The sequence below is a fragment of the Myodes glareolus genome, chromosome 24, assembly GCF_982192425.1.
Source record: "Myodes glareolus chromosome 24, mMyoGla1.1, whole genome shotgun sequence".
Lineage (NCBI taxonomy): Eukaryota > Metazoa > Chordata > Mammalia > Rodentia > Cricetidae > Myodes > Myodes glareolus.
Genome location: NC_142049.1, coordinates 6,945,185 through 7,052,222, shown reverse-complemented (window position 1 = coordinate 7,052,222; position 107,038 = coordinate 6,945,185). Strand labels below are relative to the sequence as shown.

The following is a 107,038-nucleotide window of genomic DNA, read 5'->3' as shown; positions in this document are numbered from 1 at the left end:
CTGTTCTTGACAGGGTTATAAAAAGTAGAAAGGTCCCTCTTTCTTCCTCATGAAGACAGCAAGAAGAAGGCTATTCATAATCCAGGAAGAAAGCCCTCGTTATAAGCTACACCGAGGAACACCTGAATCTTTGCTTTCCCAGGTCTCAGAACAACCAGAAAGCAAAACGGAAAACAGAGACCCTGAAAACGCCTACCAGCTTTCAACTCCCACATTTGCTCGTCCATTCTTCTCCCAGGGCCCCGACCACAGCACAGAGGACTCTGTAGAGGGCAAGCGTGTGCAGACGATGCCAGCAGCCCTGCATAGTGGATAACTACTGCAAAGTCTACAGAGGCAACTAGAAGTGGTATTAGAAGTCACAGCTCATATCCACCAGGATCTCAAAAGAATGTGGGCACTCTGAAGGTAACTGAATCACCAACCTAAAGGTCCCCAAGAACGCCGGCCTGAAGTAGCATTTTGGTCATCAGAACCATCTCTGTCAGGCTGTTAGCAAGCTAAGAGCAAAGGAACTGATTGGTGACAAACTGAAAAAGTTGAGGAACAATCCAAGGGGCCATCAGTGAGCACCCGAGAGTCAGTGCGGGCAGCGTCACCACCAATCGCCCCCTTTCCAGTGCAGTAAGCTCAAGGAGAATCATGTTCCTCTAACTAGGCACAGATGGTTCATGACTGCTTTCCTTTGGTAACCTCTAGAAGTCCTCTTACTAGGGCCACTCTCCGGGACAGCAGTGATGAAGATGAGGAATAAGGAGGACTTACTAAGCCGTGCACACTTCAGGGAAAATGAAAACAAAACAAAATCAAATTGCAAATCAGGTATGGTGACACAAACCCAAAATCCCAGCACTTGGGAGGAGACAGGAAGATCAGGAGTTCAAAGCCAGCTTTGAAAGACATGGAAAGTTCAAAGACCGTCCCAGCTAAATTAAACCCCTTCTCACCAAACAGGTACGGCGAGACTGCTCAGGGGGTGGAGGTGTCTGTACACAAGCCTAAAGCACTGAGTGCAACCTTCCAATCTCAGGCATGGATTTTGCTACAGCTTAAGAATATGGGTTAGATTTGAAAACTTTAGTACAAAAAGAAGCAAACTCACCCAGGAGAACCAGATGGCAGGAAATAATCAAACTGAGAGCTGAAACCAACAAAATAGAAACAAAGAAAACAATACAAAGAATCAATGAGACAAAGAGTTGGTTCTTTGAGAATGAAAGACTCCCGAGGGATGTCTTCCTTCAGGAGAGGCCCTGGGTCCCAGGGACCAGTCGAAACCACTCGGATGCAAACAGCAAGAGGTTTATTGGGATACACAGGTACCTGGGGCGACAAGGTCTCTCGGAAGACTTGCGCCCCGCCAGGCTGGGGCGAGGGGTTTTTATAGGGGAGCAAAAGCGCGGGTACAGAAGCGAGATGCGTGGTTACGGGGATTCATCCCATTGGTCAATTCAAATAAGGCTAAGGGCACGGGCTGAGTGGCACATTCTTGACCTTTCACCTAAATACCAAGGAGGGGGTCGTCTAGGGGCTTCCTGTTTTCCTTATCTCTTCCTCCTTCCCTAGCTGGAGACCTGATGGCCGGCTGTAAATACCCTGACTCATATCCTGCCACAGGACAAAAGGCCTCCGCCCCCTTATCCTACAGCAGAGGCTTAACTTGTTTGTCTCTAAGGCCTTACATTCCAACATCCAAGGTGGTATTCTTTTCTTTTTCCTTTTCAAGAAAATCAACAAAATAGACAAGCCTTTATTCAAACTAACCAAAAGGCAGAGAGAGAATATCCAAATTAACAAAATCAGAAATGAAAAGGGGGACATAACAACAGACATGGAAGAAATCCAGAGAATTAATAGATCATATTTCAAAAACCTGTACTCCACAAAATTGGAAAACTTAAAAAAAAAGGACAACTTTATGGATAAATATCATTTACCAAAATTAAATCAAGACCAGATAAGTAAATTAAATAGACCTATAACTGCTAAAGAAATAGAAACAGACATCAAAAGTCTCCCAACCAAAAAAAGCCCAGGATCAGATGGTTTCAGCTCAGAATTCTACAAGATTTTCAAAGAAGAACTAATACCAATACTCTTCAAATTGTTCCACACAATAGAAACAGAAGGAACATTGCCTCTTTATGAGGCTACAATTACCCTGATACCCAAATCACATGAAGACATTACTAAAAAAGACAATTACAGACCAATCTCACTCACAAACATTGATGCAAAAATACTCAGTAAAATACTGGCAAATCTAATCCAAGAACATTATCAGAAAAATCATCCACCATGATCAGGTCGGCTTCATCCCAGAGATGCAGGGATAGTTCAACATACAAAAATCTGTCAATCTAATCCGCCATATAAATAAACTGAAAAATAAAAACCACATGATCATCTCAGATGCCGAAAAAGCCTTTGACAAAATACAACATCCCTTCATGATAAAGGTCTTGAAGAGAGCAGGGATACAAGGAACATACCTAAACATAATAAAGGCAATATACAGCAAGCCAACAGCCAACATCAAACTATATGGAAACTCCCAGTGATTCCACTGAAATCAGGAACAAGACAAGGTTGTCCACTCTCTCCGTATCTATTCAATATGGTTCTTGAGGTCCTAGCTAGAGCAATAAGACAACAAAAGGAGATCAAGGGGATACAAATCGGAAAAGAAGAAGTCAAACTCTCATTGTTTGCTGATGATATGATACTTTACATAAGCGACCCCAAAAATTTTATCAAGGAACTTCATAAACACTTTCAGTAACATATCAGGATACACGATTAACTCAAAAAATCAGTAGCTCTCCTTTACACAGATTATAAATGGGCTGAGAAAGAAATCAGAGAAACATCACCCTTCACACTAGCCACAAATAGCATAAAATATCTCAGAGTATATCTAACCAAACAAGTGGAAGACTTGTATGACAAGAACTTTAAATCTTTGAAGAAAAAAAAATTGAAGAAGACACCAGAAAATGGAAATATCTCCCATGCTTTTGGGTAGATAGAATTTACATTGTAAAAATGGCAATCTGACGAAAAGCAATCGACAGATTCAACGCAATGCCCATCAAAATCTCAGCAAAATTCTTCAAAGTCTTCGAAAGAACAATACTCAACTTCATATGGAAAAGCAAAAAACCCAGGATAGTCAAAACAATCCTGTACAATAAAGGAACTTCTGGAGTATAAGGTCCTGTCTTCCCTGTTCCTCGAGGCCAAGCACAGGATGCAAGAACTGTTTACGCTAACCAGCCTAGCTTCCTCTGCCAGCCAGAGGGAATTAGTTCAGAACCTTGTTTCCATCTTTGGTATGGTAATTTCACCTGCTAAGGAGGGTTCTCACAGGCCCCTGAATCTCCTCCTATCTGTCTGTCAGGGTTCCCAGCTCGGTACCCCCTGCCTGGAAGCTCCTGCCACTCAGCACCAGGCAATCAACACTGTGATCTCACATCTGGCTGGGAGGAGGTTCTCCACTTCTGGGGCCAAAGTATTTAACCCTGGATTAAGTTTGAATAAACGGGCATTCTCCTCTGGGGAATACTCGAACTCTGTATCTGTGTGTGTGTCTTGTGTTTTAACCCCTAGGACATTATCCAGCTCCTGGAAGGTATGGAGTCGCGGTCCATACTGGTTGGGTGGTGATGCAGACCCCATGGCGTGGAATGATCGCCACACTGGAGGTATCACAATCCCTGACTTCTGAACTCTACTACAGAGCTACAGTACTGAAAACAGCCTGGTATTGGCATAAGAACAGACAGGAGGACCAATGGAACTGAATCGAAGACCCAGATATTAATCCGCATACCTATACCTGATTTTTGACAAAGAAGCAAAAAATATCAAAAGGAAAAAAGAAAGCATATTTAACAAATGGTGCTGGCATAACTAAATATCAACATGTAGAAGAATGAAAATAGACCCATATCTATCACCATGCACAAAACTCAAGTCCAAATGAATCAAAGACCTCAACATAAAGTCAGCCACATTGAACCTCACAGAAGAGAAAGTGGGAAGTACACTTGAATGCATCGGCACAGGAGACCACTTTCTAAATAGAACCCCAGCAGGACAGACACTGAAAGAAACAATTAATACATGGGACCTCTTGAAACTGAAAGCTTCTGTAAAGCAAAGGACATGATCAACAAGACAAAACGGCAGCCTACAGAATGGGAAAAGATCTTCACTAACCCCACATCAGATAGAGGTCTGATCTCCAAAATATACAAAGAACTTAAAAAATTGATCAACAACAACAACAACAACAAAAACCCCAAATAATCCAATAAAAAAAATGGAGTACAAACCTAAACAGAGAACTCTCAACAGAGGAATCTAAAATGGCTGAAAGACACTTAAGGAAATGCTCAACATCCTTAGCCATCAGAGAATCACAAATCAAAACAACTCTGAGATTCCCTCTTATACCTGTAAGAATGGCCAAGATCAAAAACATTGATGACAACTTATGCTGGAGAGGATGTGGGGTAAAGGGAACACTTCTGCATTGCTGGTGGGAATGCAAGCTGTACAGCCCCTTTGGATATCAGTATGGCGATTTCTCAGAAAATTAGGAAACAAAGTTCCTCAAGACCCAGCAATAACACTTTTGGGTATATACCCAAAGAATGCTTAATCATGCCACAAGGACATGTGCTCAACTATGTTCATAGCAGCATTGTTTGTCATAGCTAGAACCTGGAAACAACCTAAATGCCCCTCTAACCAAGAATGGATCAGGAAATTGTGGTACATTTACACAATGGAGTACTACACAGCAGAAAAAGATATTGACATCTTGAAATTTGCAGACAAATGAATGGAGCTAGAAAGCATCATATTGAATGAGGTAACCCAGACCCAGAAAGACAAATATCATATGTACTCACTCATAGGTGTTTTTAAAACATAAAGCAAAGAAAAGCAGCCTACAAATCACAATCCCAGAAAACCTAGACAACAATGAGGACTCTAAAAGAGACACACGTGGTTCTAATGTACATGGGATGTAGAAAAAGACAAGATCTCCTGAGTAAAGTGGGAGCATGGGGACCTTGGGGGAGGGTTGAAGGGGAGGGGAGAAGTAGGGAGAGGAGCAGAGAAAAATGTATAGCTCAATAAAGTCAATTTTAAAAAAGGAAAAGTAAAAGAATATGGATTAGGGGTTTGAGAAATGACTCAGCAGTTAAGAGCACTGCCTGCTCTTTCAGAGGACCCAAGTTCAATTCCCAGCACCCACATGGCAGCTCACAATTATCTATAACTCCAGTTCCAGGGGATCCAACACCCACACATAAACACATATGCGCACATTAAAAAAAGAATATAGATTAGAACATCTGCCTTTAGCCTGAAGAGACAAAAGACATTAACTGCTCATAGAGATGTATATATTCAGAACTTTCATAACAAAGGTCCCAGAAACTAAATAGTAAATTTTTACCCTCTACTAGTATCATTAGAGAGAGAACTATGAAGCTTCTTAACGAGTTTTTAAACTTTACTCAATGATTTGTCTTCCTTCCTTCCTTTTTTTGAAAATGTGGGTGCTGTCGTTTCCACTAGTATGACGTGAGTGGGTGGCAGATAGCAAACTCCTCATAAAGATACTGGCAAAACAGCAATTGTGGCCTGTGATACCTTAGACAGGTTTTTGCCATAATCCGTCTTGGGACAAGATGTTGTCCCAACTTGTTGGGACAAATTGTTTTGTGAAATTTGGTCTGAAATAATAGACCTTGGGCATCAACTTCCACACGATTCTCCTTCTAAGAGCAGTTTTCCTGCTGCTGTGAGCAGGGGTTTTCTTCCCTTCTAGGCAGTATGTAAAACATAACATTGACTGCTACACGTGTGTCAAAATTCACGCATTCCAAATGCAGGTTCGGACAAGATTATTTTAGATCCCTTTGCTTGTAGTGATTTCTAAACCCCTGGCAGGGTTTGTGTAGAAGCCCCAAACTACAAAAGTACTTTTGTATTCAGCCAACTCCAAGCCAACTTGTTATCTTTTAAATCATCTAAAGAAGTCAATGCAAACAAGGATGGGAGCCAGGCATTGGTGGTACATACCTTTAATTTGAGCACTCGAGAGGCAGAGCCCAGCCTGGTCTACAGTCAGGGCTATGCAGAGAAACCCTGTGAAGAAGGAGGAGGAGGAGGAGAAGAAGAAGGAGGAGAAGGAGAAGGAAAAGGAAGAAGGAGAAGGAGGAGGAGGGAGGAGGGAGGAGGGGGAGGAGGAGGAGGAGGAGGAAGAGGAAGAGGAAGAGGAAGAGGAAGAGGAAGAAGAAGAAGAAGAAGAAGAAGAAGAAGAAGAAGAAGAAGAAGAAGAAGAAGAAGAAGAAGAAACAACAAATAAGGAAAGACAAAAACAAACAACACCCGTGTGGGAAGCAGATACACAATGCTGATTTCACGTGATCAGAATGCACCCGATGGGTTTGGCGGCACTGTGGATATCAGGAGGAATCCAAACAGAGCCCACATTACAGATAGACTGGTCTGGGATGGGACTGAGGCACAGTTAAAGCCACTGAGTTAAAAGAGGGGGTACTAAGGATGTGGCTCCTTTGGGAGGGAGTTTACCTCGCATGTACTAAGGCCCTGTTTGGTCCCCAGGACTGCATGAACTAGATATGGGGAGCTGGCAAGGTGTTTCACAGAGCAAAGACGATTACTGCCAAGGTGATGACCTGAGTTCAGCCTCTGAGACCCTCATGGTGGAGAGAACCAACTCACATAAATTGTCCTCTGACCTCCACATGCGCGCGCGCGCGCGCACACACACACACACACACACACACACACACACACACACACACACACACAATAGATGTAACTAAAAATTAAGACAGCCAGGTAGTGGTGGCACACGCCTTTAATCCCTGCACTTGGGAGGCAGAGGCAGGTGGATCTCTGTGGTTTGAGGTCAGCCTGGTCTATAGAGCAAGTTCCAGGACTGGCTTCATAGCCATTGGGAAAGGAACCCTATCTCTAAAAACCAAACCAAACCTAACCAAACCAGAAAAAGACAAATGGGGTGGAGTGGGGGTGGGGCTGGGAGAAGAGGAGGGAGTCAGGATGTGAAATAAAGGAAGATAAATTAGCAAACAAAGAAATCTTAAAAGCAAGCACGGCAGTGAAAGCCTACAACCCACTCACACAGTGTGTTCAATGCCTAACCCGGAACACGTGAGACTCAGTCTTTAAAGACTGGGTGGTGGTGCACGCCACTAATCCCAGCACTCGAAGAGGCAGGGGAATCTCTGTGAGTTCCAAACCAGTCTGGTCTAGACAGTGAGTCCCAGACAGCCAGGACTACCTCAAGAGAAAGAGACTTTCAGAGAGAGAGAGAGAGAGAGAGAGAGAGAGAGAGAGAGAGAGAGAGAGAGAGAGAGAGAGAGAGAGGAGAAAACTTAAGAAGCAGCTATTTTGTGTTGGTGTAGACTTGGATATGGGAGCCAGTGAACAGGACATGCAGTAAAGGTGGCACTGAAGGGCTTGCTTGGGGCTTTTCTCAGCGTCGCCTGGAGCTGTTGGTCTTGCTCCTCCATGGGCTCTCTTACCCCACAATTTTTTCCGGCGCTTCCAGCATCTGGGCCCTTAGGGGATTACAGATTTTTTAATTATCAAATGGTAACTTTGTACAAGACTTACAGTTTGAAATGTACTTTTGGATATTCAGTGATTTGTTTTCTCCCCCTTCTCTCCTAAGGAAATAATTAGAGACAATATAAGCATGCATAGGCTAGTATGGGAATGTGTATGACAAGCTCAGAAACTATATAAAACCTCTAAGGGTGAGGTTAAGCAATGGTCATCATCATGGTGTGATAGTAGGCATGTTTTAAAATGATGTAGGAGAACAACATGTCCATTGTCTATTGTCATAATAATTGCTTACAAAATTAGAACGTGGTTGGGAATGTACCTCAGTTGACAGAAAGCCTGAGAGCAGGCTGAAGTCTTTTTGGGTTTGATCCCCAGCACCATGTAAACCCGGGATAGTGGTGCATGCCTGTAATCCCATGGACTCAGGAGGTTGAGGCTGGAAGAGCAGAAGTTTTAGGTAATCCTTTGCCACGTAGCAAGTTATAGACTAGCCTGGACTACATAATATCCTGTGTTGAAAAAAAAGCACACACCAACAAACCCCATGTTATCAATTATATTTTCCAGATATGTATGTATCTATGTCTCTGTGTACATATAAAAGGACTAGGTGGAAACATCAATTATGGCTATCTCCAAACAGTGGGATTATGGGAGCTTTTTATTTTCTCTGTGCTTTTCTTATACCTCAGAGAACTTGTATTTGGAGACAAAGAAAGAAGTTCTTTCATACTCTGCCCGGGGTACACTCACAGGGGCTGCAGGGCGTGTTTGAAGTCCTTCACACTGTTATAATAGTTCAAGTTTTAAAATAGTATTTATAATGTGTATGTTTGGTACAAGGTGGTGTGTTCCGTTTGCACGCAGATGCCTGCAGAGGCCAGAAGAGGGTGTCATATCCCCTACGAGTGGTCTTACACATGGCTGTGAGCCTGGCATGGATGTCGGGAACTGAACTTGGGTTCTCCAAAAGAGCAGCAAGTGCTTTTAACCAATGAGGCGTCTTTCCACCCCATTCGAGGGTTTTAAGTCTGGTATCTCTGGGATTCCGTAAAAAGTCTCTCTAAGCACACCAGGCAGCTGTGGGCTAAGAAGATCACTATAATCTTGGGTAATAACCTAGAGTTTCTGAGAGAGGCAGGCAACATAGATCTTATCAGGAGACAGAGTAGTATAACTGTTAAGAGCTCAGACCCTGTAGTCAAACATACCTTAGCATTTTAACTTTGAAACTGGTAGTTTGTGTGACCTTAGATTCTTCACTTAATCTCTGTGTGTCTTAGTCTCTTCATCCGTCAACAAGAGTATAATAACATCTATTTATAATGTGCCAGTGATGACTGAAGTACTGTTGTATGTTAAATACTTAGCACACTTTTGTACACTGTAAGTAGGAACACAGAGATGCTATTAAGTTACTATAATCAAGTAACACAAAAGAGATCAAATAAGCGTCTTAAGATAAGAAAGGGCATTGTGGTTGATTTGAATGAGAATGGCTCCCATAGGCTCATATACTTAAATGCATTGTCCCCAGTTGGTAGAGATGTGGTCACTTAAAACAGATAGTTTTATTTATGTGCACTGGCGTTTTGCCAGCGTGTATGTTTCTACGAGGGGGTTTTGATTTCCAGGAAATGGAGTTACAGACAGTTGTGAGCATCCATGTGGGTGCTGGGAACTGAACCTGGGTCCTTTGGAAGAGCAGCCAGAGCTCGTAACTGCGGAGTCATCTATCCAGTGCAGGAGATGTGGTCTTATTAAATAAGGCATGTCAGTCATTGGGGGTGGGCTTTGAGTTTCAAAAGACTCATTCTGTTCCCAGTGTTCTCTCTCTGCCTTGTGGTTTTCGATCAGGATATGAGCGCTCAGCTATTGGACTGTAACTCTGAGATCACAGCCAAGTCAAACATGTTCTTTTAAAAGTTGCCTTGGTCATGGTACATCATCACAGCAACAGACCAGTAATTAAGATACACATACTCGTTCTGACTGAAAAGATGCTAAAAGTTTTCACAAACAGGGACATTTAAACATTCCGAGGTGAAGGATGGAGATATTTCGGGAAATGGATATCTAGGTTTGTATCAAGTTAACCAAAACCAAAACCAAAACAAAGACTGAATTGAGGTAGTAAATGTAGATTTGGGACTTTCCAGTCTTCATAATTGTATGAATCAATCTTAAAATACATGTATTCATGTATACATACACACATAAACACATATAATACACATACATACACATGGCTGTATGTTAGTCCTTCTTTTAGGGAGAATGATAACATACACGTGTGTTGGAACCACATTGAAACAGTCCCTGATGGAAGGGAGGGAAGAAAGAGCCCTACCGAACTCAGGAAATTCACAAGAAATGCACAAGGTTCCTCCCTGAGTTGTATAAACAGTAAATAATTATTAGGGAAGAGCAGAGCCTTGGGTGGAGGGGCCTCATGCTGTTCTATAAAATCTGTGTAATTTAACCTGTGCAATTACCCCTCCCTGATGTTGACTTACTTCAAAAAAAAACAGTACTATCTGATCCAACAGGACAAATCCTATATAGCAGAGCAATATGAGCACGGCTAGAAAAAGGAGAACCAAGCTTTACAAAGAAATGGAAACCCAAGTGTGTACTTCTCAGGGGTTATTGTGACATTAATAGCTAATAGCTGGCTTCATCACCTGCTACATCCACGGCTGTCTCGCCAGTGTAGCAGAAATGCTGACTGGATGGGCAAATATTGCCAGAGGATAGGGATCCGCGCTCCTTGGAGTTGAGTCCCTGGCTGCCCCGTGGCAATCAGTTGTGGTGTAATGCCACCTGAGTCACCATACTGACTCGACCTGGCTGTCCTTGGAGCCATATATCTGTCTTTTCCCTTGTCTGTGTGTTCTTTGTGATTCTTGCATATTGCTAACAGATCAGACTATTCCAGGCAGTTGCGGATACAAACAAGACTGCTGAGGACATTTTTGAAATCTGCTCCACTATTAATTAAAACCTTAAAAAAGTAGCCAGTTCTGGGAATTGCCAGAATCATCATTAGGACAATTCCTTGATGATGTGGAACAAAAGGAGTTAATTTTACTAAGAAAAACAGAAGCTTTAGGCATTTGCCTGAGAAATATGTACAGTTGTAAATAGAAGGCCTATGAAACCTTTCTTGTGGGAAGAAAAAGACCTAACCTAAGCTGACAATATCTGAGCCTGAGAATTGAGAAGGGAGGAGAGTTGAAGTTAGTGATATAAAGTAAACTTCAGAGAGATTCAAGACTATGTATTAGAAATTTCCTAGCAGAAAGCTTTCCCAGGGAGATAGTAGCCTTTTTCTTTCTCACCCAGGCACACAAGATCACTTAGCTCAAACCAACCAGCCACCTGCAAGCTGATAAAGATGGTCTAGCTCAAGGGCAGTGATCTCCATGAAGGCAAGAGGACAGAGTTTGTTTTGTAAAGTGTGAGAGAGCAGAAGTCCTTGTGCCCAAGTCAAAGCATCTTCAAAGATTCTTTTTGTAAACTGTTTTATGCTGTTCTTTTCTGTTCTATGATTTGATGAGGTATGCCTTTGCCAAGTTCTTTGATTGTAAAAAGAAATATATAATCCTGCACTGAAGTAAGTAAATCGCAGCAGCATTTTCAAAAATACATTGAGAGTGACTGTCAATTTCCTCCGCCGTATCCTGATTTCTCCTGTGCCTTCGCCCTGATTCCCTTACAGTCTGAGTGGCTCCCCTGAGTCGGTCCGTAGCAATCACCTGCTGGATGTTAGCTTTGATTGTTAGGTAACAGTTGCTTGCTTGATTGCTTACTTTCTTCTTTCTTTTCTTTTCTTTTTTCTTTTCAAGACAGGGTTTCTCTGTGTAGCCCTGGCTGTCCTAGAATTCATTCTGTAGACCAGGCTGGCCTCAAACTCACAGAGATCCGCCTGCCTCTGCGTCCCAAGCTCTGGGATTAAAGGCGTGAGCCACTACTCCTGGCTTGATTTTGTAACCAAAACAAAAAAGCAAGGATTTACTCCTTAAAAATCAACATCCGGCATGGAGGCATTTTGATTTTCAACAAATAAAGGAGAATTGGGCAATTAAGAAAATATTTATTTAATTTTGCATATGAATGCTCTACTTGAATGCATGCCTGCATGACAGAAGAGGACATCAGATCTCATTACAGATGGTTGTGAGCCCCCCCCCCCCCCCCCCCCCCCGTGTGGTTGCTGGGAATTGAACTCAGGACCTCTGGAAGAGCAGTCAGTACTTTTAACTGCTCTCTCCAGCCCAGGAGAATTAGGCTACTTAAGATATTAAGAGAGCTTTTAAAGTAAAACAACCTTTTCTTTTCAAATCTAATCCATGTTTATTACCGGAAAGACAGAGAAACAGACAGACAGACAGAGGTGACGGGGATGAGGCTTGAAGGCACAGCACCTGTCTGGTGTGTGTGTGTGTGTGTGTGTGTGTGTGTATGATGGATCTCCAGCAAGAGAGGAAGTGGATTAACAGGAAGATGAGCCGGTCCGCAGTTTAGGGAGGAGCCACATGTGCTGGGAAAGGAACAGGCTCCAGAGTTAAACTGTATGGATTCAGACCTCACCATTCCACATGCCACCCTCAGGACTTGGAGCTGTTGGATTTCTTCGCCTTGGCTTCCTTACCTATAAGTAAAATGATGTTATTAAAAATTAGATAAATTGTGCAACAAACCTTGAGAGAAAGTGACCTCTGGACAGAACTTTATGGGTCCTTTGTGTCCTAGCATCTTAAAATAGGGATGGTGCTGGTTCTGATACGTTTGAAATGCACGCCTTCCATCTCAAGTCACTGTCAATCAAACTGCTTTCCCTGCGTCTTTTTAACTACTACATAGAAGGGGGAAATCTACACGTATACAGATAAAATCTTACTCATAAAATTAATACTGGTCACAGTAAACAAGGTAGATCTTTGCTTCAAAATTCCAAGTTTATCTTTCAACAACTTTTCCAGAGAAGGTAAATGTCTGAGCTCTTTTCCTATATGTGGTCTCATTACCTTACACACATTTCCTCTGAGAGACCAAGAATCACCTCTATTGTTTGAGGCAATCCCGCCTTGAGATACGGAGAGACCACTGCTGACTATTCGAACTCAGTAAAGAAAATTACAATTTGTCTGTCTTCTCAACACTGACATGAAAGATTTCCAACCGTGACTTCTACCTTCCCTATCTCAGTGACACCGACATCCAGGGAGTCAGTTCAGCTCTAGGTTGGCTGATTAGATATCTGTCCAATATACTCTTGCTTCCACTCTGACAGTCTATAAATTATTGGGATGCTTCTTAAACATCTCCAGAAGCCACCCTTTGCTTGCTAGTGTTTATTTATTAACTTGTTTATGTGAAACAGGGTTTCCTGTAGCCCGGGCTGGTCTACAGAACTTCCTAACCCTCCTGTCCTCCTGAGTACTAGGATTATAGGTGTGAGATACCGTGCTTGCGTATGAAACAGTTAAAAAAAAAGTGCTGGGCATGGTGGTGCATACTTTTAATCCCAGCACTTGGCAGGTGGATCTCCATGAGTTTGAAGCTAACTTTGTCTCAAAACAACTACATCAACAAAGTGTGTGTGTGTCTAAGTAAAATTACAACTTGTCTATCTTCTCAGTGGTAAAAACGGAAGTGGACACATTGTTGGGAGCCAGAGGAAGACAGAAGCTGTCCTGTCCGATCACTCTGTGCCTTATCTATTCCCTTGAGACAAGGTCTCTCACTGAACTTGGAACGGGCTGGCAGCCAGCAAGCCTCCCCAACCCCCAACACCATGTCTGTCCTCCACAGCTGGCCTAGCTCTTTATGTAGCTACCAGGGATTCAAACTCATGTCTTCGAGCTCTGTAAGTGTTCTTATCCACTAAGTTTTATCACCCTAGTCCAATACCTCCTTCTTTCTTTGCTGGAAGAATGTTAAGATCTTTGAAGGTGTACCCAGTCTCAATTTCCCTTTTATGAAATGTCCCACCAGAAATTATAAACCGCACATAAATAGCATTTCTTTCTAATTTCTAAATCCTTGCATAGCTATTTCTTTTTTAGTTTTTTTAAAAATTATTTTTATGTGTATGGATGTTTTGCCTGAGTGTATGTCTATGTGCAGTCCAGGGGGCCAGAAGAGGGCTTTGGACACCTTGGAACTGGGCTCTTACACCCTGAGCCATCTCTCCAGCCCCAGTGATCTCTTTTTAGCTGCAACATTCCCTCCTGGTGGGAAGCCTAAATTTAGGATCAGTCATCAAAACCTACAAGACTGCAGATGTGAGTAAAAACAGAGGGCTCATGAAGCTCCTGAAAGACGTCATAAGCACCCTACATAAGCAGTAAAAATTGCCAGGGAGGGGGTGACTTCAATCAGTTGAGCCTCCTGTACACCATTGATCCTTTCCTTGTACATACCAGCCAAGGATTCTCACCTGAAAAAGGAAGAGTAGTGTAGATAATGAAATCAATGAGCTCACTGTAAAGATGTCAAAGTCTTTTTTGTTGTTTTTCCAGACAGAGCTTTTCTGTAGTTTTTGGAGCCTGTCCTGGAACCAGCTCTTGTAGACAAGGCTGGCCTCGAACTCATAGAGATCCGACTGCCTCTGCCTTCTGAGTGCTATGATTAAAGGTGTGCGCCACCACCGCCTGGTGATATCGAAGTCTTTAAGTAAACTGGTGTGTAATGGATGGTGCACTCCTTCGGGGGATGCGATGAGGTCTAAGGAGAAACACACAGACTATTAAGTGGGTGCCCAGCAAATGTGTGGTCCTTCTCGACCTCTCATTTTACAGATAAAGATATGTACAGTTCTGTCTAGAACGGAGGAGGGGGGAAGCTCCTCATTCAGTCATTCATGGGCCTCAGCGATGCACCCACCAAATCCATAAGGCTCACAAATCGAGCGTCCCCTGTCTGTCTAGATTGTACCTGAGGGGCTGCTGAGATGGCTCGTGGTTAAGATCACTGGTTATTCTTCCAGAGGACGCACACAGGGTGGCTCAGAACCATTAGTAACTCTCGTCCCAGCGTTAATATCCCCATCTGACCTCCTCGTGCGTGCACCAGGCACACACGATACAGACATACATGGGAGTGACACTCACACACACACACACACACACACACACACACACACACACACAAGCTAACAATAGAAAACTAAAGAAAAAGGTTTTGTGTGCTGCAGGCAATACTTTGGCCAGCTATTTGGTTACCTTTTCCTATATAAAAAAAATTGCCTTTTGCTGAAGTCTCGCAAACTCATGCAGCTGCTCACACTGATCTACAGACCTTGTCAGTTTCCTAGGGCCTCAGTTTTCAACAGCTAAAAACATTTTGACTATAAATCATGGTAATTTAGAACCATGTGATTTAGTTATTTGTTTGTTTATTTATTTTTGGAGACAGGGTCTATTGCGCAGCCCTGGCTGACCAAGAACTCTTGTGTAGACGAAACTGGACTCAAACTCACTGCAATCCACCTGTCTCTGTCACCCTAGTGCTGGGATAAAAGGCATGCGCCACCACAACTGGCTGAACCGCATAATTTTAAGATTGTTTTTCGGATTGCTTTTTAATAAACAGCCCTTGGTTCGCTCGGAACTTGCTACGTAGACCAGGATGATCTTGAGATTGAGGCGATCAGGTGATATTCTGTTGCTGTCTCTCCAACACCCGCAAGGTATTATTACTTAAGCCTTAAAATACAATTTAAAATATAGCTTTACTTAAGCGAATACTGGCACCAACCGGTTGACTATAACCATTCATTGTAATTAATAGTCATTAGATGAAATATCTGCCCAGAATTTAGGCGTGTCCGGAGGCACTGAGTTGATACCGTTTTGAAATCCTCCTCAGAGCTTTGGGAACCGGTGGAAGACTACCTGGTTCAGCAAACAAGAAGCGAGAAGAGGAGGGGCCTGGAGGCCGGCTCCCCCATCCCAGCGCGAGAATACGCCTCGGCGCATGCGCACCTCCGGCCGGGTCCCTTCCATCTGCCAGATGGGGGTGCCGGCAGAAAACCACCTATAGGTTTTGAATTTCTGCCTTCAAGAAAGAGCCTAGGTTGGGAGGGGTCCCGTGAACCGTACTACCAGGTCGTCCTTCAGACTCGGCACAGGGACCTTTGGCACAGACGCCCCAGACGAGGGGGAGAACCCCTCGTCCCTCCCCCCTCCCTCTGGGACAGTGGTGGTCTGCTCCGGGCCACAGACTTTCGCTCGTTTGCAGCGGGTCGGAGATCGAAGGATCGAGCCAATTGCGGAGCAAACGTCTTGGCCGGGAAGGGCGTGAGGGAGCAGCCCTTTGAGTTCCGCCTCCTCCCTAGGCGCTGGCGGGGCAGGGGGACGTGGGGAAGCCTGCCCTCTGAGCCCCCGACGCCTCCGGGCCAAGTGCCGAGAGGACGGCGGGAAGAGCGCCCGTCGGGAGCCGGGGACGGGAAGGCGCCGGGCAGCCGTGCGGGAGGGCGGGCGCGCGCGCGCGCCCCTTTTTCAGCAGTGTGGCGGGGTCGCACGCACGCCCGCCTCGGCGGCTGGGCGCGATTTGCGACAGTGGGGGGAGCGGCGGCGGTGGCGGCGCCGGCGGCAGCTTTGCGGCAGGCTCCGGCCGGGCTTGCTTGACGGCGGTGTGGCGGAGGCCCCGCCCGAGGCGGCAGGAACCTGGAGGGAGGCGGAGGAATATGTCCGAGAGGGAAGTGTCGACAGCGCCGGCGGGAACAGACATGCCTGCTGCCAAGAAGCAGAAGTTGAGCAGCGACGAGAACAGCAACCCGGACCTCTCGGGAGATGAGAATGTGAGTGCAGCCCTGGCTGTCCCGGGACCGTGGAGTTGCAAGTTTTAGGATCTTTGGAAACTGGGCAGGCGGGCGGGCAGGCGGGAGGGCGGCCGTGGGGGCAGGGAAAGGTGTCACCCCGCGCTCAGGAAAACGCGGGCGTGCGGGGAAATCCAACTTGTCCGAGGGATTCGAATTGTCCGGGACTGCGGCTTCCGTTAGCAAGCGGAAAGTTGGTGAAGGAGCGGATTAAGGGTCCCGAGTTCGGCGAGGTCTGCTCCGATCATCCTTGTGGGGGAGGAGGAGTTAGTTTGCGCCTTTGAGGGACTTGCCGGGGACTGCGAATCTGAGATTGTCCGAGTTTCAGAGGCATGCTCCGGGTAAGAGATTGTGTTTCCCGAGGAAAGTTGGTAGAAGGTCTTCCAAAGGGAGGAACTGCGTCACTCCGTAGAGCCCTGCGGGATCAGGATATCAGGATGGGAAGGAAAGCCCTTTGGCTCGGGTGTGCGTGACTGGGCTAAGGCATGCTCCTTTCCGTGAAAGTGGGGCGTGCCTTCGCGTCGGCCAGGGAGGGGGCAATTTGAAAGTTTTTACTTAATGTAAAGAGATTGGAAGGTTTTTCAGGCGATCGTGGTAAAGACCGGTGTATTTGAGCGAGTATGAAGATTAAGCGAAGTCACACTGCTTAGAGAAATGCTGCCCCGTAAAAAGTGCTATACAAGTGTTGTGAAAAGTCCTGTACACGTGTTCTAATAATTAGTTACTTAGATTGTGATTGTGTAGTGTAGAGTTTGGCTTTGGCTTTTTCGTATGCTTAATTACCCAGAATTTAATGAAAATGTCAATTTGTTTACGAGGAGGAAATTGGCAGGGGGAAAATTAAGAGAAAGCGTATTTTCTTTTTACAGACTCTTAAGGGGAATATATATATATATAATATATATATATTATATATATAGTGCTTTCTGAAACCACCCATAACCGAGTGATTGATAGGAACGAGATTGAGCTTTTGGTATGGGGTCGTCTCCGAAAAAAACTTGGTCTTTTTTGAGTCAGAATCTCCCTAGATAGCACAGGCTGCCCCTCAAACCTGTTATCTTCTGGGTACTCTATCAGTACCCAAAATTCACTTGTGCACCTCCAGGCCCTGCAGTATACTATAGGTACATAGAAAAAGTATATAAGGTGAGAAACAAATCAAGAATAAAACTTTAGAATCTATTTAATAAGTCTATTTAAATTTTTTTAGAAGGCTGGAGGCATAAAGCACGTTTGTAAAGCACATGCCGGCCATATAGGAGGCCCCAGGTTCAGTCCAGAGCAAAAGGTGTGCTTCCCTGTGTTGTATTTGGTTTTATTTTTTAATTAAATTTCTAGGTTTTTTTTTAAACATTTATTTAATTATTATGCAGTGTTCAGCCTCCATGTTTGCACGCAGGCCAGAAGAGGGCACCAGATCTCATTACAGGTGGTTGTGAGCCACCATGTGGTTACTGGGAATTGAACGCAGGACCTCTGGAAGAGCAGTCAGTGCTCTTAACCTCTGAGCCATCTCTCCAGCCCTAAATTTCTAGTTTTTGAAACGGGGTCTCACTTTGCACTTTTGGTGGGCTTGGAAGTCCATTGTGTCCAGGTTGGCCTTGAACTCAGAGATCCATTTGCCCCTGCCAACTGAGTGTTGGAATCAAGACCTGAGCCACCATAACTTGCTCCCCATTTAGATGGAGTAATATATATGTATTTCTCGGCACAGTAAACACCAGGTTTTGCTGGAACCATTGGTAGAAGTGATAGGCTGATTTTTTTTTTTTAAAGGATCTGCAGCAATTGTAATAGGGGATGGAACCTCAAAATAGAAAATGAGAACCTTTTGCATTTAAGAATGATTGACAGGTGAGGCGCAACAGATAGTGATTATTTTATTTTATTTTTTTATTCAGGATCTTGTTATGTACATGCTGGCTGGGTTCCTTCTGTCATTACTTCCCAATTGCTGGGGAAACACGTGTCTAGCCAAAATTGATTTCAATTTAGGAACCCAGTTTAAGCTTGTAACATTTTAAATTTCCATAGAAACGAATTGTACACTTACATTAAATTGCAATTCAAATATTTATTAAGCACCTACTTTGTGGGGAGTACTTCCTGCTTTGGGTGTTTTTGCTTGTTTTCGTTAGAGTCTCACAGGCTAACCTTAAACTAATGGCTGTTCTCCTGCCTCAGCATTCCGAGTACTGGGATTATAGGCGTGAGACACGATGCCTAGCTTCCGTTCTTTTCTGGTGTTAGGTAATAAATATGTTCTAGAATAGAAGGCATTTTGTTTTGGACCAGTGTGAAGTTTGAAAAAACCTTACGAACTAATGTTTTTTAAACGAATTAGTGATTTTTTAAAAAATACCTTTTGACACTTCAATTTATTTTTAACCTTCTGTAGTATAAAGCAGACTTAGACCACAAAGGCAGACCTTAGACCACAAAAGCAGTGTAGACTTCCTGGCTTCAACCTAGTAGCTCTTAGCCACACCCTGACAAAGGGTTCCTCAGGAATGGTTTAGCGACTCCTGACTGCCCCAGGGCAATAGATGGGAATCTTCCTATTCCTGAGAAGACTTCCGTGTGGGTTCTGGACTGTTGAGGAGTTGAAAGAGTTTTCAGTTTTTCCTCAAGCCGTGTCCATTTCTACGTAAATGACGGTATACAGAGGTCACGTGTATGGAGTGGTGTTCAGACTGTGAGGCGGATGCCTCTACACATGGTGTGGACGATGAGGGACTTCTTTAAACGTCCTTAAAATTCTGAGTGGTTTGTGTTATTTATAAATAAGTGTTAACACTCCTGCCGCGCTGACCGTGTGGTGTCTACACTGGCTTCCACTTGAGCTGTAGTCAAATTATGAAGATGTGTAGACCGGTCGGATTTATTGAATTTATATGGTTATTAGATGTTAGTGAGGTATTGAATCCTAGCAACTCTTCACCAGCAAGAGGACAGTTAGTTTTACTGAATAAGATTTCGTTGTCTAATTAGTGGCTTTTCCATAGAGCTTTGTACGGCAAATGAAGACTTAATTGTATTAGTGTCGCTGGCATAGGCCAGCGTCTTACTTAAAGCTAAGTTACCCTTTTGCTATCTTTCTGAGCATTTTGTTGTTGCTTTCACTGTGGTGTAAAGTATCCCCCAGTGCCCTAATGCATAACTGGATTTTACTTCCTAAATCTCCAGCTGCAGCCAGGGGATCATGTCCCATTTCCTGCATGCTTTTAAGTTAGTCCTTATCCTTTAAACACCTCGTGCGGCTCTGCCTGATGAATTTGTTCCTGGTTTTACTGCACACAGGATGATGCTGTCAGTATCGAGAGTGGCACAAACACAGAACGCCCCGACACACCTACAAATACACCCAACGCGCCCGGGAGGAAAAGCTGGGGGAAGGGAAAATGGAAGTCGAAGAAATGCAAATACTCTTTCAAGTGTGTGAACAGCCTCAAGGTATGTACAGGAAAGCGGGGCTTGCAACTTCTGGGCTAGAGCCCCCAGAAAGTCCCCTTTCCCCACAGTGCACCCCTCTCTGTGTCCAGGGTACTCCTGGCTTCAGTTTGGCCATTGCCATGGCGTTTAAGTCAGGGCTGGGACCCTGTGCGCCGCCCCCACCCCCAGTTTTGCTTGGTGCGACTTCTGAGGGACATACAGGATACCCTTAGGTGTAAAATATCTTCAAATGACAGTGTTTGAAAGGCTTGTTTGTTTAAACTGCATGTGGTGGTCCATACATGAAGTCATTTGAGCTTTATTTGTTGTGTTTTCCTTTAAATCTTTAATACTGAGCTGCAGGCTGTTGTTGCTTTATCTGTTGATCCGATATTAAACATAGCCGAGTGATCTGTTAACTGGACCCTAGTAAACTTCAACATGCCTGCACTTTACAGTTTTAAAACATGTTCAGCATTTGCTTGTAATTGTCTGATAGGAAAACAGTGTGACATGTTAAAAGCTTTGGGGTTTGGGGGCCAGCCAGATGGCTCAGTGGGTCAGGATGTTTGCTAAGCCTGAGAACCTGAGTTTTATCCTTGCAGCCCAGGTGGTGGAACAGAGCTGATTCCTGAGGTCCTTCTCTGACAGCCATATGTGTGGCTAGTGGGTCCCTGCAGGTGTCATCCAGGGAAGCAAACCACAAGAAGAGATGAGAATGGACACCCAGTGCAGATTGATGTCATCAGCCTGGGTCAGACCCCAGGGAGTCTAGACCAGGAGGTTTATTGTAGGCCTTTTTGTTTGTTTTTGAGTTAGGGTTTCTCTGTGTAGTTTTGGAGCCTGTCCTGGAACTCACTTAGTAGACCAGTATTGTAGCTATGTTTAAACACAATAAAATTTGGAAAAGGGTCTCCAGGCAACAATAATTCCCATGTGTTTCAGGTACACAATAGCCCTTAAGGTGTGACTGCACAGTGACTCTTTCATAAAGTGCACGTGACCATGAGAGAGGGTTCTGTAGCCAAAAGGCCTAGAATCTAGTGTGGTCCTTGACTGATAGCGCAGAGGTCAGCGACCATAAGTACTGTGACATCCAAGGATGGGTAATGGATAGGGAGGGAAGAGTCTGGGTAATCATTCTGGGGATTAGGATGAAGTCTGTCCCTTCAGATAGCAAAATGGTCACCAGGTTGTTTAAAAACCTCCACTCAGCTTTCTGAATGTAGTGCAGGTATTTGATTTTAACTCCTCCATTGAGGTGACACCCCTGTGTGACTCACATCCCTGGTTCTTAGTGCTTCCCTGAGGACAAGGCCCAGTGCACGCTGCAGTGTGGGTCCTCTGGGAGAGCAACGCTCTTAACTGCTGAGCCATCTGTCTCTCCAGCACCCAAATCAGTGTATTTTTTTTTTTTATTTACTTGATTTTGGTTTTTCGAGACAGGGTTTCTCTGAGGCTCTGGCTGTTCTTTAACTCCCAATCCCGCATGTCTCTGCTTCTCACGTGCTGGGGTTAAAGGTGTGTGCCACCACTTCGTGGTAATGTATGTTTTTAAAAGATGGGTCTCACTATTTAACCTGGGCTGACCTCAAACTAGTCACAGCTTTTTTTTTTTTTTTTTCTTGAGACAGGTGTCTCTGTGTAGCCCTGGTTGTCCTGGAACTCACTGTATAGACCGCCAGCACCTGGCACAGCTCAGTCTTCCGTGATTGCTGTGATTGTAGGTGTGAGCACTGTGCCGAGTTTAATACCCTAAGTGTGTGTTATATTTAGGGGAAAGAAGGAGTTGGAGTTAAATTGTGTCTCAGTACCATTTTCATTAGTTTATAAAAAGAAACCACTGGTTTGTTGTCAGATCTTTTGCAGTTTACTTTAAATGTTTTCTATGTTCATTTAATGTTTTCTAAATTTTGTGGGCTTTTTTTACCTTGAAGAAATATATACACTATCTTCTATAGATGTAAGTTTAAACTTTTTGAGAAAACCTTTATTTTCTATGCATTAATAATAATATCTAGAATATACAAATTAATTTTTAAAAATTACTCCTGTTAAGTATTTTCTTAAACGAACCTCTCTGCTGACGCAAATAATCCCAATCACGCCGAATCAGACTGAATTAAAAGATGCCCACGTTTAATAAATGGCAATACTCCCAGGTGGAGAGGGAGGGAAGAGAGAGAAGGGGAGACCACAGGTAACCCAGAGACCACATGTTCATTCTCTGAGGGGCAGTTTATAAGACCTGTGGGGGTGGTCTTGACCTTCCCTGGGGAGGGGTTACCGTTTGGTGGGCTTCCTTGGAGGTGGAGTTTAGACTGAGGCAACTCCCAGGGGAGGAAGCTTATGCCAGGAGCTGGGTTGAAGCCCCCAGGCAAACAATCCAGACTTTTTGGATAAAGAGGTGCCAGCGAGCTGAGGTGAAGCCCCTTAACCAAACATTTTAGATTCCTTGGATAAAAGGGCACCAGCTCAAGTCTGGCTACTTCCTGTGGGCATGGGGCGATGTGGGAGAAGGGAGAGCTGGGAGTTGGGCTCACGCTCAGCGAGAGGGGTGGCTGGAGCAGCATCCGCTTTGCTGTCATCCTGGAGACCTCAGGCGGCTGTTTCTTGAAGAAGATGAGAAGGCAGGTGCTAGGAGAAAAAATGTTATTATTGGCCCTGTGAACGGGGCTAGTCATGGGAAGGGTCATTAACTGCCAGAAAGAATGGGACAGAGAAGTGCCCTGGTTGTACAGGTGAGGCTCGGGTGTATAAGTGGGACACAAGAGCAGATAAAACCAGAGTTTAGTTCTAGGTGTCCTTGAGCCAGGAGAGTTGGTACCAGTGGTGAAGTCCCAGGAGCTGGTGCAGGTGTTGGCATTGTCTGGAGAGCGCTTTGTAAGTTGATCTTGGCCCAGACAGCAGGAGTGACCTGTAAAATATGCTTGAATATGGGTGGGGTTAAAATACGCTCTGGAGACTGCTAGTTTTTACCAGACCAGATTTCTTGATAAAGCAGCAGGACTTTTTCAGGAACTTGCAGTTGTCTGTAAGACAACTGGAACAGGAACAGTTTAGAAGACAGTTAAAGGGAATTGAGAACTCTGAATCCTGTTAGTCCTGGACTATGAAGCCTGTTAAAGAGGCACACTCGTCTGTATTTTAGCAGGAAACTTAACAAATGAAGTAATGAGCTACCAGTACCTTAAGTCATCAATGCCTTTAGCAGATCTGGGATAAGTGAGCAGAAATGAGACAGCTTTTTTAGCTACACAGGCAATCTCAAGTCTCTCCTTAGTCCTTGGAGAACACCAGCACTTAGAAGCAGTGCTTGCTGTTGGCTGCTGTGTACAAGAGGCGGGAAGATTTTCCTGTTGAGGGGAGGAGATTTAGTCTACCTGTCTTGGCAGGAAGAGACGATCCCTGGGTAGCATCCAGAAAGCTGAAGAGGTGGAAGGCACCTTTTTGCTGTGCAGGTGGCTTTGCCATACCCAAAGGCAAGCCTCGAGGCAGAAGGTCTTTTGCAACCAGGTATCTTCTTGGAGGAGCTGTAGGATGCTGTGGGAGCTGGCGTGTCTCTGTGGTAGAAGCTCTTTTGTTAATGCCATACTTTCAGATCTGAAAAGACTTTAGGAGCCTTGTCGCAATGTGTCCACCATGACAGGTCGGGGGTGGGGGTCATGAGAAATGAATGGCAGACTTCTCTATTCACTCAGTCCCAACTCAGTGAGATCTGGCTCCTGGCTTGTATCGGGCGCCTAGCAGGACCCAGACTCCAGAAAATCGGCAAACATAAACAAACGCAAATGGGCATGTACTCAGAAAGGGGAACTCACCAGATGAAGCCAATCTAGCCTGGTGGAGAGAAGGGTGCTTTCTCTACCATGGGCCTGTGGGAAAAACAGCCCCTCCCCCCACCCCCATGGGACCTCCAAATGTTAACCATTTTCTTTCTTAAATGAACCTCTCCGCTGATGCAAATAATCCCAATCAGACCAAATCAGACTAAATTAAAGGATGCCCATTTTAATAAGTAACAATACTCCCCTTTATCCAAAAAGTATGGAGTGTTTGGTCCAAAGCATCACCTCAGCTCCCTGGCACCCCTTTATACGTGTAAAGCTGGGGATGTTTGCCTGGAGGCTTCACCCCAGTTCCTGGCGTAAGCTCTCTCCCCTGGGAGTTGCCTCAGTCTAAACTCCACCTCTGAGAAAGCTCACCAAACAGTAACCCCTCCCCAGGGAAGGTCAAGACTACCCCCACAGACTATGTAAACTGTCCCCCGCCCCAGAATGAACACATGGTCTCCCCTTCTCTCTCTTCCCTCTTCATGTTTCCCCGGGGCCACCTGGGAGTATTGTCATTTATTAAACGTGGGCATCTTTTAATTTGGTCTGATTTGATCTGATTGGGATTATTTGCGTCAGCAGAGAGGTTTCAGAAAGAAAATACTTAACACCCTCCCCCAAAATCTAGTCAATATACAGGCAATGAAATGACACATTTCAAAGGATGAAGTAGGACCGACCGGATGGCTCAGCAGGTAAAGAAGGCACTGGCCACGTGAGCCTGGAGACCTACTGTCACCCCAGAACCCACATTAAGAACGACTCCGCGGAGTTGTCCTTTGAGCTCCAGAGGGTCTGTGTTCCCCCTTCGTGACCCACATACACAGTAATAATTTAAATAGGAAAAAATCATGAAGCACAATTGGTGAATAGATTCACGAAAAATGGTCAGCATCCTTAGCAGCCAGGACATGTCAATCAAAACCACACTGGTTCTGTCCCACTCGTGTAAGAATGGTTGTTAGGGCAGTGATAAGTGCTGGGGCAGAGGATGTTTACCCTCCAGCCTCAGAGTCTCCTATCATAGAGACACCTCTTCATCCATGTTTAATTGGAGCCCTATTCACGATAACTAAGTCATGGGCCAGCTTGGGTTCCCATCAACAGCTGAGTGAAGAAAGTGTATATAGAGAGAGGAATTTTATTCAGCCACGGAGATTGACAACTCAGAAGGGAATTACTTGGAAGACAGGGATTAATGAGAATGGAGGGTAATACATAGATTCAGTGAAAAGTACATGGAATAGGTGGAAAAAGTCATTATAAAACTCACTGCTCTGCGACAAACATACACTAATGTGCCTAAAACAAACTTAAAGCCAGGTGGTGGTGGTGCATGCCTTTAATCCCAGCACTCAGGAGGCAGAGGCAGGTGGATCTCTGTGAGTTTGAGGCCAGCTTGGTCTACAGAGTGAGTTCCAGGACAGTCGGGACTGATACACAAACTCTGTCTCTCGAAAAACCAAACAAAACCTTTTCTGAATACTCTTTTAATATTTATATTAACTCACTGGTTAGATACTGTCTCTTTCTGGAAGATGTTTTTGTTGATTTACTTAATTATGTGTATGGGTTCCCTTGGAAATGTTACAGGAGGTTATAAGCCCCCCCCCCCCTTCCCATTGGTGTCTGGAGTTGGGTTCTCTGCAAAACTGCTGAGTCATCTCTCAAACTCTGGGAGATATTCTTAAGTGCTTTTAAAAATATTGCCAAACCATAAAGCCCTGGATTTCTAAGAGATAAGAAAATAAAAGCTAGAAGACATTAAAAGTTCGGGGGGGTGGTGGGGGGTGCTTTCAAGTGACCTTGGAAGTCAGTGTTGGACACAGAGATTGTAGTAAAGCCCTAAATCTGAAATGCAACTTGGAAAGTAAAAGTCGAGAACCTTCTAGTGTGAAGGGAGTGAGGGAGCTGAATTTGGGGAAGAAAAAGAAGGGAAGATTGACGTCAGTTTGTTAGTGTTTGCAGAAATTTGTTACAGTTCTCCTGTCTCCTGGATTTGTAGGAGGATCATAACCAGCCATTGTTTGGAGTTCAGTTTAATTGGCACAGTAAGGAAGGGGATCCTCTGGTGTTCGCGACCGTGGGAAGCAACAGAGTGAGTGCCAAGGGGGAGGGTTGGCGATTGGGATTATTTTGCATCTGTTAAAATTACAGTGTTGTAATGGGATGACTTTAAAATAAATTCTGAATAGCTGGCTCACCAGTATAATTCTTTTGTGTAAGAGTGAGGCTTTTGAGAAATAGTCGGGGTTAAAACTAATATGACTGGAAAACACATTTTTATTGACATTTGTTATGAAGCTGGCTTCATAGTTTTGTTTATAAATATTTTGAATATCTGAAAGAATTGGCTGCTATTTATCATTCAAATATGAAAGAAATCTACTTTTAAAGTCTCATTTTCTGTGTGTGAGTAGGCTGCCTGCATATCGGTCTGTGCACCATGTGCATGCAGTGCTCGTGGAGGCCAGAGGGCATCAGAGCCTCTGGAACTGGAGGTGCAGAGGGTCGGTAGCAGCCGTGTGGGTGCTGGGCACAGACCCTCTGGAAGAGCAAATGCCATGTCACTAAGCCGACTCTCCATTCCCCAGAAGCCTGTTGTTTAAAAAAAGAAATTGTGATTAATTGTTCTATAAAGAAAGCATAAATCCAGTGGATTTAAGTAATAATTTTGAAAGTGTTAATTATAGTCATTAAAAATTGTACATATTTATGGGGCATCAGGTGGTGTTTTGGTACATGTATATGTTATGTGGTGTTCTTTAATCATTGTTTTATGGTACTAAAGGTGTTTTGTTACAGAGTTAATTAAAGGAGGATAAACCATAATTTTAAAATTTTCAACTTTGCTCACTTTGAAAAAGCTGTGTTTATATGGATGAAATGTATATTTAGATATTTGGTGATAGCAACTACTATTACCTGGCCACTGGTAAGCTTACAGAGCTGCGTCAAGCAGTTTCTGTAATGTCATTAAGTTGTACTTGTAACTAGAATGTTTAAGAGCCAGAGAATGTTTATCTGAGATGACATACATATCCTTGTTTCTCTAGGTGACCTTATATGAATGCCATTCGCAAGGGGAAATCCGGTTATTGCAGTCCTATGTAGATGCTGATGTATCCTTTTCTTACTGTCTTTGTATCTCTGGTTTAAGACATTTGTTTTGATAAGTACACTAAAACTTTAAAAAGTTCCCTAAAGGTACTGTCCCATCTTTAGCTAGGAGTATTGTCACTGTTACCCAAGGGGATCAATCCTCGAATCTCATTTACCTGATCTTCAGTTTGTCACGAGGTCGATGGGATTGTGGGTTGAGTGTTAGTGGTAGAAATGGTTAGCAGGGACCAGCTAAGCCTAGAGTTTGCAATTTCAGTATAGTTGTATTACTTGGCTGTTGTCTGAGGTCTTTTGTTCCACCTGGTCCCCCAGCCATTTAGTCCCAAGAAATCACACAGAGGTCTACATTAGTTATAAACTGATTGACCTGATAGCTCAGACTTCTTATTATATTAGCCCATTATTGTCTGTGTTAGCCATGTGGCTTGGTACCTTATTCAGCAAGGCAGTCACATCTTGCTCCTTCTGTGGCTGGGTAACGCCTGCGGACCAAACTTTCCTCTTCCCAGAATTCTCCTGTTCTTGTCTACCTTCTTCTTCCTGCCTGGTTGTCCCGCCTTTACTTCCTGCGTGGCTACTGGCCAGTCAGCGTTTTAGTGAAATATAATTGACAGAATGTAGACCATTGTCCCACACCACTTAGCTGGCAGTCATTCTAAGTATTTGCTCAACAACGCCGAGATAGAAAAAATAAGTGTGTGTCATTTAGAAAATGATTGAAGTGTTAGCTACGAAGAAAAGGAAGATCTTAACTTAAAAGCCAAATTTTAAAGGATTTTAAAAAGCTGAATGGTGAGATGTTTCTCCCAGATCCTTTTGCAAAGGCACAGGAAGCGAAGAAAGGTGACGCTGACTCTGTAGATGACAGGGAAATGACGGTGGAGAATGAACCGTTAGGTTCCCGGGGGCATCAGGACAGGGTCGGAAACGTGAGCCTGCAGGCTCACCGTGGCTTTGTAGGTAAAGGTTCCCTGGTGGACAGTCCTGCCTGCCGCTGGCTGTTTTGGCAGTACTCCGGTGGGGTGTAGCTCTGCAGGCAGCCAAAGAGAAGTGTGTTAGCATGACACACAAGGAAGGCGCTCATTTGGATTTTAGACCTAAAAGCGCAGCCACTGTAGTTATTACTTATTTTTTTTTTAGCATAGGATTTTGCTGAGTAGCCCTAGCTGGCCTTTAATTTGAGAAAATCATCCTGTTTCTGTCTCTTGAGTTCTGGTACACCTGGCTATCACTATGCAAATTTTGTGTGACAAAAAATGAACACTTAAATATCCAAAGCTTTAGCGGTTTGAAAGGTTCCTGTCATTATAGACGTTAACATGTTTATTTTTCAAAATAAATTATATTTCTTAACTCTGGCGTTTCTTAGGCAGATGAAAATTTTTATACTTGTGCATGGACGTACGATAGCAACACCAGCCACCCTCTGCTTGCTGTTGCTGGCTCTAGAGGCATAATAAGGATAATTAACCCCATAACCATGCAGTGTATAAAGGTATGTCTTCTGGTCAGACTGTACATTTGTTGCTTTTGAATACTCATAGGTTACAACGAATACCTCATTTGATTTGTTATTTTCTCTCTCACTGTGTTTATTCACTTCGGGTGTGTGATGCCGGTGTATATAAGCGTGTGGACGTGGACAGTCAGAGGTGTCCATTCCCATCTTCCAGATGCTTTCCTTTCCGGCATGCCAGCCCCACCTTGATACTAAGCCATCTTGCTAGTTCCATTTCTTTCTTTAGAGCAGTCCTTTGAAGCCTCTGTGACAATTAGATGATATAAATTAAAGAATACGTAGGAAAGTGTTCACACTCATACTCAGTATCTTGTTTTGTTTTGTCTTTTCTTTTCTCTTTCCTTGCTTTGAATGCTTTTTTTTTTTTTTTTAAACTGATTTGTTTTACATCCCAACCAAAGTTTCCCCTCCCTCATCTCCTCCCTGTCCTGTCCCCACCCCCAGTCCATTCCTCCTTCATTTATGTTCAGACAAGGGCAGGCTTCCCGTGGGTACCAACAAAACACGGCATATCAAGTTACAGTAGGACTAAGCACCTCAGCCTGGCAGTAGTGACGCTCGCCTTTAATCTCAGCACTGGGGACCTCTGAGTTTGAGGCCAGCCTGGTCTATGAGAACTAGTTCCAGGACAGACACCAAAGCTACAGACAAACCCTGTCTCAAAAAAAGGACTAAACACCTCCCCTTGTCTTAAGGCTGGGCAAGGCAATTCAGTATGAGTAGGGCCTTGAAATCTGGCAAAGGAGACAGCCCTGCTTCCACTGTTAGGACCCATAAGAAGACCAAGCTACACAACTGTCATATCTATTCAGAGGGCCTATACCATTCCCTTGTTTGAGATGCTTTGAGCTCCTATGAGCCCAAGTTAGTTGGTTCTGTGGGTTTTCTTGTGGTCGCTTTAGGTGTCTTTAACTGAAAAGTAACTGTTGGAAGGAGCCACTTGTTCCCCTACTGCTCAGCCCCGAAATAATCACACAGAAACTGTTATTAATTAAGCCACTGCTTGGCCCATTAGCTCTAGTTTCTTATTGGTTAACTCATATATTTTAACCCATTTCTATTAATCTATATATCACCATGGGACTGTGGCTTATAAAGTTCCCAGCACGCTCCATGCATCTCTCTGACTTCGCCCTCCTTTCTCCCAGCATACAGCCTCACTTTCCCTACCTAGTTTTGTTCTTTTCTGCCATAGGCTCAAAGCAGTTCTTTACTCATTAACCGATAAAAGCGACACACAGAAGGACCTCCCACACCAAGTAACCACTTTTTTCAAGGAACCCAAGAGTTGTGGGCTCCAGGGCCCCCTTCTAGGGACAGGCTGGTGAAGACATGAAGCTGATGAGAAGGCACTGTAGCTGCTGCTGTTTCTCTCCTGGGGCTCGTTGGTATCCTGGAGGTGATCTGCTGCTAGCTGAGTGGTGACCAATTGGTCCCATTTTCTTTCTGTACAGTTTTTAGGTGATTTTAGTGTGTCCAAGGGTGGGAAGAACTTAGATGACACTTTTGTTTGAGAGGCAGAGGGCAGCTTTGCTGGATGTTGAAATCAAGGATCAGCCTCAACAAAAATACCTCTCTTCAGGGTAGCAGTGTGGGGATTTAGAAATATAGTAAAGACTATGAAGACGCGAATGAAAATAATAAACCAGAGAAACATATAGGATAATATCGGGAGGGAGTTCCAGTGAGTACTGAAATTTGCCTGCATTTAAGTCATGTTTAATTTCCTTAAATTAACAGCTTAAAATACCCCTGACCACAAAAGGTAGGAGTAAGACAAACTACTTTTACATGATACATAGGAAAGAAATATACCAACTGAAAGTAATAGGCTACATCCACAGTTAAACATTTTGTTGCTGGAACAAAACGAGTCACTCTCACACCCTACACCAAAACATTCTGTAGGCAAACCACTCCCTGGGTGGAATCCTAAGTTATCTCCATAACAGAACTGGAACTTAGTTGGATCCTTAGACTCTTGTTTGAGGTAAAAGAATCTACTTCTCTATACCTGGAGTACAAAGTCTGGCTATTAGCCACACCTGTTGACAGTAACCTTAAGAAAGCAGAACTCTCTAAACTGCACAGGCAAGACTTCGAGGTAGAAGCACAATAACTTTGAAGGAACTGGACGTAAGTTCCAACTCTCTGACCTTGGAAATAGCTTCAAATTTTCAGACCTCCACCATTGAACCTTGGGCCTTGAGTCTGCTAGGCTAGTGGTCGACCACTGAGCTGTCCCTCCACCCTTTTGTCTCTCTTAAGGTTTATGATAGAGAATTTACTGGTTTTTTAGATGAAACGAAATGTTTTCAATTTATTATAGCACTATGTTGGCCATGGAAATGCTATCAATGAGCTGAAATTCCACCCACGAGACCCAAATCTTCTCCTGTCAGTAAGTAAAGGTAAGCTTACAGAAACAAATGTTTCCTTAGTTCAGATTGCTTTGGAATAATTGTTTTAAAGAGACAGGTTGTGTTGTAAATGAAAATAATCAAAATTAAAAGAAAAGAAAAGTTTTAATAGGAAAAAAAGCCTATATTAGCATCTCATAAACCAAGACTTAGAGAACAAACCTCACTTACTGTATTGTGATAGTTCTAGAACCTTATCCTCACCTGAAGAGTTACATTGATTTATCAGTATTTAATGACATATCACCATGTTAGGATTTTCAAAAGGTGTTTTGTTTTGTTTTGTTTTTTTTTTTGGTTTTTGGTTTTTCAAGATAGGGTTTCTCTGTGTTGCCCTAGCTGTCTGGAATTTATATTCTGTAGACCAGGCTGGCCTCGAACTGCCTTTCCTGCTTCTGGAGTGCTGGGATTGAAGGCGAATGCCACCACTATTTGTTTGAGATAGGGTCTCTAGGTAGGATGGATGGATAGATGGATAGATGGATGCCAAACAGCCAGCCCAGGTTGCCTTTGAGCTCAAGGCAGTCAGTCCTCTTGCTTCACATCCCCTCAGTGCTGAGATGATAGGTTAAGGGAGAAGGAGTTTTGCCGTTGAGCATACGAGGTATGCCCTGAGCACATCCTCGGTGTCTGCTGTAATTTTCATTTAATTTGTTTGTTTGTTTTTGAGACAGTCTTAATTTACTTAACATCACCATATCTCTAGTTCATTCTACGTATGGTATATTTTAAGTTGGTATATATCATAGATAATAGTCTTTATTATGCATAATCTAAATTTTCATAACTTTTACTTATTAAAGCCATACTAAAAGTTTGCAGTAGTGAGTGATAAACTTTTACCTTAACTTTATGTGTTATAATAGATCATGCTTTACGATTATGGAATATCCAAACGGACACACTTGTGGCAATATTCGGAGGTGTGGAAGGACACAGAGATGAAGTTCTGAGTGCTGTAAGTTGAAGCTGGGATATGTGGTGTGACTACTGAACGAACCTTTTCCTCTGCAGATGCACGACTGCCTGCTTCATGCAACCTGCCAGGCAGTCATTTCAGCGGTTTGACATAAAGACATTAACACTTTCTGCCCCAAAAGGATAGAGCAGGCTGTGAGCCACTGTCTGTTCAGTTTTATAAATACAGTACCATGATCATTGTGAACCTTTTTGTCAGTTTGGTGTTGGTTTTGGAGTTAGGGTTTTACCACGTAACTCAGGCTGGTGTTGAAATCCCCAGCCTCTGTCTCAGCCTTCTGGATGTGGGGTTACAGACATGCTCCACCAGACCCAACTTCTCCATTTAATCTAAAATCACCAAGTTAATTTTTTCTTATCCCTGCTATTAAAGAACAAAAGTTTAACTATTCATAAGAGATTTTGTGTGTGTGAAGTTGAAATAAGGGATTCACTTTTAGGAAGTCTTGTGGGTTTTTTTGTTTTGTTTTAAAGAAATGTTGCTTTGTGTTTTGCAAGCAAGGTTTCACTATAATACCATCTGACCTAGAATTTTCTGTGTAGACCAGATTGGCATCTGACTCCCAGATAGCCTGCCTCTGCTTCCTGGGTGATGAGAGTAAAGGCTGTGTCTCCCACACCTAGCTTCTTTTTTTTTAAATGTTTCTTTAGTGTGTGTGTGTGCGTGCGTGCGCGTGTGTGTGTGCGCGCGCGCATATTGAGTAGGTGTGTCTTAGTTAGGGCTTCTCTTGCTGCACTGAAAACACCATGGACAAAAAGGAAGTTGGAGAGGAAAGGATTCCATATTGCTGTTCATCACTGAAGGAAGTCAGGACAGGACTCAAGCAGGGCGGGATCCTGAAGGCAGACGCTGATGAAGCCATGGAGGGGTGCTGCTTACTGACTTGTTTCCTCTTGCTTGTTCAGCCAGGACCACCAGTGCAGGGGTAGAACCACCCAAAATGGGCTGCCTCACCGCCATCCCATCAGTAACTAATTAAGAAAATGCCTTACAGCCCTTTATGGAGGCATTTTCTCAATTAAGGCTCCTTCCTTTCAACCTGACATAAGACCAGCTAGTACAAAGTGGGTGTAGTAAGCCACAGTATACAAAGCCATACATAATGCTTCCCCATGTAGAGATGAGAAGACAGGGCGCTGGAGTCTCTTCTCTGTTTCTGTCATGTGGTTCCAGGGACCAAACTCTGGTTTTTAGGCTTGGTAACAGGTCCCTTTTGCAGCAGACACATTTTACTGTCCTGATTCTTAAAGACAAACCTGTACCGTCTTTATACTGATATATTGTAATCTGTCAGCTTTATTAAGTATTCAAGTTTTTAACATTGTTGTAGATTTTGCGTGGTAACTTAATTGATTTTTTTTTTTTAACTTTGTTTCTCTGGAAATGTTCTTTCCTAATCTAACTACTTAATGATGAATCAGTTGTACTGGAGCAATGGCTAAGGGTTTAAGAGCACTGACTGCTCTTCTAGAAGTCCTGAGTTCATTCCCGACAACCACATGGTGACTCACAACCATCTGTAATGAGACCTGGCGCCCCCTTTTGGCGTATAGACAGATATGCAGACAGAACACACAAAGTCAGGCTTCTCTAACTCTGAGGATCATGACTACCTAATGCTATCTTGTCAACTTGGATTTTTCTAGAAGTTGTATCATTAAAGAAGTCTGACTTAGAGGGGCTGGACCATCTGTAACTCTGGTTCCAGGGGATCTGGTATCCTCTTCTGTCCTCCATAGGCCCTGCACACATGCACAGCGCAGACATATTTGCAAAACATAAAGATAAAGGAACCTTTAAGAATCAGGAATCTTTTTAAAAAGGAAGTCTTACAGAACCATAGACTCTAAGGGTTCCTTGTTGACAGTTACCGAGAATTAGTGGCATGTAGATTTATGAAATCACTAAACATGTTATGGTAAATAGTTTTCAAATTTGAGTCACTATAGAATATCTAAATTGATATAGAAATAGTTTCTTGAATAGAATTCTTTTTTTTTTTAAAAAAAGATTTATTTATTATGTATACAGTGTTCTCTCTGCTTGTATGCCTGCATGCCAGAAGAGGGCACCATGTGGTTGCTAGGAATTGAACACAGGACCTCTAGGGAGAGCAGGCTGTCCTCTTAACTGCTGATCCATCTCTCCAGCCCTTGTATAGAATTCTTTACTGTTCCTTCCTTCCTTTCCTCCCTCCCTCCCCTCCCTCCCTCCCTTCCTTCTTTCCTTCCATTCTTCCTTTTCTCTCTTTTTGGAGACAGGGTCTTTCCATAGCCCTTGATAACCTGGAACTCAAATCTGTAGACCAGACTGACCTTGAACTCAGAGATCCATCTGCTTCTGCCTCCCAAGGGCTGGGACTAAAGGCGTGTGCCACCACCTTGTTGGGGGAGAGGGGTCGATATGAACAAGGATGTATTATGAAGTAGCTCCTAGAGCATTCCCATCTCTCCCTCTCCTTCTCCCCACCCAGTCCAGATTGTGTGAGCTGATTGCTCATGGGCATGGGACGTGCCCTGGAGTGTGGTACATACACCCGGTGCCACACCACTGAAGAACTGACTGTCGGAGCAGCCCTCAGCTAGGAGTGGGACTTCATGTCCACTTCCGTGTCTCTGTGCTGGGATTCAGTAAATGGAATTTGAAGTAGTACCAAAAAAAAAGTATAATTTTAACTGTTGAAGGACCCGTGGAGCAAATGCCACTTTAGTTTCCTATTGCAGCGAGACGAGGAAAGCAGTATAGCTTCAGTTTTTCATGTCAGGCCAATTGTATCTGCATAAGACTTAAGTGGGAGATCCCAGTGTGGCCTGCGGTGTCCGGAGGTGAAGCCCGGGCTGCAGTTAGTGCTGTGGTCTGAATGCAGTGTTCACTGTGCCGTGCACCAGGTGAAGCCCGGGCTGCAGTTAGTGCTGTGGTCTGAATGCAGTGTTCACTGTGCCGTGCACCAGGTGAAGCCTGGACAAATAGCCTTTGCGACTACACCTTACTTATTTGCACTGTTCTGTTTTATTTCTAGGATTATGATCTTTTGGGTGAAAAAATAATGTCCTGTGGTATGGATCACTCCCTCAAACTTTGGAGAATCAACTCGAAGAGAATGATGAATGCAATCAAGGATTCTTATGATTATAACCCAAACAAAACTAACAGGTGACAGTCCCGACGCTTCGCTGTTGTGTGGCTGTGTCTCCCTTCCCCTCGAGCGTTGACAACTAATCCCCACTGCTGCTTTAGAAGCCCGTCTTTACTATCTTAAAACCCCCAGGAATCGCTGCCTGCCATCAAATTCACCTCTTTCCAAAGGAATCCCTTATTTAAATTTTTTTCAGTCTTATTTGAATGAATTGTTTTTGTCTAATTTGGTGGCACATTTCACTTTCTTTGATTTATGATGCATGTTCTTGACTCGGTAAGTTGGAAGTACTAAAGTTTTAAATCACCTGAACCTTTTGTGGACTAGAGAAGGAGAAAGACATAGTAGGAATTCTAATTCAGTACAGTAGACTGTGGTTTTCAGTTGGTTTTCTAGCTATAGTTCATGCTAATAATACTTTCCTGCTGGGCATGGCTATAAACATCTTTAGTTTCAGCACAGAGGAAGCAGATGCAGGGACATTTCTGTCAGTTGGAATATTGGAAGCCAGCCTGGCCTACAGAACAAATTTCAGGCCAGTTAGGGCTATATGCATAGTAAGACCCAGCCGGTAGCTAGCTAGCTATATACATATATACATACTGATATTTTCCTATATATAAATGATGCTTCTTTCATTGAATAGAGAAAATTCAAATTGTGGAGTCTTATTTCATCATACCATGGGATGGAGATTCCATATTTTTGAGATGTTTCAATTGTTCCTCTTTTGAAGTGCTTTAGGTCTTGGTCTAACTACCCTTTTAGTACTTACTGGGTTGTCAGTGGTGCTTTCTCTGTAAACATGTGCACACGTGTTACCTCTTTCACTGTAAGCATCATATGTTTAAGTATGCTTACTTGGTATTTTTATTTTAGCCAAGAGTTTTCAAGTCCGATTATGACTAGGTTGTTAATGTTGTGAGCTCTAGGAAGCACTGAAGTGCACTTACTTACCTCATTGACTTTTAAGAATTATTAGTACAGCTTTAGGTTTCTGCCATTCAATGTCAAGTACAATGCTAAATTTATGATTTGAACCAAAGCTATTCAGAGAAACCCTGTCTTTAAAAGTTATGTTTTGAAATGATTGTTAGATCTGTGGAATAAATAATAAATTATATTTCACAGTTCCTGTAGTCTTTCTGAAAGGCTTTAACTGTTAATATAATACGCATTTGATTAGGAAGCAGCTGAAATTGGAACTGTTAATCCTTCATGTCAAGTTGGCTTGGTGGGATGGGGAAGAGCATTTGCTGTGAAAGCAGAAAGGCCTGAGTTCAAATCTGCAGCACCCCATAAGCCTGCTTGGCTCTGACTTCCTGTATTCCCTAGGCTGGGGAATGGAGAGCTTGGCGCTTCCAAGCCTAGGAACCCACTAGCTTCAAGTTCAGTGAATGACCTTGTTTCAGAAATGAGGTGGAGAATGATGCGGGAAGATGCGCAAGGTCGCCTCTGACCTCTTCGTGCACCTTTCATGGGCACGTGTATACACTGTTTTTGTCCAGTCGTGAATAGCGTTTTATCACCCTAGCAGGAGACGTGAAGTGGAAGAGTTTGAGATGATGAGTTTACTCTGCCTTTTTACGTGTTGCCATCACAGGTCTATGATTAATAGAAAAAGTGAATCACAGCCTGGCAGAAGTGACTCCTGCCTTTAATCCCACACTCGGGAGGCAGAGGCAGGCAGATCTCTGGGTTCCAGGACCACAGCCAGGGATACACAGAGAAACCCTGTCTCAAAAAGAAAAAGGGAGAAAAAAAAAAAAGAATCACAAAGATGGGGTATGGCTGTGGTTGGTCTGATTGAACACCTGCCTGACAAGGGTGATGCTGTGGGTTGTGGCCCCTCAAAAAAAAAAAAAAAAAAAAAACGAAAGAAAAAAAGCATATAAATACCATAGAATCACTTACTAGATTAGATGTGGTGTGCTTTTAATTTACCATCTCCAAAATACCTTGTTTATTGTTTTTTTCACAAATATGTTAGCAGTAATGGAGGTCAGAGGACAACTATGGAGTTCCTTCTCATCCTCCCCTTGTACGTGGGTCCCATACATTGAACTCAGGTCGGGCTTGCGTGGCAAGTGCTTTTGCCATCTCACCTGCTCCAAATTTAAAATCCCGAGTTTAGAAAGGAAAGTTAAACATTATATCAGAAAGCTGATAATAAAAGAAAGTAAAAATGAAAAATGGATACTTTATCTCCAAAAACAACAGATTAATGGATACATTCTGTCTTGAAGCACAGAGAGATTAACTTCCTGTTTTGTAGAGTTTTCAGAATGGAGCTGGCAGGTGAAGCTCAGTAGGCAGAGCGCTAGCCTACTGTGTGTGAAGCCCTAGGTTTGGTCCTGAGCGTTACAGTGTGTAAGTCCCAGACTGAAAAAGCAGTGTGATCCTACTACACTTTTTTTCTTTTAACTTTTACATTTCCATTCTTCCTTCAGGCCATTTATTTCCCAGAAAATCCACTTTCCTGACTTTTCTACCAGAGACATACATAGGAATTATGTTGATTGTGTGCGATGGTTAGGCGATTTGATACTTTCCAAGGTACGGAAAACTAGAGTTAAGCTGTACTTGCATTGCGTGTGTGTGGGAGAGAGTGAGTGTGCTTTGCAGGAACCATTATAAAACTTGTTAATAGCAGAGAGAAACTGCTTAAAGAGTCTGGGTAGATTGTTGAACTTATTTATTCAAGGAGAAAGAAGTTCTCTAGACTAGTTCTTTATGCCCCAGTAAGACGAGAAGTGAGCTTGGACCGTGCGATTGTTCCTGGGGATCAATGATGTTGAAAACAGTGACTCACACCAGTAGAACTGCTTGTGTTTGTGATTGTCTCAGTAAATCCTGTTTGTAAGAACGGTGGCTAGAGTCATTGGCTTCCAGGCTTCAGTGTGCTCACTGCTCTGCCTTGTCGGTGGATGTGGATGCCCAGCCCTGTATCCATGGACTCCACGTCTGACAGTACATGGGAGTATGTGCGCATATGACGCCATTCAGTGAGGTCTTTGAGCCTTTGTTGTTTGGAGCCAGTTCTTCCAGAGAATTGAGGGGTGACACTATCTTCCTTTGTTTAATTTTGTTTTTTCCAGCTTGTCATCTAGAGGGCTGATCCATGTTCTCTGAACATGTAGGCCTCTCGGCGTTACAGAGATGTCCATCTCATTTCCCTTTGGGTTTAGATTTACTTGGGTTGGTTTCATGTTCCCCTCCTTAAATTCTTGATCTTGGAATAGACTACAGGAAGTTTTAAAGATAGTTCAGAGAGGTTCAGCATGACCATTATTACCCACTTTGTCTCAGTAATTATTATTATGTCTCAATAATTACTACAGTATATATTTTTATGCGTATGATAAGTGTTTTGCCTGCATGTATGTCTGTATACGTTGTTGCATGGCTCCCTTAGGCCAGAAGGAAGGCATTGGATCACCTGGAACTGGAGCAATAAGTCAGTAGTTATGTTATGCTGCTGTGCTCTCAAAAACCTAGAAAATGAACATTTCTATGCTGTGTGTTTAGTTCCTTATCATTTTGTCACGTGAATTTTGTCATTTCCAAAATGCTATGGTTTTTTTTACTCAATACGATTAACTGGACGTCATCCAAGTTGCTGCTGGTCAAGTAGCTCTTAGTTTCCATTGCTGAGTCACAGCCCATGGTATCACGGCACCATCCCAATTAGTTCATTAGCTTTTATGTATTCATTTATTTATTTTGAAAGAGAATCTAGTGAAGCATTAGCTTGCCTGTAATTTACTATGCAGGCCTCAGGCTCTGCCTGCCTCTGCCTCCCAAGTGCTGGGTTAGAGGTGTGCCCTACCATGCCCAAGCTTCATCACAGTCAGTTTAACACCATCTTATGGGCTGTGCTTGTTCTTTACGTCTGGGGCCGCAGCATACTTGCTGATGGACAGTTGTGTACAGAACTTCATAAGACTTGACTTTTTGTTTCTCTGTGATAAATGCTGTGGAGAGCAGTTGTTGGGTAATGGTTAAGTTTTTGAGAAGCTACTACACTGTTTTCCAGAGTGCTGTTTTACACCCTCACTAGCAAGTATCCCGTGTCTCTGTATCATTGCCAGCATTTAGTATTACCATTATTTTATTTACTTAGTTCCAACAGATGTGTAGTGATTTGCATTCTCTCTAGTGATGTGTTGAGCATCTTTACATTTGTGTATTTACCTTCTGTATTCAGGGTTCCGTGTATATATGGAATTCATTAGAATGGCTTTAGGCAGTGGTCCAGCTAATCCAACAATGTATGCCTATCAGTGCAAGGTCCAAGAATCTAGTAGTTATTAAGTCCTCAAGACTGGATGTCTCAGCTGATCCTAAATCACACCATAATCCCAAAGTAATAGGTTCTAATGCCAGTGAAGGAATGGACTTGCTATTGAGAGCAAAAGCAAGCGGACTAAGAGAGGGCTTCCTTCTTAAGTGTCCCTTATATGGGCTGCCAAGAGACAGTGTCTCCCGGATTAAAGGTATCTCGTCACACATCAAAAGTTAGGGATTAAAGAGTCTTCCCATCTCAAGATTCAGAGTAGAAGTGAATCTCTCACATGAAATAATTTAATAAAAAAATCCCCTCACACAGCCAATTGGGTTTTAGTTAATTCCAGATGTGGTCCAGATGACATCCAAGAATAGCCATCACACCATCCATATCCTTTTTGGGGGTTGTGTCTTTGAATCTTTGGCTGGTTTTATAATTGGCTTAGTTTTTGTTTTATTTTTATTGTTGAAATCTGAGTGTTCTTTATATATTCTGAATATGCATCTTATATCAGAAACGTTTGTAAATCTTTTCGTTCAGCCGGTGGCTAATCTTTTCATCTCTTTAACTGGGCCTTTGGCTAAAAAAATGCTTAATTTTTTGTTTGTTTGTTTTGCTTTTAAATTAGGTGTGAGTGTGTGTGTGTGTGTGTGTGTGTGTGTGTGTGTGTGTGTGTGTGTTACAGTGCACACATGGAACTCAGGGAAGCTTTGGGAATCAGTTCCTGCCTTATACTGTGTGGTCCAGGGATTAAACTCAGGTTCTCAGACTTAGGGAGTGGTGTGGTCTTTATCCATGGAGCCATCTTGCTGGTTCAAGAAAAAGTTTAGGTATTTTTTAAAGTATAATTTAATTTTTTTGAAAAAAGTTTTTGTATGAACTCTCTACCAGGCCCCATGTAATAAGGGTTTTCTTTTCCTTCCTTTTCTTTCTTTTCTCTCTCTCTCTCTCTCTCTCTCTCTCTCTCTCTCTCTCTCTCTCTCTCTTTCTTTCTTTCTTTGTGAGACAGGGTCTCTCTGCATAGCCCTGGCTGTCTTGAAACTCACTTCAGAGACTGTGCTGGCCTTTGACTGTTCTACTGCTTCTGCCTCCTGAGGCCCAGGATTAAAGATACTTGCTGTGTCGTCTGTGCTGTCCTTGAATCCTCTTGTCAGCAATCCTCTTGCCTTAGTCTCCTTAGCGCTGTGATTTCATTTATGAGTCACTATACCCAGCTCATTTTTGTAATCTTTTCCCAACCTTTTGTCTTGAGGTATTGAGTAGTAACTAAGACTGAATCTAAGCACCACCACCGAGCTGCATCCCCAGCCCTTTATTTATTTAGACCTTTTAAAATCCTTTCTGCCAGTTTATATTGTTAGCCACCAAAAAAGCTGAACGTTAAGTCCACTATTTTCTGTTCTTTATTTAGTTTTGAGTCCGACCCTGTACTTCCTATAGGTTATTTGAACCTTCTGTTTCATTTTGTTTGGGGCTGGTTTCTTCCTCCTACGTTCCATTTTTGTTTGGAGCTTTCTCCTCCTTTTTTCTTCTCCTTTCTTCTCTTCTCTTTTAATTCTTTTCCTTGTTTGTTTGTTGAGACAGGGTGTCTCACCATGAACCCAAGCCAGCCTGGTACATGCTGTGTAGCCCAGGCTAACCTCAAACTTGGGATTCTCCTACCTCAGTCTCTCAAGTACTAGGATTGCAGGCATGAGCTCCATGCCTGTAACACAACACTTTTTAGAATCTCCTTTTTATTTACTTAGTGTGTGTGTGCATACGTGTGTGCTTGTCTGCCACTGCAGTATGTGGAGGTCAGAAGACAGCTTTCAGGGATTGGTTCTCTTCTTCTTGCATGGAATCGACCATTGTACTCGGATTGTGAGGCTAGTGCATTGAGGACTTTCACCTCCAGAGTCATTGTACTGGCCCTTATAGCATTGTTACTCCTGTTTCTGTGTGTGGCAGTTTGGAGGTTGCTTTTATGTCTTATTTCATGCATGTAACTTCAGTCTACTGTGTATCGGCATAATAGTAATCAAAGGAAGTGCTGAACCCTTTCCCAGTTTACAGTCTAATTGCCTTAAATATTTCATTAATATTTGAGAATCACATAGGATAGTATAAGTTTTGTAGTGAAATATCATTTAGAAATCTCAGGGAAAGGAGCGTTGTAGTTACTGCTTTTGTCTTTTGTTCTTCCTTTCCTTAGTTGTAGGGTACCATCTTAAGTCATTTCCTTTCTGCTCAGGACACTTCCTGCAGGCATTCATTTAGAGGTCTGTAGTAGAAGGTTCATATTCTTCTTTGCTAAACGTACCTTCACTAAATATGCCCCCCATGCTTTGAAAATACCTGCCCCTTCTCTGGCCTCCAGGGCTTCTGGTGTGAAATTCTGTCATTAGCTTTTTTCCCTGTGTAACTGTAGCTGTGTCCTCTGTCCCAGCTGCTTTCAGAGTCTCTCCTTCCTTTAGCTTTGGCTAAATAGTAGATGGGGATGACTCCGACTGCCATGTTTGCACTTCAGTGATCTGGACTCTGTCCTAGGTTTATAGTAGAGGAATATTTTGTCTCGTCCTTGAACTACATCACTGATGATTCAGATTTTTCCTGCCCTGATTTCTCTCACTTTGAGACACTAAATGAGATACTGGTATTTTTCACACACAGTGCTGGCCTTTTATCCAATCTCTAGCCCTCAGGTTTTGTTAGCTGTGTTGTTGTTTGACTCCTGACCTCCTCTTCCATCTGTTTCCTTTTCTGTTCAGATTGGATACTGTCCTGTTGGATGACTTCAAAATTCCTGATTCTCCTCTCTCTTGTTGAGCCCATCAGTTAAATTTTCATTTTATTTATAGCATTAGTTACTAGTTGATTGGACAGAACGCCTGACGAGCGATTTAAGAAAGGAAGGAAGGAGTGGTTCATTGTGGTCTCTTGTGGTGCAGAAGTCCTGGCAGCAGGAGCATGCAGCAGCCTTGTTTAGAAGCAGGGCGGTGGGTGTGCTGCTCCGCTGACTCTTTGCTTTTCATTCAGTCCAGGATTCCAGCGCATGGGACGGTGCTCCTACATACATGCTGGGAGGCTCTTCCCACCTCAGTCAGCCTAGGCTAGAAAACCCTCAGACATGCCAAGGTGTTTGTCTCCATATGGTTGGTTCTGAGTCCCATGAAGTTGATAATCAAGATTAGCCACCACAGCTATAGTATTTTACTAGGGCCTGACTGTTTTGAGTAGTATGAGACTCTGGAGACTTTCTTTGTCGTTCAGCCATTTGTTTTGTGGTGCTAAATATCAAACCAGGACCTCACTCCTGCTAGGCAAGCACTCTGTCACCAAGCTGGCCCTTGGGTCTTCTGGAGATCCTCTCTCGTTAGAGGGCTTTCTTTAGTACCTCCTCAGTTGTGGAAAGGAGCATTGCAGCGCTGCCTTAAGGAAGCTCAGGCTCCCACCAGGCCTCAGCTAACACCACCTTAAAGGAGGTAGAAGGGGATACCTTCCCACTGCTTACCGGTGACCTCTACTGGCTCCGTGGATGGTCTGTTGTACTCTACTCGTGATGTCCTGGCTGCCAGTCCTTCTCTGATACTAGCCAGGCCAGACAGAGTTATACTACAAAGGGTTGGGAGAGCCAGGGACATACTTTGTTAAGACCTAAGGAATGAGCTCTTAAAACAGGTTTAAATGGAAGTAGTTCCACAGATTTTTCTGTGATGTTTGGTCAAGTAGAGCATTTATTGTGGAATTTTTGTTCTATTATTGGGCTGCTGCTGTCTTAGTTCTCAGTCTCTGTCTTGGATCGCAGGCTTTTGTTGGGGCCTTTCTGTTTGTCTTAGTTAAGGTTTTTGTTGATGTGAAAAGACACCATGACCATGGCAACTCTTGTAAAGAAAACATTTAATTGGGGTGGCTCTCTTACAGTTTCATACAAGACAGGGAGCATGGTGGTGTGCAGGCAGACATGGGGCTGGGGTAGCTGAGAGACCTACATCTTGCACGTAACTGTCATACCGAGGGAAGCCTGAGCAAAAGATCCCTCAAAGTCCACCCCCACAGTGGCACACTTCCCCCGATGAGGCCACACCTTCTAGTTGTGCCACGCCCTTTGGAGGTCATTTTCTTTCAAACCACCACACTGTTTTTATCCATTAGTATGTTTAAGTCATTGCTCTCTTGGTATCCAGTCTAGGGTAGCAAAAGAAGCCCCAGGGAGCTGTGAGAGTCTGGCTTGGCATCTGGGCCAAGATTAGAGAAAAGTCTTACTCTGCAATGGGGCAGCATTGGGCCAGTGATGTCAGACACTGCAGTTAGTGACTGTGTAGGGGATGTCACTTAGCGTGAGCATTTCCACATTTGAAGAAAGTAGAGGAGAGTCTTCCTTGGAACCTGTGGTTAAATGTTTGAATGTAGCGCTCTTTGTGGGCTGCTGTCTGTGACTGAATAGACTGCCTGAGAAACTGAGGCAGGGCTGCTCGTCCAGGTACTGTTGAGGTCGGCAGGCTTGGGGGAGAGGTTGCTGATGTTTAGCAACATCTCTGGCTTTTATTAACTAGAGGCCAAATGCATTGCCAAAAACTCGCTAGTGTGGGCCACTGACTGAGACAGTGATTGGAACAGTGGCCACAGGGAGACTGTGTTAAGCAGAAGTGTAATTCCATGGCCTCTGTGAGCCAATCCCCATGTCAGTGTCGCTTCTTTGTAAGCTATGATCCTGTCAGTGAACAGTTTTCTGTGCTATCTTCTAAGCATCTACCATGTGGTGCCCACCCTGTGCAGGAAGCCTCGGTAGATGACAAGGCCCAGGGAGCCACTCCTGCTTTGTGTGTGGGTTGGGAGAGCAGTGGCCAGATGTGGAAAGCCTTCTATTGCGGTCCTAAGGTTTCTAACTTTTATAGCACTCCTCGAGTCTCTGGGTGCCAGCCTACCTGGAGCCGCACTTAGTTAATTTGTTCTGGAAGAGAAACTATTCCAAATAGCATGATTCTTTTGTGTTGTTTAATTCCTTTGCTAGTCAGATCTCTTGTCCTCGGGTGTAAGCCTTGATGTGACAGTGAGCAATTTGTGTATGGTCCTGGAAAGCAGGCTGTTTGACCTAGTCTAAAATGGTAAAGTAAGCACTTTTACTTTTATTTTAGAAATTCAGTTCTAATACATGTCTCTTATTTCTCTCTTTTAGTCTTGTGAAAATGCCATTGTATGCTGGAAACCTGGCAAAATGGAGGATGATATAGATAAGATCAAACCCAGTGAGTCTAATGTGACCATTCTCGGGCGCTTTGATTACAGCCAGTGTGACATTTGGTACATGAGGTTTTCTATGGATTTCTGGCAAAAGGTAGCACATACTTTTCCATTTGGACTTGTCTTCTGAAACACCGTGTCGTTGTCCCCTTTCCTGTTCTGTCCACGCTCCTCCTCGCGCTTTGGTTGTACTGGTCCTGTGTTGCCGACTGGCTGCCTCCTGGGCACTGCGCATTATCTGCGGTGTTTGCTAGGGAAGAAGCGAGCAGTGAGGGGTTGCTAACGTTAGGTTCCTGATGCCTGTTCAAGATACAATGTTTATCATCTTACATAGCTTTTCTTCTAGAAAACCTTAGAGAACAATCAGCATGGAAGGTAGACTAACTATTACCCAAAGCATTAAATTCTGCTGCTGCAGCTTTGTCTGACAATTAACTGAGTATTTCTCTAAGAAAGCTTGGGAAGAGCATCCTATTCTCTGTGTGACTCTAAGGTAGAGAAAAAGTACCGTAACACCCCTGTTCATGAAATGGGGCAGAGCCCTAGTTTCTCAAGATGCCAAGGAAATAGTAATTGTTCTTATTCTTACTTACCAATCAGTAACATAAGATGCAGAACTCAGTTAAGGGGCCATCAAGGCTGGAGCTGAGGCTTCTCTAGTAGGGATTAAATACCGTAGCGCTTGGTACTGTGTTGACTTTATGCTTTCCACTGTTTACACAGATGCTTGCATTGGGCAATCAGGTTGGCAAACTTTATGTTTGGGATTTAGAAGTAGAAGATCCTCATAAAGCCAAGTAAGTACAGAAATTCTAAAACGTTCTAAACTGTAGCCTTTTTATGTCAGCCTTAATAACCAATAGCTGTGATCCACTGTGCACCTGTGCCGTGTCCCCAGTGTGTAGGCCACAGGACATCCTGCAGGAACCAGTTCTCACCTTCCACCATGTGGCTTTCATGGATCTGACTCTGGGCCATGTCACCAAGTGCATTACCACTGAGTTGGGCCATGGCCCAGTTACTTTAACAGCTGCAGGTTTTAGAGTTTAAGTAATTTTTTAATTAACTTGTGTTTATACTGTGGTGAGTACATAAATATACCAAACTTAATGAAATCTAGAATGAAGGATGCTATTCTTAATGTCGATGGCTCTAAACAGCATTTTCTTATTCTCTCTTCAGTGTAAACACTAGTATGTGTGCTATTTAAGCTCTTGTCTTATTTTTCCCTAGGTGTACGACACTGACTCACCATAAATGTGGGGCTGCGATCCGACAGACCAGCTTTAGCAGGGATAGCAGCATCCTCATAGCTGTGTGTGATGATGCCAGCATTTGGCGTTGGGATCGACTTCGATAAACTATTTTTTCCTGGAAAACTAGAATATGTTGTCTTTGTAAAATAGAATTACTGTATCTTGCTAGCAAGGGCAATAGAGCATTTAGACTTGTTTTTCAGCATTCAATCGGGCTGAGCTGAATGTAGTGATGTGTACCTTGTTTACATTCTTTGTACTGTCTTCCTGCTCAGACTTTACGGCTTTTAATAAAAATTTATTTTTGTAAAGCTGCGTTATTTTTATTGTGATGAAAATTAAAGTTGGAAGTAATAAAATTATACCCTATGTTTTTGTAATGGTTTCTTTAACTGGAGTAAGCTATTTACTATGGAGACTTAAGTGTAAATTGTATACCTAAGCTAAACTTAAATCTTGGCTCTGCTACCAAGTAACCTTGGCTATTGTTAGTCACTTATTGGCCATGTACTGTGAAGAGACATGACCAAGGCAACTCTTAGAAAAGAAAGCATTTAATTGGGGTCTTTCGTGGACTTCGTCCATTGTCATCATGGTGGGAGCCTGGCAGCAGCTGAGAGTTACATCCTGGTCCACAAGCAGAGACAGACAGACTCTGGGCGTGGCTTGGGCTTTTGAGACCTCAAAGCCCACCCTCAGCGACACACTTTCTCCAACAAGGGCCACACCTACTCCTTTCAAATAGTGCCACTCTGTGGGGACTAACAGTTCAAATATATGAGCCTCTGGGGACCATTCTTAACTCAAGCCACCACAATATGTAATTTCATATCGTGTACTTTTAATTTTCTTATGCATAAAACAGACATACCTATCCTAAGGAAGTCAATTTAATGATGTATGAGGCATTTTGAACATCATTTGCTAAGTAGTATGTTCTAGGCTGGAGAGACAGCTCAGTAGTTAAGAGCACTGGCTGCCCTTTCAGAGGACCCAGGTTCAGTTCTTAGCGCCCACATGGTGGTTCACAACTGTGTAGCTCCAGTCCTGGTGAACCCAGTATTCTTTTTTGGCTTCTGAAGGCAAAAGAGGCTTGAAAAGTGTCCACAGACATACATGTGGGCAAAGCACCCATACACACATGGCTACTGAAATTTTATGTCTTCCAGATTCGAACTCGGGAGGTGCTGGTGAGCTAGCGTCAAGCCTAATGGCTTGAGCTCAATTCTGGGGGCTCTTATAGTGGAAAGAAAGCAGCTGAAGGCCATTCTCTTACCTCTGCTTGTACATGCAATACACGCTTTTTTTAAAAAAAATTTTTTTAAGAATTCAGTTGCAGGGGCTGGAGAGATGGCTCAGCGGTTAAGAGCATTGCCTGCCCTTCCAAAGGTCCTGAGTTCAATTCCCGGCAACCACATGGTGGCTCACAACCATCCGTAATGAGATCTGGTGCCCTCTTCTGGTCTGTAGACAGAATATTGTATACGTAATAAGTAAATAAATATTAAAGAAAAAAATTCAGCTGCAATAGAATATATTTTCTTGTATTTGATTTACAACTAGACCATAGTAACCTGAGTGGAAATGTCATCAGTAGAACGGAGGAGAGTTAAGGTTAAAGAACGAGGCTGTGTAGTGAGTGACCACCTTTTCTGAAAGGCTTGGTGACAGACACAACTAGGTCTCGGAGTTAGGAGTGTACTCTGGCTAGGATCCTGAACGGCATGGAAGGAAGTGGGCTCAACTCCAGCATTCACTGTGTTCCCTTTGCCCCACTGCTCATGCGATTGGCCCCCTCTCTCCTGTTCCTACTGCCACTCGTTTCCCTTAGACTAAGGCAAAAGAAATCCTCTGAAGTTGTCAGTTATTCTGTCAGAGTACCACAAAGGTGACACAAGCTTTCTCTTTCCAGTTTCTTCAAACTGCTATTTCGTGCCATTACAAGTGGAGTCAAAATGCTATGTAATTAGCATGCGATTTAGTGTTGGCCCTCATCTTGTATCATGCATGTGAGCATATGAGTACTGAACTCATGGAAATCTTAAACAAGTGTTACTTTGTGAACTGTACATGTTTGTAGATTTTGTTCTTAGACACTCTGCAGAAGTAACTCAATGGTGGATAACAGTCTACACTTTTAAGTCCCGGTCTCTGGCCTCCATCTTTGAAGGTCCCACCCTCAAGGAGACCACCCAGTCTATCTAAACTGCTCCCCAAAATCCCTTCATGCTCCGCCCACCACCCCCGACGCGTTCTTGTGGCCACCCGAGAGCACAGGAATCCCACTAAACCCTGATAGCCTTTAATTCGGCTTGTTTCTGATTCGGGTTGATTGGGGTTTTTGCGTCGACAGAATATTTCTAACACACTAGGGAAAAACGCTGTTCTCTGGGTTCAAGGTAAGTTCTGATTTTCACTGAAAGCACAGCCTCCTGGGACTGGGCACTCCTGCCTACCCTGTTGTACATGTCACTTGTTTCCCAAGCACTTGTTTGGAGCACTGAATTCTACATTACGGGTCCACTGATATTTCTGTGTGTGTGTGTGTTTGGGGGGTGTCTGCGAGTGTTATATCCTGATGGAGGGCAGGAAACGCTGAGTTATTGTCCCGTCCCATTGATAGGGACAGCAGTGTTAAACAAGACACAGAGCCTTGTTTTATGAGGAATCAGGAGGCACAGGGCCTCACACAGGTGAGACCTTGACAGGTAAGTCACAGAATTCAAAGAGGCCCTATGCTCTGCTCTTTTCTCTTGGCATACTGTAGTACTCTGCTAAGCTGCAAGTTCATGCAGCTGCACCCAACACCAAAGAGCTCAAAAGGCTAAAAGGGAAGTGTTGTGGAGTACTACTTTAGCTAGGCAAAGATGTGTTACATTTATTTCTGCTGCGGAATATTACTGTGGGAAAGTGTGTTACTTTTGTTTATGTTGCATTTCTTTAATTATGTAAAGATGAGTTGCATTTGTTTCTCCTTGCCTCCCTAAGGCACCTGATTGCACCTGATAGAAAGCTGAATGGCCAATATTAGCCAGGAGAGGAGGGGCTGGTAGGCAGAAAAGAAGTAGGAGCATAAATCTAAGAACTAGGGAAGAACGAGAAAGAAGAGAATGAGGAGAAAGAGAGGCACACGCCCAGGGGCCAGAAGCAAGGCAGCTGCGAGCCAGCCAGACCTGGGAGAGAGCAGGAAAGTAAGAGATAATATGGAAAGAAAGGTAAAGAGCCCCAAGGCAAAACATGGGCAGGGAGAGTTTATCCGCTGTAGGTGAGGGGTGCTGATGTGTCTGCCACAGCTGCGTTTCTGAACAAGCAGGATCAAACGTGGGGACTTGGGCAGCTGGCAACTTCAGGGGAAGAAGCTGCAATAGCTGCCGAGAATTCATAACTTGACTTTTTGGCATTGCCTTTTCCTTTGTTAAAAATCTCTGAGTGGGCGGGGTTTGGAGAGAGACAGAAATAGGGCCTCCCAGGCCATGTAGAGGAGAGCTGGAGGCTCCAACCTAACAGTTAATCCGTAGTTGACGCTACTTCTTTCAGATATTGTTTTGTATTTCCTATGAGCCTTTTTATGGAAATGCATGATTAAAAAAAAATACTTAACGGAGTACTACAGTACACCAAGAGAAAAGAGCATAGTGCCTTTTTGAGTTCTGTGACTTACCTGTCAAAGTCTCACCTGTGTGAGGCCCTGTGCCTCCCAAATCCTCAGGAAGGCTCTATTTAAGCCAAGTACGGATGGTGTTGTGTGTTTGTAATCCCAGCATTTAGGAAGCGGAGGAAGGAGAGTCAGGAGTTCGGGATCATCTTGACTACACAGCAAGTTCCAGGCCAGCTAAGACTACACAAAACCTGGTTCAAATAAAAAAAAAAAAGGGAGGTGGGTGGGGAATTTTTACAATAAAACTCCCACCAATTAAGCACCACCAAACGCTAGTCTCAGTGGTCGATATCAGTTAAATTACCACTTAATCCTGACAAAACCCCTGAAGGATAGGTAAGTATCTCATTTTGTAAATGAGTGGCTGAAGAAGCTGGTATATAGCTTGTCCACAGTTGTACAGGGGGAAAAAAGTGAAGCTAAAAAGTGCTACAAGGAATATATGCAAGAAAAGAACACAACTGCTTGTTAAAATTAGTACTTCTGATCCTTTATGGCTGGGGGAGGGGAGGTTCACGAGTTCGAGGTCAACCTAGGCTACATAATGAGACCGTGCCATTAAAAAATTGAGGTAAAAACAGCAGCGCTAGAGGGCTCAGCAGTTAAAAGCACTGGCTGCTCTTCCAGAGGGTCCGAGGTTCAATTCCCAGCACCCACAAGGCGGTTAACAACTGTCTGTAACGGACACCTTCACACAGATTATCTTTAGACGAAACACAAGTCCACATGAAATAAAAATAAATCATATAAAAAACACAGAAGCATTTCTGAGATAGTATTTGGAAGAAAGAACACAGGAGTTGGATGACGACTTGACGCTCCCAAATTCACACCTTTGTCAAGTTTCAGAGCTGGTCTCGCTGAACTTCAATTTTCCTGACGTATAAAACGGAGATATTTACTCCATAGGGCTTTTTTAGGAAAGATTCTGGTAAAGGCGCAGTGATACGCCTAAAATGTTACACAAATTTCAGAAACGTCTTCATTCAGCAACGCACTTGGAGATTTTGATTCACGTAAGCCCGGAAAACGCGAACTAACATTCAAATTCTCTGGACTCGCCTCCCCGGAGGTCAGCGCACGGCACTCTGGGATTTGTAGTCTCGGTGAGCTGCCGGCTCCTCCTTATGCCCTTAGAAGGAGGAAATGAGTGCTGCAAGACCCGGAAGTAGTCGTTCCCGAGCGGCGTGCAGGTTAGGGTGGGAGGGTCAGAGGTCGCCGGGCCAGAATGCGTTCCTGTGTTGCTATGTAGTGGAGGGGCACGTGCCCTCCTGCAAATTCCGGAAGGTTCTTGAGTTCAATTGGGACAGTGGCTGCGGAATTCCTGGTCTCCGGCCTGAGGTGCCCGCTGGTCCAGCAGAGGCGTCGCGGGCGCTGCCATGTTTGGTTGCCTGGTGGCGGGGAGGCTGGTGAGGATGGCTCAGGCGGTGGCACGAAGGGGTCGGCGGCTGAGCCGGGTGGTGGCACGGTGCACGGTTCCAGGGACGCGGGGAAACCCTCTCGTTGTCCCTTTTTTGTTTTGGCCTGGGCGTGTGCGATGGGAGTGGGACGCTTGCCCAACTCTTGTACGCCTTTGAATGGTTGTCAGGATATTACTGCCTATCATCGAGTGCGCATTTTGTTCTATTTACCGGGCTGCATGCTGAAATTGCTCGGTATTTCAGCCTTCCGCGTGGCGTTTGTTTATTTTGACATTTCGCCGTAGCCGTGGTAACTCCCCGCTACTCTCTGCAGCTCAGGAACTTAACGCTCAATAGAAAGTGTCCGTACTCGCTTAAATGGATAATGTCATTTAGAAGGAAAGCTGAGATTTGTAATCTAAAGCTAAGCGTTTTTCAGAGATTTTTTTAAAATTGTCCGGGCAATGAGTTTTTGTCGCGTGTATTTGGAAGGCGCCCTTTTTGAAGTTTACTGACCCAGTTGAAATTTTCCACTCTGTGTCAAATTATGCTTAAAATAATTGGAAGTTAACTAGTAGAAATGATTGGAATTTAAGTGTGGGCCTTATCCGTGATAATTAGAGAAGGATTCCAGTGAAGTGCATCCTTATCAGTCAGAAGATGCACTTGCTTTTCCAGAGCGTTAGAATGAAATGAAATGAGTGCCTGGAATTATTGGGGAAGAATCCAGAGTAAACCTGGCTTGTTAGAAATCATCGGTATTTCCATCCTGAGACTTGACTCCTTTACCTTCAGAGTTCTGTTTCTTTGCTTTGTTTATCCCTGCTTTGTTAAACAACTGTGCTTCACGGATAGCAAGCAGGCAAGCTCTCTACTGCTCTCAGTCCGTTTTCACCAGCTTTAGAGAGTATATTCTGTACAGGCGGCTTTTAGGAAACCACGTGGTTCCGAATAACCAGGGTCTACTAGCTTTAAAAAGCTTGTTTTCTGTCTCTATTTAATGGGAGGCCCCTGTGGAGGTGGGGGAGTGGTAACACTGGTGAACTCCTTTTGGGTCAGCTGGGTCATGGTAGCACAGTCTTTAATCCCAGCACTCAGGCAGAGGCAGGCCTGGTCTGCAGAGTGAGTTCCAGGACAATTAGGGCTGTCCAGATAAACCTCCCTCAGTAAATAAATAAACAAGGTCAGTGTTTGGTCTTCAGAATAAGTGTAGTGATGCAGATTTGTTCTTTTGATGAATAGCCATTACAGTAAAACCAGAAACCTAACAAAACAAAAAATTTTATGTACAACCAGCCTTCACCCCACAGGATCTCATATAGCCCAGGGTGGCTTCCAGCTTGCTACCTAGTGAAGGTTAGCCATGACTTCTCAGATGGACACGCCACCACACCTGGTTAATCACCAGTTCCTGTTCTTCCCAAACATTGTTTTCTTTAGTCTGAAGATTAAATGGTAGAGGTTAATCTTTGCAGCTAGTTCAACAGGATTTGGTTCCTGAGAACCTTTGGTTCCAAAATTTTTTTAAAATCACTTTTAAAAATCATGTTATTATTTTGTTTCATATGCATTTGTGTTTCAAAGCACATGTAATTTTGAGCCAGGAGAGATACTTCAGGCTGGAGAGTCACTGTGAGTCTCTGAGTTCCAGGCCAGCAGGAGGAGGGTGGGGGATGTACACAAGCCAGGACGAGGCCAGCCAGGGTTGCACAGAAATAATCTTGTTTCCAACAAAAATCAGTGTTGATTGATTTGTATTCAGCTCGTGTCTTAACCTCTGTCATACCTCTTACCAGAAGGAAAGTATTGTAATGCAGTATGGCAGGACGGATGTTCGTCACAGCACACGTACTGCAGCAAGGCAGCATCACACAGCCTTGTCCCATTTCAGCTGGGAGTGGTTCTTTTAAGGCAGCTCACAGTGTTCTGTGGCTGTCCTACTGCTGAGAGTGACTGGTGGGAGAAACCCTATAAGCCTTGACCTTGGGTTATAAATAGATTTTAGTGACTGAATTTGCTAATCCAGACTCTTAGAATAATTGAGTATCCATTTTAATTACCTGACCCTCTGCCCTTCAGATTGAGGATAAACGCCTAGGAGTGTTAAATTGAACACACTTCCATTTTTACAAGGTTTTTGTGGTTGGCACAGAGTCTCAGGTATCCCAGGCTACCTCAAATTTGCTATGTAGCTGAGAACGACCCCTCAAGTCCTGGGATAACAGGCATGTGTCACCATGTGCTCATTCTCACAATGTTCTTCAACCCTAGTTACTTGTTTTGTAAGCAGAAATTTGTTAGGGAACTTCTGAGAGAATGTAGCAGTATTTTGAAAAGATTATATTCATTAGATGAGCACTTTAAGACTAAATACATGACTTTGGATTTTCTGTTTATCTGGTGGTTTTGTGTCAGGATGGAGCTGACTGAGTGGTGTGACGCAGACGGCTGCTGGTGACGGTTTGTAGCAGTGCTGGAGGTGGACTGAGCGTCACGTTCCCAAACTAAGACTGCTTTCTTGTTTCCTAGGTGCAAACAGCTGCACAGCAAGTGGCAGAGGATAAATTTGTTTTTGACTTGCCTGATTATGAAAATATCAACCATGTTGTGGTTTTTATGCTGGGAACAATCCCATTTCCTGAGGGGATGGGAGGATCTGTCTACTTTTCCTATCCTGATTCCAATGGGGTGCCAGTATGGCAACTCCTGGGATTTGTCACGAACGGGAAGCCAAGTGCCATCTTCAAAATATCAGGTCTTAAATCTGGTAAGAATACTATTCAAATGGTGTCATAGTTACGCTTTCTTCTAACCAGCATAACATGAAATACAGCTTTTAAGTTCCACCATGTTGTTCTAAGAAACAGTCTATATGATTCTCATGATACAGAAACATCTTGAAAGTGGGAAGTGACAGCTTCCTAGGCACACCGTACTTGTCCTCTGGCCCTGAGGGAAACCACTCTTTATGGTGGATGTTTCTGAGTTCCTGAATATTTTAAATAAAGAAAGGTGGTCTCCCCAGCACCCCCATTTTATAGTATGCATGTTTGTTTTAAATGCAAATAGATAAAAATACAACTATATAGGAAATAAAGTGGGAATTCTTCCTTCATTAAAAATTTGAACTCTCATGGCTCAGTTGGTAGTGCCTGGCCTCAAGTTCGGAAAAGGTCAGATGCGGTGGTCTGTGCTTGTAATTCCAGCAGAGATAGGTGTACCCAGGGGGTTTGCTGGGCAGCCAGCCTAGCCAAACTGGCGAGCTCCAGGCCAGTGAGCAGTCTATGACATAAACAAGTTGGGCAGACTCTAGGAATAACACAGACTACCTCTGGTCTCTACAGACATGCACTCACACATGTACTTGAACATGTTTACCTGAATGCATTCATAGTTCCTTGTGTCTACACATACTTGTGTATGTGAAGATTCACACAGCTCCTTCAGCTTTTATGTTGATCTCTCTGGCATTCCTATCTTGGCTCTGTTAACAATGAGGGACTTAATCTTCACTTTACACTTTGGAGTGTTTTTGACGACGTGTGAAAATGAGCTGTGCTTGGCTCACGTCATTCACACTGATGCTCTGTTTCTCTGAGTCTAGACAGAGGTGTGTGAACCTCTTCAGTGTGTCTCTTATAGAAACACATGTGGAGGCCTGTGAATGCTGGTTTAGGCAGCAGAGATACTGTGTTCACAGACTTAACAAATAGGTGTCTGCTCCGGGAGTTTAACGATAACAGTTGAGTTCTTGTCTGCAGTAGTGGCTCAGTGGTTAAGAGTGCTGACTGCTCTTCCAGAGGACTCCTGTTAGAGTCCATGTGGTACCTCACAACTGTCTGTAACTCCAGTTTCGGTGGACCCAACACCCTAACCAAACATATATGCAGGCAAAACATCAATGCACATAAAATAATAATAAAACAAAAGAAAAGTAAAATGTAGCTGTGTTTGTAAAATAGTCCTCGGGAGAATGGAGTAGTGAGCTCTAGTTGGTTGGGGACGTTTCTGGAGGAGACAGTATTACTGCTCTTGGGAAGAGTTTGTCCAGCCTTTGAGACCTATTGGCATTCTTTTCTAGGAATAGACAAAATATCTCGGCAAAGGGGTAAGAATTTAAGAATACGCTATGCTCAGAATGGCACACGGCAAGAAAGAGTACGTGTATGCTATTAATAGTCAGCAGTTTTTAATGTGCTTGAGGTACCTATTTGCTGATGCTTTACAAAGGTCGTGTACTAGGAATGTAAACAGAATTGACTTGAAAAATTGAAGTTCTGTGAATACTGAATAAGTTGAGTGATTAAGATATGTATACCTGCATAGAAAACACAAAGAAATTTGAGCTGCTATTGTAGTTTTCATTATTACATTTTCTGATGTATACGATATTAGATGAGGTAAATATTCTCATCATCCAGCTTCAAAAATGACCGGTTTATAGATATTAGTTTAAATTCCTGTTCACCTCTCTGTTTTGATACAATTAGAAGCAAGAGTCCTAAATCACAACTAATCTATAAATATGTTAGTATCTTCTTTGAAAGATAAATTTTAAGAACTTTGTCTGTCTGTCTGTCTGTTTGTTTGTCTTGGTTATTCGAGATAGGGTTTCTCTGTGTAGCTTTGGAGCCTATCCCAGAACTCGATCTGTAGACCAGGCTGGCCTTGAACTCAGAGATTCGCCTGCCTCTGACTCTCAAGTGCTGGGATTAAAGGCTTGAAGGCATGCACCACCAACACCACCAACACCCGGCTAAGAACCTTTTTTTTTTTTTTAAAGGCTGAGAATGTGTGTGTACTTCAGTGGTCAGAGCCCTTGCCTCCCAAGTAAAAGGCTCTGGGTTCAAGGCCAAGGACCACAGTGTTGACTTGCCCCACAGAGGGCGTCTTCCCACGCCATGTCACTCCCCTGGAGTTCAGGCTGTGGAACTATGTGCTTGTCCGTCCTGTGGGTAGGGCTGCCTGGCTTACCTCACCTGTTGATGAGAACTCCATTCCCATTGTTCCACACTCTATCCCTTTCCACTTGATATTTGTTCATTTCTTGCTTTTTCCAGCCCCTTGCCGCCTTCTGAGGATTTCTGAAGGTCGTCCTGGGTCACTAGTTTCCCATTCCCTGCCTGGTGCTCTCTCACCTGTGGGCCCTGCTTCTCCCTCACATCCATTCTCTATATCCACGTAGGCACCTACTGACCTGTTTTCTGATGTCTAAACTAAATGTATTTTCTAGAATTATATAAACGATAGCATATGTATGCACTTTTTGGGTAGGTGACTTCTGTAATTGAGTACTATTAATTTTGAAATCTTCTGTATTATAGTATGTATCACTAATTCATTTCTCTTGTTGAATTACAAGCTCTCTTAATAGAATCATGACATCCGAAGCTTAAGTGGTGCGTTCCTACTGCGAACTATTGAATTATTTGGGTATGTTGTGCACTTAGCACACAGTAATGTAAACTGACACATTACCCGGACAGCTCACCGCCAGGTAGCACTGCACTGATGTCAGACACACACTGCGTTTGTTTACCCCCTCCACTTTCCTTTTCACTGTGGAGCCCTGGTTGGCCCGGATCTGACCAGTTGGAACAGATTAGCCCTGAACTCACTGAGATCAACCTGCCTCTGACTCCCAGGACCTGAGAATAATGGTGTGTGCTGCCATGTCAGGCTGTCCATGAATGACTTAGGAACTTTTGGGATATTTCTAGATAATTGGATCATGAAGTCAGTTGCTGAGTAGGTGAAGGCATTGATCTGAACTCAGTTTCTAGGACCCCGGTGGTAGCAGGCGAGAACTGACTCCACCAAGTTGTCCTCTGACCTTTGACCTCAGCACCTATACTGTGGCACAAGTAAAAATTTTTTTCCTTTTTAGTTTTTCGAGACAGGGTTTCTCTGTGTAACAGGCCTAGCTGTCCTGGAACTAGCTCTTGTAGACCCGCTGGCCTCTAACTCACAGAGATCTGCCTGTCTCTGCCTCCTGAGTACTGGGATTAAAGGCCTGCGCCTGGCGTGTATATGCACTTTTGTATGACGTTTGCTTTTGCTTCTTTCGGGTCCACACTGAGGAGTAGAATGGATGGTTAGTGTAGTGCTCAGTACCTTACTGTTGAAGACACCAAATTTTTTTTGGTTTTTCGAGACAAGGTTTTTTTGTAACTTTGGCACCTGTCTTGAAACTAGCTCTTGTACACCAGGCTGGCCTCGAACTCGCAGAGATCTGCCTGCCTCTGCCTCCCGAGTGCTGGGATTAAAGGTGTGCGCCACCACTTCTCGGCTCTCTAAATCTTGCCAGCCCTTGCTGCTAATTAGTATTTTAGTAGTAGTACCTCATTGTGTTTTTAATACACATTTTTGTAATGTCTAGTGATACTGAGAAATCCTTCTCATGTGCCTTTTTTTTTTGTCTTCAAAGACAGGGTTTTTTTGTGTAGCCTTAGCTATCTTGGAAGGTTGCTTTGTACAGCAGGCTGGCCTCTGCCTCTCAAGTGTTGGGATTAAAGGTGTGCACCCCCACCTGGTTCTCTCATTGCCTTTTTGAGGTCTATGGAACTTCCTTGATGAGTGTGCAGATCCTTAGATCTCCCCCACCATCCCTCCCCTCCCCTCCCCCTACCACCATCCATCCCCCAACCACCTCCCTCTCCCCTCTCCTCTCGTTCTCCTTTTCCTTTCCTCCTTAGTCAGAAGGATTTGGCATATACTTTAGGAATATCTTAAACCTGAGACTTTTCTACATCAGCCTCCCAGGTACAGATCACAGGACAGCCCGCTACTTTTAGAAGTTACAAGTTCTCTGCATGAGCTCTTTGTCAGATTTATGGTCTGAAAATACCCCCCCCCCCCGTTTTTGAATACTATTTTCTCTTTGTGGTATGTTTATTTAATAGAAGTTTACATTTTTGGTATAGTCTGTGTGAATTGTTTTTTATTTCTGTCCTGTACAAAGTCGTTTTCTTTTTAATTCTTGGCGAATAGGTATTTTGTTCCAGCACAATGTGTTTAAAAGACAGTGAAGACAGATTGTCCTGTCATTAAGCGTGTTCACTTGATATTTATTTGGGAGGTCTTCCTGCTTTTTGTTTTAAAAGTAAAATATAAACAGTTCTGGTTGTCCTGAAACTAGCTCTGTAGGCCAGGCTGTTCTCAAGCTCACATGTGTACCACCACTGCCTTGCTGGAAATAGATATTTTTATAGTGTTTTTTAAACAATAGAACTTTAGTTGGAAAATGGTGGAAAGATCGGATGAATATATATTATAAAGGGGCTACCAGATTGGCTTATACAAAGGGGCTTGGATACTCTGCCTGTTTTCTACAAAGTTGGACTTTCCACATTTTTTTCAGAGTCCAATAACAGAGGCTATTTCCTTACTTTTGTTTTGACTTAATTTGTTCACTACAGCATTTCACTTGCAGAGTGTCCTGGGAATTTTCCTAGTGGACTACATCTTTCATTTTCTTGGGTCCTCATTCTGGCCGTAGTCTTCTGTTGTGTAGCCCGCTATCTCATTACCATGGAAGATACTCTACAAACTCAAAATCCCTTTTCACATATACCTAGTGTAGCTCTCAAGTTTTATATTAACATTCACAACTGGTTTTTTATTTCTTTAAATGCCATGTCTTGAATTCTGAAAGTAGTTTTAATTTTAAGAATCTTCAGAAAATTTGACACTGCTTCCAGCGTGCAGAGAGTCAACTGAAAACTGGTCCAAGCTAAACATCCGTTAAAACTGTAACCGTGCGGGCTGGTGGCGCACACCTGTAATCCCAGCAGTTGGGAGGCAGAGGCAGGTAGATCTCAGTGAGTCTGAGGCCAGCCTGTCTACAAAATGAGTTCCAGGGCAGCCAGGACTATTACACAGAGAAACCCTGTCTCAAAAAACAAAAACAAAAACCAAACCTGTAAGCAGCTGGGAATGATGAAATGTTGTTTTGGGTTGTGATAAATCAGGAATTCGAGCATGATATTTTTAAAATTCTGATTTAAAATTTTGATTCTGGAAGTAAAAAGTAGCTTTGCCAAAGATAAGTAAGGAATCAGAAAAAAATAAGTCAATAATGTATATTTATCGCTATGTGCATTTGTCTGCCAGAGATGAACGTTTGCAGAGTTCTTGTGGAAGGGTTTGCCGACACCACATGCATATACCGTTCATACACACAAAGCCAATTTCAAACCTTCCTTTTCTCCTTTTACAAATTTAACTATTTGTGAAGTGTCTCAAGAGGCAAGGAGGAAAATAGCACAATGCCTCAGGCAGGGAGCACCCCAATGACTTCTGCAGTGGAGAATTGTGTGGAGAATGGGAAACAGAAGAGGCCAAGATTGGAAGAGCAGGTGGGGGAATAGGACCTTAGGTCAGATGTGAAAACACTTACATAGAGCTTGACAAATTTTACATTGTGTGTGCAGCACTTTTAACGTGTGGTGATGCTTGATAGAATGAGAAGTAGCTGCTCAAATGCCTGTGGCGTAAGAGAAGAAGTATGAGTGAGTTCTGTGGTAGGGTTATAACCATAGACCTTGTTGTCCAGAGTGAGTACTGTGGTAGGGTTATAACCATAGACCTTGTTGTCCAGAGTGAGTTCTGTGGTAGGGTTATAACCATAGACCTTGTTGTCCAGAGTGAGTTCTGTGGTAGGGTTATAACCATAGACCTTGTTGTCCAGAGTGAGTTCTGTGGTAGGGTTATAACCATAGACCTTGTTGTCCAGAGTGAGTTCTGTGGTAGGGTTATAACCATAGACCTTGTTGTCCAGAGTGAGTTCTGTGGTAGGGTTATAACCATAGACCTTGTTGTCCAGAGTGAGTTCTGTGGTAGGGTTATAACCATAGACCTTGTTGTCCAGAGTGAGTACTGTGGTAGGGTTATAACCATAGACCTTGTTGTCCAGAGTGAGTACTGTGGTAGGGTTATAACCATAGACCTTGTTGTCCAGAGTGAGTTCTGTGGTAGGGTTATAACCATAGACCTTGTTGTCCAGAGTGAGTTCTGTGGTAGGGTTATAACCATAGACCTTGTTGTCCAGAGTGAGTACTGTGGTAGGGTTATAACCATAGACCTTGTTGTCCAGAGTGAGTACTGTGGTAGGGTTATAACCATAGACCTTGTTGTCCAGAGTGAGTTCTGTGGTAGGGTTATAACCATAGACCTTGTTGTCCAGAGTGAGTACTGTGGTAGGGTTATAACCATAGACCTTGTTGTCCAGAGTGAGTACTGTGGTAGGGTTATAACCATAGACCTTGTTGTCCAGAGTGAGTACTGTGGTAGGGTTTATAAACCATAGACCTTGTTGTCCAGAGTGAGTACTGTGGTAGGGTTTATAAACCATAGACCTTGTTGTCCAGAGTGAGTACTGTGGTAGGGTTTATAAACCATAGACCTTGTCCAGAGTGAGTACTGTGGTAGGTTTATAACCATAGACCTTGTTGTCGAGAGGATTGTATTTTGTGTTCCAGGCCTTCTGAGTAAATTGGGTACCTTACCCTGTAGTTGAGTTTTCCTTATAATGTTTCGACCAAAGCCTGATGATGAGGTACAATTAGTTTGACATTCGGGTTGTTAAAATATCAGTTCTAGAGGCTGGAGAGGTAGCTCAGTGGTTAAGAGCCCTCACTGATGTACAGAGAACCTGGGTTTAGTTCCCAGCACCTCGGGCAGCTCACAGTTTGTCTCTAACTAGTTCCAGAGGATCTGAAGTTCCGCTCTGGTCTCCATGGCCTTCATGCACACATAGGGTACACACACACGGGCAGTCACTCACTCATACAAATATAAATAAATCTTTACAAAAACCTCACTTGCAATTCTTTCACACTAAGGATTATGTGTATGTGTGATATGAATGTGAGACAAGCTTTCTACCACTGAGTTACGTCCCTAACCCTGCGTCAGAGATTGAAGACTTTGTTTTGAAAGAAGAAGTTAATAAATTACTGGAGAATATAAGAATTGTATAAAGATTCCTTATGTTTTTCCCACATTTATTGTTTTTGCCTTTTGTCGTTATCTAGATAAAAAAGTTACATATGTTTCTTTGTAAGTGTGTGTTGTGCATGTACATGTGTGCCTTGCCACATGTGTGGAGGTTGGGGATTGCTTCTTTCCTTCTACTGTGGAGACCCTGGGGTTGAACTCAGTTTGTCAGTGTGGAGTCAAGTGCATTTACCTGCTGAGCCTTCACTGGCCCTACAGACATTTGCTTTTGTTCTGGAAGTTTCGAGGATGCGTTGTACTTACTGTTCTTTACTCCTGGATGTGTGAGCTTATATTTCATCGGTAGGTCCAAGGCATAATCTTGAAATACACTATAGTCAAGTGTCACGTTAATGCAAGCACAGTACTCTTATTTAATTGGCAGTTTGTTTTAGTTTGTCATCTGTTCCCCAAATGCCTTCTGTAACTGTTCATCGTCCTTCATCTAAGATGCCAGCAGGATCATGCATTGGTACATGTGTTACATGTTACACTTCTAGTCTGCTCTGGAGCAGTTGCTTAACTTTCATACCAATAACATATCTGAGAAAGAAGGCTGGAAATTGTTCTATAAATCTTCATTTGACTTACCATCTCTTTTCTTTCTTCACCTTTTCTCCCCCCTACACTCCACTTTCTTTTTTTCCTTCTCAGTTTTTTTGAGACAGTCTCATTCTGTAGCCCTAGCTGGCCTGGAGCTCCCTTTGTAGACCTGGCTGACCTCCAGCCCATAGATCCACCTGCCTAGTGCTGAGATTACAGGTGCATGACATCACGCCTGGCCCTGATCACTTCCTTATAATTCTGCCCTTTTCTTTTTTTGGCTTGCTGCTGTATTTTAACGAGACTGCTCTTAGCCTTTCCTCTATGTGGTGTAAATGAGTTCTTGTCAATTCAGTCGCCAGAAGGAACACTTATACTCTAGCTTTGTTTGAAAATTGGGTTGAGTTTGTCAGGAAGGGGCAGAAACAGCTCAAGATGCCAGCCACTATTAGTCTGTGTTCATGGGGGGGGGTGGGGGCTGGTGATTCAGAATGGAACCCTCCCACCCGTCCCCACTCACGTCCCTGAGTGTTTTCACTGTGAGGAAGGACTAAACAACCAGAGCGCTCCCCCACGGATTTGGTGGAAACGGGCAGGATCATGAGCTAGGGTGGCTGTGGCTTTGGAGTTGACCTCTGTTTTGTTCTCAGTGTGCATTCTTTTTTGCCATGGGCTCTGTTTTTGTCCCATCCCCCTCGTGTGTGTTTGTGTATGTGTGTGACTGTGTGTGTGGGGCATATGTGCACTTGCCTGTGCTTCGAGGCTAGAGCAGGACTTGAGGTGTCTTTCTTCTTCACTCTTTGTCTCACTGTTGAGAGGCAGGGTCTCTTACTAAACTTGTAACACCGCCTGCTAGAGAGCTCCAGGTGTCTGCCCGTTGGGCCCCATACCCCATGCTGTGGTGTTAGGTACCTACCGCCTTAGGTCTAGTTCAGATCTCCCCTCTGAGCCACGTCTCCAGGTTCATGGTTTTTGTTGGTGGTTGGTTTTATTTTTGAGACATGATCTTATGTAGCCCAGGGTGACCTCAAACTCCCTATGTAGCTAAAGACGGACTTAAACTCCTGTCTCTACCTTCCTAGGGCTAGGAGGAACACAGGTGCACCCTGCCATGCCCAGGTGCCCAGGTGCCCAGGTGCCCTGCTGTGCCGCCCAAACTGGTCCCAAAGCTCAGGGCTCAAGGAATCTTCCTGTGTCAGTCACCTGAGCAGATAGGACTGGTGGTCTGTGCCACCACATCTAGCTCTAGGTATGTGCTTTCGATCAAGCTGTTTTAATCATAGAGAATCCCCATAAAATGGAAATAATAGCTACAATGTAAGTTCTTTTGCAAACATTAATTGTAGTGCTTGCAAAATGCAAGGATATGATATAAGATTTGTAAATGGCACAGTTGGTGCTCAGGAAATGCTTGTTGTCTTCAGAGTTGTGAAATGCCAGTGCCAGCAGAGATATTAAGAAGTCACCAGATAAACTGAATGTGGTGGTGTCCGCACCCCCTTAACCTCAGCATAGCGATGGGAAGAGGAGCAAGGGTTCCAGGCCAGCCTGGGCTACATGAAATGCCTCCAAAAACAAAACCAGAAATCACTCAGATAATGAAACTTGTTCAGAATTGTTCAGTGACAGGGTTGCCCCATAAAGAGTTTAAGCTTGTTGAGAGTAGGAACTATTAATATCTCCTAACGTGGTAGAGTTTAGATATTTCTGTACATACATTTTAAATATCCAAATTCAGATATGTTAAAACATCAAGTATGTTACCATTATGTAAGTTATATATTTGCTGACAATTTTTTTTCTTTTTTTGGTTTTTCAAGACAAAGTTTCTCAGTTTTGGAGCCTGTCCTGGAACTTGCTCTATAGACCAGGCTGGCCTTGAACTCAACAGAGATCCACTGGTCTACCCGTCTCTGCCTCCCCAGTGCCACCACTGCCCACCTGACAATAAAGTTTTATAATACCCTTTTTGAAACTGTTAGTGAAAAATGTATAAATGTATTTTCTTTCTTTTCTTTTTTTTTTCTTGGTTTTTCAAGAGAGGATTTCTCTGTAGCGTTGGAACCTGTCCTGTAACTAGCTCTTGTAGACCAGGCTGACCTCAAACTGACAGAAATCTGCCTGCCGAGTGCAGGGATTAAATGTGTGTGCCACCACTGCCTGACAAAAAAATGTATTTTCTTGTTGTTTTTCTATTAATAAATATGAAGCAGAGATTTTAAATATATATTTCATATATATTAATATATGAAAGATATGTTAATGTTTATTAAAATATATCACATATGTTAATATACTATATATACATATACTTGATTTCAAATCTTTTTTTCCAGCACTGAGAGTGCTGTTGAGATGTTTCATTGTCACATTCAGGCTTCACTGTGGCAGCTGCTTTCCTTTGTCATGAACATTCTCACCTTCTTTGGCTGCTGTGTGCACATGCAGTGTCTGAAATAGTGGACTGGTAGCTTTTTAGTTTTTCTCTTGAGCACTTAATTAGATGACTTATATTTCATGATTTTATCCTTTTATTGACATCTTTGGAAGAACAGAGGGAATCTTTACATATACAACTTTGGGTGTTCTCCTAGGAGATACCCACCTTGGTTTTGAGACAGCGTCTTCCACTGGGACCTGGGTCTCACCAGCTAGGGTAGGTTGGCTGGCTGGTGCTGCGGTTAGAAGTGTGAACTACGTACATGACTTTTGTGTGCATGCTGGGCTTAAATTCAGGTCCCTGTGGTTACTAGGCAAGCAATTTCCCAACTGAGCCATCTCCTCAACCACTTTACTTATATACATTTTAATAGAGTAGAAGCTTATTTTTATCTTGCAGTTACAGAAGTCCAGTGGGTCATTTTTGAAATCTAAGATGTATTTGAGGCTGTGTTTTACTGTTGCAGTATCTCATATTCAATATAGAAATTTAATCAATAAATTATTTTACTTCAGCTCATCACTTATTTTTAACTATGCTAAAAGGAAAAGGGTTGAAATATAAGAAAGATGGAGGAATGACGGAATTGTTCACGACAGAGGTTAGCTAGCTGTTTTGTAAAGGGAGGGGTCCCATAGTAAATGCTTTCTAGACCGCAGGTGGTCTCTATGGCATATCTATCTTTAAACAACTTTAAACGTTTAAGCTGCATTCTTAGGTCCCAGGTCATACAGAAATGGGATGTGAGCCAGATTGACCATTGCACTGACTGTAATCTTCGTACAGCAATTTTCTGTTATGTAATCTTTTTTATTTATTTATTTTTTGAGACAAAGTCTCTCTATGTAGCCCTGGCTGTCCTGGAATTCACTGAATAGTTCAGGCTGGTCTCAAACTCACAGAGATCCAGCTACCTCTTCAGCCCACATGCTGGGACTAAAGGCGTGTGTCACCATGCCCAGCTTCAGTTATGCCATCTTTAAAGGAGACTGTAGACATGATCTTCATGGCCGCCTTTTAGTAAACAAAATCTGGGATTTACACTTTTCAGACTTTGTTCATATAGTATAAGAAAGAAATGAACAGAAGAAGTTTTATAGTTCAACAGATTCAGGGCAAATAAAAGAGAAATGCATTCTAGAAGTTGCTATGGTAGCAGATTCTTAGCTCCCAAGTCTTAGATGATAATCTCCTCAATTGAGTCTCCCCGGGTAAGTATCGACCTCTGAGGACCCAAAGGAAATATGGTATTTTACTCAGCCATTTAAGAACTTATCACACTGTATTTGGTAATATACTATGTGGTGAACATATCCACAGATTCTGAATGTGGGGTTATGTGCAAAGGTAATGGAAGTAAACTAAGATGAAGAAGCCATTAGGTTGCTATGTGAGTTTCTTGTCCACTTGAGCGAAGCGATTTAAGGAAGGAAGCGCTATCCTGCCTGGAAGGCGTGGCAGCAGGAGTCCCATTGTATCCGGTCGGGAAGATGGTGGATGCTTGTGCACAGCCCAGGGCTTCAGCCCATTGACTGATGCTCCACATTCAGGACGGGTGCCCGTTTAGCTTTAAACATTTTCAGTTTGACACGGCCGGCAGCCATCCGAGAGGCCTCTCAGTTGTTAAACTCCTGGATCAGGTTAGGCTGGACGCGTCTGTGAGGGATTGTGTTGACAGTGGTCCCGTTCCCGAGGCCTGTGGTCCCTGGCTGTGAGTGTGAGCCTGAGATAAAGCACAAGTAGTGTTTTCTATGGTTTCTGCTTCCAGCTCCATTTTGAGTTCCTGCCCTAACATCCCTTAATGCTGACTGTAACCTAAAAGTGCAAGCCAAATTTTCCTTCCCTTCTCTAGGTGGCTTTTGATCAGAGTGCTTTATCATGGCAACAGGAAGGAAACTTGAATCATGGGTCTGCCCATTTAGTTAGGCCAGTCTAGGTAATCCCTCACAGTGTGCATGCTTGTTGTCTCTTGGTCCTGTCAAGTTGACAGTCAGGGGAGCTATTGTAAATTTGTCATTCTTGAAGAGTTACTTTATTTTATTTTTTTAAAGATGTATTTATTTATTTTGTATTCAGTGTTCTGCCTGCATGTGTCCCTGCAGGCCAGAAGAGGGCACCAGACCTCATTACAGATGGTTGTGAGCACATGTGGTTGCTGGGAATTGAACTCAGAACCTCTGGAAGAGCAGGCAAAGCTCTTAACCACTGAGCCATCTCTCCAGCCCCTAATTTTATTTTTTATGTTTAAGTTTTATCGTGTATGCCATAGCATGTCAGAGGACAACTCGGAGGCTTCATTGTTCTTTTATTTTGGGGATTCTGTAGATAGAACTCAGGTGTTCTTGGTTCACCCTCTGAACTGTCTTGCTGGTTCTCTTAATTAATTTTTATGTTTTTATTTACTGTCTGTTGGTGTGAGTCCTCCACAGGGTACATATGCAGGTCGGAGGACAACTTGAAGGGTTGGGTTCCAGAGATCAAGCTCAGATCTCCAGTCTTGGCGGCAAGCACCTTTACCCACTGAGCCATCATAGTTGGCCATTCTTAATAAAGTTTACAAATGTAAAAATGAGAGTGTCTTGCATATTGTGGCTAGAGAAAATGATCTTTCCTTCAGCCAGTTCTGAGCCTCTGAAGGTTTCAGAGTTTCAAGCTTTGAAGCGTGCACTTGGCGGTGTCGCGCAGAAAAGGAAGAGGGTATGGCCATGGACAACCGCTCAGAGACCTGGTTTATGTATATATTACCCTATGTTGTGTGGCTGTTCCTGGGGAGATGTGTTTGAGCGGCGTTCATGCTGAAGTCCAGCTGGCCCGAGTTTCCTTTCCGATGAGCTTTATCAGTAGAGTCACAGGGAGCCTTCAGGTCCACGGCAGCTGTCACAGGGAGCAGAACAGGGACACTGAAGTGAGACTTGAGACATCCCAGTTATCAGAATCACAAAGGAAAACTAATATTCTCAACGTGTTCAATCAGGGAACATCCTCACGTCAGTCTGAAATTTCGCACTTGTGAATGTCTTCCAGGCGAAGGAAGCCAGCACCCGTTTGGAGCCATGAACATTGTGCGGACCCCGTCTGTGGCTCAGATTGGCATTTCCGTGGAGCTGTTGGACAGTCTGGCTCAGCAGACTCCTGTGGGCAGCGCTGCTGTGTCCTCAGTTGACTCCTTCACTCAGGTAGAGCACAGAGGCTTTACTCCTTTTCTGCCTTCTCCCCTGTTCCAGTGTAGAGACAAATTGTTTATCCTTATGGTATTTAAGATAATGTTTGTGAAGTAACCAAAGCTGGGTATCACATCTGTGGTGTGCCTTCTTCCTTGTGTAAGCATACTTGAGAGCTGATGTCTTAGCAGATTTCAAGTATATTTTCAATATTGTACATAAACTTTGTACGCTTTGACCAGCACCTCCTGTCTCCCCTAGCTCCCCACAGCCACCATTCTCCTGTCTGCTTCTGTGAGTTCATAAGCTTTTTGAGCTTTTAAATAAAGCAATTGTACTTTTATTGAACATTTGATTTTGGAGTATTTTAAGTACATGAAGTACAGAGAATTAGTTAGGTATTCTACAGATTTTTATTACATACTTATTCAGTGTCAAGCATTTTTAAAGTACAAATAGATACAAAAAAGTCGGTAAAATAAAGTAACCCCTGAGCTTGTAGACTTTTAAGCCCCCTGCTCCCCAGTTTGTTATATTCTCTTATCTACTGATTTCTGTGTTTCTCCCTTCTCTTTGGCATATATTTTTGTTTCCAGTTCTAATTGGAGCCCAGAGTCTGCAAGTATAAATGATATTACTTGATATTCTTCTTGAGCCATTCTTTTTCAAATTCTCTCTCCTTTTTCCCCCTTTTTTTGAGACAGAGATTCTACGTGTAGTCCTACTTGTCCTGAATCTAGCTCATGCTGGCTTTGAACTCACAGAGATCCACTTGCCTCTGCCTCCTGAGTGTTGGGCTAAAAGGTGTGCCCCACCACCACCCAGCTTTGCTTTTTCTTTTTTTAAAATTTTTTTTTCCCTATGGGAATTGGTTATTTGGGCTTCTTATGTAATCTCTTTGGATTTTTTTCTTTTCCAGTTGGTATAGAAGTGCTTTTATTCTTCTATGTTGAATTTCTTTTTCCCTCCTGGCCCGTTGTTTTACAAATTCCCCCTCCCAGTGTGGTAACACCGTTGTCCTGTATCACATCACATATACTCAAGGATGTCCTGGACTCCTTTCCTTCAGGTAGTCTATTTGCCTGCCTCTTTGCACAAAGTTTTGTTTTCTTTTTTTGTTGTTTTGAGACAAGGTCTCACTATGTAGTCCTGACTGGCCTGGAAATCCCTGTGTAGACCAGGCTGGCTTTGAACCGCAGAGCTCCACCTTAATGTGCTTCCTGAGTGCTGGGATTAAAGGTGTGTGCACCACTGCCTGCCAGTTAAGTCTTAATGTCCAATAATGGTACAGGCTCCTTCTCATCATCAGAATAGGCCTAGGTATTGTTCCTAATAATTTGTTTTTGTCTTTGTTTTGTTTTTTTGTTTTTTTTTGAGACAGAGTTTCTCTGTAGCTATGGAGCCTCTCCTGGAACTCACTCTGTAGACCAGACTGGCCTCGAACTCACAGAGATCTGCCTGCCTCTGCCTCCCGAGTGCTGGGATCAAAGGCGTGTGCCACCACTGCTTGGCTGTAGCTTTTCTAATGATACTTAAGCTTTTTTTTTATTAAAGTATCTGTTTATTTATTTATTTTTTATACAAGTGTTCTGTCTGCGTGTATTCCTGCATTCCAGAAGAGGGCATCCAATCCCATTGTAGATGGTTGTGAGCCACCATGTGGGTGCTGGGAATTGAACCTGGGACCTCTGGAAGAGCACCCAGTGCTCTTAGCTGCTGAGTTCTCTCTTCAGCTCAGTAGTTAAGCTTTTATAGTTCTGTCAAGCTCCAGACCTCGTAGAGGTGGTGGTTGGAGGAGAGTGTGTGTTAGAGGGCATGCAGACATTGATGTGAAAGAGGTTTGAAGGAAAATTTTCCCTTCATTCCTGCAGACCAAATCACAGCACAATGACATAAGCCTTCCTCACCAGACTGTCTTAGATCTTACTCAGTTCCGCTATGCACTATAAATGCAGAGCCCCTGTCTCTAGCACTGGCTGGCCTGAACTGTGTAGACCAAGTTGGCCTGGAACTGATAGAAATCTGTCTGCCGCTGCCTCTTAAGTGCTGAATTAAAAGTATGTGCTACCACACCTGGCTGTCATAGAGCTTATATTCCTTAGAACCAAGTTAATACAGGAATACTTTTAATAAAACTATTGAGGCCTAAACTGAATATTTCATGTAATTCACTAACATTAGTTATTAACTTTTCAGTTCACACAGAAGATGTTGGACAACTTCTACAATTTTGCTTCATCGTTTGCTCTCTCTCAGGCCCAGATGACACCAAATCCTTCTGAAATGTTCATCCCAGCAAATGTGGTTCTGAAATGGTATGGGACAGTTTCAATCTCTAGTGTAAGGCTTTAGTAACTGTGTATATATTGTCTGTGACTGTCTTTCATCTTTGAGAGGTAAACAAATGTGTTTCTGAAATGGTATGGGACAGTTTCAATCTCTAGTAGTAAGACTTTAGTGACTATGTATATATTGTTTGTGACTGTCTTTCATCTTTGAGAGGTAAACATAGTCTTTTATTGTGGATATCAACATATGTTAATATATTGCATATCAATATTATTTGTTCTGTAGTGTTCAGATCTGGAATAATTCATACCCTAAATACCCTGTCATGTGTAGGAGTGCTTGCTGCTCTGCCAGAGGACCAGGGCGCCAGTTCCCAGTGCTCACAGCCAACTGTGACTCCAGTTTCAGAGGAGCTGATGTCCTCTTTGGGCCCAGTAGATAACACACACCTGGTACAAATGCATGCATACAGGCAGAATGCTCTTACAAGTAAATTAAAAATAACTCAAAAACATTAACAGACAAAATTGAAAGTCAGCATACCAGGCATCACTGCACTGTGAACATATGACTATTAGATATTTTTCTTTGACTTACTATGTTTTGTAAGAATTTCTTTTCACTTTGAATGTCCAGTGGGAAGCTGTTCAGGAAGCTTTATAGGAGATGGTACTTTGCTCTAGCAAGGGGCTCCTGGGTATACTGGGTTTGTGTTTTTTGCCCCAATGCTGTGGCTTTGAGCAAACTGCTTTCATGGATCTGCGTCTCTTCAGTCTCTGCAGTGACTCCTTTCCTTGACTTTCTAGCATCTGATCATCTGTCGTCGATTGAGGAGGTCGAGGTGGTCGAGAGCTGTCAGTTCGTCTCAGCCTCGGTCACTGTTCTTGCTTTTATAGTGATAACTTCCAGAGTTGCTTTCTACTTTTTGTTTTGTTTTGTTTTTTGAGACAGGGTTTCTCTGTAGCTTTGGAACCTGTCCTGGAACTAGGTCTTGTAGACCAGGCTGGCCTCGAACTCACAGAAATGAGTTCTGGTCAACTCACTCTGTGAGTTCGATGCCAGCCTGATCTACTTTCTACTTTTTTTACCATAGTTTTTTGATTTTTTTTCCATTTGAAATGACATAAAGTTATTTTTGATAAAAGTTTTTTGATAAAAGCTATGAAATTGTGATGGAAATGTTCTGATATAAATCCGGATTTTCTTTTCTAGGTATGAAAACTTTCAGAGACGACTGGCACAGAACCCTCTCTTTTGGAAAACATAATTTGAATAAAATAATTTATCGTGTCATTTAAAAGCATGAAGTCAAAGGGGTCATGAAGTCTACCTTTCAAAACTGCTCAGTGACTATGAAACTTACCCAAAACCCCGATAAACATTAGAAACACCGAGCGAGGAGAATGTTCAATATTGATTACTTTCCCTTAGAAGTGTGAAATACTTCTTGGAGCAAACGTTTTGTATCGACTGTTATTCATTTCTTAAAATAAAACCTACTCACAGTAGTAGTATTTGAAATGCCATTGCATGTGTAACCTTGTGTTCGTCACACAGTGTTTTGCTAGAGTAGCTAACTTGGTTGGTGGGTTTAAGAGTCTCGTGTGCCCCAGCATAGCCAGAAGCAAATGATTACGAGCTTGATTCACTGTAAAGTTCACTTTAAGTCAACTGTTTCACAAGTAGTTTTGAAAAATGTGTTTGAAGATGGTAAAATTATGCCGGGTGGTGGTGGCGCATGCCTTTAATCCCAGCACTTGAGAGGCAGAGGCAGGCTGATCTCTGTGAGTTCGAGGCCAGCCTGGTCTACAAGAGCTAGTTCGAGGACAGTCACCAAAGCTACAGAGGGAAACCCTGTCTCAAAAAAAAAAAAAAAAAAAAAAAAAAAAAGAAAGAAAGAAAGAAAAAAGAGGGAAAATTATCTTCAGGGAGCGCGTATGTGTGTGTGTGTGTGTGTGTGTGTGTGTGTGTGTTGGTTTGGAGACAGGGTCTCGTGTGGCCCATGATACTCTCAGAATGCCCTTGAGCTCCTGAGGCCCAGCCCCTGACTCCCGAGTGCTGGCATTACAAGGGTACACCACCACTTTGGTTTCATGGAGTATTTCTTAAGATTAGCAAATTTGTTGTTTTTCAATCAAGAAAGGTTGGTTGTCAGTTTTTATATCTTCAGATTGATGTACTTTTTTATTTAATAAAATTTCTATGTTTAATACCAGTGAACTTTTATTGAATACTTTTAGCACTGGTAGGTGATTGTATATAGAATGTACCTTAGTATACGAAGACAGAGCTTTTTGTCTTTTTGTCTCATTTTTGTCTGCAGTTTTCATACTGGAGACACACATTGGCTGAAGACTGCCAAGACCTCCTCTGTAATCAAAGCTGGATATATTAGCTCGCTCAGTGAGGGAGCATGTCCAGCGGAGGAGCCCCGGGGTCCCTATGTAAGAAGGGGACACAACAGTTTTGCAGCCTTGAGTTAATTTTGTTCTGTTTTGACAGATAATTCTAAAAAAATTGGAAAATAGCCCGCTAATGATACAGTGTCTTTTGTCTTTAAAAGGTGAAAGATAGGTGGTCTGTATTACTGGTGTCTTTAGCAGTATGAGCCTGTGCAGATTTATGTGTGAGATCAGTTTGCCGTCTTTTGAAACAAGGATCTAGTTGAGCTGCTCCCCTGCAACGCTGCTCTTTGGTAATTTCTTGTCAGAGTTTGGAAGACTTTGCATATGGTGACTTTTTTTCCCCCCCAAGTTATTCTTTATTCTGGCTTTCTCCAGCCAGAAGCCTCGTTCCTGAGCTATGTGTACAGTGATTGTGCTCGATCCTTGCTAATAAATGATTGTTAGCCGTGTACCTCAACAGTGAGTGGCTGCTGCCGCCAACTGCTCGACAGAAAATACTAACCGATTTCAAGATGGTTGACAGAGGGATTGTTCCACGGTATATGTGTGGCCAGGGCCCTGGATTCCCTAAGCTGCAGAACTAACCAAAGCTCAAGTGAGTCTGTTCCAGTCATGTAGCCACTCGTTCTCACCTAGGCAAAATCGGTCTGGGACTGGGGAGACGGTTCAGTGGTTAGCACTGCTGTTCCTAACACTCACGCAGTAGCCACAGGTGTCTGTAAACTCCAGTTCCAGGGGGTCTGATGCCTTTTGTCCCCCAAGGATGCCAGATGTGCATGTTGTGCAGACCTACGTGCAGGCAAAACACCCGTGTGTATTAAAGCAATTTTTTTTCTTTAAATCTCTTCTGCCTAATCAGTGATTTGGTAGAGGTACAAGTTGTTAACACAAACTTTTCCTTTCCAGGACATGGAAGACTGCAGCTGTCTGGCAGTCCTGCCTGGGTCAGTTCAGTTCAACTAGTTGGTTGGGCTTTCAGGGCAGATGGCGAGAATTAGATTTTGGACGACCTTTTCTACTTGAGTTAATCTTGCTCTCGCAATAGGGTTTTGCAGAGCACGGGCAAAGCAAGTTAGTTTTCGTTTCCGAGAACTCGATGTGGCACGTGCTCCTGGCATGTTGGGAATGCGCAGCTTTCCCCAGGAAACAAGAAAGAAGAGAAGAAAGTTAAGTATCTGAATGATTTAAAAAAATTACTCTGGGGGCTGGAGAGATGGCTCAGTGGTTAAGAGCATTGCCTTCTCTTCCAAAGGTCCTGAGTTCAATTCCCAGCAACCACATGGTGGCTCACAACCATCTTTAATGAGGTCTGGTGCCCTCTTCTGGCCTGCAGACATACACACAGACAGAATATTGTACACATAATAAATAAATAAATATTTAAAAAAAATTACTCTGTGTACACAAGATGGATTTTGGTGTAGGATGCATGTATGAGCCTGGTTTTGACGTAAGTAATTCCTCACGGTACAGAAAATAATGGAAACAATACCACTTATTTTAGGTCGTTTAGTCTGTGTACTTCTGGACTTTGCTGGAGGAAGTGTGCCGCTGTGGGGGCGGGCTTTGAGGTCTGCTATGCTCATGAAACTGCCCAGTGTGACAGTCCACTTCCTGTGGCTTGCAAGCCAAGATGTCGGACACTTGACTACTTCCCCAGCACCATGTCTGCCTGCACACTGCCATGTTGCACCATGGTGATGATGGGCTGAACCTCTGAAAACGCAAGGCACCCCAATCCAATGTTTTCCTTTATAAGAGCCGCTGTGGTCATGGTGTCTCTTCACAGCAAAAGAACACTAAGGTCGTGTCTAAGTACGACTATGAGGGGCCATAATGATGCCATTACAAGCAGAGCTCTATAATAATCACGAATGCAGCCTGACTCAAGCGTAGGGGTTGCAGCTTTGTTCTAGGCGCAAAGCCTCCTTGTTTGGTTTTGGAGTTTGCATGATGAGATGTTTGAAAACGGTGGCCGTGGAACAACCCCTTTTTCCCTTTCAGGTGATCTAGCACGGCTGTCCTCTGTCCACGGTACATGCCAACAGCTCCTCTTGCCTCTCCATAGCAACAACCGCCGTGGAAACGTGCTTGGCACTATCTAAACCAGTCACGTGCCTCTCCCTTGACCCCAATGTCCTCCGAGTTATACACACATCAGGGATGAGAATATATTAACAAAGAATGTAAAAGCCTGTAAGAGAATGCATTATTCCTACGTCCAGAAATGGAAGCAACTCAAATAAATGCTCCATCTGGGTGGAGGGTGGGGTGGGGTGGGGTGTACGTGTGCACTTTTAGGAGGGAGAACACCAAGGAGGTCTGTAGTTTTGTCCCATTTTCCTCCTCCACAGGGTAGGAGGATAAAGAGGGGAGGGGAGTAAACCCATACGCTCTGCCTTTATTCTCCAGCCCTCCATTTCCTAAGAGAGGAGTCTGGAAACAAAACAAAACAAAGACAAGAAACAAATTTCAGCTAAACTCAAATCCTCAGTCAGATCCATAGAGTCTAACCTACATGGCTGTTGGCAAAATGCAAACCCCCTCCTCACCCCCACCCCACCACCTGTCGCTCTGGAAGCTTGCGATCTGGCCATCTTCAAGGCCAAGTCTTCTCGCTGCCCTGGGTAAAAGCGAAGGAATAAAGTTTTTTTTTCTTTTTGTTTGTTTTTGTTTTTTATTTTTTAAATTGCGTTCTAGCGTCTCTGCCTAAGTTCTTGCGCAGCCTAGAAACTGGATTCTCTTAGGGGGCCGGGCCTTGAGGCCCTAGCAACCGAGTCAGTCTTTGTCGCGTCATAGCAACGCTTTCAGCACTTCCTTTCCTAAGGCCTTCTTAGTTCAGCGACCCCCAGGCCTCCGTCCGCCCGAGGACCTCGCTGTTTGGATGGGCGCGGATTTGCACTTCTGTCTTAAGAGAGACAGAGCTCTGGCTTTGTGTTGGGGGAACAGGTTATCAGCGAGTCAGATCACTGGGGGAGGGACGGCCACAAAGAACGTTTATTTAAGGAAAAATACATTTCAAGACTTTTAGAGCAACTTTTGATTTCAAAGAACCTCTCCAAATTCCGGGCAAAGAGGGCTGGAGGGTGGGAAAATCCTTTTAGTGCAAACTCCACATAACAAAGAGGAGACTGTCCATCAAGGACCCCCCACGGAGTCATCTGGGACCGAAGATGTTGGACAGGATTGCCCCGGCTTTTCAGGACCTGTGCAGGCAGGTGCTGCCCACTCTGCCTTCGCTGAGCCAGGAGGGTAAGCGACTTAATGCGGGGGCTTGGGGATGTACCTTACTGTGCTTCAGACGTGACTCAGAGCTCACGGCGTCGTTTTCTTAGGCTCAGGATTTTCATTAAAAAACAAAAAAATTTCACACACGGCCTGATTAGTATTAAGTACTGAAAGCAAGCTCCCCCACCTCCTCTAGGGTGGATGAGAACCCTTGTGATCCAACTGGAGTCCCGAATGACTCCTTTTCAGAGTTGGACACAGGACACATATATGTACTGTCCTTGATGTTTTGTGGGTGTGTTAATGAAAAGTGATGTTATCGACAGACAATTTTCATAGAAAACTCAGAGGGCAGTTCGAGACACAGTCCGTGTTTTCGCCTAGTTTCTTAGGAAAGTGCACCACCCCACCCCATCACCAAAGTGCTTTGGCATCTGTCTGTGATAGGGGCCGTCCACGGGAGGGCGCCCTAGAGAAGCAAGCTGCTATTAGCCATTATAATTGAGATTGTTTAGCACACAAAATAAATACGAACAAGTATTGCTTTTTTCGTTTCCCAAGCATCACTCCTAATTGTTCCTGCCAAGTTTTTGAAAGAAGTATAGAAGATAGTTTTATGACTTTAGAGATACTTTCTATCTTCTTTCCATACCCATTCTTTTAAGTATTTTGAAGTCCTACTGTACGCTGAGCCCTAGAGAACTGATGGTTACTAAAAACCCCAACGATTTATAATCAGTGGGGAGATACACACTAATCAAAACACAAATAGTACACACTAATCAAAATACAAAGAGATACGCACTAATCAAAACACAAATAGGTGTAAATTTATATTTGAACTAAATGCTATCAAGGAGGAGGCACACGATAAAAAATAACTTTACAAACAAATTTATTTAATGTGTGTGTGTGTGTGTGTGTGTGTGTGTGTGTGTGTGTATGCCAGGGGAAGTCACAAAAATGATGTCATGTCAGGTCCCTTGGAGCTGGCGGTTACAGGAAGTTGCAAGAAGCCAGACTTAGGCGCTGGGAGCTGAACCTGGGTTCTCTTCTAGCAGTAAGTGCTCTTAACTGCTGTGCTATCTCTTTGGACCCACAATAAGAACTTTTGTTAAATATATGCATATTTAGCTGGGTGATGGTGGTGCACTCCTTTAATTCCAGCACTTGGGAGGCAGAGGCAGGCAGATCTCTGTGAGTTCGAGGCCAGCCTGGTCTATACAGTGAGTTCCAGGACAGGCTCCAAAGCTACACAGAGAAACCCTGTCTTGGAAAAAAAAAAAGAAGAATAAAATATGTGTATATTTAACATATATAGTATCTATCTATCTATCTATCTATCTATCTATCTATCTATCTATCTATCTATCTATCTGTCTTTGATTTTCAAGCAGGGTTTCTCTGTGTACTTCTGGCTGTCCTGGAACTCGCTCTGTAGAGCAGCCTGGCCTTGAACTCAGAAATAAGCTTGTTTCTGTCTCCTGAGTGCCGGGATTAAAAGCGTGAGCCAGCCCCCCGCATCCCCGGCTAACTTTGTTAAATATTTGATTTTAAAAGTTAAGAGGAAGGCATAGAGATTTCTTACACACTCACACATGCACAGCACCCCCAAATTTCACCATCCCCACTGGAGTGGCACAGTTTTAAAGGTGATGAGCCTACTTTGACTTCGTGCTTACGCAGTCTGTAGTTTACGTTAGTGCTCTTACGTGGGGGCCTCATTGTGCAGCCCTAGCTGGTCGAGAACTGGCTCGCTTTACAAGGGTTACCTCCCACTCACAGAGCTCTGTCTGCCTCTGCTTCCCAAGTGCTGGGACCATGCACTCTCAGGCCCTGCCTGTTAACATTTTGTCGGTTATTTTGTGTAAGCTTTAGAATGAGGCTGTCTATAGGTGAAAAATGCTTTGCTAGGAAGCTGAGATGGTACTAATCTAAGATTTTGACAATACTGAGCCTTATTATCCACAAAATGTTCTAACACAGCTCTTTGATTTCTTTCATCAGTTTTGTAAATATTTCCCCATAGGTTCTATATACATTTTAGATCTATACCTAAGTATTTCATATTTTTAAAGACTTCTGATGTTACAGTGTGCTTAATTTTTAAGTTCTCCTTATTCATTGCAACTGAATAGAAAACTCACTTTTTTTTCTATTAACCTAATTATGATTTAATTGTTAAATTAAATGACCCCCATGGGCTTACATGTTTGAACGCTTAGGTCTAGCGTGAGGGGGGGGGCACTATCTGGGGGCATTGTGAGACCTAGTTGGCAAAGATTGGTTATTGGAGCATTCTTTTGAGGGTTATAGCATGGCCTAGTCTGGGCTCTCTGCTTCCTGAGTCACACGAGAGGCTCCTGCCATCACAACCTGAGGCATGATGGTGATTGTGCCTTCCTTGTCTTATGGGCTATGTCCTGAGTCAAAACAGTCCTCCCTTCCTAGGTTATTTGTTGAGTATAGGATATACCGAGAACTGGATCACGGTTGCAATAACCCTGACTGTGGGGGTGCACAGAGCTTTTAGAACTGGGTTCGCGAGGCACAGAGAAAAATTCTGAGCTGTGGCCTAGAGAAGCCCCGAGAATAAATGCTGTTTTTAGAGCTCAATGGGTCATTCTGGTGAGAGTTAGAAAGCAAAAGTGTGGCGGCTAGGAATGTGGAAGATCGAGACTGCTCACGAGATTTCAGAAGAGAAACAAGACCGTCTCGGGAACTGAGTGAGAGACCATTTGCACTGAATTCTAGAAAAATAAAAGTGGTTGTATTCTGTCCATGTGCTGAAGATCTGAGGAAGGGTGAATTTAAGGAGATCAGAGTGATTTACTTAGGGGAGGGGATTTTTTTTTCAAAGTTTATTAAATTATAAAAGTTTCCATTTCCGCCCCCCCTCCCAAAACCCTCCCACTCCCCCCACTCCCACTCCTCCTCCCTCTCCATCCCTAAGAGCAGTCAGGGTTTCCTGCCCTGTGGGAAGTTCAAGTTCCTCCACCCCCCTCCCAGGGGAGAGGATTTTAAGGTAGGCTAACATCCAGGCTTTGCCGTGGTTATGATTCACTGGTTTTAGCTTGATTTATGGTGAGGACGAAGAACAAAAGAATAAAGCAGAAATGAGGCAAAGCTCATCCAGTTTCGTAGCAAAAGAGCTAGGAAGAGTTCGAATTTGCTATAACAGATTTCATCGCCGAAGCAAACTCTAGGCTGGGTTAATACAGAAGGTGACCAAGGAGTAGCTCATTTGAGGCTCAGGGGTGCAGTGCACCATGCCTGTCTGCGCTCTATGCGCTGCCATACAGTTCACGAGCTTCCGAGCTTCGGGCAAGGGACTGGAGGTTGAAAATATACAAAGACACAAAGAGACAGGGACACAGACCTCTAGTCACTGGTAAGAAGCCCTTTTCACAATAGCACCACGGAGGCTTATATACCCAACAGTCAAGTGGGCCCACAGGTGAAAACCTTATCCTCCGATCCTCAAGGCCAAGGCAACACGTGCTCGTGAAACAGGGCTGGTAAACAACTCTGACACAGCTTTCAGTAACTCAAATCAGGAGGAAAGTAAAGATCACTAGCAGGGAAGAGCAGCTGGAGGCCAGGACTCCAAAGGGTTCCAACACAAGCGTATGAAAAGGCAAACTCATTTGAAAAATGTTCTCCTAAAAAGATCATTAAAGTTGTGCCCTTGGGATTCTACACCACCAGCCTTTCTCTGTTTTTCTCCCCTATCCCCGGTTTCATAATTGGCCATACCATCTCTTCCACACAGAAGTATTCCCACCATGATGTAGCATCACACAAAGGACAGCTGCCTGATCTTTAACTCGGGACACCTCCAAAACTCTGAGCTCAACACATTTCGTTATTTTTCTCTATTTCATTGTCCTTAAGCAAAGTAAATGAACACACTAGTTTTCTGAGTCCCTCTCTGTGTGCTGAATTTTGTCAAATGATCAGACTTTTCCTTTTTAGCCTGATGCCATGGGTTACATTTAAATTGATCTTTAGATGGGGTTGAAATTATTTTTTATCCTGAGATTTAGTGGTAATCCGCCTAAAGCTTGGTTGTCAGAACAAATGGTTTAGAAATCCTGATAGGCAACATTTACAGATCTATTCTAATTGGACTGCAGAGGCCGAAAGCCTCTTTCTCCAGGGAGAAATACCAAACTTCAGTTTAAATAATTAACTCTACCTTTGTGTAACTCTGCCTGTCCTTCTCTATTGAATAAACCATTACAGCGGCTTCGATCCCTCATCTCAGTGAACAAAGAGCAGGCTCAGACTCCCGGTTAAATCCAAGACTTTTCATCAGGGTTTGGTTACAAAGTACACAGTTTCTCCTGGCCCTTGTTAAATCATTTCCTCGTTGGTATAGATAATTTTCCTGAAGTCTGAGCTGCCTGTTATGTCTAGTCATAGATTGTCAGTTTCCACGTTGTAATCCTGAAATTTCTCCGTGTAAACAGGGATAATAAGATTTCTGTTAGTGAGTTAATTACTTTTATGGTGTCAATGAGGGTTTAAACTCAGTATATAGTTATATAGTTGGGACTGATAGACAAGGGACAGACCTCCCCCATCCCTTCCTCCTCTTCTCCCCTCTTTTTTCTCTTCCTTCCTTCCTTCCTTCCTTCCTTCCTTCCTTCCTTCCTTCTTTCTCTTTCATTTTATTTTTCTCTTCTTCTTCTTCTTCTTCTTCTTCTTCTTCTTCTTCTTCTTCTTCTTCTTCTTCTTCTTCTTCTTCTCCTTCTCCTTCTCCTCCTCCTCCTCCTCCTCCTCCTCCTCCTTCTTTGAGGCAGGGTATCCTATGTAGCACTGGTTATCCTAGAACTCTCTAGGTAGACTGGACTGACCCGAAACTCAGAGACCCATCTGCTTCTGCCTCTCAAGTGCTGGGATTAAAAGTGTGCAGCACCACCCCTGGCCTTTGACAGTCTTTCTTCATTCTTAGCAGTAAGGGGCAGAATCCTTTGGGCTATTGGGTAAAGAGGGAAGGGGTGACTACTGTAGGGTGGGTTACAGTCGGAGGAAGGCAAAGTTCACAGTGGGCCCGTGTTCACTGCAGCGAGATGCCTTCATGTTGCTGGACGTGAGTATCCACTGTTAAACTTGTTCCAAGTTGCTCATAAGAACAACGGCTACTTTCTGTCCATCAAACTTGCCCGTTCCCTGGCACATTGTTGGTAAAAAGTATTTTATAGCCCTGGGACATCAGAATTAAAGACTGCAATCTTCCTGTTTTAGTGAGCAGTTTAATCCATTAAGAGAAAAATACCAGTTTGCATTGTTATAGAAGAACTGGCCTTTTGTTGCTAGCTTCTTCCATGTCCCCAGGTGGCGGTCCAGCAGAAGTCACCTTGCTTGGTCTTTTATTTGAATAATTAAAACTTAGCTTTCTTGATTTGTAAAAAGTTCCTAAATTAGAAATTGTCACCAATAATATATGACTAGACTTAGGATGGTGAGGTAAATACAGACATAATTTTCTGTATTGTTAAGTCTGACTCATGCCCAGACTACACACACTTTTCACATCAACATTAATAACTATTTTTTGGTAGCTTTTTGGGGTTACAGGGAGGAGAACTCAACTCAGTACAAGAAAATAAATATAGAAAGCCTTCAGATCAAAGCAGAATTGTGAAGTCTATATCTTAATTCAAAGACAGAGTCTGGGGCCCCTACCCATAGTTAGTTTTTATAAGTTACTACTGTGGATATGTTAGTATGTTTGTTGTTTCCAGAACATAACAAACTAGCAGCAGCAGACTGGGAGGACCAGGGAGCGTACAGAGCAGAGAGAGGGACAGCTGGTCTCTACCAGTGAGCATGAACACTGCACTTGAGAATTTCACAGAAGCCGATGCACAGGGACGGTTAATGTGCTGAGCAGACAGGCAGTCTTTCGGGTCATCAGTGGCCCTTGGCCTTATGCTCTGGGGTGGTATGAGTTCGTGCTCATATCAATCATGTGACCCACACTGAACACTGCAGGAATAGGGGTTTAATGAGTCAGTAAAAAAAAAAAAAGATTATAGTTGGCTAACACCCCATGTGTAGCCTGAATTCTAATTGGCATTAATAATGAAATCCCAGAGTCAGATACAGGGGCTAATGCTGAAGATCAGAGAAGCAGAACAACCAGACACTAGAGGATTCTTTTACCTCTACCAATGCTCAGACTGAAGGGGCCATCCTGTCCTCAGATGCATCTCCAGACTCGTCAGACCTCAGACTGCACTGAGCTCCTGTCTCCTGAGCCTTATATTCCTCTCTCTGTCCAGCCTTATCACTCCTGTCTCCATCTCCCTAGTGCTGGGATCTCAAGTTCACACCTTTGTGTGAATTCTGTTTCTCTTTTAGACAGATTCAATCTTGCATAGCCCAGGGTGGCCTTGAACTCACAGAGATCCCTCTGCCCATCTCCTGGGATTAAAAGTGTGAGCCGCCACTTCCTGGCCTCTAGTGGCTTAGCTCTCTGCCCTCTTATCTTCAGGCAAGCTTTATTTCTTAAAAACACAAAATATCACTATATCCATGTGTAAGATCAAATGAAACATGACCAAGTAGAAAAACACAAGATCTCCTCAGTAAATTGGGAGCATAGGGACCATGGAAAAGGGTTCAAGGGAAGGGGAGAGGAAGGGAGGGGAGTAGAGAAAAATATATAGTTCAATAAAAACAATTAAAAAAAAGAAACATAACTTACTTCCCTTCATTATAGAGAGGTTTCCTGTACATTATTATTTTCACTGTTATTACTGCTACTTAGTCCTTAGGATTGAATGCAGGGCCTCGTGCATGGTAAGCACTCTGCTACTGAGTTACACAACCCTTTTGTTATAGTACTGAAGATTCATCCTAGGGCTCCTGCGTACCACAGTCCCCACACCATTATTGCTGTAATTGAAGTCATGTCTTCGGAGCTTACAGGCATAAGCTTTTGTCAGCAGGGACATTAATTTTGGGGAATGATTTTATTTGTTAGTTCTCTATGCTTTAGAAGTTACTACCATGTATTCCTTTCATCGTTATACTTTTGCTTGTTAGGGTTAAAATACTATTACATGCTTGCTCACATAGATTGTTTTCCTTTTCCTTTGAATTTCAGAAGTCTCTACCATCTGGGGGAATGTGTCAGAATTTGTGGAAAAGCAGCTAGCTATGCATAAGGTAGGTTTACACTCCTGTCTCAGCACGGCAGTTAGGTATGTCTTCTGCAGACTTGCGAACTTTTGCTGGGAGTAGTGCAGCAGATTTAGGGCCATTCTGGTCTGCTGTCACTCCTTTAGTGTTTTATTTTATTTTTAATAAAGGTTTGTTTATTTATGTATACAGCGCTCTGCCTGCATGTATCCCTGCAGGCCAGAAGAGGGCGCCAGATCTCATTACAGATGACTGTGAGCCACCACGCGGTTGCTGGGAAGAGCAGTCAGTGCCATCTCTCCAGTCCCCCCTTTATTTATTTATTTTTAAATTTTAATTAATTAATTTATTTTTTTGAGACAGGGTTTCTCTATGTAACTGCCCTGGCTGTTCTGGAACTCGCTCTGTAGACCAGGCTGCCCTTGAACTCACTGAGATCTACCCGCTTCTGCCTCCCAAGTGCTGGGATGAAAGGCGTGGGCCACTGCCCGCCATCACTCCTTTTCTATTTGCACTTTCTGATGCTCGTAGAATTTGTAGCAAGCTGGGTGTTATCCTGAGATAAACTCTGGTAGCTCTCTTAATGACAGAGAACGCTGGGTGTTATCCTGAGATAACGCGTTTGTAGCTCTCTTAATGACAGAGAACGCAGGACTGCTCGGTCTGGGTTTGTGTAAAGGAAACTAGACGAGGTCTGTTTGCGGTCCAGTCTGTCAGCTCCCGGCATGGGTGTGGGGAGGGATACACTTGTTCCGCCATTTTGCTGGGAATAAGTCTTAATTGGAATGTATAAATACAGAAACTAAATTCAGCTAGTGCAAAATAAGAAACTGCCTATGGTTGGACTATTTCTTCAGGTCAAGTCTTGGGTTTAAATGCTGTAGAACCGTGTGAGGATTTTGGCCGGAGCTTGGAGGCAGTTAGGAGTTTGTGGACCCTTTATAATTTACACACGTGTCCTAACTGTGGCAGTCCCTGGCTGAATGAACCCTTCAAACTCATTTTGCCTGGTTTGCGAATTTGAATTGTTTATCATTACTTAAAATTGGCAGAGTATTTGTGAAGCTTTGCATTTTTCTTGCCATTTTCTTAAAAAACTCAACAGGCTTAATGCTATTGTCTCTCATTTTTGCACGTGGTCATGGATGCAGGCCATGAGGTGCTCTTCCCTTTACATGAAGCCTGCGTGTCCTGGCCAGTGCACATTCACTCCCTGGCTTTTTTTTCCTTCTGTTCCTATACATCTGAGTTTGCAACCGTTGGTATATGACATCTTTAGGGTATCCAGAGGCATTTGCATTTACCCAGTGGCCAAGGTTACACTGTAGGAGGTTCCCTGGTGCTGGTGTGTCGGGCTCCACTTCATCCTGTCTCCTTACCCCCTCTCAGTAGTTAACGCAGAAGCTCTGTTCAGGGAGACATTTTCTTACACACGTGATTGTGCTTGCTACACACGTGATCGTGCTTGCTACACACGTGATCGTGCTTGCTACACACGTGATCGCGCTTGCTACACACGTGATCACGCTTGCTACACACGTGATTGTGCTTGCTACACACGTGATCGTGCTTGCTACACACGTGATTGCGCTTGCTCATATTCAACCATCCACTGCCCATTCCCATTAGTGAGCCGTCTGACTTTAAATAGGGAACCTAAAATTTGAGGGAACAAAAAAACAAGGATTTCATTAAATGGAAAATTGTTGAATTTATGTCATATAGTTTAGGACAAGAATAATATTTGTTATGGATTTCTAAAAGCTATGGTGCCCCTAGCATTTTCACAGATATACTACATCTAAGAGAACTCACAGAGACTGCTGATGTGAACTACTCGGTAAACTCCAGTGTCCCCTTTCTTTTTGGTGACCGAATGGCTATAACCCTTCACTCTTTAACGGAAGAGTGTGTGTTGTTCTTCTTGTCTTCTTTTTCCCTTTCAGGGAGTTCAGATTTCCGGACTCGGAACTTTCACCTTCACGAGGCAGAAGCTCGAGGTGGGGAACCACAAGTTTATTCTAGTGCAGAGGCCCGTGTTTATCATGGCGGAGAAGTTAGTGCAGACTCACGGACTCAAGCAGAACAAAGTGTTCTCTCCTGGTAAATCGTTTTAACAGCTGAGATTTTCCCCAGAAGTGTGTTGGCCTGTGGAGACAAACAGATAGAGTAAACCTTGGCCAGCCCTGCCTTAATTTCTGGTTTCAGAGACTCAGGTCCCACATGGTGCTTTTGTAGAAGGGGAGCCAGGGTGGAAGAGTTAAAGTCTTTCTGAAGTTCATTTTGTTTGCTTTCTAAATTTTAAATATTTCAATGTGTGTGTATGTGTGTGTGTGTATGTGTATGTCTATGTGTGTGTGTGTGTGTGTGTGTGTGTGTGTGTGTTTTGTTCTGCAGGATGCATGTGAAGGTCAGAGGTCAACTTAGGGGCATCATTGCTGTCCTTCCACCACGTAGATCCTGGGGATTAAACTCAGGACCTCAGGCTTGGTGGCACATTCCCTTACCTGATGAGTCATCCTGCCAGCTCCTGGAGTCCATTTTAGACACTAGTAGCTTAAGAGGCAGGCATGGGAAGACCGAGTTCATTTAAAAGTCATGCTACAGAGTCCTACAGGTTTATACTCTTGTTTCAGAGCCTAAGAAACTGAAAGTGGCCATAAATAAGGGAAATCTAATTTAGGGTCTCTGAGTAATGAGAAAAAACCCATTGTTCAGTTATCTGTGAGAAAAATAATGTCTTTCTGACATGTATGTGATATAAATTATTAAAAGTTAAAATTTAATAGTGCTGCTCTTAATGGATATTAGCTTATAGGTTTTTTTCATATCTTAAGACAACCCTTCCTCCCTTTCCTTTCCATTCTTCTACAAATGTTCATCAAGGGCCAACTCTGTAGGTTCTAGAGCTGCGGTGATAAACAAAGCAAACAGAACCAGTGCCGTATCTGCACACTTACATCTACCCTCAGTGTGTGGGCTTCACCACACAGTGGTGCCTGGCTCTGTATGGTTGAGGGCTCAGCTCCAAGGTCTACCTTCCTTATTGGCTCCAGTGGCTAAAGAGAAATGGTCTGCCCTCGGTGGCAGAGGTGAAAAGTTTCTAACTTTCCTTTTAGTTACCTCTCCAGAAAATTGATTTTCAGGGTAGCGCTCTATGAAAAGGAGAAAGCAAGCCAAATGTCCAGGCACAGCGACTCTTTCTGTAACCCCAGCACTAGCAAGCCTGAGGCAGGAGGATTGTTGCAAATTTGAGGCCAGTCTGAGTTATACAGTGAGCTCCAGGCTGCTTGGGCACACAGAGTGAGACTACCTTTTAAAAAATAAAACTACCAAACAAGCAAACATATACTGGAAAAACAATCGCCAAAAACCAAGACCGAAAACCAAGTTATAATTTACTTTGCATATATTCAATATGGTGGGTTTGAAAAGATTTCAGCCATCCACCTAAAATTTTATGTTTCTTTTCAAAAATATGTTTGTGTTAGAATTAAGAGTTTATTCTTCCACTTTGGATCTTGCATCATAATCTTAAATAACAATTTAGATCGACAACTCATTTTTTTACAGGGTGTAGAAGTTTTAGAATTAAGTAGATCCAGAGAACAACTCTGTTTACATTTTAGATTTAGAGTTAAAATTCGTCGTTATTAACTAGCTAGCGAACCCAACACTGTAGAATGGCTTTCAGTAATTAGTAAGACATGACTCTGACTTTGAAACTCTCAGGATTGAGTGCTTTGAAAGCAGCCTTGGTCTGAACTGGATCAAATAAGATGCCAGTCTACAGGAGAATATACCTGTCTCCATCTGGGGAGGTTTGGCCAGCTAGCCGTGGGGTTTTATCTCAGGAAATGTGTGAACAATTCACGGCCAGGAGACAGAGTGAATCCTGTTAGGAACATCCTGGCCCTTCTGGGTAGCCAGGATTGATGATTGCAGTGTGATTATGATAAAAATGGTAGGCAAAGATCGCTTGTGTGATAGCGATATCAGGAATCATCCATGGGCATTGGGAACCACTGAGGTTTGAAGCAGTGCATTTTTGGTACTGGTTCAGATTTTAGCTTAGGAGGAGCACTTTGGATGACAGCCAGTTGGAGGAATAAATCAAAAGCTTGTGTGGAGGAAGGAAGGGTGAGAGCTATGTATGGGGCCAGGTAAGTACGGAGGAAGTTACTGGAGTAACTCAGATTCCTGCTAGAGAACAGTGGATGCTCTTGGTGATGGGTCACATAGCAAGCTCTTGTGGAGACACGTTGAATCTGGCTTTCCTCTAGCGATATGTAGAGAGCGGTGATCCCAGAGCTTAGAAGGGATGTGGAGAACACAGATCTAGGTTTGAATAAGATCATCTTGAAGAGGACAGAAAGAAGTAGGTGAGGATAGAGTGGGAAAACAAACCCTCCCGAATCAACATGCATGAAAACCAAAACAACCCCTCCAGTCTCTCTGTATAAGGAATAACAGAAGAGAGAAGCCACTACACCAAAGAGGAATCGGAGAACCAAGAGTGGGGTTGTGGATATAAGAGAAAAAAAACGGCAAAAAAAACCCAACAACAACAACAACAACAAAAAACCCAGAGACGCAAGGGGCTGTGGGAAGGTGGACAGTCTGACTTTCTGCTTTAAGAAGCACACATCAAAAAGAAGCAGAGGGAGGTGGTAAGGAACCTGTTCATTGTGCAGGAGACTGGCTGATACAGCGTACGTCACGTCTGGTAGAGCTGCTAATTCTCATCATTCAGCAGCGATGGGCGTCTGAAAGAATAATCCATGCCAAGTCTTGTTCCTCTGCCAGTGAGCCTCGTTGCTGCTGTTCCAGTCATGGTCATCTCCATCTCTGCTGGTTGTCCTTTTTTTTCTGACCAGTGGGCCTGGCAGAACCACATCATCAGCTGTAGCCAACTAGATCCCGGCTTTCTCAAGCTGCTACAGCTGAGCTCCTTTAACGTGCCGTTTGTGAGCTCTCTGGGAAGGAAAGCTTTCAGTGTCTTGTCTGGTCTGATGCCTCTGTATCAGACTTAGTTTCACGAAGGATAAGATGGCTATCTTCAAACACTTAATATTCACAAATATTTGTAATTACCCAAAGATGAGATGTCAGCCAGAAGACATTCATAAATACTGCTGAAGAGTGTTCTGAAAGAGCTGAAAACCCCAGAAAACGATGAGAAGAAAGTTTGTCATTGCTCTGTTCCCTGGACAACCAAATCCTTGTTTACTATTTAGATAGTCAATTACTTTTGGCATGAGCAAAATACATTGTACTTTTAGGTGAAATTGTACTAATTAGCATCTATTAATGACCAATTATAGTCATTATCTGCAATAATAGTACAAGTATAGGGGGAAAATATGGACAATTTTATTTTTTAATATTAGTCAGGTAAATATAGTGTAAATATAGTGTAAAAATAGTGTATAGGTAAAAATAGTGTACACAATATGTCTTTAGTATAACCTCCTTCTCCCCACCCTGTCTTTTTCTCCTCCAGGTGATATCCCAGTTGTCCCACTTAATTTTGTCATGATATCCCTGGAGGGACCATTTAACAGGGACACGATTGAAGGATGCGTCAGGGAGACATTGCTTTTCTTATCGCGATCCATATCTGTCAAACAAACCGTGGAGTTCACATTCAAAGGAATTGGGGTCCTTTCCATCAGAGACAGCAAAGTGAAGATGAAATTTTACAAGGACTTCCTTTGCTCGATGGATGGAAGTGGCACCTTGACCAAAGCCCTGGCAAATGTAAGTTGTTTGCTTCTAATCTTTCCTGGTTTCGTTTTCTGTTGTTGTGATAAAACAGCCCGGCAAAAAGCAACTGAAAAGGGTTTATGTTAGCTCAGTCTTCCAGGCGACGGTCCATCAGAGTAAAGATTGTCATGGTGGCAGGAACGTAAAACAGCTAAAGACACCACATCCACAATCTGCACTCTGGGTGATCCAGGGACCAAAACTAGGGAATGGTGCTGTCCACTTTCAGCCTGCATCTTTTCACACGGATGAAGACAATTGAGATAGTTCCCCAGGACACGCCCACAGCCACGCCCACAGCCACGCCCACAGGCCAACTTGAAGTAGACAGTCCCTCATGGAGACTTGTCTTCTCAGGAATTCTGAATAGGATCAAGCTGACAACTGAAACTAACCATCACGCAACCCCTTTTTTTTTTTCAGTCGGTGGTTCTGAATCAAATGTGGGTGTGCTTTCATTAAGAAAGTCTTTTCAGAATAGGCATGGTGATACACGCCTTTAATCCCAGCACTTGGGAGGCAGACACAGGCAGATCTCTGTGAGTTTGAGGGAGGTGTTGACCCAGTGTGTGGGAAGTAGAAACTGAGAACACAGGGCAGAATCTGCAAATTTAGAAGAAGGACCCAAGTGGCTGCCTTCTTCCTAACCGTGGAGGATCCTGCTGAGTTTTAGACACTGTTTAAAGAGAAGCCAATGTTGTATCGGTTCACCGAACTCTAAAGTGTTAGTGTGCTGTGTCCCTTGCTCTCGTGGACAGGGGCACCATGTACACAGCCTGTTAGGTGACTGAGAACACAGGCTGCAGGGCAGCTGGCTTGACTGGTGAATTTAGCCTGGAATTCTGGGCTAATCGACACCCCTTGACATCTCATTCCCTCTGTAAACACCGTTAAATATGGCGGGGAATGGCAGTTTGACCCACAAATGTCCTATAATTTAAACCTGTGTATGATCCTGAAAATAGCTTCTCTTAGGAATTTTATGTGCATATTTTGGTGGTAAACCAAAACCATACCCAAAACCAAAACACTGCTTTTTGGATTTTTTCTTTAAATTTATTTATTTTTATTTTCTGTGCATTGGTGTTTGCCTACATGTATGTTTAATTCCCGAAGGAGTTATAGACTGTTGTGAACTGCCATGTGGGTGCTGAGAGTTGAACCCGGATCCTCTGGAAGAGCAATCAACACTTTTAACCTCTGAGTCATCTCTCTAGCCCCTTTGAGATTCTCTGTAAAGCCTTTGTAGGCTATAGAATTCATTCATAAACAATCATACATATTAGTTAATGGTAATAATGAGGTTATTATATAAAGAGATAACTACAATAGCTCTTGGTTGCATGCTCTGCACGTTTCCATACAGTATCAGATTAAAACCCTGCGAGGCAGCTCCAGCTGCTCTCTCTACAAACCTAGTGCCTGGGAACACGTAGCAGCTAGCAATGTGCCCGGGGACGGAAGCCCACGTGACTTTAGAGACTTTCTCTGAACTGTCCAATTAATATGAGAGTCCTGTGGACCAAGAGTGAAGTCCGAGCTGCGCTCATTTCCCGATGGTTTCTGGATGTTTGCTCGCTTTCCAACGGTGTGTAGAAGTCGTTTCAACTCTTAGGGCAATTTTTTTTTCTCAAAGTTTATTAAAATACAAAAGTCTCCATTTCCGCCCCTCCTCCCAACCCCCTCCCACTCCCTCCACTCCCTCCTCTCCTCCCTCTCCATCCCCAAGAGCAGTCAGGGTCTCCCGCCCTGTGGGAAGTTCAAGATCCTCCCCCCTCCCTCCAGGTCCAGGAAGGTGAGTATCCAAACAGACTGGATCCCAGAAATCCAGTATATGCAGCAGAGGAAACAAGTCCCAGTGTCATTGTCAATGGCTTTTCAGAAAGACTCCGGGCCAGCCACATTCAGAGAATCCGGCCTCATTCAGAGAATCTGGCTGGATCACGTGCTCGCTCAGTCCCAGTCAACTGGCCTTGGTGAACTCTCATTAGATCAGTCCCCTTGTATCAGTGGGTGATCGCACCCCTCGCGGTCCTGAGTTCCTTTTTCATGTTCTTCCTCCTTCTGCTCCTCATTTGGACCTTGGGGGACTCTTAGGGCAATTTTCAAAAGAGCCGACATGGTCTGAGAAAAGGCAGCGTCTGTGGAACTGCTCTTCAGCAGTCCAGGCTAATGTTGAGGCATCCTGCTTGTCTTGGTCCATGCGGGGCGGGCCCACAGCTCAGGCGCGATCTTTATCTCTGTCCTCCAGAGGCCTGGCACCATGGACTCAGTGCTGTCGAGCAGAGAGGGCTTTGGAAAGCGTCCCAACAGTGCTCTGGCTTTTCCAAGGTGAGTGTTATACTCTGGGGTTAATCCAGGCACCTACTCTCCTTGCTTATAGGACAGTATTTGTTTTCCAAACTAATTTCCTGCTTCTCTCTCCTTGTCTGTCTCCCCTCTGTTTCTCTCACTCCCTTTCTTTCCTTCTCCCTCTCTACCATCTCTGTATAAGCACCAAGAGTTTATTGCACACACCACCACCACAGCCCTTCACAAACTGTCTCTTTATAGCTTGTTATTTTTATGTAGGGAGAGGATGAGGAAATGGAGACGAGGAAGGAGATGGTTATTTGGGGGTGCACTCTATCAGGCTATGGTTTCCTGACTTCAAGCAGACAGACATCTCCCACTGATGTAGAAAGGACAGAAACCTCAGACTGAAACCAAGGGAAAAAATTTAAGTTGAGGTGTGCGAGCATTTTCTTTCTTTTTTCTTTTTTTAAATTTTTTATTTATTATGTATACAATGTTCTGTCTGCACTTATGCCTGCATGCCAGAAGAGGGCAGCAGATCTCATAGATGGTTGTGAGCCACCCTGTGGTTGCTGGGAATTGAGCTCAGGACCTCTGGAAGAGCAGCCAGTGCTCTTAACCTCTGAGCCATCTCTCCAGCCCCATGAGCAATTTTTTTATATCAAGTTCTTTCGGGGGCCCACAGTACAAGGGTATGTGGTTTGGGTAGGCTCCCAGATTTGGCCTCCCAGAGAGGGAGTTCATGCTCCTATTTCACAAGGCAAGCCTTGCACCCCCTTGAAGGAAGCAGGCTTGTTGTGAAGTTGGAGAGGTGATGGGTGGCTTCCCAGAACTGAGAGTTCACACAGTCCTCTGGGCAGGACCCGTGCAGAGGACAAACCTCTTGATTCCTTCTTAGGATTGAGCACAAAGAGACAGAGAACAAACCAGCCATGGAGGTCATTGCTGAGGAAGGTGGAGAGAACAGACCAAGGAAGATCAAGTTGAAAGACCCGTCAGACAAAGAGGATGGAGCCAGGGGTAGGCCAGTGGTTTGTGGGCACCGTCTGTTCCTCTTGACTCTTAGGAACCGGGTGGTATCATAGGAACTCATATGCTCAAAGTAAATAAAGCTTGTGTATTAGTTATATTCCTTGTTGCCATGAAAAAACTGACAAGCAGTGATTTAAGGCGGGAGGGGAGGTGGGGTGGGGGGAGGGGTATTTTGCTCTGACCTGTGATTGGGTCCCAGGGGCTAAGTGTGGGAGGCCAGCTGGTCACAATGTATCTGGAGCCAGGAAGCAGAGAGTGACCAGGAAGTGGGGAGCCCCCCCCCCCCCCGTAAAACCTCAAGGCTCACCTTCAGCAACTCATTTGTTTTTCCAGCAAGGGCCCACCTTCTTAAAGGTTCTTCACCTTCTCAAACAGGGTCACCCACTGGGACCGAATGTCCAAATAGAGAAGTCTATGGGGGGACATTTGACATTCAGACCACAACTTCTAGATTCACAAGTAGCCACTGTATTTTTTTTTTTTCTTTTTCTTACGAACGCTTTTTATTCTTGGAACCCTGTACCTTGCCTTACCCCACCCTTAGCCTCTTAAACTACCATCTGTTTGGTGGCTGCCTTCCTGTTCTCGACCAGGTCCTGGTAAATAGCACAGATGTACACGGTGAACTCTAGGGCATGTTCTGTACCATTAGAGTAAGAGATACTAAAGAAAGGTGCCTAGCTTGCAGGAAACTTGCCCTTGGACAGAACTGTCAGATTTTATGTGTCTTCTTAGCTCTCTGTTTAGTGGTTTGAAAACCGAAGAGACTGTCACTTGTGTTGGTTATTTATTCTAGAGATCTCGTCACCCAAGAAACACCGTGATAGGCAGTCCATCTCTCCTGCCAAAGTGACAAGCGTCAGCCTGCTGGACAAGCTGGAGCGAGGCGGGAGCGGTGGGAAGACCGTGACCTCTGAAAAGTAGGGCCCGACTTTGTTTCTGTTGCAGTTCACTAAATATCATCTTGAAGTCTTCCCATGACACAGGGCGTCTTAGTAACCCTTTTGTTCTTTTATTAGGTATGACCGAGAGCCTTCTATGTGGGAGGTGATGGGGACTGTAGAGGTGGTCAGGGCTTATAATCTAGAGGGAAATCTAGACACACGCCAAGGGTAAGCTATACTCTTAGAGGAAGGAAGGTTATTCAGCCGAGGCAGAGGTAGCGCAGCGGTAATTCCGTCTGCCTGCCTGCTTTCACAGACGATTTCCCAGCTCTACAGACACTGTTGATTTCTGAGTGCTGAGGAAGCACATGGCAGTTTTATATTGACACTGAGTGGAATGTGAGTTTGCCACACAGGCCCGGCAGGCACACCAGTGTTTCTGACATCTGCTTTTTGCTGTCTTCCTGTGTGTTCTGCAACGATTCTTTGGGCAAGTTCTCTGTCATATACAAGGGTTATTCTTCTTACTGAACAAGTGGGTTAGGATTGTGTTGACAATCCTTGGTTCTTAGTTTCTTTTTCCTCCATGTTTTAATGATTTTTTTCCTATTTTCTCCTGTTAGAGGTCCCAAAGAGACATCTGAGTTGTTCCTTCCTGTAGCTTTTGATTTATGATTTAATACTCCATTCCTTCCATGCATAGTCTTTATGATTCCCACAGAGTATGCATAGTTATTACCAGCCGACTATCCCCATTAGAATGATACACCCGTGAGGATAGGGACTGGTGTGCGCGTGGGTTTGGTTTGCACTGCGTTCCTGCATCTGGAAGAACCACACAGCAAACAAGCATTATATTTTTATGAAATGAGTGAATTTATCCCCATTTTACAGAAGTGGTAACAAGATTTCCAAGAGGACATAGTTTGTCCATGTCATGTACCCACAAGGCACAAAACAAAGTCAAACCCGGCCCTGACAGAGTGCACGCTCTTAACTTAAAGGAAACCATTGAGATGCTTTTTTTTTCTGTATTTTTAAGACAGGATCACTCTGTTGTGTAACTCTGTTGTCCTGCTCTGGCTCTGTAGATCAGGTTAACCTGAAGCTCACAGAGATCTACCTGCCTCTGCCTTAGGAGCTACCATGCCCAGTCCTTCTTTCTCTATGTTTACATTTGTCTTTAAAATCATCACTCTGCTGGGGCTGGAGGGATATGATCTAGGTTAGGAGCATTTACCATTCTTCCAGAGGTCCTGTCTTCCATTCCGAGCCCCCATAATCAGGTGACTCACGATTGTCTGTAACTCCAACTCCAGAGGATTCAAGCCTCTCTTCTGTCATATGTACACATCTACACACACACACACACACACACACACACACACACACAATATACAGAATCTTTAACATGATCATTGTTCCAGAGGCCAGATTTATTAAAGGTTAATTTGTGTTCCATTGTCTTTGAAGTATACCATCTCCAAGTTGTCAGAGGAATGACAACGAGAAGCCCAGGACATCTCCTGCCCCGGTGTGCCAGGATCATAATAAGGCAGGACAGGTACAGTGCCTTCAACTGAATCAAACTCAGGCAGAGTCATCCTCGGATTTTTGTTTCTCCAAGAGAATTCTGGGAATCACTCCTTAATATACTCTATGGGCATACTCGAGTGTCTGGACTGAAATTTGCCTGTTAACCAAGAGCTCCTACTTCAGAGAAAGGGGCTAGGAAATCCCTTCTAATTTTCAGCTCTTCTGGGAGTTCATTAGATCCTTTTTTATCACTGTAGAGGTGGCCAGGGCTTATAATCTAGAGGAAAATCTAGACACACGCCAAGGGTAAGTTATCCTCTTAGAGGAACGAAGGTTATTCAGTCAAGGCAGAGGTAGTGCAGCGGTAATTCCACCTGCCTGAATAAACAGATTTATTTTGTAAACTTCCTTTTGCTAATTGCGTATTAGAGAATATATTTCAGCAATCTGTTCTTTTATAAAACGCGTTTCTTGACATACCCAGTCTTAGGCTTGCAAAGGGAATAAAGTAAATGAAGACAAAAAACAAAAACAAAAACAAAAACACAATGTATGATTTGTCCTGAAATCTGAACGGTAGGAAATGTGCTATGTGTGTTTGCAACGAGCGCAGCGGAATTTCCCGCTGTACCATGGAGACGAGAGGAGGAGGAGAGAGATGGAGGACGAGCGGCTCATGCAGCAGTACCAAATTCTGAAAGACCAGGAGGCTTTCTTTAAAAACCAGGTAGCCTTACGCCTTATCGCCTTATTGGCAGAGGGTTTGCTGTGGGACAGCGGGACAGCGGGACGGCGGGACGACGGGTCGTCCTTTTTAGGCTCAACTGAATATATTCTGCGCATGCTTGCGCTGTGACACATCTAATCATCCGTTTGCAGCTGGGCTAAAGCAGGTGGTGTGTGGGTTGGTTTTATGGCAACTTGATACAAACTTGATAAAAGTGACTTTTAATGGGGAGCATGCCTCCATGAGATTTGTCCACAGGCAAGTCTATACTGCTTGTTCTCGATCAATGAATGATATGGAAGGGTCCAGTTCACGGGAGGCAGTGCCAGTCCCGGGCTGATGGTTCAGCGCTGTATAAGGCAGACTGAGCAAGCTGTGGAGAGTAAGCTAGTAAGGAGCGTTCCTCCGTGGTCTCTGCTTCAGTTCCTTCCTGCCTTCAGTTCCCACCCAAGTTACCTAAGCGATGGAGGAGGACTTGAGAATTGAATTGAGCTCATCTCCCCCCAGGTTGATTTGGTTATAATCTTTTATCACAACAGAAACCTCAACTAAGACAGGTGGTGTCCAAGTTTTCGTTGGTGAATGTCCCTATATGTATTACGGATCTTCCCCTCAACCCTCAGGACTGTGTTTTAAAGGTGAAAATGGGCCAGGCATAGCTGTGCACTCCTTTAAGCTCAGGAGGCTGAGGCAGAGTCAGGCAGATATCTGTGAGTTTGAGGCCAGTCTGATCTACACAAATTTATTTCCAGGCTAGTCAGGGATGCATTGTAACAACTTGTCTCAAAAAAAGTGAAAGTGGTGGATTTATTTATTCAATTTTGATATAATATAAATCTGTTCAAATCTTATACCTTTTAAAGTCATAGCCTATCTCAAAAAAGGAGGAGGGAACACAGAATTGCCTTTACATTTTCTCTATGTGGATTTCTATGGTTTACAATAATGATACTGTTACTCTGTTCTGTATTTGTAGTAGAAATCCACAGTTCCTTTTTACTATAGTTATAGTGATGGTGTCCGGAGTCTGAAAATTGGGAAAATAAAAACCTCGTCTCATGTCTACAAGGACTTCAGAAAGTGCCATTGCATCCAAACAGGTTTCTGTGCTGGTTGGAAGATATTAATGACAGAATTGAATGCTCGGAATGTGTCAGTATTACAGAATTAATTAATATAGAATGAAGGTTCTTTGTTTTGTTATTTTGAGACAGGGTTTCTTTGTGTAACAGCGCTGGCTGTCCTGGAACTCCATTTGTAGGCCAGGCTGCCCTTGAATTCACAGAGATCTGCCTGACTCTGCTAGGATTAAAGATGTGCATCACCACAGCCTGGCAGAATAAAGAGTTTTAAAGATTATATTTTATTATTAAATTAAAAATTGAAAAATACCTGTTTATAGGTGAAAAGTATGGCTGCTAGGGAGCAGAATCAGAAAAACGCTGCCTATAATCTCGGGGTCGCTGAAGCCATAAGGAATCACAAGAACGAGAAACCCGAGTTTTATGTGAGTACTGATAGTGTATAAACCACACTAACTGATAGCGTATAAGAAACACTAATGAGATTGTGTGAGTTTTCTGCCAAACTGTTCCCTATCAAACTTTTTAATCACTTAACTTAAGCAATGCCTTTTCTTAGACAATTGGTTCTCAATCTCTAATTTTCCTTTTGTAGTCTCTTTTCTTTTTTCTTTTTGACAGGGTTTCTCTGTGTAACAGTCATGGCTGTCCTGGAACTCACTTAGTAGACTAAGCTGGCCTTGAACTCACAGAGATTCTCCTGCCTCTGCCTACTGAGTGTTGCCACCACACCCAGCTAACAATCTCTAATTAAAAAAAATTTCTTTGAATATATGTTTCTCTGTGGGACATGGAGTGGCTTTTGTAGCCTTCAGAAATATCTGTGATTCCTCTTGGGGGCACTTTGTCTCTGGGTGGTTGGTGCTCTCCTGTTCAGAGGTTGGACCGTAGGATGCTCAGCATTGTTGTGCCTGCTCCCCAAGTTCGGCTCGCCATGTTGGGATAACATTAATAAGGCAACTGTTTCCACTTTGCATTTTATTAAGCTTGTATTTGTTCTACTCACATAAAACTTTTATTGCTAATATCAGCTCACCTGTAAGACTCTGGAGCGAATACCCTATGCTGTAGATTGTGCCATTTAAAGGAACTAAGTCGGAGAGTGGCCGGCGTAGGCTGTCGAGGGTCTGCCCCACAGTGTCCACAGTCACAGGTTGACTTCTCTGCATCACTACAACTCATGTTCATGACAGGCTTTTCCCATCAGGCCCTGGGACAGGTGAGGGGCAGGATCCTAATGCCCAGCCCCAGGATCTAAAGAGAAAGCAACAGCATTGCCAGCATCCGGGAACTTGCCCGGAATGAAAACTTGTAGGGACCCACTCTAGACTTGCCCCATGTGACTTTGGAGTGGGGTGACATCTCCAGGCGATCTGAGTGCATGGGGTTTGAGAACTCCACTTCAGGTGGAGGCAAACTACTTGCTTCAAGTCTCCAGCTGTCAAATCTACATTTGTTTCTGCCTGAATCTTTTCTTATACCACTGGTGATGCAATCTGATATTCTCCACATAGATACAATAGGGATGTAACTTGTTCGTCGTTAGACATACATCGAGCTCCAGTGGACTGGCAATTCTGTTGACTCCCAGCAGTACAAATTCCATATCCTAATGAGGTCTCAGTCTAGGGGAGACACTCAAAGAGATGAGTGCAGGATGACCGCCATGTAAATCTTTGCAAACAGCACCACATGAGCCAAGAGCAGAGTCCCTTAGTGCAGGTTAGGGATGGAGGAGTGTTTCCTGCATGTAAGAGTAAGGCAGAGAAGAAAATGAAGGAAGAACTTTTCCAGGACGGAAAGAAGGCCCTGGACCCTTGGCATTTAGACCTGATGACGACCTTCCTACACTGTAAGCTAGAGATTACAGTTACGACTGCTCACTTTCTGCCTCTTCATAGAAAGACTGAAAACTTCTGATTCTACCCTCATCCATTCTGCCCTGTCTTCTCAGAGTAGTAAGTTGGCTGGGCTATGCTAATGTCACAGATTTTAGTTTCTGTGCAGGCTCCCATCACCAGCCAGAGACTGGTTGCACAAACACTCGATGTAAGAGTGACTGATGTCTGGTTTCTCTCTTTTTGCCTTAAATACAACTATCTACAAGTCCAGTTGCATTCATCTCCCAAGTGTATCCAATATTTTCCCCAATCTCTTTATCATCAGTGTTACTATTTTTCTCCAGGACACATTACAGGCAAACTTTTGTCCTGGCCCCCCCCCCCCCTCCAATCAGTTCTTCACCCAGAAGCCAAGATGATATTTAAAAATTTAATCCCTCTTATGGTGTCCTATTGAATCCAAATGAAACACGAATCATTTGCCCACTAGACCGTGTGAGGCTGTCCCCCATGTCCCTTAGCTTCTTGACTTCTGCTGCATGTTCACTGTGCTTCAGCAACACAATCCCTTTCTCTCTCTGACCATGCTTAGTCTCTCAGCACCGTGACTCCTTCTGTTTGGGACAGAGGACCCCTTGGTATCTTCAGTGGAGGCAATTATTCCTCTCATTGGAAAAAATGTCAGGCAGTTCCATCCAGTCCTCAGAGTCTTGCCGTGATCAGGGTTCACAGCACTTATCCCGACCTTAAATGACCAGACGCCTTTGTCACTTTGTTTCCTACAGTGGAACTCAGAGCAAGGCCTCTGACCTTTGAACCTGATGGAGGATCACCAGTTGTAGAATGTCTAGGCTCACAGTAGATATTCAGAAACCTCTCTTTCCACCTCTGCCATGTCCTTGTCTGTGCTTCTGTACCCAGAATCCCCTCCTCTAAGAATGTTGTAGTTACCAGCTCAGGATTTTTTTCAGGAGGAGGCTGGGAACTTCCCTATCACTGAGCACGCTCTTGCCTTTATTCCGTGGGCTGTCTAAACACTGGCTGGTTAAGGTCTCGGGGGCCTGTCAAAGGTTAGAAACTAAGTCATACTTTGATTTTAGTTTGCGTCATCGACTTTACTTGTTGGTGTGTGAGAGTAAGAGAATCTCTTGTGTTTCTTTTCAGAAATCCTTTCTATTTGATAAACGACCTCTTAGTCCTGAGATTAATGCTTTTAAGCAAGAGGAATATTCCCAGAGTCTCCTGAAACAAATGGAAAGCAAGCGGGAGAAGGAAATAAAGCAAAGACAGAACAGGGAGTTGATGGACCGCTTGGAACAAGTTCAGCTCACGGAGGAGTGAGTTCACCACGCGTGTCCGGAGAGACGGACGTCTTGTGTGAAGCTAATTCCTATGTGGGATTGAAGAAGCATTCAAAATTTCATGAATACCTCCATAGCCAAGAAAACAAACTAACCCAAAAGCAGCCAGTTGCACAGACATAGCTGCATCACAAAGAGAAAGCCACCGTTTCTTTAGTTACAGCAATAGCTGAGAATTATAGGGCAGCATTTCTGTACTGTTTATGATCACCAGTACTTCCCGCTGGATTCAGGAAGGAACATATCTTGAGCAGGCATCATTGCCAACTGTGAGATGCTCAAGTGACCTCCTGGCAAAGCTGCGTTCTTGTTCTAAGCACGTAGCTTGTTCCAGCAAACCGGAGGGTGTAGACACAGGGGACACTAGAACCAGGAACTGAGAAGCAGTGCGGATCCGTCTTCTCCCTGCTTGCCCCATAGCTTTTTACTTGGCACCACCTCTAGTCCGCTTTGAGCTTGGAGACTCGGAGTCTCAAGTCTATATTTTCAGGAAGCAGAAAGTTATTGTTCAGGTTGGGCTGTCTGAGGCCCTGACCCGTGAAATTCCTATCGGCCTTAGGGGCTCCTACTTTTGCTGCTGAAGCCAGGACAGTTATGGTGTGGTGTGAGCAGAGACTGCCAGAACAAACAGTAGGCTAGTTTCTGGGACCCTAAGAATAAACTGCCCTAAGATGTGTCTGTTCTAATATACGAATTTCATTAATCACACAGGTTCTTGGCAGGTTTCATATCATGACTGTACAATGAGAGGGTAGATCATTTTTCTAAGGAGGAATTACATATTGAATCTGCTTATAGGCATGGTCTTATCTAGACTTAAAAAAGTATTTGTGTGTGTGTGTGTGCATGTGGGGTGGGGAGGGTGCCTGCCATAATCACCCCATATGGGTGATATGGCCCGCCCTCTGCTTACACCTGTCCTGTCTGCCCTGTGTTCAGCATAGTATCCAGCAACCTGTAGACCTGAATTACTTTTTCTTCTAACGAGAGCTCCCAGAATGAATGATGAGCTGTTACGCATCCTGCACCCCTTCCTAGTAATACGGAACATGCTTTGATGATGCTAACTTGTGTTGCTGTATTTAAACTGTAAAATGCCTCTCACCTTCTCTGCATCTTAAATACCAGACTGGCTGCACAGAGAGCCCAGTACCTAAAAGAGAAGATGGAAGAAATGCAGTACTACAAGACAGCGTTGGATGCACAGGTAGGGAGACGGTGATCATCACTTTAAAACCGTGCACCACATCAACCCAGTTCTACAAATAAGCACATAGCACTGTGAACACGCACATACGCTGTGAACACGCACACACGCTCTTCCTTTGGTAGGTTTCGAGGCCTCTGTTCACCCCCATAAGCCTTGGTGTTGGTATCTTACTAACTGCCCGTTATCTGCTGCTCACTCCAGGTGAAGAACAAACCCTCCCAGCTGCCCATGTTTGAGCCCGATTCTGCTGAGCCCATCTTTGGTAAGAACGAGGGCGAGATGGAGGTGGAAAAGCGGAAGCGGGAGCAGAGTTGCATGAAGCACCAGATGGAGGCGGCTGCCAGCCTCAAGAGGAATGCCATCCTGAACCAGCTGCTGGACCAGAGGCGAGACCTGCAGATGCTGCAGAGGACGCAGCGAGAGTAAGGAGAGCCCGGGTCTGCCTTCCCTCTCCTTTCCTCACCTCCTTCTGCTCTCTCCCCCAGCTCTTTCTTTCTTTGCAGCAATAGCGGAGAAGAAATGTAGCTAACGTATTGAGGACTTATGCAAGCCATTATTCTAAAATTGTTACATATTTCGCTCAGTTTTATACTATGATTCATTCAATGAAGAAAATGCTATTAAATAAAAAATGTGTTCTCTTTTGGTCTCCACTTCTCTTTCAAGCCCCAACTCCACATTTTCCCTTATATCACAGTATAATTCCCCCCTTCTCCTCCTCCTCCTTCTCTTCCTCCTCCTCCTTTTTTTCTCTTTCTCCTCCTCGTTCTGTTTTTGAGACAGGGTTTCTCTCTGTAGCCCTGAGTATCCCAGAATGTGCTTTGTAGACCAGGCTGGTCTTGAACTCATAGATCTGTCTGCTTCTGCCTTCTTAGTGCTGGGGATTAAGGTGTACATCACTCCTCTCACCAACAGCATAACTTTTTAAAAGAATCATAGCATCAGCACTACCCACTGGTTGTGTTAAATGAGCCAGAGATGGACCCCTGGCCCTAGATCCTTCCCCAGGTTCGCAGTGTATTCTGCTTCCATCATGAACGGATGGCATAGGCGGAAGGATGGGCAAAGGAATTCTCTCAGGGCTGGATCTCTAAGTTCAAACATCAGACACTTGGTTTCTTAGAACGTCCAGGTGGTCACCTAACTGGTGGAGACAGTTTAAAGGTCGCACTAATGCTCAGTCTCACAACACCTCGTGTTTTCTTCCTAGCCTTCCATCATGAATTTCCTACTTCCTGCCTCCCCGAGACTGTCATAGGGAACTGGTCTTTTCTTTCTAAATGTCCATCAATTCTTATATCTCTGATGAGCCCAAATTATTATCCAAAGGGGCTTCTGGCCAAGGAATCCACTATTTTTGGAAGGTAGTTGTACTTATAAAAAGTCATATTATTAAACTTTCATAAATATTAGAAATGGCCCCAGTGGGATTGTTTATGGGTCTATTAGGCTCCGTGCTGGGTTGGCTAGACATGAGTCAGTCATAGGCTGAAGGACACAACGATAGTGGGGGTGACTGTTGGTAGAGGGTGTGGGAGTAGTTAAATTGTGAGGTTTATTCTGGTAGAGGGTGTGGGAATAGTTAAATTGTGAGGTTTATTCTGTTAGAATCATGATCTGCATTACACATTTCCCTATTTCGATAAAAAAACCAAAGAGTCACATCTAATCTGTACAAGGACAAGAGTCTTGCCTTGATATATATCAGATTTCTAAAATCGTGACCTATTTCCATATCCAGTGATAGGAACCATTGTCCCAAGCCCTACAAGTACACTCTACTTAGGTTGCCATGAACCTCCCCCTCCTTTTTAATTTTTAAAATGATTTGTTTCTCTTTTATGTGCATTGGTGTTTTGCTTGCATGCATGTCTGTGTGAGGCTGTTGGATCCTCTGAAACTGGAGTTACAGATAGTTGTGAGCTGCCATGTGGGTGCTGGAAATTGAACTAGGGCCCTCTGGAAGAGCAGCCAGTGCTCCTAACCACGGGGCCATCTCTCAAGCCCTGTGAGCCATCTTTCCAGCCTCTCATGATTCCTTCTTTGAACTTGAATTTCTCACTTGGGGCTCAGACCACGTCTCAGATGCATTCTGATTGGTTGGCATGTTTGTGTCATGATATTAACTGAATGATAGAGCACAGGTTACATACTTTGGAGGGCACTGGTTTTCTTTCTGTACTAGGGCTAATACAAGTATCTCCCTGCTGATGGTCCAGACTTAAATGACTCCTGCAAATCCCTTAGCACAGTGCTAGCTTTGTTTTCTTCCCGGGCGACACACCCTTCGCCAAGCATTCCCATCAGTGCTGGGTAGTTCTGCTTCTGTTTTTCTTGCTTACGAGTCATTCCCTACCTCTTCTCATTTCTCTTCCTCTTCTCCTTTCTGCACTCCACTTTGTAGCATAAAACACCTGTCGCCCCCAAGTATGATAGCGCACTTCTGTGCTCCCAGCACGCTGGAGGCTGAGGCGGGAGGACCCAGAATTCAAGGCTACCCTGAACTACACACAGAGACCTTCCCTCCAAAGGGGGGAACCCCCAAAGAACCAGATGCGTAGGCTCATTGCTGACTGCTGAGAGGCTGGGGAGAAACACAGGGCAGGGAATCCATTTGGGATGGTTCGTCAGATGAGCCAAATTAGCTTCAAAGGGCATTAGTGGCTTTGGAAGCTGAATTTGTGAATTGGAATAGGACTTAAGTCCTGCTAATTTATACCAGGGTGCAGGATGAATGATCTTAGAGCCATCCATTATCTGACAGCTTGCATTCACTGTGGTTTTTCCAGCAACCCTGTTTCTGCACATTCTAAAGGCTCCTGAACAGAACCAGAACACTTTCTGTCTAATTTAACATAAAAGAAGTAGGGCTTCTAGGGTGGTCCCCAGCCCTTCCCAGCATTGCAGACGGAGTCAGGCTGTTCCTTTCTCTCCAGGCACTTGGCAGACAGAGCTGCAGAGCTGGATCGGGTGAACAGGATCAACCAGTGTTTGCAGGAGGACTGGGACAGGAGCCTGTCCATGAAGAAGCAGCGGGACCTGGAGGAGAAGGCCTTTGAGCGGTAAGACCTCGTGGGAACCAGGCACTCTCTGCCCTCTAACTCAGCGGTTCTCAACCTTCCTAATGCTGAGTCCCTTTAATACCGTCCCTCACGTGATCATAGCATTCTTTGGTTGCTACTTCATCACCGTAATTTTGCTAACCGTTATGGATTATGATGTAAGTATCTGGTATGCAGGAGCTCTGCTGGGTGGCTCCCAGGTTGAGAGCCACTGTTAGTCTACCTCTAGGATTACTGAGGCTTTGATTAGTGTGGCCCTCTCCAACATTCTCTGGGGAGAACAATTCTGGTTAGTGGGAAACGCTGCTGCGGTTGATTAGCAATGTCTGTTCTGAGCAAGGGGCTGGACAACACTGTGTGTTAAGTTTTCACCGACCCTGCCCTGATCTTTGCTTCTGCCCTGGTGGTTCCACTTTGCTGAGGGTTGCAACTCTCTCTTCTTTGAAGCAGGGTGAGTTCTGCTCTGATCACTTCCACGCTTAATGAACTTTTTTTTTTTTTTGAGACAGGGTATTGCTATTTATTATAGCTGGACAGGAACTTGCTCTGTAGACCCGACTGGCCTCAAACTCATAGATTCATCTGCCTCATCCTATGCACTACCATGCCTGACCTTCATGGATGGATGGGAAAGATTGACCTATGGGAAGAATGAGCTACACAGTGGAGCTGGGCCCCTCTCCAGCTGTGTATTTACTGTTTGAATCTGCTGTTCAGAGTTAGGACGAACTGTGGAAAGGCTGCTAATGCCAGTCATACTTTTTGACTTACAAACTATGAATGTAAATACTTGCCTGACCCAGCTAGCACCGGGGATTTAGGGGCAAAAAAAAAAAAAAAAATGAAAATAAGGAAAATTATTATACTTTGAAAACAATGGAAATCCTTTAGAAATTTAAGATGTGATTTTATAAAATGAAAAGAGATTTCCTAAAATGTTAAGATTCCAATGAAACCGAGCCAACCTATACAGTCAGGTAATCAGGACCAAACATAGCAAAAAATAGTTCAAGTGGCTCCTTTTCCACTACTGTTCAAGATTTTATTCTTTATTCATGTGTGTGTGTGTGTGTGTGTGTGTGTGTGTGTGCACATGTGCACCTGAGGAGGCCAGAAGAGGGAGTCAGAGTCCTTGGAGTTGGAGTTCCAGGCAACCGTGGCCACTTTTGGTTCTGAGACCCGAACTCAGGTGGGACAGCAGCAAGAACTCGTAACTGATCTCCCCAGCTGCGGCGCGCTTCCTGACCAGCAGGAATGAACGGCCACGAAAACAAGATTCCTTCTCTTATCACGTCTTTATTTGGAGCCACTCGATTGAGGAAAATTGGGGGAAGGGAAGAGAGAGAAAGGACAGAGAGAGCAGGAAGCCAGAGAGAGCGATGAGAGAGAGATGAGAGAGCGCAGGGACGAGAGAGAGATTAGAGAGAGGAAGCCAGAGAGAGCGGAAAAACCCAAAGGCAGCTGCTTTTCTAGGGTGAGAGGCTCGAATGCTGATTGGTTGATGCCATTCTGCTAGGGCCCAAAGCCACAGGACAGGTCAGGGAACCAAGTCTCTGAAATGCAAAACAAGGCCCCAAGCACACTGGCCTGTGTGGCAACATCAAAGAATTTGTATACCTCCAGGCTGTAGGACCGCTGGCACTATCTCGCCAAGGCGACATCCTGGCGGCTCCTTACACCCAGCCTTGACTTTGAAACAACAACAACAACAACAAAAAAGATTTATTTATTTTATATATAAGTTTTTCCCCCTCCATATGTGTCTGTGCACCGCTTGCGTGCCTGGTTCCCAAGGAGGCCAGAAGAAGGGTGTTGGATCTCCTGGACCTGGAGTTACCGACAGTTGTGAGCCACCACGTGGGTGCTGGGAATCAAACCTGGGTCTTCTGGAAGAGCAGCCAGTGCGCTTAACCACCGAGCCATCTCTCCAGCTCCAGCGTTATTGTCTCTTAAGCAGGGCTCTTCATCTGCCACCCTTTCTTTTAAGAGTTTCTTGAAAGGCACGTCTCATCTGATTTTCTATTGGTGGAGCTCATTTGTAAGAAAGAATGAGGGATAGCATGGTGGTCCTGAGCCACAGGCGAAGTGGGTCAATCCAGAGAAGAGGAAGAGGGTGGAAGTGGGCGAGTCCAAACTATTTCTTTCAGTCTTGTGGAAAACCAGTGAGAAGCAGTGAGGTTTACACCAGCAAGATTTTGTCTGGATCCAGAAAGACGGCTTGGCCAACATGACAATGGCGGATAGGGGAGTCACAGGAAATAACTGTGAACCCCAGTTAGCGAATGGGTGACCCAGGGCAGGCTGTGGTAGGCAGCAGGTGAGAAGAAGGGAGTGGTTGATGTGAAACACAAAACAAAACAAAAAGACAAGCAAACACAAATGCAAGATGCATGTTTATGCAATTAGCATATGCCAATGCTGCCCCGTTTCTGGATTGCCCAGATAGGTCTTCCCATCCTTTCCAAGATTACTCATTATTCTTTTCCTTCTAAGGTTTTCCTACACTCTCTCTCTCTCTCTCTCTCTCTCTCTCTCTCTCTCTCTCTCTCTTTCTCTTTGTGTGTGTGTGTGTGTGTGTGTGTGTGTGTGTGTGTGTGTGCATGTGTCTTGTGTCAACCTGTGGAGGCCACAAGTCAACCTTAAATGGGACCATCAGCCTTGCTATTTGAGACAGGTTCTCTCCTTGGTCTGAAGCTTGTCAGCTAAGCTAGAATGGCTTAGGTATGTGGGTCTTAGGGCTCAACCTCAGGTCTTCCTTTTGATAGCTCTCCCTCCAGCCCCTCATAATCTGGACTCAACTTCTCCGAACTCAACTTCTCACTGGCTGCTGGGATGGGGGGTGGGGAGAAGAGGGGGTTTGCACCGACCCAGTCTTACGACTTTTACAGAATTCTGTGTCCCTACAGAAATGTTGATGGGTCCCAAGAGCACACTTGGGACTGACTTGCAGAACCAAGAACTTTCAAAATGGAGAATCAGTCACTGTAGTCCTTTATTTCTGCTTCCTGTTTGTTTTTTCCCCTTCTTTGTCTCTTCTTTCTTTCTCGGTGCTGGACTCTCCAAAAGCTCTGTCCTCTTGGGACTTTTCTAAGCAAGTATACCCTTAGTTCTCAGCAGGTGTTAGGAATTACCTGTCAGCCGGCAGCTTCATCCCCTTCTCAAACAAGGTTTCCTGAGACTGAGAGAAGTGTAAACAGCGCCAAACACCAAAGCTTGGGGGGGGGGGCGGCGGCACCTTAGAGGTGGGCGTGGCCTTGGGCTTTATGTGTTTGCTGTTAGGCACGTGTGGCTAGGCATGAAGGAAGGTTGGGAATTTGCACAAAGCCTTTGATTTAGTGGAAAGGAGGAGACCACAGAGGCCAGGATGTGGGATAAGCCGCAGATGGCAGCGCCAGGCAGCGGGTGACGGTAGAAGGCTTGAAAGGAGAGATTGGGCATCACTTTTCTTCGCTCTGCTTCTAGGGATTTGGGGGACACTTGATGACATCAGCTTTTGCTTTCTTCCCCCCCCCCCCCAGGGCTTCTGACAAGCTGTTCCTCTTGGACCAGTGTGAGAAGTACCGGCGCTGCAGGCAGTGCCAGAGGCGCACCTCTAACGTGGGTGAGAGCAACGTGTGGCCACTGAACAAGTTCCTGCAGGGGTCGCGATTGCTCGTGTAGAACTCAAAGTTTGAAACTACGCATTCTGAGGAACGTTTGTTTGAAGTGGTTGAATATTTAGAGTGTGTATTTTTGTACCCCGGAGGAAAAAACTGAGTGTTTTCAAACCTTTTTCTTGAATTCATGTCTACTATTTCCTTAGTGTGTATCCCGCCTTCCTCTCATCCCGGCGTATTCCCTGAACTTGGCTCCAATAGCAGTGCTGGTGTCGAAATAATTCTTAACCTAGTGTCCATTTGCCATAGGGACTGGGACTGGGAGGGACCCAACTACTTGCTGGATGCTGAGGGGTGCTGACCCAGCTCTGTGACTTCTTTTAGAAACGTTCTATTTTCCCATCTGTAATAAATACATTCTAACAAATATTTCGACGTGCTGAATATGCATGACAATTTATGGTACATATATCCCCTCCCCAAGTCTAAACTTTTAACATATGTTTTTATTTATTCTTTGAAAATTTTATGCGTTTATATAATGTTTTTTGATTAGATGCATCTATCACTATTTTTATCCAATTTCCTCGCTGCATCCTACCCCACATCCGTCCCAACCTTATGTCCTCCTTTGTTTTTTGTTGATAATAACCCCTTGAGTCCAATTAATGCTGCCCATATGTGCTTGGTTGTG

General features: G+C 43.8%; 3 protein-coding genes across 7 annotated transcripts; all 3 read left to right on the top strand.

The window, feature by feature from the left end:
• The first annotated feature begins 15,990 nt into the window (after positions 1-15,990).
• On the top strand, positions 15,991-45,991 carry Eed (embryonic ectoderm development). Of its 4 annotated transcripts, none has more exons than XM_085682986.2 (12): positions 16,198-16,450; positions 19,772-19,924; positions 25,742-25,834; positions 26,793-26,858; positions 28,229-28,354; positions 30,708-30,789; positions 31,665-31,756; positions 34,797-34,930; positions 37,364-37,469; positions 44,360-44,518; positions 45,148-45,221; positions 45,658-45,991. In XM_085682986.2, exons 1-12 carry the CDS (start codon positions 16,337-16,339, stop codon positions 45,782-45,784), a joined length of 1,326 nt encoding a protein of 441 aa, XP_085539112.1. In that variant the 5' UTR covers positions 16,198-16,336; the 3' UTR covers positions 45,785-45,991. The 4 variants fall into 4 exon arrangements, 2 of the variants coding, with proteins under 2 accessions (XP_085539112.1, XP_085539113.1); XM_085682987.2 differs by having other exon boundaries at positions 16,204-16,450; positions 44,360-44,429; positions 45,658-45,809; XR_014999591.2 differs by lacking the exon at positions 37,364-37,469 and having other exon boundaries at positions 15,991-16,450; positions 44,360-44,429; positions 45,658-45,809.
• Positions 45,992-50,519: 4,528 nt separating this feature from the next.
• Positions 50,520-70,693, top strand: Hikeshi (heat shock protein nuclear import factor hikeshi). Of its 2 annotated transcripts, XM_048435137.3 has the most exons (5): positions 50,520-50,747; positions 53,268-53,505; positions 66,742-66,893; positions 69,075-69,193; positions 70,380-70,693. In XM_048435137.3, the coding sequence occupies exons 1-5, from the start codon at positions 50,718-50,720 to the stop codon at positions 70,432-70,434; spliced, it is 594 nt and encodes a 197-aa protein (XP_048291094.2). In that variant the 5' UTR covers positions 50,520-50,717; the 3' UTR covers positions 70,435-70,693. The 2 variants fall into 2 exon arrangements, with proteins under 2 accessions (XP_048291094.2, XP_048291095.1); XM_048435138.3 differs by lacking the exon at positions 53,268-53,505 and having other exon boundaries at positions 50,522-50,747.
• Positions 70,694-74,366: 3,673 nt separating this feature from the next.
• On the top strand, positions 74,367-106,771 carry Ccdc81 (coiled-coil domain containing 81). Its single transcript, XM_048435136.3, has 15 exons — positions 74,367-74,824; positions 81,918-81,979; positions 83,899-84,055; positions 87,456-87,712; positions 89,970-90,049; positions 90,912-91,033; positions 91,842-91,965; positions 93,403-93,493; positions 94,046-94,192; positions 95,595-95,699; positions 98,280-98,452; positions 99,605-99,683; positions 99,888-100,108; positions 102,623-102,748; positions 106,267-106,771. The coding sequence occupies exons 1-15, from the start codon at positions 74,746-74,748 to the stop codon at positions 106,406-106,408; spliced, it is 1,965 nt and encodes a 654-aa protein (XP_048291093.1). The 5' UTR covers positions 74,367-74,745; the 3' UTR covers positions 106,409-106,771.
• Positions 106,772-107,038: the final 267 nt, after the last annotated feature.

Excerpts from the sequence above, each read along its gene's own strand:
- Eed (XM_085682986.2), top strand. The coding sequence starts at position 16,337 with ATGTCCGAGAGGGAAGTGTCGACAGCGCCGGCGGGAACAGACATGCCT. Across the intron at positions 16,451-19,771 it reads ACCTCTCGGGAGATGAGAAT|GATGATGCTGTCAGTATCGA; the intron begins GTGAGTGCAGCC and ends TACTGCACACAG. Across the intron at positions 37,470-44,359 it reads GCGATTTGATACTTTCCAAG|TCTTGTGAAAATGCCATTGT; the intron begins GTACGGAAAACT and ends TCTCTCTTTTAG.
- Hikeshi (XM_048435137.3), top strand. The coding sequence starts at position 50,718 with ATGTTTGGTTGCCTGGTGGCGGGGAGGCTG. Across the intron at positions 50,748-53,267 it reads GCCTGGTGGCGGGGAGGCTG|GTGCAAACAGCTGCACAGCA; the intron begins GTGAGGATGGCT and ends CTTGTTTCCTAG. Across the intron at positions 53,506-66,741 it reads AATATCAGGTCTTAAATCTG|GCGAAGGAAGCCAGCACCCG; the intron begins GTAAGAATACTA and ends AATGTCTTCCAG.
- Ccdc81 (XM_048435136.3), top strand. The coding sequence starts at position 74,746 with ATGTTGGACAGGATTGCCCCGGCTTTTCAGGACCTGTGCAGGCAGGTG. Across the intron at positions 91,034-91,841 it reads CAAAGAGGATGGAGCCAGGG|AGATCTCGTCACCCAAGAAA; the intron begins GTAGGCCAGTGG and ends TATTTATTCTAG. Across the intron at positions 98,453-99,604 it reads CAAGTTCAGCTCACGGAGGA|ACTGGCTGCACAGAGAGCCC; the intron begins GTGAGTTCACCA and ends CTTAAATACCAG.